A 144179-nucleotide genomic window follows, 5' to 3' on the forward strand; every position below is an offset into this window, starting at 1 on the left:
TCAAATGGATTTATGATCGAGTTGTTGAATTTGGGATACCATACACATATGATACACCTGTGGTCCCAAGAATTCCCCCTCCTGTTGTTCCTATTGTTTTTAAATCTTACGTTCCTTCTCCAAATGAAGAACTTGTTGTAACTGTCGTTCGTTTGAAGAGAGAAAAGGATGACTTTGAAAGACGTCTGCATGAGGTTGAAGCTGAAAAAGCAGTGATGGTGGCTGATGTTAAAGAGCGCGAAGATTTTCTTGACGACTTTTCCCGTAAATGGAAGATTGAGGATTTTGTCTCCCTAAATCAGATCTACTCATGGGAACAAGAGATTTCCAAACTTGTCCAAGAACGAAATGAAATGATCAAGACTCATAGGGAAGAAATCAGAAGCTTAAAGGGAAAGCACCGTCATGAACACTAACTTTTCGGGATTTAGGTTTTGTTTACATTTCAGCACTCTTGTATCTTGATGTAACTAATGAATTATGGCCTTATGGTCTCACAAGTTGATTATTTATGCCAGTTCTTTTTTCAATATGTGTTAAAATCCTTTTAGTTCTTTGAAAACATTGCATTTGCACTCACATACCATTCATAGCATTACATAACAGGTATTTCAGAAACCGGTTTTCTCATTCTCTCGCTGTTTATTTCAGCAGAAAAGTGGCTCTCGAACAAACTGTCAAAGATCTTCAAGCTCAGAACGTCCAGTTTCAGCAAATGTTCATCAGTCTAGCCAAGGGGCAAGAAGAGCTCAAGGAACTCATCACTAAGAAAGACAAGAAGAGATCCAAAGTAGGAGCTGGTGTCCTTAACATGGGAAGAAGGTTCAGAGTTTCGGTCAAGGCGCCCATAGAGATTGAATTCCCATAAGGAAGCGTCAACAATGACAACAAAAACAATGCTGATGAAGATAACGTCCAAGCATCTGATGGAGAGGAAAAAGACTATATGGATGAACAATACCCACCTGCTAATGAGAAGTATAGACTACTGGAAGATCGTCTGAGTGCCATGGAACGTCAAAGGATACCTAGGCTAGATTTTGAAGACATGGGCTTGATCCTTGGGGTTGTCATTCCTCCCAAGTTCAAAGTCCATGTGTTTGCAAATTACAACGGTGTTTCTTGTCCTAAGCTGCATCTGAGGTCTTACGTTCGGAAAATTCAACCTCATATTGCTGATAGAAAATTGTGGGTGCATTTCTTTCAAGAAAGCTTATCAGGGACACAATTGGAATGGTTCTATCAGCTGGAGGGAACCAACATCCACACTTGAGAAGATCTGGATGCTGCCTTCTACAAACAATATCAATACAATGCTGACCTCGCGCTAACTCGCATGCAACTCCAAAGTATGTCCTTGGGTTCTAATGAAGGGTTCAAGGAATATGCGCAGAAGTGGGGAGATCTAGCCGGAAGAGTCTGACCTCCGTTGTCCGATAGGGAGCCGGTTGACATGTATATGGGCACTCTGACAGGGCCATTCTTTAATCATCTAATTGGAAGTTCATCAACTGGATTCACTGAGTTAATATTGATCGGAGAGCGTGTGAAAGCTGGGATCAAAAGTGGGAAAATCCAAGTGGCTGCCTCTTCAAGTATTGTGAAGAAGCCGTTCAGTGGGAAGAAGGAAACTAATGTTGTATATGGCCAAAAGAATCGTGGTAAAACTGAAGGTCATAAAACTGTGGGGGTTGTGATGATCTCCAATCCTGCACCCGCTCAAAGACAAAATAATCAGTCTAGGCAAGATACGCCAAGAAGATAATTCACAAAGATCAACATGCCACTGAATCAGGTGCTGCAACATCTGTTGAAAGCTGAACTGATTACTGTGAGGGATCCTCCTCAGAACGTCAACACCTATTCTCCTAAGTACAATCCAAATGTGCAATGTGCCTATCATTCCAATAGTCCTGGGCACGACAACAATAACTGCTGGACGCTGAAGAACAAGGTGCAAGATATGATTGACGCTAAAGAAATCAAATTTGATCCTCCCGAGACTCCTAATGTGATTACATCACCTATGCCTAATCATGATAGGGGTGTTAATGCTATTGGTGATGTTCTTACATTACTTCGGTGAATGAGCTGACCACTCCTCTGGTAATTGTTAAGAAGACTCTGTTGCATGCTGGTTTATTTTCAGGTTGTATTGAGAATTGTTACTACTGCTCATCTTAGTCTAATGGTTGTATAAAGTTGAAAGAAGGTATCCAACGCCTGATGGACGACCATATTATCCTGTTTGAGAAGTCTCCTTCTGTAGAGGTCTTGGGAGAAAGTCTAGCCCGAGATCTAAAGGTTGAAGATGTGTCCATGATTACTAGTACTAAGACCCCGTGAAGATCACTTCCAAAGGCCCTGTGAAAATTACTGATGAATCCAGGATGGCACTTCTGATCATTACAACTCCCGGTCCCATTCCGTATTCGTCTGATAAAGCTATTCCCTAGAATTATAGCATTGATGTTTACATTCATGGTGTTAAACAATTGTCTTTGAATGACGAAGCTACTAATCCCAATATCGGCAATATTGTTGGGACTAGTAAGATTACTCGTAGTGGAAGGGTCTTCTCCCCTGAAATCTCTTCGAAGACAGTTCCTACTACAAGTGGTACCCCTATTGAATCTACTGCTGAGACCCGGGGAAAAGAAAGAATGACTGAACTTGCCCAGACTGAAACACCAAAAGAAGTTGTTCCGAAAACCTCCAAACAAGAGATGGAGGAGATGCTGAAGATTATCCGAAAAAGTGACTACAACGTCGTTGAGCAACTGGGGCAGACTTCTCCTAAGATATCCATGTTAACTCTGCTGTTATCATCTGAAGTGCATGCTAATGCTTTGATCAATTTTTTGAAGGATGCTCATCTACCGCGAGATACTTCCGCTGATCACTTAAAAAATTGTGTTGCTAGCCTGATTGCTGACAATGGGCTAGGCTTTTCTGATGCTGACTTGACTCCCACAGGGAGAAACCATAACAAGGCCTTGCACATCTCTATTGAATGCAGAGGCACTACCCTGGCTCATGTGCTGGGTGATACTGGTTCGTCTCTGAATGTCCTGCCCAACGTGGCTCTAGATAGACTTGAAGGTGAAGGATTTGTGTTGAAACCAAGTAATATTGTGGTAAAAGCCTTTGACAGTTCTAAGAGGATGGTGCATGAGGAGGTTGATATTCCTATCAAAGTGGGCTCACAAATCTTTGAATCCACTTTCTATGTAATGGACATTCGTCCAGCTTATTGTTGTCTCCTGGGATGCCCTTGGATCCATGGGGCAGGTGCTATTACTTCCACTCTGCACCAAATGTTGAAGTATCCAATGAATGATAAAATTGTTAGAGTTTAAGGTAGGATGAATACATGGTCATCCATCTGAATTCTTTCAGATATGTTGAGATGAATGGTGAATTTGTTGAGACTTCCTGTCATACTTTCGAGAAGGTTCCCCCGACAATTGCTGCTGCTGCTAAGACTACCATCCCTGCTGCTATCCATCCAAAAGTCACTAGAGTTCCATTAAAAATGTTTTCTTTGAAGGATGCCAAGGATTTCGTTGAAGAAGGTGGGTGTACTATTTGGGGTCAGCTTCCTGACATTTCTTACAAGTCTGACAAATTTGGTTTGGGTCAGCTTCCTGACATTTCCTACAAGTCCTCTCCTATTTGGGGTCAGCTTCCTAACATTTCCTACTAGTCCTCTCCTATTTTAATGGGGCAGCCATCCCTCCAAATTTGTAATCCAATGGTGGATGCATCCATATAAAAAAACAATAGTTATAAGAGACGATTAAATATAGCAAATAAATGGCTAGGATTAAAGCAGCACATAAGCATGAGAGAAAAAAAGCAGGAGACAATCCATATCCCAATAAAAATGAGACCTTAGCAATAGAAAAGGATCCACAATTTTAACTTAAAAACACTTAGGGGGTGTTTGTTTCATGAATTTAGTTAGAATTCCTCAGAATGTGAGGGTGTGAATTTCATATTCCTATGTTTATTTGAAGTTTTAACAAATTATTCCTAGATATATTTTATTCCTTGGAATATCATTTACTCATGGAATTTTAGAAATTTATTCCCATGTGGTGGGAATCTTATATTTATATGGGAATAAAAAGTAACCAACTATAACTACCCACTTATATATTATTTTAGCACTTTTGTATTTATTTTTAAAATTTTAAAATTAAAAATGAAATAAAATTTCAAAATATTCCAAGAAACATAAATAATCTGCCAAACAAATTGATGAGAATTATATTCCCAACAAAAATATTCCAAGGAATAACATTCCCGAAATTATAATTTTAATCCATCAAACAAACACACCCTTAGAACTGTGATCTCTACCGGCTAGCACTGGAGAAATTATCAATATTGTTATCAAAAAACATATTAACATCATATCTCTTGATGAATTCAATGGTTGATATTTATTTCTCTCATTATAAAATGATCTCACTTGATATGCTATATATATATATATATATATATATATATATATATATATATATATATATATATATATATATATATATATATATATATAGATAGATATAAAATAAGTGAATCTTACAATAATTTTAATTGTAAAAAATAAAGTGCAAAGTTGAAAGTTGAAACTTTTTTTAAATAACAATTAAAAAATATTCTATCTTTAAATTAAATAAATTCTACTATCAAAACCAATTCCATAAACAAACATTCAAATATATAAAATTAAATTACAAAGTAAAAATCGATATTTACATCCCAAAAAACGGAATCAAAATCGCTCATTACCCCTTCCACATTTTGGTGCGACTTATGCAAGATAAATTTCCTGTATTTTCACATTTCGATACATCACATGACACGGCCACAGCACAGCACGCTACACCTTAGAAGGCAAAGTCGTCGTTTCCTTTCATTTCTGGCCTGCCACGTCTTCAACCTTTCCTCTTCCAACCGGTCACACCAAATTAGCGCGTTTTCCATTTTTCTTAATTATCGCTTACTTTTATTTATTTATTCTTTCAAAATATTCAACCCTTACTCTTTATGAATATTCAATGAACAACAACACGTCACGCCTATCTTTATTGTTTTTCGAGTTCAAAGTCAAACCTCATAGTCGTAAATTCTTACCCACTTTTTTTCTTTCTCTCTTCATTCTTTTCTTTGCTTCTCGCTTCTCTGTAAATAGGTATGTTCTCATTTCTCGCTCTGAAACTTTTTGAATTTTTTCGGTTAGTTATTTAGTAATTTGATTGTTGAATTGTTTAATCGAATTTGAAGGAAGTGATTTGAATGAATATAATTTTATTTTGATGCAGAGGTAATCCATAATCGATAATTGATAGTTGAATTGATCGTGCTTTAGGTTTTTGATTTTCTTGTTGCATTGAGATTTTGAGTTTTGACTGTGGTGTGAAGAGTAGAAATGGGGGCGGTTTGTTCGGCTGGGATGGCTGGGGAAAATGCGGAAGTTGGAGGGAAGAGTTTGGGGTTTTCTGGGAAGATTCTTAAGAAGGGAGATAGTTTTACGAATCGGAAAGATTCTGATTCAAGGTCTAATGATCAAGGGAGAAGGCAAAGGAATAAGGAAAAGGGGTTTTCGGATGAGTTCGGGTTATCTACTTCAGCTTCAATGGGGGAAAAACAGGTATTACCCTACAAATGCATTTTGTTACTGGATTACTGCTTTAAATTTTGAGGTTATGAGCAGGAACTTAACAAATAGTTGCTGACTACAGTAACTTGCTACTTTCATTTTGAGTTTCTAGTATGGTATTTTATGATCTGTGATGCAATTTCTTCATTTGAAGTTTGGTGTTTCATGATTGATGTCTTTTATTTTTGTAGATTAGTAGAAAGGGCTCTTTACTGAGCAAAGCTAGCTATAGGGCTGTGGAAGTTCTGGACTCACTTGGAAGTGGCATGCCCAAGCTAAATAATAATAGTGGGTTTGTCTCTGGCATGACTTCTAAAGGGAAGAAAATATCGATATTGGCATTTGAAGTAGCTAATACGATAACCAAAGGTGCCATTTTATTTAACTCACTTTATGAAGAAAACATTCAGTTCCTCAAGAAGGAGGTTTTACAATCCGAAGGCATTCAACAATTAGTCTCAACAGATATGAAAGAGTTAATAAGCCTTGCTGAGATGGACAAAAGGTTCTAGCTTCTTTAAAACGATGTATGCATTATTTTGGCTAGGAATTTCCTTTGTGTTTCGTTTCTCTTATCTTTTTTGAATTTTTAGGGAAGAATTCAATGTCTTCTCACGGGAAGTAGCTAGATTTGGAAACATGTGTAAAGACCCACAGTGGCATAACCTACATCGATATTTCTCAAGGTGAGTTTCCTTATACATTGCTTATTTATGACAACTAAGAAGACTATGCGGACTTATCATGATTCAATTCATAGATGATAAAACTAACAACCTTTTCATATTAAATCTTTGTCCAAAAACAAAATATCAGATTAGACATGGATGTCTTGGGCGAAAAACAAAATCCGGTAGATGCCGAAAAGACAATGCAGGAGTTTGCCGGTCTAGTTAATTATACTGCGGTAAGCTTATCGATATTTCAAATAAATTTGTGCATCTTTTGTAACTCCTCAGTGAACTGATGGTTGAGCAAAGCCATTGTCATTCTTTTAGTTTCTTGCATGTCTACTGCGTAACTTGATTCCCAGGTCTTTCATATTATCTACTTGCAGTTTCTGTGTACATGTCTGTTTATATGTTTTTGATGATATTTATCTTTCTTTTACTTTTGTTTTGCTCTGAGTTCTTTCCTGGTAAAGTTAGGGTTTCCATTGAATGCTTTTTGTAAGTAACTAATTTTCTCATTTTTTATGTAGGAATTATACCATGAATTAAATGCTTATGAACGTTTTCAACATGATTATCAACAAAAAATTAAGGAAATGGAGTCCTTGAATCTTCCTCTCAAAGGTTAGAACTTAAAAACTTAATAATAGAAATATCCAACTTTCCCTTAATTTTTGTCAAATAATACTTGATTTTTATTTAATAAAATAAATAATACTTGGTATTCAAATCATCGTTTTAGCTCCCCCTTCATTTGCTATCTCTTATCTTGACATTTGTGATGAAGTATATCTCAAAATAGTTATACCAAAAAGAATTAGGTTTCTAACATCTGTTAGACTGTTACCCATTGTTAGGAGCAAGTAATTCCTTTTTTTGGGACCTGAGAAATATTTTCTGATGACCATTTTGGGTTTACAGTCTATCAGCAGGACAATTGAAAATTTAAGTCCTTAGAAGTTAGCTGATGATTGACAGTTGTACACTCTTTATAAATGCAGGTGAGAGTATCACAATTTTTCAAAGTGAGTTAAAGCATCAAAAAAAGCTTGTGAGGAACTTGAAAAAGAAGTCTCTTTGGGCCAGAAATTTAGAGGAGGTATATTATTAGTATAGGATTAATTCCTAGTATTATTGTTGAATTCAATAGTTTTCCATCCTACACTCCCTTGCCTCAAAAGAATTTTGGTTATTCGTGTAGTAGTGAATGTTTTGAGGCTGCAGAGTTTACAAATTACAACAAATGACTGTTTTTGAGAGAAAATTACATCAGTTGACTTTTTCTGTCAAAACTCATAATCGTATTTGCTTATTGCAGATAGTTGAAAAACTTGTAGATATTGTTACCTATATACATCAAGCAATTTGCGAGCTCCTTGGAAATCATGGTATGAGCATTTCTTGTATGAAGTAAAATGTAAATGATATATATATAGTATAGTCACCTTATGCATCAGGAATTCATCACATCTACTAAGCTTAGGATTTGAATCTGAATTACCTCGGTTGCCCACATGCCTTCTCTTTTTATTATTGAAGAGAATTGCATCCCTGCTATCTATGTGTCATGATTCTTAGTACAGCACACTGACCATAGATTGATTTTTTCAATCGTTTTATGCTGTGTTATTACTGTCTTCTTCCCTGGCTCTAATCAGCTGATTAGGATTGCAATTGTTCTGCTAAATCCTTTCTACTGGAAGGATTGGCCTACTAAGTGCAAGCATTTGGAAAACTGCGAGATCAATAAGCGAATTCCTTAATTGTTTTTTGGCTTGTGCCACAGTCTTATATTGACTTGTACAATAATCTACTATGTTGCATCATGTTCTGTATCTTTCATGTAGAAATCGTTGGGGGAGGTCATAACTCATAACAACATATTATAATTAAGAGCTATGCTATATATACACTAAAATGTGACACCATAACATTACACCGTATGTACTATACTCAATTGTAAGTGAGGCACAAATCCCAAGGCATGCATATATAATAAAAAAAAGAATAAAGTATATGGTATAGTATACATATACGGTGTATATGTCAAAAAGTGGTGTATATCTATCATTTCTCTATAATTAATCATCTAAATCAATGTGAAATTGTGGATTAATGGCAGGAACTGGTGCTGTCAAGTATGGTAAAGGTCCTCAAAGACTTGGTGAATCCGGTCTTGCACTACACTATGCTAATATAATCAATCAGATATATATGATTGTAAGTTTTCATTGCTCTAACAAAATTTGTGTTACCTAATCAAATTGTAGTTGCTTTTGTTTAAAGTTTAAACAACAATTTCTGTTTCTATCAGGCATCTCGCCCAGCCTCCCTTCCTCCAAATACAAGGGATACATTATATCAAGGTTTACCAAACAATATTAAGAGTGCCCTACCATCTCGGTTGCAATCCATTTCTATCCCAAAAGAGGTATAACCACCATTTCCTGGATGACATCATTTGTCTTCCGATTTTTTATCCTTTTCATTGCCTATTTTGGGTTATATTTTGTCTTGGATTATGCTAAATGAAACTGAAACTTTCTGCAGCAATCTTTCACTCACATCAAAGCTGAAATGGACAAGACTCTTAAGTGGCTCGTACCATTTGCCGCAAATACAATCAAGTGAGATATGCAAATGTTTGTTTGATTTTTGTGTACACCCGTCAAATTAAAAAATAAAAATTCTACTCTTGCTGTCCTGTTATTCGTAGATGAAAATAGGTTAGAAGTCCCTGCAATTGCTTGCTCATGCATTTTTCTTTTATTTGTCAATATTGTTGACAGAGTTCATCAAGGCTTCGGATGGGTCGGTGAGTGGGCAAACACAAGGTTAGTTATAAACACAAATTTCTCTTGGGTGACTGTTTACCCGTATAATGTGAATAAATAACTAGTGGAGTAGGCTGGAACCAGGAAACTCCATGATAACTGATGTTCCTATTTTGATATTGCAGTAATGACTTTGGTGATAACACAACCAAAGAGAGCAACCCAATTCGCCTCCAGACACTTTACTACGCAGATAAGCAGAAAATAGATCTCCACATTATTGATTTGTTGGCATGGATTCACTATTTGATTAGCTCTGTAAGATCCAGACAAAATGTCTCAAGGCCAATGCCAGCGCGCTCTCCTCCCAAGAGACCCGAACTTCAGTCTAAGATGCGACAGTTTTTGATTCTATCATTGGACCGAAACAACAAGCCATTGGGAACTCAACTTTCTCAAGAGGATAGGATATTACTAGAGGAAGTAATTGCAAGGAGGAGAAGCCCAGGAGTTAGCAAAAGCCAGGAACTTGGTGTTTCCAAGAAAACTCAAGTCAGGCACCCTCTCAGGACCAAAAGTGCTGGGAGTTCACCTGTTAGGGAGTCCTTGGGCACCACACTCAACGCCAACCGCCGAAGCTATAACGTTTTGGATATTATGGATGGCTTAGGATCTTGAATTCTTCATACATATACTGGCCTCATGCTATTTATTTTTTCTTCTGAAGATTATTGGTACTTCACTTTCTTAAATGCTGACTATAATTCATCACTCATTTTTTTGTACTATTTAATCATATGTATATATCCATATATATAACTGACTCGTAATCTTATACTGAAATAGATGAATCCCATACATTGTTTGCAATCGATTTTGTCTAAAGGATTGTTTTTCTGTTGAAATTTATTTTCCATTTTACACAGTTCTGTGCGGCTTTGGTTTTTCTGTTGAAATTTATCTAATATAATAATTTCAATATAGAGAATTACAAGCTTCTTCGAGGTTTTTCTTATCAAAGTTGCTACACAGCAATGATAGTTCATGTGCCATTTTCAGACTCTAAATCCATTTCTCATTTTTATTCACTTTAGAACCATCGGAGATAATCAAGTTGTCAAAAAATTCATGTCATTGCTTCAGAGCTTGTTTAACAACATATAAAGATTTATCTAACTTCCATACCTTATTTTCTGGTCCATGAACCACAAAGCCTCGATCAAGGTTTTTCCATATAGATTTATTTCTCCAAATTACCATTCAAAAAATTTATTTTAACGTCCATTGGATATACTTCTAAATTGTGAATTGCAGGTAGTGAAATTTACTCTTATGGAGGTTATCATTTTAACTTGTGAAAACGTGTTAAAAAGTCTATATTCTTTCTTTGTCTAAAATCTTTGACTAAAGATGATTCTTGTAAACACTTCTATCAGATTTTAATTTCTTTTCCAAAATTCATTTACAATCTAAAAATTTGCACCATGAGACAAGTCTATTAAAAGTCAAGTCTTCTACTAAAAATAAAAAAAGTTATGTTGTCATTTACGCCGTAAGTCTCAATAGATATAAGAGAGTAAAAGACATTTGATTAAATTGTGTTAAAATAGAACTACGTAGACTGTATTATATATAGATAGATTTACAGTTAATTACATATTATAGTCGATGTGAGACTTTCTATATACAAATATTTTTAACATTCCCCCTCAAGTTGGATCATATATGTCATATGTGTCGAGCTTGTTACAAATATAATTCACTCGAGAACCCCTAAAAGACTTGTAAACATATCAACCAATTTGTCTTCAGATGAAATGTGTAGTTATTTCTCTGGAAAGTACCTTGTACATTACATAATGACAATCTATTTCTATGTGCTTGGTCCGTTCATGAAAAACTAAATTAGATGAAATGTGGAGTGCCGCTTGATTATCACATATGAGTTTTGTGTTTTGAAGATCTCTCAACCTAAGTTTTGGGGATAAATTTTTCAACCATGCAATCTCCTTTGAGGTTGTTGCCATAACACGATATTCAGCTTTAGCACTAGATAATACAACTGCATTTTTGTTTCTTGCTTCTCTATGAGATCATATTACCTCCAATTAGAACACAATATTTGAACATGGATTTCCTATCCGACGGTGATCTGGACTAATCTACATCTAAATAACAAATGGTTTTGGCATCATCCTTATCTTCATAGAATAGTCATCTTTCTCGTGCATTCTTTATATATCTAAGAATTCGAATGACTATCACAAGGAGCGTTCAGAAACTGGCTCATAATACTCACCGCAAATGTAATATCTGGTCTAGTGATTGTAAGACAGTTGAATCTACCTATAATTCGTCGATATCATCCCGAGTCTTTCAATGAACCCTCATGACCCGAAAGAAGCTTGTCATTCGGATCCATAGGAGTATCAATAGGACAACAATGAATCATACCATTTTTCTGAGAATATCTAAGGTATACTTGTGTTGGTTGATTGAAATGTCGGATGAGGATTGGGCAACTTCAATGTCTAAGAAGTATCTGAGTGGACCCAAGTCATTTGTTTGGAAAATTTTGAAAAGATAAGTTTTGAGATGCTGGATACCCTATGTATCGTCTCTAGTGATAACAATGTTATTAATATAGACCACAAGAAAAGTGTGTCGGGTGTGTCGCGGGGAAAAATCGTAATCTTTTTTCGGGATGAGACACCTGATGCCTTCTTTGGGCTCGAGTGCTCAAAAAAATGATTTTTCTTTGTTTCGACCAAACTTTTTATTGTTTCCAAAGGAGGAAAAAGAAAAAAGCTGCAATAACCTAAAAAGCGGGAGAGAGATCTTGGGTAAGAGGGTTGGTTATACGAAGGGAAGGTATTAGCACCCAACGTATCTATAGTACTCTATAGGCTTTTTTTTGTGTTTGTTTCATTCTATGTTATGGTGGAGGTTCTGTTGTGAAATAGGTGGGACCTAGGGTGTTTGTTTGATTATGCTCGCAAAGATCATCGCGATCCTCTGCATACATATCCCTTAGAGGGAATCAGAGCATCTGTAGCTCGGGTCTACGGGTGCTAAGGTTTGAGTGGTTTGAGGGAGAAGTTTTGCTCGCCAAGGATACGACCTTGTGCCTACGTATTCTCAAAGGGATGTTGAGAAAGTCAGAGCAATCGTAGTTCCCACTTATGCTAGTGGAAGCAAAGGATAAGAGACAAATGTCATCTAAATGTTCGATGTATCTAATCTATATCATCACATACATCTGTTTGATTTTGTTTGAAAATCTTTTCATTATAAGCTCTGGGCCATGCCACTTATGGTGCTTAGAATGATAAAGATGTTTTTTAGCCAGCCTTGTGGCAAAAACTTTCAATGAAGTCAGCCTTGTGACAAAAAGTTTCGATTAATCAGCCAGCCTTGTGGCAAAAGTTTCAATGAAGTCAGCCTTGTGATAAAAACTTTGATTAATCAGCCAGTATGGTGGCAAAAAAAGTTTGATTGATTAGCCAGCCTTGTGGCAAAAAAAAAGTTAAGTTGATTGATTGATTGATTGATTGTTTGTGATGATATAGAAGAGATACTCCTATCATAGAGATGATAAATGTCTAATCTCCTAGGGTATTTGATTTGGATATTGGGGATGCTTATAAGAAGCCCGTGGGTCCTTGTACGAAGCCCAAGAGGAGGCTATCCGAGGGTCCTTGTATTGTAAGCCCAAGAGGAGGCTATGGGAGGGACTATCGAGGGTCCTTGCATTGTAAGCCCAAGAGGAGGCTATGGGAGGGTCACTCGTTTGTACAAAGCCCAAGGGGAGGCATGGTATAGTTGGTTTGAGCTCTTAGAGCGATTTCACCGGGAAACCATACTCTATGTCCTAACCTAAACTAGGGAGATTCTTTGCACGAAGCCCAATAGGAGGCTATGGGGAACCTAGTGTTGTACTAAGTTGAACAAGCATATATAACACAATCACAAGTATGAACAAGTACAAACAAATATGAACAAGTACATGAACAATTATGAACAGTTATACATATATATGACAAAGTGTGTGTATATAATGGAGTTTATGAAGGAAATATACCTGTAAGCACGATCCATTTGTATACACGGGGCTCGGGACTTATACTCGGGGAGAGACCCACTTGAGTTTACTCAAAAGCTATGTAAACAGGCATTTACAAAGGGGCTTGGGACTTATACCTACATGGAGGCCCATGGTATTTTTTGGGAAGATTTAAAGAAAACCTTCATTTTTTGATTTGTTATTCAAAGTTAAAAAACCAAATTGATCGAGGTATGTACAAAAAGGTGTTTGTACAATGAAATACCTAATTTCATGTACAGGAATGGGACTTATACCTATGTGGAGGCCCATGTTTTATTTACAAAACATGGTTGATTGTTTTATTAACAGACGCAAGGTTTCGTCGTTTGAAAAAAACTGTTTGGAAGTTTTTGTTTTTAAAAGAATTTTTCTGTACAAAAGGAAAGGGTATGTACAAAAGGGGCTTGGGACTTATACCTACATGGAGGCCCATGGTATTTGAAAATCAATTGATCAATCCAAAAAAAGATTTAATCAATAGTTTCTTTTGAAAAGAAAACCAAAAAAGAAAAGGTTTATCGTTTTGAAAAACTATGATCGTTTGTTTTAAAACGGTTTGAATTTTGACAAAAGTCAACTTAATTAAGATAAAAAACAAATTTCATGCTTAATTAAGACCTAAATAATTAGGGTTTGATCACAAAATATTTACAAGTGATTAAGTTTGAAAAATCAAATGAAAAACAATATTTAAAGTATTAAAAAAAAACACTTAAAAACATGTCATTTTAAACTTAATCAAAAATGTATTAAATAAATATATTTTTGTGATTTTTTTTTTGATATTCATAAAATACATATATTAAATGAGAAGTGTGTAAAAAATGAATAAAAAATGAGTTAATTTGATTGGTTAAATTAATTGATGAAGTTGTGAAGAAAAATAAGAAAAATAGTGTTAAAAAATTAGGTTTTGTCACCACAAGGACTTGAACCCACGCACTCAAGGTTACCAACCAAAACACTTGCCAATTGGACCACGCGCGTGGTCTGTTTAACGTTTGCAGCGAATAAATTATATTTTTGAATCAATTCCTAATTTCAGTTTCAAAATCTGGCGCCAAGAACACAACCCTAACTTGAATTTGAAAAATCTGAAAACTGAATCATTTTGATCAAGTGAATAGCCTATCTTACTCGTTTTTTCACAAGGAACATGATGGTGATCTTTAATTTCATTTATTTTTGCTCTAAGGTGGTTAATTTTCTGATGAACACGAAGAACCCTAATTCTGAATTTGAACATGAAATCGTGTATGATTGATGAATTGTGAAATTGATTGAGGGCTATTGATCAGTGATAGTGCAGAAACAAGATGGTATGTTCATATTTCATTTATGATGCATGGAGAATAGAGTTTGAAGTTCAAGAGAGCTTACCTTAAAAACGGCACAACTGAGGATCGAATTCTGCAAATGAGGGATTCCAGATGTTGTTTCTTGATCTGAACACCTTCAGTGGACCTTATGGAACATGTTTGGATGCTTGACACGAATTGAAAACCTCTGGACTAGTTGGTGATGCTCGATCTGCAGTATGGTTCAAGTGAGGATCAAGCTTAGTGATTTTGGTGTTTCAGATCATGGATGATGATTGGGATAGTTCATATATGGTATATGGATGGTGTTTGGATGATTAGCTTGGACAGAATTGGCCTGGATTTGATTTTGGCATGATAAGGCTAGTGTTATGCATATTTGGGAAGTGAGGTAGTGATTCTGAGTTTTTGATGTTTTTGGAAGGTTTTAAAGGTTCAAACAACTTCCATATGGTATTTGGGAAGTGTTAGAAGCATCACTTTACTTAGAACTTCAAAGATTTAGAGGTTGAGAATTTTACCTCTTTTGAAAACCATGAAACTTGCATTCTAAGAAAGGAAGAGAAAACCTATGTTTATGAGGTTTTGGTGTGAGTTTGAAGATGATTTGAACCTCTATTTATAGGCCAAGGATTCTGAACTCAAAGCTCTTGCAAGTTGATCCAAGAATGATGATTTGGCTTAAGAGATAAAATGGAATCTTTCACATTAAATGCAAATGGTTAAAAGTGACTAAACCATGGTTAAATCTCAAGCTTCTTATCCTCTTCCATTCTGATCTTCAAATCAGAAATATCTATCAATTATTGTCTTGATGCATCATTACTTGCATTATTTGGCAAAATGGTTCATAACTTAGTAAAAATGGCTTGAAATTTCAAGTGAAAATGATCACTAAATGCATAATTCAAAACCATAGCTATGCTCCATATTTTTTCATGCTCTTGGACATTTTGGAAAGCTCATATTACACACTTCAAAACTCTAGTTGAAAGTTTCTTCAAGACCCTTAAGGAAATGGGTGAAAAAGATCCATGAACTTTGAAGAAAATGAGGTTTTAAGTGAAATTTTCAAAAGATACCAACTTTGAAGCTCCATATCTCTTAAATGGTTGATCTTTTGGAAAACAATTATATGTGACAAAGTTGTTTATTGGATCAAAATCTACAACTTTCATGTTGGAAGTTTTTTTCAGTTTGTAGGTGAAATTTTGAGTTATTCCCTTCCAAAGTTTGGAAAAAACCATTGAAAAACACTTAGAATTTTTTTGTAGGTGAAATTTTGAGTTATTCCCTTCCAAAGTTTGGAAAAAACCATTGAAAAACACTTAGAATTTTTTCTAAGTATAAAAGTCAAGCTTTTGACTTTTTGATTCTTGATTGATTTTCTTGATTTTTCTTGATCAAATGACTTCATATATCATATATTGATGATTCAAAACTTCAAAAGTCAAGGTTGATCAAAATTCCCCAAAAGTCAATGGTGATCTTGTACAGTTGACTTTTTCAGACGAATCGCGTTTCTGGAGATTTCAAATGAACCAGGCTATCCTTACCAAATGAGTGGTATGAATGGATCATATTGAGGCATTATAGGATATTGAGCCATGGTTTTAGTTGTGGCACCATGTCCTGATTAAAAAGTCAATTGTTCAGATGAATTAGGTTAAAAACCCTAATTGTCGACCTGATGAAATTGATGACTGTGGACCTTGAATTGAGATGTAATTTCCATTGGATGTTGTCATAGGAATTATTTGAAGATGATTGAAACCTTTGATTGACTTCCTGGGGATTTTTAGGGTTTCCCAAATGTGATCCCTGATTTTGGTCCCTGATAGTTCAAAACCCTAATCTGATGATTTGAAATTTCACTGTTGATCAATCCCTGTGTTGGAGATGTATTGAGCCAATAGATTAGGCCAAAATGATGCACTTGGGGTCTTGAGGTCATGTCCCAAGTCATTAGGTCAAATCCTGAGCAAAAGTCAGGAGTATACTGTCTTTAGTCAAAACCCTAATTTGGTTGATTCAGTGCCTTTGAGCTTGTTGAAATGAATCTCTGAGGACCAAATGTTGATTGTTGATGAATATGGTTCATTTGAGATGAAGGGAGAACAAAACTCTAATTGATTGTTACTTGTACTGATGAGTGATTTCTTGATTAAACCCTGCTGAGTCACAAGTAGCAAACACAAGCTATGCAATTTATAGAGATGCAAATGATGCATATGCTACGATATGAGGTGGTATCTTAGGTCAAAAATTGGGGTATGACAGGGTGGAGGAATGAAGGAATAAAATAGAGTGATTTTCTTCACACCATATGAGGACTGTTTCAGCCCATAAAGAGAATGATGAAGCCAACAAACAAGTTTAGAATTTCCAGGAACAGTAAAACCTGGAGGTTGATCTATATAAACTTCCTCCTTCAATTCTCCGTGTAAAAAGGTATTTTTTAATGTCCAACTAATGAAGCGACCAATGATGAATGAAAATCATTGCCAGAAAAGGAAGACTAAATTGATCTTGGCCACCAGAGAAAAGGTGCATCCTTTGGATACCAAACGGGCTTTGAAACAATCGATCTGACCATCTGGTCCAATTTTCATTGTATAAATCCAACAACATCTCACTATAGTTTTGTTTGGAGGTATAGTAACAATATCTAAAGTGTTATTAGAATGTAATCCATACATTTCTTCCACCATCGCCTAACACAAATTGGGATCAGTCATAGCTTCACATGTTGACTTAGGAATAGAAACAGATACCAAAGCATAAACAAAAAAACTTAAGAAGTAAATAGACTGTCATAATTTAAAACACAAGCATATTTAGGATTAGGATGATGAGACCGAATATCGTTTTGTAATTCTAATGGAAGGTCAAGTTTAAGTGACATAACTAGAGGAGCAGTTGGAGTAGGAGATGGTGCTGGTGAATAAATATCATTTTTTACCTCCGATGAACGATGTGTCTATTGTAGGTAGACTTGTAATGGAGGTGTAAGGGTTGCAATGAATGTGGGGATGACAGAAGGGATATCTCTAATATTTTAAATACAATTCTCATAGGGAGACACCGAGGCAGAGAAGAATGGAGAAGTTTCAATGAATATGACATCGAAGGAAACAATATATCTTTGAAGTTTGAGACGAAAAAATATGATATCCTTTTTGTAGATGTAAGTAGCCTAGAAAAATACATTTGAGATCTTTGTTATAATGTTTTCCTTACCTGAACTAAGATCACGAACAAAACATGAGCAACCCAGGTTTTTAACGAATTTTAGAAAAACATTTACAAGCTTTGACTTTTTAGTAAGATACAAAGTTAAATTAATTTTAATAAAATATTAATGATAAATTAAATAATTTAAGTTTATTTTAATTTTTTTTTTTAATATTATATATATTCTTGAATAAAAAATAATCATAAATGATGTGGAAATTGTTTTTTCCATTTAAGTCACGCCATATCATCAATTCAACTGCCATGTAATGCAAAATGACATTTAAATGGAGCGGGGACTAAAATTCAAAACAAAACTTAAAAAAAAATCAAAATCCTAGTTTTTAAAATAGGGGGATCAAAACTAAAAAAAAGATAAAATAGGGGGAGCAAAATTGTAATTAAGCCAATAATCATTTAATTAAATGAAAATTTTGTCTTGTTATTCAATGATTTAATTTTTTAACTTCAACTTACAAGGAAAATCAACTAATAACCATTGACATTAAGAACATTGTTATTCAAAGAATCTTATAGGAAGGCGACACAGTAAGGAAACTCTCGGAACAATATGTTCAACTAGCCTAACAAAATAGAAAAAATTGATTCTTATAGCATCATTTTATCCTTAACAAATTTTTTTGAGCTATTATTAGTTCTTCATTATTCGTCATGTGTTCACCTTTGTTTTTAGGTTTGTCATTACTCACCACTATAAATAATCATGAAGTTAGTAGTTTTCTTATGGCAAATTCTATTGGGGTGGAATTCTATTGTTCATATTTTTGTTTGAAATAGTTGTAACAACACTTGTTCATAGTTCATAATTCTAATATTTCTAAATAACTCAAATATTTCCTCTCAAATTATTTTCTTAATATAATATTTCTTTTTCTATTGGTTAATTCATTTAAAATATAGTGTCCAACATTAATGCTACAACTTAAAATACACTTAGATATATATAGAACACTTATACATAAGTACAAATATTTTAAGTCTCACGTATATCAATTTTGTATTTTTGTATTATTCCAATGTTTTAAGTTCATATCAACTAGTCTCATTAAATAAATGTTTCAATAATTCAATAGCATATAGCATAAAGTAGAGTGTTCAGGTAAGGTAAAAAATTATTCGAACTGCAAGAAAAAAGTGTGGTTCAGATTTGATTTGGTTAACTTTTAGAAATAAAATCGAATCAATTTAAAATATATCAATGCAGTGTGGATTGGTATAGTTTTTTATAACAATTATTGAGTCATACATACACATATAGATGATAATATAGTTTTGTATTTAGTCATTTATTCGTTATCAAATAAGAATCAAATTCATTATATTTGGACAACAATTTTCTCTTTAATATACGAAAATAAGATTAGAGAAAAGTGAAATAAAAAATATTATAATGAAACAGAAAAAATAGAGGAGATAAAACATTAGATAAGATGAAAAAGAAAGATTCAAATAGAGAAGAGGTGCATTAAAAACATAATTGAAAGGGAGAACACTAGAATAAAATTAAAAAGATGAAAAAGAAAAAACATAAGAGATAATAGATCAGAGAAGAAAATGTGAGAAGTATATGAAAAAGAAGATGAAAAGAATGTGTGATAGTGCTAGGAGAGATTTGAAAAGACTTAAATAAAATCTTAAGTGTGAGGAAAAAAAATCACTTGTAATGATAAGGCTAATGTAAAAAAGGTTTGAGTTTAGATTGGATGTGGATGAAGTGAAATTTAGATGATAATATAATGGAGTGCATAAAGAAGAGGAAAAAAACTCACTTTTACAAATATAATAATTTCATTTCATGATATGATTTAAAAGAATGGTCGAGGTGAATTAAAGCTTTGAATTAATATTTGAGAATTATGATACCAGGCTTTAGGCAAACACTCAACTTACATAATGTGTAAGATCCAACCACTCATCATATCCCCGTAACTGAATTACATATAGCTCGTGTGTCTAAACGATGTGGGACATTAATGTTGAACCTCTTATAAAAAACAAAAATCCAAGTAACAGCATAATAATTAAATTTCAACCAACTTTTCTTTTTGTATAAATTAAATTTTGTGTAACTTCAGTTACAATATAATGAACATAGATACATCATGTGTCATATTGATGGCATGTCCAAACCTTCTAGCCATCATTTTGTTAAAAAGTAACAACCTTTGTCATGCAATCTGTTGTGCCTCAGCCAATCAATTATGTTTGTATCCTAGCATATCATAAGTCATTGCTAGTAGGGCTTGCTGATAACATTTATATAGGATTTAGAACCGTGAGGAATTTGTCCCGATTGGAGAGTACAAAATCTTGGTGTTAGAAAATACTATAAATTTTATATGAATCATTATTAACATATAAATAAATAAATAAATACCAACTCTAAATTGGTCTACCTGCTTTTTGCATCATTTGATGTTATCGTTATCACTTCAGTTCCTCGTATACCAATTCGTGAATCGTGACAGAAGGTTACAATGATACACATCAAATGTTGTTATTTCACAACATACTATGATATTTGTTTGTTACAACATTAAATTTATCTTGGAAGATAAGAGATTTTATTATGATGATGGATTGAATTAGAGTTTGTCCTAACTTATCCTTATAGTTGATTTGTAAGACGAGAGATGTCACTTTATATAAATTCTTTTAAACCTTTATCTCCAATGTGGAACTTGGGATCTTCCAATACACCCTTCACACACACCACTCTTTTAGGCTTGGTGCGTAGATTTAAAATGTGGGTGGTCCAAGGCTCTAATCAATAGACTCTAATACCATATTAGAGTTTGGTTTAACTCATCCCTACAAAACCGATTTGTAGGATGAGGGGTGTCTCTATATATAAACTCTTTTAAAGTTTTATCTCCAGCGAAGACTCTATCTCTAACCAATGTGAGACTTGAGATTTTCTAAATAGGTTGGTGGAAAGAATGTTTCACCACTTCCGTTAATGGAAGTTTTCGGTTGAAATTCGAGTTGGAGGTAAGGTAATAACTTAAGGTGAAAGTGATAATGGATGATGAAGTATTCATGTAAGCACAATAATGTTTAAATTAGTATAGTAATTATTAAGCATTGACCCAAATCTAAAGTCTAATCTAACACAATAGCCTCTCAATCATATGTGCTTATAGTGTCATAGTAGTCAACATGTAACCATAATCTTTTGGCATGGTAACCTATAATATTAATTGAAACTAGTAGTGTGGCTATATATAAGGGGAACTATGAACGTTGTGATCCATTGTAAACTTCTTTCGCGGTTTTATTGAATACATGTTGTCACGACGCGAAAAGTACTGGAACGTACGAACACTCGAAAATTAACAAGAGTCGCCATTGAAATTTATTCTTATCAATTCTATTGTGTTCTCTATAAGAAACCCAATGATAAATGTGATGTTGCAAACCAAGTTACGGATGGCCTCACCAAATATTTTCCTCTGATGAAGTGTTGCAACAGGGAAATTAGATAATACTTAGAATAAATGTATTGAGTTACCTTCTCACCATTTGCAATTTATCATGAAGAACAATTGTCTTTTTTTCTTCAAAATCTTCTAACACGAGGTCAATTCAATGGATGAGACACAGTGTCCAGTATAACTTCTTTATTTTATCCATTAACATAGCTCCAATAGCTTTGAAATTTGCCTCCTTTTCGGTCACGGTCTAAACCACATTTTCTTCCCATACTTCTTCCACATTCTGATCAATCATCTTAAATATTATATCGAATGTTTTTATATGTGAGAGACATCAATCGATTTCAAAAAATAGTAACTTTAGTGTTATTTAATAAAATGTTCCAGATTGTTCTCCTTCTTTCACATGTCCATCCATCGCTCATAATTGTGCATCTTATCTTTTTCCAAATAAATCTGTGTTCTTAAATTTTCTTTGTTGTTGCAAGTACTTAGTTCAAATCTGTTCATATTTTATTTCAAGTACTTGGTTGTGATTTTATGATAGGAAGGTGGCTTAAATCCAACACCATGTACTAAAACTATTTCCAACATTCTCTTAACTTCATCACTTTTTGCCACATTAAAGTCAATGACATTGTTGTAGAAGAAGGAAGCAAATTCTAGATATGCTTCTTCTCTCAAATTATTTTGAAGTTGCTATTAATTTTGGCTTGAGTGCTCACTCCCCTCTTCTTGAAAATATTTGTAGGAGTAGCATTTGAATCATCCTTTATTGGCATTTTTCCTTTTACATATTCACCATTTGTATCATCTTCTTCAGATTTTTGTAAGGTGATTGACTTGTAATATTTTTACAATCTCCCACATTTGGATCTTCACTTCATCCAATACAGACTTACATTCATCGAAATTTACAAATGTACCAGCCAAATGGTGTTTAAACCCATAAAATCCTCCAATGAGTAATTTTGTACAATAACTGCACTTTATTTTTATTGTTCTTCCATCAGCGAAAACTCAATGTTTCCATGCTACATTAATTTTGATAGTTGTATTATTTTGAACTTTAGGGGTGCAGACGGGGAGCTCCCAACAACAGGAATTGATGAAGACATAATGAAAAAAATTGAAAAGCTCTGTTTTGCAAAGAAGGAAGATGTATTGCATTGTAGGGATAAAAAAGATGAGAAGAATAGAAGGTTTTGATTTAAATTTATAGAAAATATAGATGAAGGAAAGAAATTCATTCATCCTATGATTAATCGATACAAATTTCTCATAGTTTCAATAGATTTTGTTTTCAGATGCGCAACTTTTACCATCCTTATTTTGCAATTCTTAAAAGCTTATTTTAAACATTGCAAGTCTCAAAACCCTAAAATATGCATGCATAATTGTCAGGTTTAATTACAGAGTCAATTAATGGATAGAATTCAATTGTTCGATAATCGGGTCGAAACAAGTTTGAAGCGGGTCAAAAAAAAATTGAATGGCTGGAATTTCACTATCTCATGATTTAGCAATCTTTTTCTACGTGTTTAACGCTCCAGACAAATCTCTGATCTTTTTGCCACTTAACTTGGTGGTCGATTTCCAGAGTGTAAAATCATACGATTTTCAAAAGTTAGTGGATTGTGCAATATATATTAATCAACATTTGATAGTATTATATATTTTATGGAATTTTTCTTCACCCACCTCCCAACCTTCTTGCCCACCCATGGTGAATTTACCACAATACCCCTTGTTTCGGAAGTTCATTTCCGAAACTGTACTTTTTTTTAAAAAAAAGGTGATTTCAGAAATGCATCTCCGAAAACGTGTTTTTTTTAATATAAAATATTGATTTCGGAGATGCATCTCCGAAATAAAGTTACATTTTCAGAAAATGTGGTGTTTCGGAAGTTCATCTCCGGACGTACCCCCCTTGGGGAATTCGGAAATGAACTTCCGAAAATATGTCTGGACAGAAGAAAATGAAAAACAACAACAATTCGCTTTATTTAATCGGGTGAAGATTACAACGATAATATTACATATAATTAAAGTTACATATTGTTGATCACAGGTAGGTGGGGATGAGTCAACATTTTGATAACATCGTCCGCCGATCTTTGAAGTTTCGCGTCCAACTCGATCGGGCCCTTCGAAGAAAATCGGTCGAACGTTGTCCACAAAACCGCCAAATCTTCGTCGTTCTTGATCTCAAAAGGTGTGAACTTAATGCCTCCCTCGTCGTTAAGCGATGGCGAGCGGTACTCGAGCTTGACAACCTTTCGATTCTCGGGATAACGCAAAAGCGTGTTGAGCGACGGTATCAACTCCGCAAACGGCGTGTCGCGCGAGAAGCGAAATTGGAACGGCATCGGGTAGCCGGTTTCAAAGTAGACGAATGCTAGGTGGGGGTAGGTTTGTGTCATTTGTGTTTTGTGGTGTGGAGAGGATGAAGAAGAGTGTGTATTTATAGACTTATTGGAGCATTGATGGCCTAACAAACCTTATCCTGCCTCAGGGGACATTTCGGAAATGAACTTCCGAAAATAGGCTCCAGACATGTATATTTCGGAAGTTCATTTCCGAATTATGCAGAAACAGACATAAATTTTGCATTTTGTTGATTGCTTAGTGTGTTGTCTAAATTGAACATATGGAATTGACATTAACCATAAATTAGACAAGCAAGTCATAAAACATAATTATATTATACATGTATTGAATCGGTCCGATTTTACATGATAAACAACAATACATACAAAAAACGATCCGGAACAAACTAAAATTCACCGAACCAATCGGTGGATCCTAAGTCCAAAATAGGCTCATTCTTCGACCGCTCTCTATTTTGCTCGCGCTCTTGGCTCATCATTTCTTCAAACTCCGCCATTCTTGAAACAAAAGGATCCGGCCAAGTTTCCACCTTATTTGAACGATGTGCGGTCCATTGACAACAAGTAGCCGGTATAGGACACCCCGGTTTCAAAAACACTTGGACGAAGTGCCGCGATCGTAGATACCCGATGCATATGATTCGGCCCGACGAGTCCAATGGCGGTCGACTATGAAGTGGAAAGAAAGTCTCACTTAGTCCAAACCTCGTCAAATCGACGCATACAATATCATATGCACTTGCTATGAGATGACCCATATCGGGGAATGACATCCACTTCGAGACCGGAGCGATACCGGTAAGTGGTGGAACAAGTGCATCATAAATTTTTGCAAACTTTTCTTGATTTTCATATAGTCGGCCGTAGATGTTCCGATACGAAGTCAACTCCGCAAGAAGTTCCCGTCGGACTAAAGTGTGATTATTTTCCCCTTTACCGAACAAACCCGTAACGGCCCGATATCCACAATTGCCGTCTCCTCCAACATCAACGATGCTATCGATATATTTGTGCATAAAAAGCGGCATCTCATCAATGTAGACGATGGGTATTTTTTTATCGGCGGTGTGCGAGGTGGCTTCGAAATACGGGCACCTTTGTTACCACTACTCTTGGACTTAGGTGTCTCATGAATTTCCGGTAACGATGCATCAACATGTTCAAAGTATGAAGGAGATCGTTTTGTTGATGTGTCATCTTGTGTAATTTTGGACTTTTTCGGTGCACCTTTAGTCTTAACCGGTTGAGATGGCGGTTTCAAATCGGTGGTCTCCGGAAATGCGATCTTTCGCAATTGTTCTTTTATGTGCATTTTTGTTGTGTCGTCCGCTTTAGCAAACTTCTCCATTATCACTTCCAACTCGTCGGAGATGGTGATTTTGGAGTCATTTTCTTTCGGCGGGTCAAAATCATCAAAACGAAGTTTCTTCCAATGGTCGGCTACCTCATCCATGCGTATGGGTGAATTCAAATTCTTTTTTTTTGCAAGTATACAAGCACATGGTAGGCCGTATGTCTTTCTAATCGTGCAACCACATAATGAACTATCCGACCCCGTCGTCTCCGACCGCTTAGCTTCATGAAACAAAAAATTCAAACCCGTTCGAGATATGTTGTAAATCAATTGGGAGAATAGAATTTGCCCTTTAAACCGGTGTTCCATAACCGTCTTGCTCCGACCGAACGATGTTTGAATTTCATTGTGTTGATTTTCAAGCATTTGGTTCACGGTGTCCCATCCCCGACACAAATCTCCCTTGCTATCACCCAACCACCTCTTGAAGACCGCATGTGCGGATTCAACTCGGTTAGTCGTGGTGCAACCAAGATGTCTAACTCGATTTGTCCAAGCGCACACGACTTTTTCTCTAACTTTGTCAAGAATGGTGGATTCGACATAATGACAAAAAGTCTTAAGGGAACCACACAATGACCTAAAGTGTACCATTTTCTCGGTATACACATCTTCGGAGTAGGCATCCAAAATTTCCCTCCATGCCGCCATTATCCTATCAACCACAACACTGGCTTTAACAATTTTACCGTTTTCATCCGGCCTATCTTTTGTCCCAACCGCGGGTTTCAACTTGCTTCTCACGTTGCAAGTTATGTGATACCGGCAAAGTAAAGCGGTAGATGTCGGAAAGACGGTATCGACCGCATTCATCAAAGCATTGTCCCAGTCGGTGACAATGATGTTTGGCATAACCGCTTGATCAACTAACAAAGACTTGCAAATTCCCAAGGCCCACGTAAAGTTGTCTTCTTTTTCACACTCCAAAAAAGCAAACCCCACCGAATAAGTCTTGTCCGTCGAGGTAACACCGACTATCTCTAGAAGCGGAAGCCTATACTTGTTGGTCTTGTACGTCGAATCCATCACAAGAACGGTTGGAAATGTGTTGAATAATTTGATACTTTCGGGATGAGTCCAAAAAATATCACGCACGGTAACTTTGTCCTCGGAGGTTCGGAAGCTTGAAACATAATTGTTAACGCCTAGAAGTTTCAAAAGTTGTTGCATTTCCGACCGAGGGCCCATATTTAAAACCTTGAGATTGTGCCGTTCATTGTAAACTTGCTTGATATTTGAAACGCTATCCGGTTTCTTACGCTTCAAATCGGCAAGTATGTTGCGAGGCGCCACTTTGACTATCGTTAGGTCCGATATCACATTCCTCTCTTCGCGGGACAAACGACACGCCATTGGATGCCCGTGTAACTTGACATCCAAGGCATGATTATGCATTCCACAAATCACGGTTAACCGCCACAAATCATCAACCCTCCGAGTGGCACGCAACTTAAAGGGACACCCGCACTTTCTCGACCCCGTGTCCTCGTGTTTTAGCACCCGGTTTGATTGTACATAACTACCACCCCGTTCGCAATTCAAAACAACGAAAGCTTTCCGCCTACTATTTCCGTTGTCCGACCTTAAAATAACAATTGCAAATCCATTTTTGTTAGCTTCCTTCCGAACCCAATCAAGCAATTGTTCGCGATCGCCGAAGCTCCGATCAATTGTAAAATGTTGTCGAACATCGACCGCATTGATCATAGGAGTAACGTCAATAACCGGATCGTTATTAACGTTGAAAATTTCCGGAACTAATACTCCATCGTCTTGCACAATGTTGTCCGGATGCACCATACCTAACAAATGAATAAATTATCAAAAGTTGGCCAAAACTGTTTTTTTTACTACCAGGCCTATTTTCGGAAGTTCATTTCCGAAATATGTTAGGTAACATATGTCGGAAATGAACTTCCGAATTATATCAGTGTTCAGCAGAATTTTGTTGAATCAATGTAGTGAAATAGGGAATGAAATAAGTGATGTTTACCTGAAATTGTAGCTTTTTATGCTCCCTTTAACGTGATCAACGGTTTGAAACTTGATTTTAGGACGAAAAATGGATGGAGATTGATTGGGTTTTGTGGAGGGTTTGGAAAAGTGTTGGAGAAAAATGATGAAATAGTGAAGGAGGGAAATTTGTATATGCAGAAATATTTTCGGAAATGAACTTCCGAAATATTAACGGTTTTGACATCTTCGGAGGTTCATTTCCGAAGACAAAAAAAAAATCAAAAAAAAAAGCGCTTCGGAAGTTCATTTCCGAAACAGGGGTAGTTTTGGTTTTTCGCTGGGGGTCACCCCCATAGGGAGGTGGCTAAAGAAAAAATCATTTTATGCTATTATTTTATTCTTCTAAATTTATAAGAGATAATGTTTTTTGAATGAAGAAGAGAAAAGAATACGAAAGCTTTTAATTTAAATATTTAAAATATGATTTGAGAACTAAATTGAGAAATTCACTAAATTGATTAGAAGAAGAATTTCTATTTTTTATTATTTAAACGATCCATCTCTTTTTATTCCATCAAGGTAGCTCCCACATGGGTTGCCCGAACCGAAAAGCCCGGTAAAATTACCAAACTCCATTCAGAACGAGCCCTGAAAATCATGTTCATTTTCGGTGTAATTTAGCAACATCTATTTTTTTGCCTATATAACCAAAAGTTCCAAATACCATTTCCGTAAACTTTTTTCCCTAATAAATTCCTATCAGTACTTCACTACATGGATCAATTAAGTACAAAACAATTTTTATTTTTCCTCACACTTTATCTTTCATCATCACTAGTAATATCAACAACCTTCATATTCGTTAACAAATGCAACTACACAGTCTGGCCTGGACTTCTTTCCAACGCCGGAATCGCGCCGATTTCAACCACCGGTTTTGTTCTCCAATCCGGCGATTCCAAATCAATCACTCCACCGGCCTCCTGGGGAGGCCGTTTCTGGGGACGAACACACTGCTCCCAAGACACCACCGGAAAATTTACCTGCCTCACCGGCGACTGCAACTCCGGCAAACTTGAATGCTCCGGCAACGGCGCAACACCGCCTGCTACGTTAGCGGAGTTCACTCTCGACGGATCCGGTGGACTAGATTTCTTCGATGTCAGTTTAGTCGACGGTTACAACGTGCCGATGTTGGTTGTTCCACAAGGTGGCTCCGGTGATAACTGTACGAGTACTGGATGCATAGTTGATTTACTCGGCGCGTGTCCTTCAGAGCTTAAGGTTACGAGCGTGGACGGGAATGAGAATTTAGCGTGTAGAAGTGCGTGTGAGGCGTTTGGATCGGCGCAGTATTGTTGCAGCGGCGCGTATGGTTCGCCTAACACTTGCAAACCTTCGAGTTATTCTGAGTTGTTTAAGAAAGCTTGCCCACGCGCGTATAGTTACGCGTATGATGATAAGACTAGCACGTTTACATGTGATTCTGCTTCTGAATACATAATCACGTTTTGCCCTTCCACTGATACCAAGTACCCCAGGTTAGATTCGTGAAACGCGATTATTAATTAAGCTTAATCACAATTCTCCAGAAATTGACTTTTATTTTCACTTTAACTGTAGTAAGTAGTAACTAACTATTGAATGAAATATGACCGTTGGATGTGGTACTTAAATGAGTGATATTGACAATTAGGGTTTTGAAAAACAGTCCGCACACTACAAGTTTTCTATATCGTGGTTAATTTATCCTGCAACGATTGCAATTAGTGTAACGACACATGTACCGATCAAAATTGCGAAATTTTTTACGCGATCACACGATTGAGACCATTTTGTATCTATGTGTAGAAGATATCCAATTTTTATTGATACATTTTATAATTGTTTTTCAGTCAGAAATCGTGGCAGGGGCAAAATCCGAAATCAGATGGCAGCGACTCATCACCACAGCTTAACAATGGTTCAATGGTATATGTTGGTGCTGGTGTCTATGATCAGAGTGAGATATCAAGCTCCACTTGTATTCATATATGGGAATCCGAAACCCTTCTCACTTTTGCAATGGCTATGTGGTTCTTATGTCAACTTTTTCATTTTTAATCGGTGTCTCCTTTAACCTTAAAATTAGGTTCATGAGCCACGTTTTCAATGAAATTAGGTTCATGCATGAGCCACATTTCCTATGCCTAAAGAATTGTCGGAACCTTTGTATCCATTGTTTAATTCATTGGGCCCACATATCTTGCCATGGTGACATGCATGTTAGTCATTTGTTCTTGTCCTTAGATTCCTTTGACATTCCAATTTTAAGATAGGAAAGTCCTTAAAACAAAGGGGTAAATACATTCTACTCATGGATGAAAAACTATGATAGTGGGTGGCCATTATTTATTTCCACGTCGTTGAGATAAATAGGTATACGTAGAATTGAATTATTTGTATTGTGGGCTATGCTATTCATTTATTGGTCATAGAATAATAGTACATAAGATACGAGCAAATGGACTCGTATTTTAGTATTTCCTCTTCAAAGCGGCATGATTAATTCATTATTAAAGAATGATTCAATTCTAAGCCATCAATTTTTTTTTTTGCACAACACTGTTATGTGGCTCCTACTCTATGTCACATTGTCACTTTATATTCAAATAGGTCATGGTATATTTTGGTCTAATAAATTACTCCACTCTCTCACCCCGAAAGTTTTATGTCAGTTAGAGATAGAACTTAAAAATTAATTTATATGAAGTGACATCACCTCAAAAATCAAATTTGTATGAGTGAATTAGACACAAGTCTAGCATTAATAATTATGAAATAAATTTAAATTTGTTAAATAATAAATAAATTTATCAATATAAAATAGATGAGATACCCTGCTAAAAAGTTACACCTTTAAAATAAAATATATGTAAATTACTTTAATGTGATAACAGCGAAAGAATAAGGAACATTTTATAAAATTGGAAGATATAGTGAGAGGTGCTTTATAGACTATTGTGGACTAGGGGTGGCAAAACGGGCCGTGGCTCGCGGGGCCGGCCCGCCACCCGCCAAAAAATGGCGGGTTGGGTTGGGATTTTAGGCCCGCCGCTCGCCAAAGCCCGCCCCGTAAAAACCCGCCACCCGCCATACCCGCCCCGCCAAAGCCCGCCGCCCGCCAAAACCCGCCTCTCCTCCAAAACTCACTCTTTTTTTAGTTAATTCTAGTAATTTTAATTCTTGATGATTTATTTTATACATTTATTTATAAATATATGTAATATTTTTTTAAGTAAATTTGTTAAAAAGTTGCTTTTAAAAAAAATTGTTTTAAAAAATAAGTGAAAAGTCTAATTAAAAGGTAAAAAAAACCTATTAATCTATTAAAAATATATAAATAAAAATAGGCGGGTAAGCCCGCCGCCCGCCAACCCGCCATCTTGGCGGGGCGGGCATGACTTTTATGCCCATTTTACTTGGCGGGCATGTCCGCCCCGCTCGTTTTTTGGCAGGCATAAGGCCGGGCGGGCGGCGGGCGGGGCGGGCGGCCCGTTTTGCCACCCCTATTGTGGACACTACTTAGAAAAAGAAAAGCTTTTAAAATTAGAAAAAAACCCATCACTATGGACCCCATTTAGAGATGCTGCAAGTGCAACTGCAAGTGGTGTAATCTCGCAAACGTTTAGCAACCAAGTGTTGATTAATTAATTTGATTATATTACCTGAAATTTGAAAGATAATCCGATTCAATTATTGCTTTTGTTTTGGATCATTCACATAATAAATGCACTGTAAGTAGGTGGTAAAGCGGACGGTCGGTCCCGTTTAGACCCGTCTTGTTTATGTCCGTTTAAAAGTAGGGTGGGACAGACCAACTTTGAAGGTAGAGAAAAACACAAGAAATGGGAAAGGAGTTTGAATTGAGTTTTCAAAATTTTTCTCTTTAGAAAGATTATTCGTATGAGATAAACAATAAACAGAAAGATGACACCTTTAGTTATTCATGTTTCTCTTAGAAAAAGTTAGTCATGTCCACCCGCCAAGGTGATTTCGCCTTAGAAAATGACTTAATCCACTATTCATAGAAATGATTACAATTGCACGGGCCAACTGTCAGTGACTAACAACTAAAACATTGATCAATTATGTTAGTGATCCCTTAAGAATTATGACCCAACTGGTTCCCTAAGAGATATAATGATCAACAACTCCTTTAAGAATTCTGACTCAACCGGTCTCCTAAAGAAGATTTCCCACTATGACAAAATGTCAAAGTCTTCTTGAGTATTCAGACTAAGAATAGTCACTCAAGGAACAATCAATAGAAATTGATTAATGTTTGTGCTTAAAAGATTGCTTTTATAAAGCAGATTACACAAATTTAAGTACAAATACAACACAAAGGTGTTGAGCAAGATATGAGCAACAACTCCTTGCTTTTACATGATTCTACAAAGATGTATATGATAAATGTTGCGTAGCATCTTGTAGTAATCTTTTTTCTCTTATTTCTTTGCCTCTTCAACTTCAGCTTTCATAATGTCGCAACAACTGTTACTTTACTTTGATTGAGCTTTGGCTTCTTCGCATTGAGTAAAAGCATTGCAACTTTAGCTTTTGCGACGAACAATATATTTGGCTTTGGCATTTGCAACTTTAGCATTTGAGATGAACAACATCATTGGCTTTGGCATTTGGAACCAGAAATATCTTTGGCTTTTGCTGTTGCGGCCAACAAGTTTTGGCTTTTGCAGTGGCAATCAGCAGCTTTGGCTATTGCAGTGGCAATCAACAACTCTGGATATTGTAGTGCAATCATCAAACATTTCTTCTGAAGTCTTGATCTTCTTTTATAGCCTTCAGAGAGATAGACATTGTGAGGACAGAAGAGTCTTTTCTAAAAGCTAACGGTTACTTTCTAACGGATAGAATCAAGTGTAAATGTTGCATACTACAACATGTTACTTCCTTAGCTTGTAGCTTGCATCTTTGACATGGTGGCGTGGAAGACAACTATTGAATAGTACGAATGTCTTGGTAATATTGGAGTAGTTCAAGCATACTGTTGTACTGAATCTTCTAAAGAAAGTTTCTTGATCTTATCTTCAAATGATGTACTTCTGATATGAAGTAGTAAGCTTGGAAGAGATCACTTTCTTTTCTTTGTTCTTCTGATGAGTAGTTTAGAAACTACTTTGTTAGGATAACATGAAAATATCAGAGCCAATAGGAACATAACTTTGTCATTCAGAAATAATAGCAACAACCTTTTTGAAGTATGACGCACGACTTCCTAGATCAAATCTATATTTGTAGAAAAATAACTGATTTGAGGAGTGAGAAAGAATTCACGAACATTACGAGTAATAATGTCAGAGTCTTTCAGAATAGAACAATGTCTTCAGATAATAGTGCAACAGCGTATCTGAGGAACAAGTCATGATATCTGAACATAGAATCATGACAACTAATCCGTATTTCTGATTTTGTCATTTACATATTTGATCTTGACCTTTATCAACTGATCTTAACTATGTCATCAGAGTAACGAGAAACATCTCATCTGACGAACATATCTTGACATTTGATCTTTAAGCAACAACTTGTATCTCATGTAGACTTTGTTTTCTGATCTGAAACAACAACTTCTTGTAGACCTATTTCTTCTGGAGACACTTGAGACTTTAGAAGCAGCAGCTTATTGAGAAGTACACAGGAGATTCCATTCTTATTAACATTCATCATTCCATAGATGTTTCTTCAGAAGTAGAAGCGAATAGTCTTTCTGATGATAGCATATCTGATGATTCTTTAGACAACAGTCCTGAATCACATAGAGCTTCTGATCTGCTCACTCAAGAAAACATTAAAAACAAAATTGTTTACATATAAAATATATGTGTTGTTATCATCAAAACTTAGAGATAAAGATCAAAATCAAATCTTGTTCTAACAAACTTATGCGTCCGAACTCAAAAGTCAAGTTCGCCCTGTTTACTAATGAATTGGTGGATTAGCGAGGCGATCCGTCAATTTTTTTATATATTTTTTTATTTTACAATTTGATTTACTACATAATTTACAAAAAAAATTAATTATTACCAAAGAGGTCGACAAAAGATTTTTTTAATAACGCATAATCGCATAATAGAACTTCAACATGTCCTAAGTCCCCAGAGTTCAAAAAATAAATAAATGAACACCAATTATGACAAAAAAAAATAAAGAAATAAACTCAAGCACAATTAAAAAAAGTATCAGAATAAATAAATAAAACATATCATCCTAATCTTATTTAAAAACTAAATACTAAAAGAACCCAATTAAGAATTTACACAAGACGAACAATGATAACAATTATGCCGCATAAAACATCATAATGCATAAAATATACCGCATAAAACAATGATAACAATTATACCGCATAAAACATCACAATGCATAAAACATCATATAGACTCTTATTTTGAGCGATTCCTTAATAGTTAAATCCTAAATTTGTCATACGTATACACTAATCAAATCCTTCCTTTTCTTAAAATCAACATCTATTTCTAAAGAAAACATATGAACTAATGTATTGACAACTTAATAATTCTCAATGTCATACAATTGTTCTTTTATTTTAAGTTTTTCCAATCAATACATGTATTAGAAAGTTATTGAAAGAATGTTACAAATATAATTCAATTTGTCTGTATAATAATTTAGAATACAACTCAATCAACATAATCCTAAAAGAATAGTGTTTTTTAGTTAAAGTTGTTTTAATTCTAAATAAAAATAAAATGTGTTAACAAAAAGCCCGCAGGCAAAACCCGGCCCGCATCAACCCGCTATTTTAAGCGGGTTAGGCAGGGCGGGCGAACTTAAGGTACCGAGCTGAAAATCTCCGCTCAGCCCGCCAAAAACGGCAGGTTAAACAGGGCCCAACTCGTTTTGCCACCCCTAACTGTAAGTATATTAGCGATGCATTTGAAATTAAAGTTCCAATTATTAGGAATATGTATTGGTTGATTTGTAATATGTATATATAAGTCTCAATGATTTGCTTATGATTGATTAATATCCATCAATAGTGTTGTCCTCCTGTCTGATTTTGACCATTATTATTAACTATTATTAATGTGTCCTTTCAACATAAGTTGTTTAAGTGCTTAAAACCTCTTAGTATATTTTCATATAAGCGTTTGGTCATTTGGGATGAGTTAGCCTCCCAACTTAGGGTTGTACTGACCTTGAAGCCAATGGAGCTTGCCTTTGTTTCTTTGTGGCAGGATCTTCCAGCATCGTTTAAAGTCGAGAGGAGTTTGCACAATTCTTACAAAGTATTCTCCAAGGTATTGACAAGACTCCAATCCGTTAGGTATATCTTACTGGGCCTACATGCTACCATGTGAGAAATAGATACACTGTACACAATCTCCAAAGCACGAGGCGTGTAATGGATAAGTGTTTAGAGTGGAAAATCATGACATCACTTAGTCCCCCAAGCACGATGTGTATAAGGACGAAGTACCTTGAGTGGAAGACCATGACATTACATAGTCCCTCAAACACGAGGCGTGTAAGGGCGACATGCTTTGAGTGACAGATCACACAATTCTCCATGGTTGATCTCTTCCTAACAGTCGAGTTTCGATTATAGGTCGACATCCACTAAATCTCAAGAATAGAGATTTAAAATCTAATGTGTTTCTTATTCTACTAGTCGTAGGGATTTTAAACATTCCTTTTAATTGTTTGTCTTCCTATGGATATAGCTTTTAATTCTACCAACTATTGTTAGCCACTTTGTATTTCAATGATTTTACTCTTTATATAGGCCTGCACATCATGATTTCAACTTCACTATTTCAGTTTCTTCTCACTTTGCTAAAAATGTATTCCTCTCTTTAGCTGCTAAATTGTTTTGCTCGCCACTTCTTCATAGACTAGCACCAAGCCTGTCACATTACTAGTAATAAATAAATATTGGTATAATCCCTTCTTCCATCAAGTTAGCACATGAGGAGTCACCAAGAGTATTTCAATCTTCATGAAAACTTTTTTGCACTCCTTCGTCTAATGGAAGTTTGTTTTCTTCTTTAAGGTAGCGAATAAGTGAATGGATTTTTTCCAAAGCATGAGAGAAATTTGGAGAGAGTGGAAATACTTCCGGTTAATTGTTAAACTTCTTTAACTGAGGTCGGACTCCTCATGTCGATGATCGCTTTACATTTATTAGGGTTTCCCTCTATTTCTCTTCTAGTTAACATAAATCCCAAAAAATTTCTAGCTTGTACTCCAAAAAATATTTTGCCAACTTTAGACGCATATTATATCTACAGAATTGTTGGGATTTTTATTAGATCTTTGTAATAATTTCCTTCATTCGGGGTTTTGACCACCGTATCATCGATGTAAACTTCTATATTATGGCCGATTTGATAAGCAAACACGCTATCGATCAATCTTTCATAGATAGTTTTAACATTTATAAGGCCAAAATGCATTACTACATAATAATATTTGTCATGGTTGGTCATTAATTTTGTTTTGGATGTGTCATACAGGTTCATCTTTATCTTTTTATATCTTGAGTGTACGTCCATAAAGTTGAGCTCGTTGTAACTTTAAGACCCATCAATTAGCCTTTCATTATTTGGCAGCGGGTATGAGTCTTTAGAGCATGCTTGGTTAAGGTCATTGAAGTCGACACACATGCCAGACTACTTCTTCACCATCACCATATTCTCCAACCAAGTGGGATACTTGATTTTCTGTATGAATCGGGCTTCATTTAAATTATTCACCTTTTAGTGATGGCTATCTATTTTTCTTCTCCCTCTTTATGCTTCCTCTGGACGATCGACTTGAATCCGGGTTTTATAGTGAGACGATGACACACTATATTTGATTCTATTCTGGGAATTTCTAAGGGTGCCTATTCGAATAAATTTATATTCTCCCAAAGCATATGCATGATGTTATCTTCCTCGTCTTTTGTCAGATTTGTTCCCAAACGGGTGGTCTAGGAGCTCTTGGGGACCTATCTACAACATCTTCAAATCTTCTGATGATACCAACATGTCCTCCAAGTACTTCGTTGTTGGGTCTTGGTCCATAAAATTTACATTGTGTGAATTGGACGAAGGCATCATCTTTACTTTTCCTTTTCTTTTAATTTTCAATATGTATTTATAGCATCTCATGATCACATCAAGATCCCCTTTTACCATGCATATCAGCCCATCCTCAAGAGGGTACTTCATGGTCAAATAAAGAGTGTACACCACATCTTCCAAGGCATTTAAGGTCGGTCCTCTAATGATAATGGTGTACGAGGAAGGGATGTTTATTACCAGATACATACTTTAATTGTCATGGTGTTCACGCCCTTTCCAAACATGGTCAACTTAAAAGACTGAAGAAGCTCTGGATCGAGTTGCAGCTTTTCAAAATCATCCCAATATAGGACATCAACTAAATTGTTAGGATCCACAAGAATCCCATTAACTTTCCAGATGAACATTTGTAAGTTAGTAACCATGGGATCATCTTCATGTAGTAATATTCCCTCAATATCCTTATAAGAGAAGCGGATTTTAAGAGGGAAAGTTGCTCTTAGCCTTGGGCTCACTAGTAATATGCATTACTTGGAGGGAATACTTTTCCGAGAAGAGCTTGACTCTCCACCTCCTATAAAATTTCTAACGACCATGTTCAAGGTGTGGCATGCCTGCGTGACACCACTTATTTCTTTCTAGCACCCACCTTTTCTTGGTTGGGGAGTTATTTAGAAATATATCTCACGTTGTAGTGGTCTTCTCTCTGAGCTCCGAGAGTTTTTGTATGCATATCTTTGCAAGTGACCCTCTTGGATGAACCACTCTATTTCTCTTTTCAAGTGGTGAACTTCATCATGATGTTCCCTGATCTTGTGGTATTTGCACCACTTTCCAGGTTCACTTCCTATCACACCCCCTTAAAGTAGAGGGCTCAGGAATGACCCTAGTTTGATATACCTCTTGTATGACCAGCTCTCTTAGCGAGTTTGATGGTGTATAATTTTCTAAAAGTCTTCGAATTGGTTTGAATGCGCCTTTTCTTGAATTTGTATTATGACTTGATTCCATCGATGGCGGGAACTCTCGAGTTTCCCCTGCCTCGATCCTTTGCATCTCGTGCTCTTTTTTCAGGATTTCTCTCTTTTCCCTTTACAGAAAATTTTGCCTTCGCCACAATTTCCTTCATTAAAGTTGTCGGCTTCTAGACTATGGATTTATTGAAGTACCCTACTTTAATGACCTTTATAGTTTCCTTGTTAAACCTTTCCAGATACTCTCGCACAGACTCATAATTGCCTTGACGTAATTTGAATAAGCTTGTTGTATAAACCTTCTGGTGCTTACTGGCAGAAAGCCGGTGGATCATCTTCCTTGCAAGGTTCTGATAACCTGATATTGAAAATAAAAGGAGACTCATACACCATTGTAGTATTTCCTCTTTTAACATTTGACTAGGAGCTTACACTTTAATACATATGTCGAACCAATAATCACCATATAATTGTTGATAATGCTGATGTGCTAATGGGGATCACTTTTTCCAGTGAATGTTACTAGAGAAGGAAATTTGAAGTTGTATGAGATTGGGGCATCCTAGATTTCGATGAAAAGCAGTTGAGGTTTTATGGATTCTTCTTGCTCGTAAATGATTGGTTGTGGATGTTAGTGTGGTAGATCACAGACACTGTTCTGCAATGTTTCATTTTGAAGATGCAACTCCTTCATAGCAGCTAACATCTCTGCTATGGTTGTTTGGTTGTTGCTGGTACTATTGGTGGCATCCTTCACCATCATGAAATGGAATTGGAATTGACATTGAATCTTTTAGGTGTGTGGCCCCGATCAATTTTACTGGATCCCACAGTGTGCACCACCATTGTAGCTTTAACAACGAGAACCAGTAAAGTCTCATTTAGTAGGAATATGAACTATTTGGTTTCTTTGTTATTGTGTCATAGGTATATATAGGTCTCAGTGATTTATGTGATTATTGTTTATTAATGGTCATCAATGTTGATGTCTCCCTTGAGTCTGTTAATTATTACCATTAATCTTCCATTTAAATATGTTATCTAAGTTTTTAAAATCTCTTAATGAATTATTTTATTCGCGTCAATGTTGAGTCAACTAAGTTGAGTTGGCCTCTTAACTTTGGGTCGTGTTGACCTTGAAACCAATGGAACTCGCCTTTGTTTCTTTATCACGGGTTTTTCCAATCTCATTTAAAGCCGACAATAGCTCACCCACTTCTTATACAGTATTTTTTCAAGATATTAGCTAGACGTTTGTTTGTAGAGTCGATGTTATTAGACCACATGTTACTTTGCTATTAATAAAGGGGGTTGCTCTTACCACCCTTAGTGGCGAAGAGCCACCCTAAGATATTGACTAGACTCTTATTTGTACAGTCAATGTTATTGGACCACATGTTACTATGTTATTAATAAAGGGGATTGCTCTTTCCACCATTAGTGGCAAAGAGTCTCCCTATTGAAACCCGAAATCATCTTTCTAATAATTCGAAAGTATACTTCCGTAAGCACCCCAAATACACCAAATCTATTTCTAAGTGAGCTTCACCCTCATTTTGTCAAAAATTAGTATGGGAATATACTTCCGGTCAAAATCCAGAAGTATACTTCCACATGTAACCAAAGTAAAATTCAATTATTCACCTTAAAGTGTCGATTTTATAGAAATAATGTCAAACATCTCCCATTTACACCATCCAAATATAACAGAGCTTGTTGGTTGTTGCTTAAGAGCATGGACAACATCTTTACTTTCCGAGTTTCATAAAATGGATTATCACATGACTTCCTTCACGTGTCTGATGAATTCGTTAAACAGGGCCAACCAAAAATATACATAGGCCCGAGATAAATGATAAAATGTGGTCTTTTAAATAAATTATAAGTACAAATATCTTGCAATCGCAACAAGGACACATAGCAGGCGTGATATAAATTATATTATCCTTTTTAAGGTATTTGTAATGTGCAATGACTGCATCATTGTAGACATATGATGATATGAACCGTTTTAGAAACTCTAAAAATTCATGTTTATTGTCGCATTAGAGAATTTAAACACTTTTTATTAATTAATGGATTTATGTTAGAGTGAGTCCTAACTTTTGTCATGCTTAACTATGGTTAATATATGATTGATGGTTACTGATAATCAACCTATTTATAGAAAATAAATATATTCCCATTTATAAAACGTATCCTATCGTAGTAATCCAACTGTTTGGACTTTGGAGGAATTTCCCTTTCATGTATGCGTTGCACCCACCTCCTGCAACTACACTTTGCTTTTGCCAGCTTGCGTCATCAACATGGCCTACTACTCCACTTTTTAAACAGATTTAATACGGCGGCTGCATGTTCTATGATAAATTCGAACTTAGAATCTCAAATTAATTAAACAGTGAAGTCTCATTTTAATCTCTCACAAGGTCAGATTATTCCTTGAGAAAAAAAAATCTCTATTAAATATCTTATAAAATTTAACCGAGCCATATTAATCCCTCTACTAATATTTTTTTCAAACCGATGTTTTTTACTTTTGAACCGTGACTGGACCACCAGTGAAGACCTATTTTATCCCTCACAAAAAAGGGAGAGTCTAAATTAGTCCCTGAGAAAAAAAGTCTCTATTTAATCTCTTACCAAATTTAACTGAGCCATGTTAGTCTCTCTTTTAATATTTTTTTCAAACGATTTTTTTCGTATTTTTAAACTATGACAGTACTTGACAAGATATACCTGCTTTCAGAAATTGAGTACGGGTCAGAGGTTGAGTTCCTTTACACATGGTCTTTAGAGTCTAAGTTTCCACCAGAAGCTGGGTTTCCTAGATGTGAGACATTAAAATCTTATCATTCAGAATTTGAGTCATCATATTCTGATCTTTCTTAATCTGAGTCTCAAGCTTCTCTTCATATGTTCCTATTAGAGTTAGAGTCCGATAAATTTTTTGACTAATGATCCTGCACACTTGAACATATGTTAGTGTACCTTCATTAAATATTTTGTTATCATCAAAACCTAAGTGATATGGTATAAATCAATTTTCTTCCAACATACCATGTGTATTATTTTCGCCACAAGTATCGTTTAGAAAAACAAAAAATTATCCTAAATCACCTTAGTAACAAAACTAAACCTTCCTAAAAGATCATTAACAACTAAAACAATAACGACACCTAATACACAAGAATACATAACATCAAAAACCATAGTCACCCAGCCTGATAATAAACCAAACAAAGAAAAGAACGTCGTGGTATCGCGATGATTTATCTACAATCCCTTCATAAATAATTTCAATTCAATAGTCGTAAAATAGGAGTCCAATCACAATTTAAAAAAAACGATTTGAAAAAAAAATACTAAAAGAGAGACTAACATGGCTTGATTAAGTTTTGTAAGGGATTAAATAGGCTTAAATAGTCTTTTGGTCCCTGTAAGTTGACGTGTTTTTGCTTTTCGTCCCTGTATCTTATTTTTCATGGAAATGATCCCTAAAATCAAAATTCGCAGGAAAATTGGAAGGAAAATCCGCAAGAAACCTGCAAATTTTCCTGCGGATTTTAATTTTAGGGACTAAAACCAAAAGAATTTTAACATTCAAGGATCATTTCCAAAAAAAAAAGATACAGGGACGAAAATCAAAATCACGCCAACTTACCGGGACCAAAAGACTATTTAAGCCGATTAAATATAGACTTTTTTCTTAGGGACTAATTTGGACTCTTCCTTTTTTGTGAGAGACTAAAATGAGACTTTATTAGCAGTCTAGTCACGGTTCAAAGGTAACAAAAAAACCAATTTTAAAAAAATGTTAGTTGAGAGACTAACATGACTCGGTTAAATTTTGTAAGGAATTTAATAAGAACTTTTTTTTTCTCAAGGACTAATCTGACCTCTTTAGTTTTTGTGAGAGACTAAAATGGAACTACTCTTAATTAAAAAGAAATTTCTCTTTATGTCATTCAAATATTCTTGAATTCACTGCTTAGCACTTGTTTATCTCAACAAACTGCATATTTCTAACAATATAAACAATCCGTTTTAATCTACCGCCACCATTTTAAAACACTTGGATTTAAGGTCTCCTTTACACAGATTGAAGAGGATTTGATCGAAATATTTTTAATAAAAAATACTCTTAAATTTATTATTAATTATTTTATAAATTTTTATTATTTTTATATAAAGAATAGGGCTATTAAAAAACTATAAACCGAACTGAATTGAACCGAACTGAAGTATATTCTAGATACTATATTATAAAAAATATGGTGGTTTTGTTCATAAACCATATTATAAAAATAGTTCTCGAACCTAATCGAATCAAAAATGAAAAATATCAAAAATAAATTTTAATTTTTTATTTAAAAAAGTTAAAAATAGTTTAATGGTACGTTCTTTAATAAATAGTTCGGTTTGAGAAAAGTTAACATCTAACGATTTGGTACGATTCGGAATTTTGAAACAGTATACCAAATCAATGGTTATGGTTCAGTTTGGTTTTGAGTAAATTGAAACAGTTCGATTCAATTTAAATAAATTTTTAGTATGAATTGATTCAGTTCGGTTTGGTTTTCTCAGGAAACCATACCATGAACATCCCTAGTAAAGAGTATAACAAATTTAGAAAATATTATGGATTGTTCACAAGACCTATATGTTAAGGCCCAAGAGAAAAGTGCTACTAAAGAAAGCATAAAGAAGAATGTACACCTTCACTCAAATTTGGAGCATGTAATTCTGACATCCTACTAACTCCATATGTCAAATCTAATCGAATGGTGATCCGTACAAAACGGCAGATTAATCAGATATTCTACTCATTCCCATTCACATAATACTTCTCATTCATTTACTGACTAAAGCGTTGGAGTGTTCACCCTGCTTCATCGTATCAGAAGCACGCTCCACGGCGTCTGAATCTAGTCTCACATTGTCACCCACTATTTCTAGTTCGTGAACAAAACAGTGGAGTCATGAATGGGAAACAACATTTGATTCTCACAAAATTCCACAAGAAACCACGGTATCTTCACCGTAACAGCGACCTATAAATTCCCCTTTTCTTGTTTGAATCACTGATCAAACTCTTGAAACGCTGGCAACCTGGAGAGTTACTCGATCAACCATTCAACACAACACTATGGTCGCGACCGCTACAATTGTTAGCATTCCTGATCTTTATAGGGAGGCTTTTCCCCTTCCACGATTTAGGGGCGATCTTGTTCTAATTACTTCTCAACACACTTCTACACTACAAGATCCAGTCCCTCTAATGATAGAAAAAGGCACTTTCCATGTCCTTTCGATGTTCCAATATTCCTAACAATCACTCCAAGACTAGACCTCAAAACAACCTCTATTACAATTGTTAGCTCTTGGGCAAGAAATCCTTTAGAGCCTCCATAAACTTCAAGTCAATCTATGTATGCAATGAGCAAACAGTCTACTCAACAACTTGTACAACCTAATGTAACAACAGAATTCACACTTCCTAGCAGAAAGAGTACTTAGAATCGAAGATAATTTGCAATATGCTCCTCCAAGGGATCACTTTGTGTGCAAAACTTCCTATCACTATTATCAAGAAGATGAACCAAAAACCAATCCACGTTGGCAATCCCAATGCGAAACGGCTCCTAAATCCCCGGGTCGTGTCCAAGGTTGTGAAAACCATGCTTCAACATACTAATTTCGAGGAAGAGGAGGCAGTCACACTCTACCAAAGATCCACTGTCATTTCCACTCACCATCACACCACTCGCAAAGGGGGGAAGGTACAATGCTGAAGCGTAAACTCTCCAAAAGAAGAAGAGTTTGTTCTCGATTCGCATACTCGATAGTAAAATTCTGAAATCTCTCGAGAAACCTTCTAAATTGGGTAACTATGATGGCTTAGGAGATCCAAATGAGCATATCAAGCACATTTACACCAAACTTAACTACTACGATGTTAAAGGGGCTTGAAATGTAAACTATTCATGTTAACCCCCAAAGATATTGCAATAACGTGGTTCAAGACCCTCCCAAATGAAAGCATAAATTTGTATAGGGATTTATGCGAATCTCTTGCTTCCCAATTCACGATTCGAAAGCAGTAACCCGCTAGGATAATAATACTTAGTCAAATTCAACAAAAGAAGAAAGAAACCTTACGGGAGTACAATGATAGGTTTACCAAAGTAGTATTGGAAGTAGGGGGATGGACGACAGATTAAAGTTTTGGATATTTTAGAAAAGATTGAGATCATATTGCATGTTCGGCTAGAATCTAAGGCTAGAAGGGGCATATAGCTTGAACACTCTTTTGGCTAGGGCCCAAACCTACATCAATTAAGAGTAAAAACTCATGACTGAGGAGGTAGAGAAAAGTTGGGGAGCATGACACTCAAGAAATGGTCAGGGATTGGGGAGAGAGAGGGAGAGAGAGAGAGAGAGAGAGAGAGAGAGAGAGAGAGAACAATCACCGTCGGGACTATGGGGAAAAATTCCCTTGAGCCATGCTCTCTTCATATACTCCCTTGAATACATCACAAGAGAAAATTGTAAAAGACTATGTAAATACCGACTTGAAGGAAGCTGAGATAAGAAACATTTGTCCGGTTAAAGAACCCTCTAGGACTAACAAAAAAAGGTATTATAGTTTCCATTAGAGTTACAACCACAACATCAACGAATGTGTTCATTTGAAGGAGACAATCAAATAAATGATTAAAAAGGAGAGACTCATCCTCCACGCCCTGGAGGGAGGTTGAAAAAATGACCGAGAAAGAAGGAAGGAAATAAATAAATGGTCCCCTCAGCGAGAAAAAGGGTCTCCCGAGAAGAATGTAAAGGTCGTGGGCGGGGCCAAAGCTAAAAAGGATAATACCAATGATTAAGAAGAAGAATGAAAAAAGGAAGCACTAGTACATCTCATCCATTAATGGAGGCTTCCCAGACCAAGGAACTCATCCAAGGGCAGTGTTAAAAGAGCAACCATTGATCAGTTAATGATAGTCATCAAAGAAGGAGAGGCGCACTGTGAAGGGAATCCAAAGAGACATATCCTTGTGTTCTGCAACAATGAAAAGGTGGGCGGAACCCTAAGTGAAATCTTTCCCCTGGTAATAATGATGATCATGGCCAAATTCGATGTGTTTAGATTCCTTACAGACGGGGGGAGCGCGTGCGATGTCATGTATTTAGAGCTTTTTGAGAAGCCCAAGTTAAAGAGGTAGAAATTATCACCACATGAAGGATCCTACCTACAAGCCTTCAATGACATAGTAACTCACCCATGAGGATACATCGATATAATGATCACAAATTAAGAAGGATGAGACACTAGAATGGTCAATTTGCATTTTTAGCAATCCCCTATAAGAGCATCTACAATTGCATCATAGACAGACCCTTCACAATAATATTTGGACGTGGTGGCCGATCCAATCCACTAGAAGATGAAATATCATAACATCCATGATGAGTCAGTAACAATATGCACTGATCTGGCCGGATCTTGAAAGATACATAAATCATTATAGTACGATAAAGGCGAAAAAGGAGAGGAGAACATGATGAAGGTCAATATGGCTTCCCTTGGTAAGCAATTGGAACTGATGATGGTTGGTCACTGTAGTGATATATTTATATAGATCCATAATAGGGTGGTAAAGGGTCACCCCGATTAGGCGCCCTCCCTAGAATATGACACCTATGCATTGTCCCTACTCTGTAAGTAGCTCTCCATAAGGAGAGACGTGGATGATGACGTGTATGCAACCAATAACCATGTGTGAAAGGGGTCATGAACATGATTCTATGAAAAGTAGGAAGTTAACAGGTTTCCTTGTCAAGGTAGAGCGGTTACTGCTCTACCTTGACTAGGAAAATAATTGGTACTACCACCAAGTAAGATATAAATTATTCTAAGATTGATAACTGCAAGAGGTAGACATGAAAGAAGGATGAAGCGAGAGATGCCCGAAGATCAATAAGTTGCGAAATAGTCGCTTGGTTAAGTTTCCCTATTTTACATATATAAAATTTACTCTACTATATAATATACATAAATATGTAGTGACATAGTTGCAAGATTAACCCATTTATCTAATTCAGTAACAAAAGACACATGAGTAACTCCTTTATTTTCTCGACCTCTCCTCCTTTTATATAATATATCTCAAAAGAAGAAGGATGACTACTAATGTATATCTTAACATGATAACCAATGAAACAAGACTAAGATGAATGTACATATATTTTATTAGAAATTACATAAAATTGTTATTATTATACTCTTTCTTTTACTGTCAATGTATCAATTTGTTTATATAAATTTATTTAAAATTATTTTTCACATTTAAAAATGTTTAAATTTAACTTTTTATTTTTCAAAACACTTAATTTAGAAAAAAATATCCCAAAACACTTAAGTGAAATGAACATAAAGAAAAAATAAACAAAATAGTAGTAGTAATTAACATATTTAAAAATAAAATAAAGAAAAATGTTTGGATTGAGATTTGAACATACACCATCTTATGAGAATATAATTTGAAAATAAAAGATGGGAAAATGTCAGAAGTGGGATTTGAACCCACGCCCTCTTTCGAAGACCAGAACTTGAGTCTGGCGCCTTAGACCACTCGGCCATCCTGACTTATTGATTATTTCTTATATTGTATATATTTATCACTATATATTTACATATTCATTCAATATTCTTGACACCTCTACTCTCCCACCTCATATCCTTCTCAATTTTATGGGTCGTTAGGGGTGATTGTGATTTTTTTTTTTGAAAGCCAATTTTAAAATGAAATTTGTTCGACAAAAATAGAGTTATTATGATTTTTTATTTAATTTCAAAACATTTTTTTTACAAAAACTAAAATTAAAGTTTTTAAATTCTTTTTCTTTTAAAGTTAATACACGACCATCAATGATCAACCACTATTCCAACCACTATTATGATAACCATCGACCACCACCGACCATCATTGACCACCGCCAACCACTTTTTTCAAACCACCTTCAAACACCTCCGACCACCATCAACCATCACTAACCACCACTCCAAATATTTTTTATCACCACTTTATCCACTTATGATCTCTAATTTAGCCATCACCTACCACCATTATACTCACCTCTAACACCACTATGACCACCCCTAACCATCACATTAACCACCCTTAACCATCATATTTACCACCGATAACAGGGCCGGCCCTGGGCCAGGGCAAGCAGGCCCACAGCCCAGGGCCTCATAAAAAATGAGGGCCTCATATTTTATGGGTTTGGGCTTTAAAAATTATAAACTAAACTATTTATATATATCTGTTATGTTACTGACATGAACACAAATCCAACTACAGTGCAGCGGTTGTGTTGCGTAAATTTAATGTAAGGGATAGGTGTACGATCCTTGGTTCTTTGAGTTGGAATGTAAGTTTTTTTCAATTGTTTTCAAAAACTACCACATTTGTTTTTCATTTGTTTTCAAAGCGTGTCATATTTTATAATATTAAAACAAAATCATTGGCAGTGTGTTAAACAACCATAGGTTGTTACTTTATAATCATTTTAAAATTTTATTAATATTAATATTATTTTTAATTGAATCATTATGATTAAATATATAAATATATTAAATAAATAGATTTAAAATATTTTTGAACAAAAATTAGTTTGGTTTATCAAAGCATTTTTAAGGTCTTATTATTTTTTTAATTAGTTTGTCTTTTTTCACATTATTATATAAAACTCTAATAAAATTTTGAAGTATTTATCGCATTGTCTCAAAAATTTAAAAATCTTATAATTTTAAATATATATTAAGGTCCATTTTTATTAGGGTCCATTTTTAACTTTTGTCCAGGGCCTCTTAAATGTCAGGCCTGGCTCTGACCGATAACAACCACCCCAACCATCATCAATCAACAATACTGATTACTAGTCACCACCACTGTCTACCACTTCAATTGTTGTAAAATACCACTAGTCATCACCACTAAACACCACTCGTACCACTTTAACTCCTATTTTAAAATTAATACTAGAAAAATGCATTATACATTTTTAGTATTTTAATTATTTACAAACCTAATGATATGAATTTTTTAGACTAAGATATGTTTATCATGAATATTCATTTTTATGTTTGAAACTGTTTTGGGTCAACCAAAGGCCTGGTAACACATGTCTAATATAGGTCCCAAACTGAAGCGTCATCATAGAAGGCTAGTTAATAGGTGGAACCTCGTTAGAGAGTCGGGCATCTGATCAAAACTAATAATGCATCAACCACTATGAGATCTGATTGGACGGATCCCCATGACATGCACTAGATCAAATAGGGATGGTTTTAATTGTTTACCATATATAAGCCTTGCCGCGCACCATAATGAGTATTATCTCATTTTCACTCTTGCAAGTTACTTTGCTATTACCTCACTAACTTGAGCATTAGGATGCTAACCTTGCAGGTATACCTTTCTCGATCACATCAAATTCTTGACACCTTACTGAATGGAATTTCTCTCTTCATCTAATTAGTCTCTCGTTCCATGATCAGAAGAATGGCAATTGAAATTTTATTCCTGAGGGGACGTATGTTGGCACGATGTTGGAACAACTGGTCAAACAAGATAACCCAGTTTTAGCACACATATGGATAGCATTGTAGAGTTAGTGTAAAAGCAAAAATAATACCAGATATGGGTAACCCAGTTCGGTGAAACCATACATACGTTTGGAGGGAACTCTACCCAAGTAAGAAAATTTTCTATCAGTTGTTTAGTACACTTACTCTTCTATGAACCACAAGTCCACGTTGTTCAATGCCTCTTCCTAACACTACCCAATGAAATTCTATTCAGGACACCCCCTAAATATGAGAACCCCTCTCACTTTCTCTCAATCACTAATCCCAAGTGATCAACTTCAATAATAACCATATTGAATGTTGAATGTTACAACTCAACTAAGACAAACCAACAACTATGCCAAATTACTGAAACATAGAGTAGTGTACATCAAGATTCTACCCTAACCCTTATTATTGCATTAGTATCAAATAAAAATTATAAAGACTCAAACCCTAACACAAATAACCTAGTCTTTGCACACAAAATCCATGTCTCAAACGTAAAACTGAGCCTCCTTTATATAGCAATGCCTTCTAGGCTTTTCTTCCTTCGATATCTGATTTGATTTAGTTCAAAAAAATAGTTGATTCAGTTGGATATGATTTTATCCATGATTGTCTCCAACAATAAGATATGATATTTCAAATTCAAATTTAAATTTCCATTTAAATCTGATTTTTTATATATCAAATTTAAATTTCCAATTTAAATTTGATTTGGGGATCTCCAACGACCAAACAAATCAAACAAACATTGTTAAAGTAACTGTAGCAAATCTGATTCAATCCCAATCAGAACTTTCCCACCAAGGAAAATGTGCATGGCTTGCTGTCAAGGCCAGATGTTGCATTGCACACATGTTGAAGCATCGTGTTCAACATATTTCAGTAGTACATCCAAATAAACGCTTCAGCTTGAATATGTAGATCTTCATCATAAGTGAATCTTGGATAGAATAACTCAGCACCATAGCTGCAATCACATTTTTCTATTGTAAGAGACCATATTTTGCAGCACGCATGGTGGAACATTGGCTTCCACACGTGTCCCTTTAAGCACATGATTGTGTAGAAAGCGATGTCGAATGTCTCTCTATTTGGTTTGAGAATGCATCACTGGATTTTTTGGTTATGTTGATTGCACTTGTGTTGTTGCATCTATGTTGAATGCATCCTAGATTAAATCCATAATTGCAAGGCTGTTGCTTTAGCCATAGAATATGAGCACAACAACTATTTGTTGATATGTATTCTGCTTCTGATGTACTAAGAGCAATACAAGCTTGTTTCTTACAAGACCATGATACTAATGCATTTCCTAGGATGTGACATGTATCATTTGTGCTCTGCAATCAGTATTATAACCTTCATAATTCGAGTCAAAAGAACCAGCCAAATCACATATTTCATGATTCTTTTCACGGAGGCGGGATGAAATTCCCTTGGATTTGCTTGAAATCAAGCGCAAAGGCAAACACTAAACATAATGTCGGGAGGACTTGTTGTTAAATAAAGAAAAGAGCCAATCATACCTTGATACTTTGTTATGTCAATAGAAATACCAAATTCGTCAAGATCAACATATGTTCCTAAACCCATTAGAGTAATTATCTCTTTCCAGTTGTCCATATCAAATTTATTCACCAATTCCTTACAATACTTGGATTGATTGATGAAGATGCCATTTTTTAATTGAAAGTTCTTCACATAGGTATTTATTTGTTGATCCAAATATGATGTCGTCAATGTAGATTTGAACCAATATGGTATTATCTTTTATTTTCTTAATGAATAATATAGTATCAACCTTACCTTTTTCAAATACTTTTCACAAAGAAAGTTTCTAAGTCTATCATACCTAGCACTTGGAGCTTGCTTCAATCCTTAAAGAGCCTTTCTTAACTTGTAGACAAGTGAAGGATTCTTGAAGTCTTCAAAACTGGGAGGTTGCTTGACATAGACTTCTTCATCGATGTATTTATTCAAGAAGGCACACTTGAAATCCATTTGGAATTACTAAAAATTTAATGAACAAAGATAAGCAAGTAATAATCAAATAGCTTCTAACCTTGCAACCAGAGCCAATGTTTCTTCACTATCGTTTCCTTCTTCTTGATTGTATCCTTGGTCCATTAATCTTGCCTTGTTTCAAATAATTATATCGTTCTCATCAAGTTTATTCTTAAGCACCCATTTGGTACCAATGGTGTGTTTATTATTAAGCCTAGGAACAATTTCCCAAACTTGGTTTCTTTCAAATTGGTTTAATTCTTCTTTCCTTGAAAGTATCCATTGGTTATCCTTTAAGGCTTCACTAATATTTGAAGGTTCTATTTGAGAAACAAACACCATATGTAAGCAAGCATCCTTGATGTTGAGTCTTATTGATACTCATTTTCTAATTTCACAAATAATGTTGTCGATTGGGTGATCACGATGAGTTATTCATTCTTGAGGAAGATCACTTTGATTTTTCTCTTGTTGAATTATTTCCTCTTTGTGTTCATATTGTTCAACATTATCATCTTTGGCAATCTTTTCCATAGGTACTTCTAAAATATCATCATCATCACAAACAACTATCTTTAGAGGTGTTAGATTCATCAAAAAATACATGCATAAATTATTCAATATTTAAAGTTCTTTTATTATAAATTCTATATGCCTTACTTGTGAGAGAGTAATCAATAAGATACCTTCGTCGGATTTCTCGTAGAACTTACCAAGATTGTCTTTGTCACTATTGAGGATAAAACATTTACATCCAAAAATATGAAATAGTAATGTTTTAGCTTTCTTCCCTTTAAGAGTTCATAAGGAGTATTTTTCAATATTAGCCTTATGATAACTCGGTTGCTTATATAACATGTCGTGCTTATCGTATTCACCCAAAAGTACTTTGATAGATTCAAGTCACTTAGCATGGTTCTTGCAAGTACAACTAGGGATTGGTTTTTTCTTTCAGTCATTCCATTTTGTTGACGAGTCCTTGGTGCTAAAAAATTATGAAAGATGCCATGCTCCTCACAAAAGTCTTCAAATGATGCATTATGTAATTTTCCACCATGGTCACTCTTAATTGATGCAATCTTCATGGATTTTTCGTTTTGGTCTTGCTTTGCATATTTATAATTGAATGCTTTAAAAGTGTCACTTTTCTAGACTAAAAATAGTGTCCAAGAATATCTATAAAAATTATCAATAATTAATAAAGCATATACATTACTTCCAAAGCTTTTTGTCCTTGATGAACCAAACAAGTCCATGTGCAACAATTGAAGTGGCCTTGTAGTTGTTACCACATTCTTCGGCTTGAAAGTTTATTTGGTTTGCTTTCATTTTTGACATGCATCACATAATTTATCTTTGATAAACTTGATCTTTGTAGAACCAATAACAAGGTCATGTTTGAATAACTTATTTAAATGTTCCATATGAATATGGTTAATTCTCTTATGTCAAAGCCATACACCATTATTGCTTATACCCCGAGACATTTCATTTTCAAAGATAAATAATATAAAGAAATCATTAAAATATTATTAATTCTTTTACCCATAATCCTTGTCTCATGTGTTACTTCATCTTCAATTATGTATTTATGTTTGGTGAAGTTGATTTTGAGACCTTTGTCACAAAATTGAATTATGCTTAGAAGGTTGTGCTTTAACTCTTCTACATATAGTACATCATCTATTGTGAAAGGTGGTGATCCAAATTTGTCCATGCCAAGAATTTTTCCTTTGTTGCTGTCTCCATATGTGGCATATCCTTTGGCCTTTAATACTAGAGATGAAAATTTGTTTTTGTTTCCAGTCATGTGCTATTTTTTTTTATTTTCACCACTAGTGTCCGTCCTACTAGACCACCTAATCTGGTTCCAGGGTTAGTTCTAGCATCAAATGGTTCCATCCTCCTCCCAATCGCAATTGTGGGAGATCAAATTGTGTTCCTCCCTACCAATTTCAGCGCCAATCACCACTGCACCATTATCAAGATACCATAAATTTATAGTGGTTTTCAAGCATACCTATAAAACAATTTATAATTTTTTTAGGTACCCAACATTCACATAATGTCAACTAGGAACACTACAATTCCTTACATATTATGCATTAGGTGTGTGACCCTTTAAACCACAACAAAAACATGTAGGAACAAAGTTACTTCTATATCTAGGAACATAAGATTTATTTTGAACAAAATTCTTCTTAGGATGATGATGAATAAATTGCACATTCTTAACTTTCTCTTTATTGGATCGGTCACTTGCCTTGATAAATATAGTTTTACTAGTACTTGGTTTGTCAAATTTTGAATAACTAAATCCACTTTTATCATTGGAATACCGAAGCTGCGACAGGTATGAGAATGATGCATAATTTTTTTCGTATTGGGGGAGTAGCGGCTGTGTGTCTACTAAGGAAACTTTCTAATCCATCTAGTCCCCTTTCATATCTTTCAATAACTGTTTTTAATTGGATAATTAAAAAAAAAAAAAAGATAATAACAATCATTGCATGTGGAATTATGTTTTTCTTTGTCAAAATATTTTTGCATAGTGTTAATTTTCTCTTCAAGAAATGAAATTTGTTTCTTTTGTGTTGACACCATTTTGTGCAAAATTTTAAATTCATTGAGTAATTCATTTATTGCTTCTTGTGCATCATTATCATAAGAAAGTTTTTTGTTACTAACCTCATCTTCTTCATCATCGAAATAATTTGAAGTCATTAATGCAAGATTTGCATATTCTTAGCTTTCTGAATCGGATGATGAACTCACGTCATTATCATCCCATGCAATATAGGTCTTTTTAAGTTTGATTCCTTTCTCCTTTTATGACCACGTTTCTTAGTAAATTTTAGATAATTCGTCTTCATGTGTTCTTGCTTACCACATTCAAATCAATTGAAGTTCTGGGTTGATGTAGATGATTCATTCTTCATGAAAAATTTTCTTCATTTTTGCAAATTTTAAAGATTTATCATTATTGGAAAGCTTGCCTAACCCATACAAGAAGAATGAATTTCTCATCTTTATCTGGTAGATCTTCTACCACTTCTTCCCTTGAATTAAATTTTAAAGCAATATCGTAGATTTCTATCTTGAGTTTCTTCATTCTCTAGTCTTTTAAGTTCAATCTCATGCTCTCGTAGTTTTTCGAATAAGGTTGCGGAAGACATATTTGATAGACTATTCTTTTTTGATATTGTTGTCACTTTCGGTTGTCATGTCCTAGTCAATGATCTAAATATTTTAAGATTAAGTTTATCGTCAAAAAAAGTCTTACCAAGAGTCATAAGGTGATTTGTCAAGTACATAACTTTTTTCTGCAAGTCAAAAATTGATTCTTCGTGCTGCATTCTGAACAATTCAAATTCCTAACATAAGATAATTACGAGCACAATGTATCTAGCCACGTGACATAGTCCTTCACTCATTCTTTCCCCATATAAGTATGGGTGTTCATGGTTCAAGAACTAAATTAAATTGAATCACATTAATGGTTTAGTTCAATTCTTGAAAATCATTTTAACAAAAAAAATTAGTTATTTGTTAAACTAGTTTCATTTCGATTTAAATTTAGAGCCAATTTCTATTTATAAACTAGTTTATAAGTAATTTGTACTTATAAATCAATTTTAGAACCAATTATAAAACAATTTTATAGTATGGAAAAAAAAACGCACTCTCTCACGCACACGCACACGCACGCGCGCGCACACACACACACACACACACACACACACACACACACACACACACACACACACACACACACACACACACACACACACACACACACACACACACACACACACACACACACACACACACACACACACACACACACACACACACACACACACACACACACACACACACACACACACACACACACACACACACACACACACACACACACACACACACACACACACACACACACACACACACACACACACACACACACACACACACACACACACACACACACACACACACACACACACACACACACACACACACACACACACACACACACACACACACACACACACACACACACACACACACACACACACACACACACACACACACACACACACACACACACACACACACACACACACACACACACACACACACACACACACACACACACACACACACACACACACACACACACACACACACACACACACACACACACACACACACACACACACACACACACACACACACACACACACACACACACACACACACACACACACACACACACACACACACACACACACACACACACACACACACACACACACACACACACACACACACACACACACACACACACACACACACACACACACACACACACACACACACACACACACACACACACACACACACACACACACACACACACACACACACACACACACACACACACACACACACACACACACACACACACACACACACACACACACACACACACACACACACACACACACACACACACACACACACACACACACACACACACACACACAGAGAGAGAGTGTTGGGGTTGATATTGAAAATATATACATGTTGAAAAAGTCTCACATCGCTAAGTTTTGTAAAAGAAGAGGGAGTCGAAGGCTATATATAGGACTAATTATCTTCTGAGCCTCGCATCGCTTAGTTTAGTGATGGAAGAGAGAGTCCAAGACTATATATAAGATTCAAGTTTTTCGTTACAAACTACAATAGTCAAAAACACTTTAAGCTTTTATTTGACTTTCGAGATATAGTTAAATATTTGTTTTTGAGGGTGTGGAACTGTGGATGTACTAGGAGTCCGAGGTAGTTGAGAGTATATTATGTATTGTAACAATTTTCACATAGTGTTAATCTTTGGCTATCACTCTACAACGGCAGGGATTATTTCTCTAGTTTTTTAGTTTTTACGTTATGTTCATGTGTTGTGATTGTGTTATTTTTTTCTATGCTTTAAATAGTCTAATTTTTTTATTCATTGCAATTTAGTCTAGTTATAAAGTTCACTTAATCATATTTTTGACACAACCCTCTTGTCCTTGTAAAAACTCATTTACTATATTTAACTCCTGACAATTGACAAACACATATGAAATTAACTATGTTAACTTGGACAAATTTACATATAGCCAAATCCCATCCAATAATGCACAAAGTCATGACTCATGAGACAAATGTTGTTTTCTTATAAAGATATAATTATTACAAAGTAATGACATAATTCTATTTATATACATACATTAAATTTAATGCATTTATATATATACATATATTAAGACACTCTCAATGAGAATCCCAAACACGCATCTATACACCCACCCGGTATTAGACAAAAGTTAGGCAGCTTATTAAATAAAAACAAATAAATAAAAAACTATAAGGAGATAATAATGATTAATTATGAATAAAAAAGCAAATTATATTAAATAATATCCTTTTCACATCATTTTTCTTCCTCTCACTATCTTCACCAAATTCTACCATCAGAAAGCGGCGTTGGGAATGGGAAACATCTGTTGTGGAAGTCTGAAACGGACTTGAGAAGCCGGTGATCGGACGGCGACGCCGTGCCAACAGATACCTCCCTTGCAAATGATCTCATCGTGGCTGTGACTAGGTGGATGGTGGCGGTTGAAGGCATACGTGGCTTTACGAGAGACGTCCCACGCCAGCGTTGATATTAGAATAAGGATCACCGCGGTGGTTGACATGATCAGAATAAAAGCACCGGTGAAGGTGCGACCGGAGAGAAAGCCGTAGAGCTTGATACAGACGATGATTGTAACATAGATTATCGTAAGGTTGCTGAGAACCGTGTCAGATAGCGCCATAACGAAGAGTGTAACAGTAGCGGTAGCAACTACTAGCAAAGGGTTTTTGAAGCGGTTGTGTTTATATGTTGCTGTCTTTTGCTTTGTGTAATGCTATATTTTGCACTATTTTCTTTTCTTTTTTTTCTTTTTCTACTTTTTTTTTTAGTGACGAAGAAATACACACTTTTGGTGTACTCCACCAATCGATTTTAGGAACATCAATCAAATAGCTCCACGTGTCATCACTTGGGAATTTTTATTAGCCTCGGATATATATGGAATATAAAGAACATTTAATTTTGTTGACTCAACTATTATTATATATTTATTCTTAAGAGAGAAAAAAAAAGTAAAAGTAGACTATATTATAATAAAGGATATTATTAAAGTATTGGCTAATAATATTACAAATATTTCTCCAAAAAAATAATATTACAAATAAAATAAAATTGTTGTTATTTTTATGATTAATATTTAATTTGACAAAGATATTTGTGTAAGAATTTTTTTTGAATTGAGAATGTCGTTAATAGTAATATTGTGATGATAAACAAACATGACTACTCTATTTCTGAAACTTCTCAACTATCCTCAACTAATGATTTATTTAAGGTCATAATTGGACAAATAAATGTGATCATGACAAGTTCGATTTCATAATTCGAAACTTTATCTCTGACCAAACACAACTATTATGAGATATGTTCTTTGATATAGAATAGTCTTACCTAAGTGTGTTTAATTTCATGTTATTTTTTTGCTTTCCGCACTATTTCAATTATTTTCGCACTATTTCAATTATGCAAGTTTGTTTTTGTACTTTGATTTCTTAGGAACTTTTAATTAGTAAAAAGAGTGATGTTTTTCCTTCTTAAATAATTATTCGCTTATATTTACATATTTAAATGATCGTAATGTATTTTTACCCTCGTTTTTTATTTTGATAAATGAGAAGAAGTATACTCTTAGAGGAAGTAGATTATACTCTCTACTTAATTCAAGGAGAGATGACAACTAATATTTGATGATAACAACTAAAGTCAAGCATAAATTAGTCGTTAAAAATGCAACCAAATCAATATGCTTCACAAGTTGGATTCTCTGATGATGGCATTTAAATGGAATATAACTCAAGCTTCATCTCAAAGTAAAGCTCAAGCATGTGTCTATAAGATTGAAGTATATGAAAAGACTTGAAGTGTGTAATAGCTCGCTCTGGCAGGCATGAGAGAATAAAAGCTTAAGGGTCTTCTTGTAGAATTATACAACTAATCATACATATACTAAAATAATTTTTAACTTATTTTTCTCAAGAAAATATTTATATAATTGCCTTAAAGTCGTTTCAGCTGATTTGGGAGCTGTCAGAAAAGCTCTGACCAAAATTTTCTTCCTGCCAATTGATAGGCACTTCAGCCAATTGATTGGGTTGGTGAAAAAATGTGCCATAAACGATTAGGACAACATCTTGATGGTTGGCAATAACTATATATCTTTTCTTGCCTTTTAAAATTTTCTAATCGATTATTTTTAGGCCAACCAATCGATTGGTATATGTGTCAATCGATTGACTCATTAATTCTGACCCCAAAAAAAATTTTTTTTGGTGTCAAACTCTAGCCTATAAATAGATGTCTCTTCCCTCATAGTTTCATATCCAGAAATGTGAGCTTTCATTCCTCACTCCTCACACTCTCTAAAAATATTTATGTTTACTTTCTCTCACCAAATTATAGTCTAGCGCTTTCGAGAAAGTCGTTTTGCAAGTGAGGCACTTGTAATTCTAGAAGTGTGGTATTGTAAATTTACCAAGAAAGTTTTGTTTTACCTTGTTTGAATAATTTATCCATTAAAGAATTATTTTGGTGTCAAACTCTAGACTAACAAGGTCCTAAGACTATACTGAAGCATGTCTTGTAAGATTGATTGGACCAATTGAATTCTATCAATCATAGAAAGAAGGTGGCCCTTCTAAGTAGCTAGCTTGGCCAATATTATCTCTGCTATGATCTTAATATGATGAGTTCTAGGCTTGCCTTTGAATATAGGAACTCCACGATAGTTAAATGTTGTATGTCCAACTATGAATGCAAACATATTTTCAATGTACCTTAGTCTATATCAGAGGATCTAACTCCACCCTAAAGCTTACACATAATTGGAATGATGTATTGTCCAAAATTCATATCATATTCTTGAAGGAGATGGTTAATGATTTGAGCATTTTTCCCAATAGCTTTGCAGAATATCATAAGGCCATCAACACACAAAAAAAGTGTAGCTAGCAATGATTGTCTTACCAACTAATATGCATGTCAACTTACTCTGATCCACTATTATAGATAACTGATATTTTAAATTAAAAAATTAAAACCAAAAAATCAATTTATTAACAAAACAATTAATATTATAAATTATTAAAATAAAATATTCCAAAGGGTTAAATGTATTATACCCCCTACCATAGGAGCGTGTTTTGATTAATCCTCCCTTAAAAAAAATCCCGTCCCTTACAAAATGTAGATTTCATCTCTAAAGACCATATTGTTACTATTACACTAACTGTGCAAGGAAATCTTCCTACATGGCACCCAAGTGGATTTTTTTTATTTAATTTGTGACATGTCAATGTTAATTGAAATTCATATGAAAATATTTCGAAAAATAATATTTATTTTAGAAGTTGAATGAATGATTAGGTTATAAAATGAGAAATAAAAGGAGAAACTCTCATCCCATTTCATGGGGTCTCTCATTGCATTTATAAAAATACTTCTGTTTTTAGAGGTGTATCTTCAGAAGTACTCTTTTTTATTTAACGTTGATTTGTTTCGTTGATTTGTTCTGTAGGCGTATTTACGGAACCTTTATTTTACGTTGTTTAAACGGTTTTGTAGATGCAACTACGGAACAATTCAACGTTAAATAAAAAAAATTGTAAATACATTTTTGAAAACAGGACAAAAATGAAATTTCATAAAATGCTTAAAAATACTATGAGATGGATTAAGATATTTTTAGTATAAAGTAGAGATGGATGAATAATAAACAAAGGAGCAGAAGAAAGATTAATTGTCTTTTCCATAGCATCTTTCTTTCTATATTATAGATTACCTAAAAAAAATTAGAGTCAGTTTTTTAATGAGTTAAGTTTTTGGATCGATGTTTGGATTTAGAGCCGGTCTTATTTTTGCCAGGTTGTAGCGAGCCTTAACGATATTATTCAGTGTGAGACTATTCACTATACTTCTACATATTTGAGCTGATAGATAAATTTATAATTGTATATTCTAATCATGCTTTCCAAAAATTAATCAAAGTAACTTACAGTCCACTAGACCTATAATAATCCAAAGAAATAATTAATGCAATTTAAAAAAAAATATTATATGTATTGGCTTTAATGATAAAATTAGTATCATTTAATAAAATATCCTTATTTATTATAGGTAGTGGAATAGTTGAGAAACGTAAAAGTTTATAAATAAGGGCATAGTAGTGGAAAAAAAATAATAAATGTTGCATTGATATTCTAAATAGACATTCATTTTGAGATATAGAAAAAACGCAAATAAGACACTTATTATGAACAGAGGGTGTAATTAATAACCCAAAATTCAAATAGAGCATTCAAAATCTTATGGACGGTCTGACAGTAGTTAATGATGCAAATACTGAAAGTAACAAATAGAAAGAGTAAGATTTCATTTCTCTAGGTTTGGAGGTCGTGTGTATAATATATATACATCTAGGTTGCAACACTTTTTGTTAGCACTGCAGTAACTAATTAATTCAAAAAATTACAGTTGCAACATTTCTGCTATGCCACTACAACTGCAGCATTACTTACAAATAAGTAAGCAAATGTTTGCAGTAAGTATTTAGTTCAAATAACCAAAGCTTATAACTATAAGGCATAAGATATTCCAAAAATTGTAATGTCTCTTCACCAACCGCAGACCAAATCAAGACTATCCCTTGTCCCAAGCATTTTCTACAAAAAGGGTTTGGTGGCTACTCTAGTGACGAATATTTCCTTTTCTACCATGGAGCATGTGGAGCAGAGAGATGCTTCCATTTGATCTTTTAGGATCATCACGTGCACCCAACTTCCGTGTGCCCCTGTTCTCCTGTAAACCAGATAGACACCGTTAACATTTAACATCATGGGTTTTTCTATTGAAGCGACAGCATTCAGTTTCATGAAGACATATGTACTGCACAGATAACTGATCCAAAATTTAATTAAAAAAAAATTGTCTAGTACCTTTGATTTCTCGGATTCGTCAAAAAGATCAAAGGTGCTCAAGTTTCTTGATAAAATGGATGAGGAAGGCATAAGTGTCCTGATTTCAACATATCACACGTAAAAACCGTAACTTGTAAGTATGGAAGGAAAAACACCACTTCAGTACTCTTTTAAAATAAAAACACAACCCCACCTTTTCGACCTAGGCGGCTTGCAGGAGTTACTGACTACTTTATCTTTCTGGGTTTCAGTAGATGAGACATCTTTGGGCAATGAAGGATCCAAAATACCATCTTTTGTTGACAGCGAAGAATCTAACAATTCCTGAAAGGTGAATTAACAAGATGAAAGAGGAAAGCAGAAACAAACTTCCGGTAAGCTTAGCATGGTAACAATAACAGTAGTTATTCTGTGAAAAGCACTAAGTAGATGGATAGAAGGATTTCACAAACTTACTTTTCATTCTTGTTATTAACAGTATATTAAAAGGTTCTTTGAACCTTTGGTTAACAACTTAGATTCTAGAAAAGATGGCAATCAATTATCAGCATCTTTGAACAACTAATTTTAAACCAACCAAGATTCCAAACAGTAAACTATTTCCATATCAGAGAGAGCCATTTCAGATCAACATAGATACACAAGGTTGGTTGAGAAATTCAACTATCTTCCTATAAGTAGACAAGATATGTATTACCTTCGCAATATATGTAGTGAGTCAGTCCATACAATCTCTCTCTGTTAACCATTGGGATGTAGTTTTCGAATTTTGTGATATATCAAGAATTCTCTAGACCAATGGATGTTATATGAAGACAAATAAAACACTTATATAGTAGGATACTCAGGTGAAAATTGAGTACAAGAGATACCCAATCACCTCCGAGTACAAGGTACAAATAAAAAACCAAAGGCCTAAACTCTCAAGCAAAAGAATAGAACCATAAATATAAAAACAAGTGGCACACTAGAAAAATTAAGGGACAGAGGAAAATCTAACATGATAAGCAAGTGATAGGATTGCCAACCCGCTCTAGGGAAGTTGCAAGGAGATCTTGAGAAGTTACCCAAAAACCACTTTCAAGTGATTGACTTAACCAGATACTCCAATTAATCTGAATTAACTAACTAATCAGAGAAGATAGCATCATTCCGCAACTTCCAGATCAATCCAATAACTGTGACAAACTAAAGCTAAGCATTGTCTTAGGTTGGGGTGACATAAGAAAGAGCAAAAGATTGAGAGTAAAGAAGGCAAGTGTAGTGGCAAAGCAAACTCCCATCCCTACCGGATGACCACCGACGAGTCAGATTTAAAAACAAGTGTAGCATGATCCATTCTCAGCTTTCTCCAAGTCGGAGATTTATGGTTTGGGGTTGTTTGATTTCTAGCCAAGAGGATTCGGTCCATAAGTCCTTGATACATAATACAGGTTTTTAGAATCATAAGACCAACAGTCACATGCGATAGTGATAGTGACCCCTCTAATCATAGTCAAAAGCTCCTCCACCAACTTGGTCTCCCAAACAAACAATTTTTTTTCTCCCAAGATAGAATCCATTCTCAACTTTCCCTTCCCAATGACCCATAGTCGCGAGTTAAAGTTAAGTAAAAGGTAAAGATGGGCTAGAGCTTTTCCAATGGCATAAAATTTTAGAACAGTTGTTGATTTACATACATAAACACATTAACTTCTTATTTGAATTTCCTCAAATATAAATTATAAAGATGCAACAAACAGTATGGTATATATTAGCAAATGGAAAGTTTACTCACACTCGGTATCTTGCTCTTAGCTTCAACTACCAAATCCTTATGATCCTCTGGTTTTGATGAGGAGGCCAAAACATCCCTAATGTATTTACACCAAGCAGGAAATAAGGAACGCAGCCTAAAGTACTAAAAACTAAGAAAAACAAAGCATGAATCACGCTTAAGAAGTATTACTCACAAGACTAAACTATTTGAATTTTCCATATGCAACTGTCTGCCAGGACCAGTCATGGGCTCAGATGATGTCTGTGCGTGAAATGTTTCCTGTAATGAAGGGATGACCAAATAATGAACATATAAAATTAACAATCTGAATTGTTCAAAAAAAATATTAACAGTCTGAAGCTTTTTGAAGAAGAAACTAGTGGATGAACGTAATCATGCCGCTTCACATGTTAGATTGAATGCCTTATCTAGTATAACAGTTTTTGTTTTAATTTATTAACAAGCTACTAAACCCAAAGACCAGCAATAACTATATGTACAACGAGAGTAAGAGTTAAGGAAACAGGTGAGCCAATTAATAGGTTCATGCTAACTTAACTTACCAAAAGTTAATTGTTGAATTTATTTTATGTCAATCAAACTTCCTCAACTAAATAAATGGACGCTTACTCTCAAACTTAGTTTCTTACTCAGTACTAACTCACAAAGAATTGAATTCAACTACAATTTATCCTTCAAAGAACAAAGTAATATGTTAAAGCACGTGGAAAGTCAACTCACAGCGTCAACCTCCAAAGAATTATCAAGCCCAGGCTTCGATGAAGAGATTGAGACTTCCCTACATTATTATTTCAAGCGGGAAAGTAAGCAACAGACGTATTTGTTCAAAGCCAAGAAAATTAAATAATAATAATAAAAATAATAATAATAATAATAATAATAATAATAACAATAATAAAATAATATTAATAATAATAATAACACACAGAAGATTATTAGTTACAAGACTAACCTATCTGGTATTTCAGAGTCTAACTTCGTACAAGTAGAATCAAGCATACGTTCTTCACTCAACGGGTCAATTATTGGCTTAGATGGTGACTTTGCATTTAACATTTCCTGAAAAGAATAGAAAATCAAATACCTAACACATATATAATGAAATGTTCTGCTCACAATTTATCCTTCAAAGAACAAAGTAATGTGTTAAAGCAATGGAAAGTCAACTCACAGTGTCAACCTCCAAAGAATTATCATGCCCATGCTTTGATGAAGAGACTGAGATTTCCCTGCATTATTATTTCAAGCTGGAAGTAAGCAACAGACATATTTTCGAAGCCAAGAAAAATAAATAATAATAATAATAATAACATGCAAAAGATCATTATTTACAAGACTAACCTATCTGGTATTTCAGAGTCTAATTTCGTACAGGTAGAACCAATATGTTCTTCACCCAACTGGTCAATTCTCGACTTAGACGGTGACTCTGAATTTAACGTTTCCTGAAAAGAATGGAAAATCAAATACCTAACACATATATATAATGAAATGTTCTGCTAACTATTTATCCTTCACAGAACAAAGTGAAAGTAATATGTTAAAGCAAATGGAAAGTCAACTCACAGCGTCAACCTCCAAAGAATTATCATGCCCAGGCTTTGATAAAGAGACCGAGACTTCCCTACATTATTATTTCAAGCAGGAAGAAAGCAACAGCCATATTTGTTCAAATCCAAGAAAAATAAATAATAATAATAATAATAACATGGAGAAGATTATTAGTTACAAGACTAACCTATCTGGTATTTCAGAGTCTAACTTCGTACAGGTAGAACCAAGCATGTGTTCTTCACCCAACTGGTCAATTCTAGGCTTAGATGGTGACTCTGCATTTAGTGTTTCCTGAAAAGAATGGAAAATCAAATACCTAACACACATATATATAATGAAATGTTCTGCTCACTATTTATCCTTCACAGAACAAAGTGAAAGTAATATGTTAAAGCAAATGGAAAGTCAACTCACAGCGTCAACCTCCAAAGAATTACCATGCCCAGGCTTTGATGAAGAGACTGAGACTTCCCTATATTATTATTTCAAGCAGGAAGAAAGCAACAGACATATTTGTTCAAAGCCAAGAAAAATAAATAATAATAATAATAATAACATGGAGAAGATTATTAGTTACAAGACAAACCTATCTGGTATTTCAGAGTCTAACTTCGTACAGGTAGAACCAAGCATATGTTCTTCACCCAACTGGTCAATTCTAGACTTAGATGGTGACTCTGCATTTAATGTTTCCTGAAAAGAATGGAAAATCAAATACCTAACACATATATATAATGAAATGTTCTGTTCACATACACTTAAAGGAAAAACTAGTTGGTAAGTCATTTCTCATGAAAGAACAGAAAAACAAGATTATGGCAGTTCAGACATTAGATGGGATGCCTCAACTAGCATAATAGTTTTTATTTATCTATTGAAGACAAATTTTATATGCAATCATGACATTAAACTTTGAAACCCAGCAATATCTATATGTCAAAGGAAAATAGGAATTCGAGAAACCGGTTAGCTATTAATATTTATCAGGTTAAAGTCAACTCAGAAGGCAACCACTTTAATTAACTTTCATGATATAAAACTGCAAATTAAATGCACACCTACCCTCAAGCTTAGCTTATAATTGAACTGACAAGATCGGAACTTGATTAAAGTCCAATTTCTCCTTTAATGAAGTAATAAAGAAAGTTTAAGCAGATTGATATGGAAAGTCCACTTACATTAGGTACGGTCCTCACAGCATTAACTTCAAAAGCCTCATGAATTCCTGAGTTTGATAATGATTCTGAGACTTCCCTGAATTATCACACCAAACAGGAATTAAGGAACAAGCAAAACATACCAAAGTCCAAATAAAAAAAGAGCAGGGATCACGTGTGGGAGACCATTAGTCACAAAACTAACCTATCTGATTTTTCAGGTTCTAACACCGTGCAGCTAGAACCAAGCATATGCTCTTCTTTAGACGGCTCAGGTGATGACTCTGAATGAAATATTTCCTGGAAGAAATGGACAAGCAAATAATATGTAAATCGGATACTGCATTTTGAAGAATAATCATGTCAACTCATATTAGATGGGATGCCTTAACTAGTATAACAGTTTTACTAACCTATTGAGGCCAAAATTCACATGCTATCAAGAAATTAAATCCCATAACCCAGCAATAACTAATTGCCACAAGTTCAGAACCCAATCATAGAACATTCTCTCCTTAATGGAATAAGTACAAGCAGAATGGTTCGATTATTAGCACATCGAAAGTCAACTTACGCTAGATATCTTGCACATAGCATCTACTTCCAAATCGTTATGACACACAGGCATTGACCATGAAACAGAGACTTCCCTGTATTATCACACCAAGCAAGAATTGAGGAACACAAGCATAATGGTCCAAACCAAAAATTAAAAAAACAGCAGGAATCACAAGTGGAAGAACACTAGTCATAAGACTAACCTATCTGATTTTTCAGAATCTAACAGTGTGTGGGAAGAAACAATAGGCTCTTCATTGGACACATTAAGTATAGGCTCAGAAAAAACAGTAGGCTCTTCATTGGACACATTAAGTATAGGCTCAGAAGAAGGTTGCGCATGAAATGTATCCTGAAAAGAATGGATGACCACATAAACTCCCATATATTTTGAAAAAAAACTTTAGGTCGAACGATTTTGCATGAAATACGCAAAAATGTACATTTATATCGGCTCACTCTAAAGCTCGGTTTAATCAGCCGAAGTCAATTTAGGCACAGTCTCTCGTACAATTAACTAAAAATAAAAGTTTAGGGTTTAGGGTTTAGGGTTTAGGTCAAGAAAATTGATCCATTTAACAACGTATGGAGAGTCAAATCACACTATGTACCTTGCTCTCGTCATCAGCCTCCAAAGCATTATGATGCCCCGACTTTGACGAGGAGACTGAAACTTTCCTATATTATTGCACCAAGCAGAAATTAAGGAACAGTCATATTTCGTTCAAAGCAAAAAAAATTAAAGAATCACATGGGAAATATGATTACTCACAAGACTAACCTTTCTGATTTTTTAGAATCAAACATTGTACTAGTAGTACCCAGTATATGCTCTTCATCTGATAGGTCGATTCTAGGCTCAGATGGTGACTCTGCCTCAAAGGTTTCCTGAAAAGAATGGCCAAGAAAATAACAATAATATTAGAATTTGAAGGCTGTCTACATTTGGACAAATCAAGAAGACTGTCTACATTATGACAAATCAAGTAGTGGGTGAACATTCACTTAGTACTTCAGTACATTAAAACGAAAGCACGCAAGACAAACGGGTCAGCTCACACATTAGACCAAATGCTTCTAGTAACACAACCTTTACTTTAATCTATTTAAGAATATATTTACCTGATAACAGAATATTAAAACCAAAATCAAGCAGTAATTATAACTAAGACGAAATTAGGAGCTAGTGTACAGGTTGGCCAACTAATAAGTTTAAAGATTAATGAGCATTTAAGTTGCATTAACTGAATCCTCAATGACCTTTAGACAAAAAAAAAGAACAAGAAATATATGAGTACAATACTCAACCTCTTGGTCCAAATCATGCAAGTGATCAAGATCAACTAATGAACCATCTTCAATATTGGTTTTTTCATTTCCTCCTTTGCAACAAGTACAGGCAGCCCTGAAGGCATTCAGCTGCGTTTCCAACTCTAGATTTCTTTCCTTTTCATATCCTATGCTTTCTTTGAGACTGAGTATTTCACTTTCCGCAACCTGATTATGGAAAAAAACACGTGAATATAATATGCCTATAGTTTGATCATGTATGGACATCATTGTATGAAGAACCATGAATGAGAAAAAATAAACTATCTTGAAAATAGTTATCTATGGCAAACAGCATTACCTTAATTTTGGAATTGTATTGCTTCAATACATTCCATATAACTCTTGCAAAATTCCTCATTATAATGTGATTTCTCTCGCTTCCGACATGGCTATTGCACTCTGACTTTAAAGTGACAGAACTGCTAGCATCGAATTTAGACACTGTTGAAGCATCTGTCATAAAATCATAGTCAAGATAGGAGAAAAAAACAGAACAAATAAGTTTTAACACAATTTTTAAATGTCCAAAATTACCTTTCTTTGAAGTGTTACATTCTTCAACACCCTTTTCAGGGACAGCACAGCTAGCATCGAATTTAGACACTGAAGTATCTGTCATAAAATCATAGTCAAGATAGCAGGAAAAAAAAAACAGAACAAATAAGTTTAACACAATTATTAAATGTCCAAAATTACCTTTCTTCGAAGTGTTGCATTCTTCAACACCCTTTTCAGAGATAGAACTGCTAGCATTGAATTTAGACACTGTTGAAGTATCTGTCATAAAATCATAGTCAAGATAGCAGGAAAAAAAATGGAACAAATAAGTTTAAAACAATTTTTAAATGTCCAAAATTACCTTTCTTCGAAGTGTTACATTCTTCAACACCCTTTTCAGGGACAGAACTGCTAGCATTGAATTTAGACACTGTTGAAGTATCTGTCATAAAATCATAGTCAAGATAGCAGGAAAAAAAACGGAACAAATAAGTTTAAAACAATTTTTAAATGTCCAAAATTACCTTTCTTCGAAGTGTTACATTCTTCAACACCCTTTTCAGGGACAGAACTGCTAGCATCGAATTTAGACACTGTTGAAGTATATGTCATAAAATCATAGTCAAGATAGCAGAAAATAAACAGAACAAATAAGTTTAACACAATTTTTAAATGTCCGATATTACCTTTCTTCGAAGTGTGACATTCTTCAACACCCTTTCCAGCCTTATGAAGAAAAAGAAAGTAAGGTTAGGGATTTACCAAATGGTACATGTTAAATTATTGTCATACAAATTAATATGAAGATGGCCAATTTGTAAGGCTTAAATTTCCAAGAGTAAAACTCTACTGTCAATTATTGAATATCAACAGTCCATGCCAAAAGTTTATAACAACTAATCATGAAGACAACGCCATGCTATAAATGAATTACAATTTACTTTCAGTTAAGCGTGATGGTTTTCTCACTTTTATACATCAAGTTAAGCTTCTAAACGCACCATAGTTTTTAATTTGTCAAATTTAAAGAAAAGGTGTATCTCTAATTTTTCAGCAACGTTATGTTGTCAAATCCTAAATTTCTCATTTCCAAAATAAACAGATTACTTGTTTTTCTAATTACTAGGAAGACATCTTTAATTTTCAAGGTTTAAATAGAAATGTCCTTAAATCTTTCACACATACTTCTGGCAGTACACACTTGTGAATTGTCTTTTTGACACCATAAGTTTATAAGAGCTCACTACTTGCTCAAACAGCAAATAGCTTATGCTAAGAGTAATCAAATGCAAGCGAATATTACATCCATCTGCAATACAAAGAATATTAATGCTATATGGTCATATAGCTATTCATATATGAAATTTTTAAATGAAAAAGTATAACTATCAAACAATCTCTACTAATTCTTTCAAGAAAGGAGCCAAGATAGGAAGTGAGAGTGAACCTGCACAGTATGTTCACTAACGAGTTTCATCCTCTTTAAATGTGCTAATGAAGGTGATTGTTTTGCACTATCAATTATGGAAGAAGCTTGGTGATTCCTTTTTTTTGGAACCATATTTATTGATGGTTCAACTTCATTATACCTTAACAAGAATGAACAGAAATACTTAGAAATCAATCTAGGGTAAATATGGAATTCAAGTTAGATTATGAGAAGAAGAAAATGAAAATTTTTACTTGATTTGCATGTAAGGAGAAGCTTGTCTAAGTAGGTGAGATGTATCAAGATAATCATCCTCTCCCGACTTGGCTGTTAAAAGCTGCAAACAGAATTAAAAAGTAAAGTTAATATTAGAAGGAATTGGCATGATTAATATATTTGGAAAGATAAACTCAAATATACATCAGAAAGGCATGTGATTCTCATGAAAAAGAAAACTCCAACATGGCAAAGTGGTATCTACATACCAAGGTCATGCGCTTCTTGCCCTCCAAATAGTCTCGCAGATACCTTGTTAACTGCAAAAGTGGTAGACAGAGTTAAACTTGTAACACTTTCCCATTACAAACTTCAAAGTATTTATCCAAAAGAGAAAGATTATGATAAAACAAATTAGAACGTTGGCTTATAAGAGATAGTAACAAAAAAGACAACTCAACCCAACAACAAAATATAATTAGTCAAACCAATACCATAGAATTTTGGAAGTGCTTCTGCAATTGTTTCTTGGGATTTTTTTGGTGCTCCAATAAAGACTGAAAAAAAATAATAGGATACACAAAATAAGAACAATCTATGGAAGGTTAATGTGGAACTGAAGAAGAGAAGAAAAAAATCAAACATATCTCAAACTTCGAGTGCAGTGTAAAAAGCAACTAAGTTCTAGTAATCAAAGGCATCATTAATTATAACTTGAATTTATAATTTGAAGTGTGGCCTACATACTCTTAAACATAAGCCAAACACCATCAACGTGTTGTTGATAAAATTGCTTTCAACCAATCTTGTCCCCTACAACATCACAACAAAAATTGAGATGAGGATAAAAGTAGAAGATTTACAAGAGCAATTGAATATTATTCCTTTAGGTGGTTCCATTGCATGGATCATCAACCCCTTTACAAGTGTAATCAATCTTGTCTATGATATTAAGAAATGATGACATCCAGCAGTGTATCAAAATTGTGCGCACAATTCTACAAGTGTAATCAATCTTGTCTATGACATTAAGATATTGAGATTACTTTTTTATCACATAGTCCTTCCTAAAGTTCACCATAACAAATGCTCAAACCAAGTTTAGTTGTATCATAATGGAAAAAAGGAATGAAAACCTGATTTCCTGTTCTTTTTTCTCTTTCAGCTCCAGCAAGGTCAATGATAGTCAAAACAGCATTGTTTGACTTAGAATTGACCACTCCTTTACCTTTTTTAGGACCGTCGCGAATGTTTATGATGCATTGTGACCGGCTACAAGTACAAAGAATTAATCAGACCTTAACAATCATAAAAAAGAAAGGTGGTATGCATAGTATATCAATTATTAGAGAAAGGTACCAAAGAATCAGACCTTATTCATCATAAAAAGATTAGCTGTATAATATTTAGAGATAGGTGCCCAGGAAAATTGTGATTCCTATAAGAAAACTTACCAAAACTAGCAACTATTTACCATAGATTTATTCAAAATATGTTGAGCTGCATATCAAGGTCAACAATTTCTTCTCTTTTTACTTACCTTTTCTATCCATTTTTTTGAACAAATGAAGCCTTTATCAGTAGCAAACCAAGTACTAGAGTCAAAATACAGAACAATTGTTTACATGCTGCAACTACTAAATAATGTCACATATATTTTCATTGTAGCACAGGCGTCCTAGTTAGTTCATTAGTAGAGGTACTCTTAAGCAAAAAAACCCATCTCCCATCATATACTTCAAACGAGCTCTTTCTATAGTTACAGTGTTTACGGCTTTCTACTGGAAGAACCATTAAGCAAACAATACAAGGAATATTCTTTGAGGAAAGGGGAAAACATTCATAAATTCCCACTTTATAACCCACCTCGACTGACTGTTGGTATTTGTCATTGCAGTTGCACGTTTTATCACAGCTTGTGCTATCAAGGATTCTGCCTGTTCAGCATTAGAGATGAGAACCTGTTTACATAAATACAGGAAGTGAACATAAAATACCAACAGCATCATAAAAGTCCAGTGAAATAAACAGATCTAGCATTAAACCTCTTTCTGGCCTTTTATGGTGGATTGCTGCATACTTAGTTCACTGCCATCTGGTAATAAATCAAACAGTTTTTCTGATTTTCCTCGTTCAGTATATATCTCGAATATAGCTATGTAATAGGATCTGTGAGACGTACCAAGGGATGAAATTGACATTTCATTCAGTTAAACAACATAAATAAATGATTAAACACAGCAGCAAATGTCACTATGCTGTCATGTTCGTGTCATTACTGAGAACAGATAAACATATAAAAATCACTTGAGTTACATTTTCTCCATGTACGATGCTTCCTAAACTTCAAGTAGAGGAGTAACCCCTTGGCAACTCTTTCAAGAAATATAATCCGGCATATTTTATCAATTGTATGATCAGCTTTTCAAACACTCAAATGTAAGTTCTGATTACACAACATATTCAAATACAATGTATATCTAAGTAAAAACAGAATACTACAGCTTAATTTAAGCTTAGTGGTGCATTTGATTTACGAAGTACCGGTTTAGATAAACTTACTAAAAAAGCACATAAAGAAAATAACTTATCAAAAGAATCTAGCATTAACTAGACATTTTTCAAAAACGGCTTCTGGTATAAGTTGAAATTTGTTTCTACTTCTCAAGTTTTCTAGAAACTCTCTCACTTGACTACTCTACACACAGTCTAAAAACATTCATAAACTTGTATGAGTGAGGAAACATAAATTTATATCAACTTAGAAACTCGCTAAAAGCTAATTTCCACTAGTTCTAAATAATTGAAGGACTCACTTGAAACAAATAATTTCCATAACTGATTTTGAAAATGTTAATGCAACAGACTAAAACTAATAAAGTGCACTGCACCTAATAAATTAAGAAAAACTTGAAATCTGATGCATATGTCAATCAAATGCAGCTTATGTATATATGTACAAAGGTGAATTAAAATGCACAAGAATACCTAGAAGCCTCGGTCTCCTTGAAAATATGGCGTAGAACAAGAGGTACCATTCCAGGGTCCCTCGGGGTTCCGAAAACAGTATGAGTCTTCCCAGACCCACTGGGACCTAATGCTGCCAGCATTCCACTTTTACCCTTGGTAAACTCCTCCGCCATAGGTTTCACCATTCTCTCGTAAACTTCCAACTGAAACAAACAATTACATCACATTGTTAGCTGAAACTGAAAGCGAAGAAACTGCGAATGCCACAAAAAAAAAACGATAAAGAAAGGTTATCACACTACCTGAGATGAATCGGAAGGGAAAACGTGAGTGAAACCACCGTATGTTTCTGATTTCAGTCTCTTCGCGTCTTGCAAATCCGAAGGAACTAATAATGTCACTGACTGTGTATCGTTAATGGATATACACGAAGAGGAGCTTTTCTTCTTCAAATTGTTAGTTACGTTTTTAGTTTGATTTTTCGGCCACGCGGTTTTGGCTCTCACGCGCGGAGCTTGATTTGGAGGTTGAGACGGACGGATTCTGAGAAATACCTTCAGATTCTCGTTCTCCGATGGAGTTGGATTGATCGGATTCTCATTCTCGGATGTTGATTGATTTTTCGGAATCTCATCATCTTCTGATGTTGCTGCTGGAAATTTTGATATTTGCTCAGACAAAATTTCTTCGTTGGGAAACGGTGTGATTCCGTGGGAAGGAGTAGCACGAGCTCTCCGGGGAGGGTTCCGGCGAACGGTTACGGTGTAAGGGCACGATTTTGCGGTGCTGTTGTTCACTTTCGTTGTCGACATGGCGGAAATGGCGACTAGTGTGGCACGAAATGGCGGAAATGCTGGGGTTTTGAATTTTGGGATGAAAAATGACGTTGGGGTTTAGCAAATAGGCGAGAATTTGAAATGGTTTTTGCTTTTTACACCCTTTTTTATTTTATACATGATCGAGTGTACTAGTTTGGTGGTACTAGTCGTTCTTGAAAATAAATTTCCTGCAGTCATACTTTTAACCAGTGTTTTAAAAACCGGACCGGACCGGCCGGTCGGACCGGTTGAACCGGAACCGGCCAGATAACCAGTCTGGTTCGATTGTTGGATCGTATATGTCATTGAACCGGTAAAACCGGAAAAACCGGCGGTTTTCCAGAACCGGTGGTTTAAATGTATTTTTAATTTTTTTTAATTTTAAAAACTTAAAACAACATCATTTTAATTATTTAAATAAAAAATTAAAATAAAAAATTAAAATAAAAAATAAAAATAAAAAATTAAATAAAATAATAAAAAATAAAATATAAATAAAAATAAAGACGTTTCACGTGCGGTTAATTTTGTTGCAGATGATTTTGATATTGAAGAAGGAGATACCAATATTGAAATAATTTTTTCTTTGAAATTAAATTTAATAGACAATAAAGTTAATTTATTATAATTTATTCAATTAGATTATTTTACGATTAAATTTTGTTTGCAAATATATACTTTGTAATTTTGTACTATTTTATTATGTGTGATACCTGTGTTTAAAATTTGAATTTAAATTATGAACTTGTGAATTTATTTAGGATATGATATTTTTTTAAAATTTAAGTGCCAATTATATATTATAGAGACTGAATCATCATGTTCGACATATTTTATACCTATATAATTTTGTTATAACGATCGGTCTATTCAACTGAGTTATCCGGTTTAGTCATGCGGTTCAACCAGTGGCCCAGTGGTTCAACCAATAAACCAGTGACCCAGTACCCTCACCGGTTTGATGTCCGGTCCGGTTTTTAAAACACTGCTTTTAACACAGTCACTCAGTCACAACGTTTGTGGCCATCCGATCTTAATTGACAGTTTAAAACAAACAGATTAAAGTTTTATTTAATAATTTTAAAAATACCTTTCAAATTACAACCATCCGATCATCGGACGGTTAGAATGCATAACTGCGTGATTGTAGAAAATTCCTGACTGCACCCAAATCCAAAAATAAAAATGGTTATTTTTGGTAAGATTATATACTCCTTCCGTTTTTTATTATAAGTCGTTTTAGACTTTTCACACAATTTAAAAAATAATAATTGTTGTATGAAAATGAGAAATTATGAAGGTTTTTACAAAATTATCCTTCATTAATGACATGTGGAAGATAAATTTATATAATTGAGAGGAGAGAGAATAATAAATATTTAAGGATATAATAGGAAAAATAACATTAATTATTTATATAATTGAGAGGAGAGAGAATAATAAATATTTAAGGATATAATAGGAAAAATAACATTAATTATTCATTGGAATTGTAAAACGACTTATATTTATATACAAATTTTTTTTTCAAAACGACTTATAATAAAAAACGGAGGGAGTAGTTTTTACTGCGTAGTTCCTATTAATTTATATAGTTTTTAATTTGATATTTATAAGCTCTATAATTTGACTTAACTATTTTCTTTTTTTTTTTTTGCTCTTAACTTACTTAACACTAGTACTTACACTCGTGCAAGGCCGGGTTAAATATTTTCTAAATAAAAAAATATTTTAAAAATATTTATAATTAAAAATTTTACTTATAGTAAGATTACTATTATATAAATAAAATATTAATGTTATTAATAGTATACATAAAAAAAGTTAATTTCACTAAAAAATTGTAAATTATAAAATAATTTGGGCATTTCTAATTTATTAATAATTTGTGTAAGGTTTAAAAAAATTAACTCGTTAAATAAAAAATACCACAAAGACATATAAAATTATTTAGTTTATTAATAATTTAATCATATAAAAATTACCCAAGGTAAATCATATTATAATTTTAAAAAAATAATTAGAAATATATTGATATAAATAATTTTGATATAAGTTGTATTTGTAATTTAAAATATAAGTTTTTTATTTTGATCTTTTATAAAATTATTTAACTATTTAAAATAAATTTAGACAAAAATAATAAATACAAAAATATCATTTATTTATAACATCAAATTAATAATTAAAGTAGAAAATAAATATAAATGTGAAATTAAAATAGAAAAATCACAAATTTTATAAATGGTAGAAGATAAATAAATTTAATCATAAAGCTATATAAATCAAAGAGTTGAGGAGACAAATACTTCAATTTATCTTTTAAACTCATATCTTATACTATTCAAATTCTTCAACAATTTTTTAACCCAAAAATAATAATCAAAATTTATATATTTAGAAATGAAAATACTTCTTTTAACCCATCTTCTTCTACTGTTCAAATTCTTCAATATTAATTTCTGATGCTTTAAAGTATACACTTAAACAAACATAATTAAAAATTAGAAAACAACAAAATTAGAAACACAAAAAATATAGCCAAAAATTTAAAAAAAAAAATATTAAAGATAGAAAGAAAAAGAAAAACTATCAGTTTAAAGAGGAATATGATTCTAACATACCATTTAATATTATTTTGTGATGATTCAAAATATGCACCTATAGAAGAAAATATAACTAAAATTGAGTGAGAGAATTAAAACCATAAATTTAAAATTATTGTTTCTTTAAATATTTGTATGAGAAATAAAAACCATAAAATGAAGGATTTTTTTTGTAAACATAAAAAATCATATAAATAAAAAGGAAAACAAGTTACACAAGGGGGACCAAGCCAAGGCCCCTTAGGAACAGAGTCTAAGCCAAGGGGTACCAACCTTGTCTAAAAGGTAGTCCCGAACTACGACAGAATACACAAACGGAAACCAATAAAATCTACCCATGGATAAACCTAGATTCGCAAGGAGCTCCGCACAAAAATTGGCTTCCCTATAAACATGAGAAATCAAAAACTCAATCGAACGAGTATATGCAATGCAACGAAGTCAACGAGATCGAATCTTCCAAGGAACCAAGCACGAATTAGAGAAAGCTTTAACAACAAGTAAGCAGTCAGACTCCATCCACAGTTTTTTAAAACCCAAATCTTTAGCCTTTTTAATAGCAACCATGGCTGCAATCAGTTCAGCCATTATAGCATCTCCTTCGCCCATGAAATCACAATAACTTCCCATATGAGTAGCCTCCTCATCACGGAAAATACCTCCACAAGAAACTAACGGAGGAGATCCTATGGCCAGCCCATCCATATTCACCTTAATCCACCCTGTGGGGGGGGGCTCCAAATAACCTCCAGCATTTGCAATGACTTACTAGGATGGAGAAGAACATCAAAGCACTTTAGAAAGATGAAGTTGTCCATGTTGTTATTAGAATAATTAGCAGTACAGTTTCCCACCAATTTGGCCCTAGAAATAATGTTGCTAATGCAGGTTCTCCAATGAGTGTTCCTGCCTTCAAACCTCTTCCAATTTCTCGCACGTCAAACTTTATAGAACACATTGCAGATACAAGAAATCGCAACAGCCTTCGCTTGAGGAGACCACCAAGACTTAATCAAAAAGCAGCAGTCCTTAAGACCTGAAATTATACCTACATATTGCAACTTTTGGGACAACAAAAGCCAGATGTTAGAGACATAATTGCATTGGAAGAAAATATGAGAAGTTGTTTTAATGTTAACACCACATAAAGAGCATATAGAAGGAGCATGAAAGCCTCTAACAGCCATATTTTCATCCGTTGGCATTTTGTCGGGGGCAATTCTCCAAGTCAGCATGGAGTGAGAAGTTGGCACAAGGAAAGAATTCAAAAGCTCTGGAAATCTCCTTTTGACTGCTACCATACGCCAATTTCAATGTCAGCTCCCCATTAACCGCATATGTCCAAACTAAAGTGTCTTCCACCTCCAAATCAGGAATCATTATACTATCAACTAAAGTCCTCAAAATGGGATAGGAAGCATAAACATTCGGAGGTATGCACCAATATTTGTCAGCTATCCAATCTTTAACCAATAATGTGAGATTTTTGCGAAAATTATCAGTAATTTTGAATAAAGATGCCAAAGGTTCCTCCAGCCATCGATCAATCCAGAAATTAACTTTAGAACCATCTCCAATAATCCACTTTGAATTGTCTAACACCTTTTGATAACAGTCTTTTATGCTAGTCCATATAGAGGAACTGATGTCATAAGATATTGTTCTTCTATTTCTAAGAACCCGCTCTGCCAGTAAGGATGTCCAGCTTTTACCACCTTTAACTAATTGCCGGCAAAGGTGAAGATTTATGACCGCATTAAAACCCTCAAGAGATTTTAGACCAAGGCCTCCATTCTTCAAACTTGTACAACAATTTTTCCAAGCTACAGTTACTAATTTTTTCTGCTCCAAGTTGCCACTCCATATAAAATTGCGCATCCAAGTTGTTACTTGCTTTGTAAGAGATCCAGGCCAATGATATATAGATATACAGCATACCACCATGCTTTGAATCACAGATTTTACCAACTGAAGTCTTCCAGCCATTGTTAGAAGGCTAGCTTTCCAACTAGCCAGTCTGATCTTAATCTTATCTGTAACAAAAAAAAAGATCAGGCTTAGGTTTTCCAATAAATATAGGTGCCCCAAGATAAACAAAATGGGGTGTAGCCATAGTAAACCCAATTAAATCAACAAGAGTTTTGAATCTCCCCAAAGACATACCACCTGCATAAATGGGGGATTTAGCATTATTGCAAAATTGTCCAGAACAGTTAGCATACTCCTTAAGTAAATTATCAATAGCCTTTAGAGATTTTAAATCTCCTTTACAAAAAATCATTATATCATCTACATATAGATTATGAGAAGGAACATAAACAGTTCTAGAGGCTTTTATAAGGTTGATTTGATTAGTATCCACAAGATGAGAAATGCCTCTGCTCAGCATCTCTTCAGCCAGACAGAAAAGTAATGATGACAAGGGATCTCCTTGTCTAACACCATTAGCACATTTAAAGTAACCAGCCTGTTTTCTGTTGAAACCAAATGAAAGATGAGCAGAGTGTAGAAGAGTGTTAATCCAACTACAAAACTTACTACAAAAGCCAAATCTTTCAAGGGTGTTAAGGAGGAATTTCCAACTAATAGAGTCAAAAGCTTTAGATATATCTATTTTCAAAGAAACATTACCAATATAGCATTCATTATTCAATATGTTAATGGCATCAGAAGTAAGACAAATGCTATCCTTAATATTTCTACATATGACAAAACCATTTTGCTCTTTAAAGATCAAAGTAGGTAAAATAGATGCAAGTCTGTCAGCCATGATCTTAGATATGATTTTCATCTTGAAGTTTATAGAGTGAGGTTCATTGGTTTTAGGAATAAGAATGATGGTATTAGCATTATAATTATGGAGGATCCAGTCATGAAGGAAAAATTGGTTGACAGCCCCAATGACATCACTATCAATGATATCCCAATACTTTTGAAAAAACAAGGGACCAAAGCCATCAGGGCCAGGAGCTGAATCAAAATTAAGGCTCATGACAGCATGATGTATCTCCTCAGCACTAGGTGTTAAAGTGAGCAAAGCATTAGTGTTATCATTCACTAAGCAAGGTATGACTCTTTGAATGAGACCTGAATCTTGCAGAAGAACATTCTGATTGAACAAGGCAGAGAAATGATTAACAAAATGAGATTCAAAGATATTACTATCAGTAGTAACTGTATCATTAATATTAAGAGAATAAATTAAATTGTTTTTCCTTCTAATTTTGGCATAAGTATGAAAAAACTTAGTATTTCTGTCTCCCTCACAGTGCCATTTTATGTTAGCTTTTTCTTTCCAAAAAACTTCTTCAAGAATGAGAGCTTTCTCCAATTCATGTTGTGCCTTAGCTTCCTCAACCTGCAGCAAATCATTATAACCAGACAAGCCTATATTTTTCTGTATGTCCTTTAAAACAGTCTCAGCCTTCAAAACTTTCTCTTTCACATCACCAAAATAGTTTTTGTTCCCATCTTTTAATTTAACTTTTAAGAGTCTAATCTTTTTGTCCAAAATGTACATAGGAAAACCATACACTCTAGTTTTCCAAACCTCCCTAATAACTTTCTCACTATCATTATTAAGGCTCCACATCTTAAGGAACTTGAATTGAGGTTTAAACTTGAATGAAGGAAATAATTTACCACTACACAAAAAAAATATAACTTTCTTAGTAAAGAATAATAAATTAAAACATATGAAAAGAAAATAAAATTAAAACATATGAAAAGAAAATAAAAATTATAGATTTAAAGAGGAAGATATTTTTTGTAACTCGATAGAAATGTTTCTTCTAACTTGTAGTCTTCTATATTCATGCTTCTAAAAACCTTTATTGTGATGCTTCAATCAACATCTACAAAAACATATATAACAAAAGATTAGTAAACAATAATAAAATTAAAATGTGAGATTTTGGATCGAACTCTAGTATGGCCGAAGGGTAGCTTCTTGGTTCGACAGGGTTAAGCATGAAGTCGAAGGTTGTTCACATGCTTGTGTCGAAGATGCTAGGGTTGTTAGCATGTTAAATTAGGTTTTAGTGTTTAAACCCTAATTTGTTAAGTTAGCTTGTTTATTAAGTTGACTTGTGTAATGGGCCTTGTGGAAAAAGCCCATTAGTTAGTATGTTAGGTTTTATTATAAATAGCATACTAGTCTCTCATCATTGCTAAGCTGCAAATCCTAATTTAGGGTGAGAGAGGTTATTTGTTATTCTTGTAAACTTGTAATCTTGTTTTAAGAGAAAGTAAAAGAATAGCAGTTATAACCAATTCTTGTGTTCTTATTCTCTTCCCTAATTCCCTATTATACTTTGTTATTGGTATCGTTTTTCACAACAAATTGGTGCGGTGAGCGTGGAGAAGATGCCTTCAACAAAGTATGAGATTGAAAAGTTCACCGGAGTGAATGATTTCGGTCTGTGGCGCTTGAAGATGAAAGCCCTACTGGTTCAGCAGGGTTGTTTGGAAGCGTTGAAGGGAGAGGCAGCCATGAATGCTGCATTAACGGCAACGGAGAAGACAACTATGATCGAGAAAGCACACAGCGCAATTCTGTTGAGCCTTGGTGATAAGGTTCTCCGGCAGGTATCAAAGGAGACGACGGCATCAGGGTTATGGGTGAAACTTGAAAGTTTGTATATGACCAAATCGCTGGTAAATCGACTCTACCTGAAGCAAGCTTTGTATTCATTCAAGATGATTGAAGACAAAGTATTGGCTGAGCAGTTGGATATGTTCAACAAGCTGACTCTTGATCTTGAAAATATTGATGTGAAGATCGATGATGAAGATCAAGCGCTGTTACTATTGTGCGCTTTGCCTCGATCACATGCTCACTTCAAAGAAACTCTCTTGTATGGAAGGGAGTCCCTGACGTTTGAAGAAGTTCAATCAGCCTTGTACTCTAAGGACTTGAATGAACGAAAGGAGCATAAACCTTCGACTGTTGGCGAAGGTTTGGCTGTTAAAGGAAAACTCTTACGAAAGGATGGTAAGTTCGACAAGAAGAAAGGCAAAAGCCAGTCGAAGACTTACAGTGGCGAAGCATCTGGCATTCGATGCTACCATTGTAAGAAGGAGGGTCACACAAGAAAGGTGTGCCCTGAACGCTTGAAATATCATGGAGGTAAGGATAATGGCAACGCTGCCATTGTTCAAGATGATTTCGAATCATCTGATGTTCTTGTGGTTTCAAGCAGTGACTCTAAGAAGGAGTGGATTATGGATTCAGGTTGCACTTGGCACATGACTCCAAACAAAGACTTGTTCGAGGAATTATGTGATCAAGATGGTGGATCAGTATTACTGGGAAACAACAAGGCTTGCAAGATTGCAGGTGTTGGATCTGTGAGATTCAAGCTCCATGATGAGTCAATAAAGTTGTTGACTGAAGTCAGGTATGTTCCTGATTTGAAGAGAAATTTGCTTTCTCTTGGTGAATTCGACAAGAAAGGATATGTTTTCCAAGGAGAGAAAAGTATCCTAAGAGTCATGAAGGGTTCGAAGGAAGTCTTGAGAGGCGTGAAGAAACAAGGCTTGTATACCCTTGAGGCTGAAGTTGTAAGTGGTTCGACAAATGTTGCATCCACGAAACCTTTGTCGAAAACAGAAATCTGGCACATGAGATTGGGCCATGTCAGTGAAAGGGGTCTGGTCGAATTAGGGAAACAAAATCTGCTTGGTGGAGACAAAATCGAAAAGCTGAAGTTTTGTGAACCCTGTGTACTTGGAAAATCTTGCAGAGTGAAGTTCAACAAAGGCAAACAAAGAACACATGGATCCCTTGATTACATCCATGCTGATCTTTGGGGGCCTGCAAGGTGTCCATCACATTCAGGAGCAAGGTATTTTCTATCCATAGTAGATGATTATTCCAGAAAATTATGGGTATTCATCCAGAAGACTAAGGATGAAACTTTTGAGAATTTCAAAAGTTGGAAGACTCTGGTTGAAAATCAGACTGGCAGAAAGGTCAAGAGGTTGAGAACCGACAATGGCCTTGAATTTTGCAATGAGGCATTCGACAGTTTTTGTGCTGCCTCTGGTATTGCAAGGCATAGAACTACTGCAGGTACTCCACAACAAAATGGTTTGGCTGAAAGATTTAATCGAACTATTTTGGAGAGAGTCAGATGCATGTTGACTAGTGCGGGGTTAAAGAAGGTGTTCTGGGCTGAGGCTGTTTCGACAGCAACATATCTGATAAACAGATGTCCTTCGACAGCGTTAGATATGAAGACACCTGAAGAAGTTTGGTCGGGACATCCACCAGATCTCGACAAACTGAGAGTATTTGGCTGCATAGCCTATGCTCACATTAGGCAAGACAAGGTCGAACCTAGAGCTCTGAAATGCATGTTCATGGGATACCCTGAAGGAGTCAAAGCTTATAGGCTATGGTGCCTAGAGCCAGGTCACAGGAGGTGTATCACCAGTCGAGATGTAGTTTTCAATGAAGCTGAAATGGCTTTTAAGAAAACTGATGATGTTGGTCGAAGTACAGAAACATCTGACGAAGAGCTGGAACAGGTAGAGATTCCTGTTGAGGTGGAGCATATTGATGCTGAATTGCATATCCCAGATGAAGCCGAAGAAGAAGCAGAAGATGCTGAAGTTGAGGAAACTGACGATGACTACCTATTGTCGAGAGATAGGTCGAGAAGAGTCATCAAGCCACCTCAAAGACTTGGATATGCAGATCTTATAGCTTATGCCTTAATCTCTGCAAGTGAGGTTCTAGACGAAGAACCTAGAGACTATAAGGAAGTTATGAGGAGTCGAAATAAGACTGAATGGCTGAAGGCCATGGATGATGAGATGAAATCTCTTCATGATAATCATACTTGGGAACTGATCAAGAAACCTGATGGGGCAAGGTTAGTCAGCTGTAAATGGATTTTCAAAGTTAAGGAAGGAATTGAAGGAGTGACGTCGAAAAGATACAAGGCAAGGTTAGTTGCAAGGGGTTTCACTCAGAAAGAAGGTGTCGACTTCAATGATGTGTTTTCTCCTGTTGTGAAGCATAGGTCCATTCGAATGTTGCTTGCCATGGTGGCACAGTTCGATCTTGAACTGGAACAGATGGATGTGAAGACTGCGTTCTTGTATGGTGATCTAGATGAAACGATCCTGATGAGGCAACCTGAAGGGTATGTCGAAAAGGGGAAGGAAAATTATGTGTGCAAGTTAAAGAGATCTTTGTATGGGCTGAAACAATCTCCTCGACAGTGGAATAAGAGATTCGACAAGTTCATGGCACGCATAAGTTTCATTAGAAGTCAGTTCGACCACTGCGTTTACTTCAGATTTCGACCTGGTAATTCATTTGTTATTTTGTTGCTTTATGTGGATGATATTCTCATAGCAAGCAACAGTGTTGAAGATGTGATGAGGGTGAAGGCTGAACTCAATAAGGAGTTCGATATGAAGGATCTGGGAGCTGCTTCCAGGATTCTTGGAATTGACATTCGGAGAAATAGAAAGAAGTCGAAGATATGCTTATCTCAAGAGGCATATCTACGGAAGATTCTTGAAAAGTTTGGTATGTCGAATTCGAAGCCAGTTGTGACTTCAACAAACCCTCAATTCAAGCTGAGTATTGATCAGTGTCCCAGTACTGATGTCGAAAGAGTCTATATGAATAGCATCCCATATGTTAATATAGTCGGCTCTTTGATGTATGCTATGGTCTGTACTAGACCCGACATAGCTTACGCAGTCAGTCTTGTAAGCAGGTACATGGCGAATCCTGGAAAGGCTCACTGGCAAGCATTGAAGTGGATTTTAAGGTACATAAATGGGTCTCTGAATAGAGTCCTAATTTATGGTGGAGCCTTGGGTGAAGATGGTAAAGCAGTAATCGAAGGATATGTCGACTCTGATTATGCAGGTTGTATGGATTCCAGGAAATCTATTTCTGGATATGTTTTCACTATGTTTGGCACAACAATTAGTTGGAAAGCAACACTTCAGAAGGTTGTTGCTCTATCAACCACTGAAGCGGAGTACATTGCATTAACTGAAGCTGTGAAAGAAGCATTGTGGCTTGAAGGTTTTGCGAAGGAGCTGAAACTTCAAGGTCGAGGTATCACTGTTAAATGTGATAGTCAAAGTGCAATACACCTGTCGAAGAATTCAGCCTATCATGAGCGAACTAAGCACATTGATGTGAGGCTGCATTTCGTCAGAGGAGTAATCGAGCGTGGAGAAGTCCAAGTGTTGAAGGTTTCGACTGAAGACAATGCTGCTGATATGATCACCAAGACATTGTCGAGTTGCAAGTTTTTCCACTGTATGCAGTTGATAAAGCTGCATGAAGAAAGCTAGTTTGTTCCCTTGATGTTGTAGAGTTAGATCCAAGGTGGAGATTTGTGAGATTTTGGATCGAACTCTAGTATGGCCGAAGGGTAGCTTCTTGGTTCGACAGGGTTAAGCATGAAGTCGAAGGTTGTTCACATGCTTGTGTCGAAGATGCTAGGGTTGTTAGCATGTTAAATTAGGTTTTAGTGTTTAAACCCTAATTTGTTAAGTTAGCTTGTTTATTAAGTTGACTTGTGTAATGGGCCTTGTGGAAAAAGCCCATTAGTTAGTATGTTAGGTTTTATTATAAATAGCATACTAGTCTCTCATCATTGCTAAGCTGCAAATCCTAATTTAGGGTGAGAGAGGTTATTTGTTATTCTTGTAAACTTGTAATCTTGTTTTAAGAGAAAGTAAAAGAATAGCAGTTATAACCAATTCTTGTGTTCTTATTCTCTTCCCTAATTCCCTATTATACTTTGTTATTGGTATCGTTTTTCACAACATAAAATATATGAGATAAAATAAAAATCATAAATTTGAAGAGAGATATTTCTTCTAACCCGTGCCAACTATGAATAAGTATTATTCTATCTATGAAGCCTTTCTTATTAGTAATAAGAATTTAGGTTTTGGATTTATAAAATCATAATTAAGAATTTAAATATTTGTTTTTAAAAAGGGGAGAGGAGTGAGAGCAAACCTCTAAATTAGCCTGGAACTAAAGAAGGGGAGAGAAGGGAGAGTAAGGATGTCAATGGGGCGGGACAGGGGATACATTCCCATCACAATCCCCGCCCTCAAATTTATTCCCCATCCCCGCTTCGTATCCCCTTTACAGGGAGACTTTCTCCCCCATCCCCTTCCCCGCATATCCCTGCGGACCCCCACGGATCCCCAAGGTTCATGCGGAGATTCTTAAACATGATTTTTTATTTATTATTTTAAATCAAATTAATAGTAAAAGCTTCAAAAACTAACCACAAAAAAAAAATAGAAATTATACCTTTATTATAAATATATTGTTTTAACAATATTTAATCTATAATATTGAGTGTCATGACCACCAAAATTTCAAACTAAAAAAAATTGAAATAATCATTTAGATCCTTCTCTTGTACTAACAATACATATATTTTTTAAATTTGTATATAAGATTAATTATATGAAATGAAAAATAAACTTACATAATAATTTAAAATTATACATAAATTAAGGATATTATGCTATTTTAGGCAAGGCGGGACTCCACGGGGCGGGGGATATTTACGCCACCCCCGTCCCCAAAGTGCCTTCGGGAAAACTTTGTTCCCCATCCCCGTCTCCGTGGGAGAAAAATTCCCCGTCTTTGGGGCCCCAAACGGGGGATCTCCATGGAGATCCCCGCTAACGGAGACAAGTTCACATCCCTAAGGGAAAGCAAACTTATAAACATTATTTTAAAAAAGAAATAAGAAAAATGGCCACTTAGGATGAGTGAGAGTAGAAAAAAAGACCACTAAGTAAGGTAGTGGGCAGACCCGTCTTTAAGGGTGTGCAAGACGTGCTATCGCACGGGACCTCAAAATTATTTGGGTTAAACTATAGCAATTATTTCAATTTGTTTCAATGTATCTATCATCTTCTCTTTCATTTAGATATGTTTATATGTCCTTCAAAATCATATTACATATAACACGCTAAATTGAGACATTGTTCAATCTATTCTTATTTTATAATTTTTTCTCATAAACCAAAAATTCTAAAGTGATTAATATTTTTGAACAAAATTTAATTGTGGTATCCTTCATTATTAATTTCAAATACTAAAATTTACTTAAAATTTATATACAATTAAATTTTATTTTAAAGTTGAGCTAATTTGATCAATTTTTCAAAACCAAAACCAAAGTTATCTTAATATTTTATTATATTTAAGAATAATATGAGTTGATTAGTGTGATAAAGTATATGGTGAAATATGCCATATTTATCTTTCTTTAATTAAAGTGTATTTATATTTATCCATTAGTGTAAAAACAAATTTGTCCTTAAAAATATGTAAACTTATAAAATTACCATTTAATTGAGTTGGACACTACCAATAATCGGTACTCCTCTGCTATGTTGTACCAGCTAGAATTTAAAAATAAATTGTCAATTCTTCACAATTTTATTCACAGGAGGAAACTGATAAATCATTAGACTTAAATCATTCAACAGATAAAGAGATTAGTATCTTAATTATCAATAGTTTTTTTACTTCCTTACAGGGACATGAGTGACCTAGAAGGAATTTTCCCATCCTGCATTATAGGATAAATGCCTAAGGATCCAATATTGAACTGGACAAGGGTGACACGGTCTATGTCTTGTGTTCAATATAGACATAAGGGCAAAAGGGTGATTGTACAGACAAGTATCATCACGGAAAAGTTTTTTTGTCAGATCACATGACATTTTCGTGACTTGGGTATCAGTGATATATTTCTAGATATCACTCACTGTTTATTATGTTAAATGTGTGATTTAATATAATTGTCAACGTCGCGAAAACCTACAAGATCACACACATAAGGACAGGTTGATGAAAGACAGAGAAAATAAGGAACATTGTAAGGTACGGTGCACTTAAGTGAATTCGGAATGTGGTAAAGTACCACGCGCTTAAGTGATATATACGGTGCATCATAAGGTATGATGCCCGTAGCCCACACAAGTAGTTCTATAAATAGAATCCTTGTCCTGAAACATTTGATTTGATGAAAATTCAGTCTAAGAAAGCCTAGGCGTATTTTCTTCTCTCTCACTCAAAGGTTTCAATCGCCACTAGAGGTAATTGTTTCTATCACTAATCATGGTCATTCGGAAGGATCATTAAAAGAAAATTTTAATTTCCGCTACATATTATATCACGATTTTCCTTCAGTACTTTTGTAATTACAAATGCAGGGTACCTTCATATTTATAATGAGATTTATTGCACAACTCACAATTTCAAACTGACTAACTGATAACAAGTTGTTATTCAACCTTGTCGAATGCTTGTTGCTTCGACTACGACTAAATGTATTCGACTCTCTATCAGATACACACAGCTTATCTACTACAAGCAATGTTTGATCTCCCATCAAATACATGCATATCCTACTTCGACTCCATCAACTATACACAATTTCGACTCTGTCAAAATTTCCAATTTTGTTTAACACAATAAAAATTACATATTTAACGGTTTCAATAATAAGTAGGTACAATTGATTACAATTATCTACATTTTGTAGTGTAAATGTGAAAAATAAAAAAGAAACTAAGTTGTCATGATTCAATAATGAGTAGGTAGATGATTGTCATGTTTCATTCAATAAGGGGTGTGTAGTTTATTGTCATGTGTAAGAGCTTCTAGAAATCCTTTGTGTTATTAAATATACGTTCATATTATCCAGGTTCATATCATTTATCAGTGCTCTATTTTAATCAAACATTTTATTCACAATACTCAGAACTCTATTTGAAATATAAATAAACAAGTTTAAAATAGTGTAAATATAAGTGCTCGATGGATAATTTGAATATACAGAAGAATCAATAATGACGTAAGTGGATCCACCGACCAAAGGATATGTAACTTATAAAATTCTCAAATTAAATCTGCTTTTGATTTCTATAATCATTTTTCTTAGAAAATAATTAATATAATCTGTTGATCTCAGAGTTTAGTGGCCCTGGATTATATATTAGTTTAAAGTTTGATATGTTTTTTTATCTTTAATTTAATTTAGTTGGTAACAGTAAAAGCATCGATCTAATTGCAAAAACACAAGTTTGAATATATCTCACTTATTAAAAATGCTGGCCATTAAACTTACTAGACAAAAATATTTTGATATATAATCAATAACTTTTTTTAACAAATTAGAAGAAGTTATGTTTTTTATCTTTGTATGTGATTTTCAAGATAATATTGACTCTTTTTACAATATTCACATATACTGGGCACCAATGTAATAGATTTTAATACAAGGTAACTTTTTTATGTTAACAAGGATTTAGGTATTCTAGAATTAGGTAAGGAGGTAAGAGGTAAGAAGAGTCTAGTAGTGGTGATAAAATGGTTCCGCTCTGTTGGGAAGGTCCTTTTTGTCCGGATCTAGGAGGTAAGAAGAGTCAAGGATTTAGACTTCCATCTTCTAATTATTCGTCCCTGTCCCGTCCTGTTTTTTAATCGGGCTTTTGCGGACATGGTCATTTACATAAATTTTTGTGTTTTTAAGCTTAAAATGTGCAGTGCCCGCAGGCTTTTCTTGCCGCGCCCTCATTTTTTTGCGGGGTGGGCATAGGTTTTCGGCCCGCAACCTCAAGTATATTCGTCCCGCCTCATTTTTTGGGGCTTTTGCGGGGCGGACCTAAACGAGACAGACATGCCCGTTTGCCACCCCTAAGTCTAAGTAATAAGTACTATTCTATTTAAAATATAAAGGCTTTAAGTGCTCGTTTGGTTTCCTAAGTTTCTCAATTGTTTGATTTTGGTCTTCAAAATTTCAATTGTTTGATTTTAGTCCCCAAAATTTTTAACTATTTGATTTTGGTCTCCAAAGTTTTAATTGCTTGATATTGACCTCTTAAATTTGTCCCTTTTTACATATGATAGTCCCTCAATTGATTGAACTTTTTTTTTTTATATAATCCTAATTTTCTTCTAATTTTCTTACTTTTTAATTAGTTAAGTTTTGAACAAATATCTTCAAAAACTTAAATATTTCATTCAACATATGTTTAATAACAAAATTATTTTGACAACAAAAAAATAAATCACTAACTAATTAAAATAATAAACTCTTTACTCAATAACTCCCTTATATTTAAGCATAAAGTCTTAGTGTTTATCAATCATATTGGTCATGTATAATTTCAATCTTTATATTGTAAGTTTATCCTTATATTTTAAAATGATTTTGTTAAAAGCTTCACACATGTTATTGGCTCTTATTTTAATTAGCTAGTGATTTAGAATTTAGGGTTTAATCAAGCAATTGACAAATTTGATGGGTAAAAATCAAGCTATTGGTGAACTTGAACGATTAAAATCAAGCAATAGAAATTTGAAGGACCAAAATTAAACAATTGAAAATATGGAGGACAAAAATTAAATAATTGAAATTTAGGAGGCCAAAATTAAACAATTGAAAAATTTAAGAGACCGAAATTACATTTAAGTCAGATATAAATTAGAGTTCTTCTAAAATATTGTTTATTTTAAAGCAGAACTTAATAACTATTACAACTTAATCACTTATATTTTCTTTTTATAAATTGGATATTTTCTATACGTAATTGTAAAGGTTAAATCTCATCTAAATATTTTTAAATAAATTTTTAATACAAAGTATAGTAAATTAAATTTGTTTGGTTCAATGATAAAAAAAATTAAGAAGTAAACAAATAATTTTTTATTTTAGAAATAATTATATATTTTATTTTTAATTTGAGTTGATTGCAAAGTAAAAAAGAAATGATGTGCCAGAGATATAAATATTTAAAATGGTTACAACTTCAAATTAATTTTAAAATATATTAAATGAATTATTATTAAATATTTTTAATTTAATTTTATAAATACTATTGAAAATTTATATTATACCATTGAACCCATAAATATATTTTGATTTTCTTAATATATATATATATATATATATATATATATATATATATCAATTATTTGTTGTAGCTTTCATTTTATTTTAATTTAATATTTTAGTCTTTTTTAATTATTAATTTATAAATATAAATTTATAAATATAAATAAATTTGCCACTAGAAGCATTAGAAATTGAGCCGCGGACTAACACGTTACATATATTTAATTTAACTAACACAAAATAGTTAAGCTATCGGACATTCATATTCATATTTAATATAATATATTAGTTTAACTTAATATCTTTTTAAAATATTTACATTTTAAATATATTCAATCATTTTTATTTTATAATATTAATATTTATTATATTAAATTTTACATCTGTTATAAAATGAATAGAAATAAGATAAAAGAGAAGAGAGAAAGATAGAATGATTCTGTATTATTTCGTCGGTGTATATTTTAAATGAGGTTCGTCCTATTTATAAAACAACATACAGACAATGTAATAAATACACAATATTATAAATAAGGAATAAGATGCTTGAAAGACAATCATCCAATTATTTATAACAATATCAGAATAATTATTTATTGTATTTATTAAATATTACTAATTTAGATTAAATTTGTTAATTATAGTTTAAATGTACAAATAAACCATTCAAATTAAATCACAACTAATTATATTATAGTAAGAATCGTAATTTCTCAGAGTTACACAAGTTCAACAATTTTTTTTTAAATTCTATAATTTTTTTTGAATTTGGTGATAGTTTCAAAATATCAAATTTTTATTAATTTGAACTTTAATATTAAATTCGTCTAAAATAAAGATGATTGATAATGAACAATAATAATCAAAATAATAAAAGGAGAGCAAATCTACCATACAAAAAAAAGAAGGTAAAAGATAAAAATACAACGGAACTTGTTTATTTAGTTCGATTAAATCTAACAAAAAAAATAACAACTCTCTAATTTACTCTAATTTTTAAAAATTGTTGTAAGCAGGGGTAGAGAGGGTTCAATTGAACCCACTAAGCTTTAAAAATACACTTAAATATTTTTATAAATGGCACTTTGAACTCAGTTAAAAATTTTATTAGCACTATTAATTTGCATAATCTTGAATTTATTTATTTTTTCATCTCCTAGACCAGAGTCTTAGCTCCGCCACTAGTTATAAGAATTTACAAATGAGTTAAAAAAAATAGATATTTAAATTTTCAAAAGCAAAGCCTATTTATCCAAGTGGTATTTATCTCTCCATCATTGAATATATGAATCTCACAAGTAAAATGTTTTTAAAAATGTTTCTCAATCATATTAGATACATCCAAAGGTTTCCAAAGTTCCAAAAACACAATGATGTGAATTTATATAATTGCCTCTATAAGTTTTCCTAGGATTACCACCTTTCTCCTTTGGCTTTTAGATTACATTATGAATGTTTTTTTTAGAAAGAATTGTGAGATTTTTGGATCGAACTCTAGTATCTCGGTAGGGATAACTTCTTGGTTCGACAAAGCTTAAGCATATTGTCGAAGTCTGTTCACATGCTGATGTGGAAGTCTTGCATACTCTATTCGAAATGTGTTATAGCATGCAATAGTCAATAATGCAAGGTTTGTAAGCATCTCGAATTAGACCTGTTTGCTTAGTGTTGCTACCGCGAAAAATGGAATCAGAGTCGCCACTAATATATTTATCCCATCGAGGGAAAGGAATACCAGGAAACCTAACTCAGAATAAGAACAAGGTCTTTCGACCAGAGAATAGGGTACGGGAGTCGGTTACGCAAGGGGAAGGTGCTAGCACCCCTCACGCCCATCGTATTCGATGGTATCCACCTATGTTTGCTTCTATCTAAAGGGTGTATCTATGTCTAAACCTAAATGCGAATGAATGCAAAAGAAACACGGGGAAAAGAAGGAATTATTTACAAGTGTGCTCGCTTAGGCCCCGCGGCCCATTGCCTACGTATCCCTTACCAGGAATCAGAGCTACCGTAGTTCGGCTCAATAGTTTCCATTTGTTTTGTGTTTTTTAGTTGAACAGAGGTTAAGGTCACAATCCACGATGCTCGACCTTTGGAGACTGATACGCCTAATTTTGGAATGGACTTAACTTGTTCTTAAGAAGAATGAACTTAGGTTTGTGTTTTTTATGTAACTACATGATGAACAAAACCCAATATAAGGTTTCGCACCACTTCATTACTTTGTTTTAATTTGAGCCTTTATTAGGTGTTTTGAATGTTTTTGGTTGGGTATTTTTTAAAGGGAACTTTGCGAGTTGAATCATATAAAAATGTATAATAATTGAGAAACAGATTAGGGAATGAATCTCACTCATTTCTCTTCCATTATATAGTGATTGAGAAACAGATTAGGGAATGAATCCCACTCATTTCTCTCCCACTAAGTGATTGAGAAACAGATTAGGGAATGAATCCCACTCATTTCTCTCCCACTAAGTGATTGAGAAACAGATTAGGGAATAAATCCCACTCATTTCTCTCCCACTTTTAGTAAGGTGTGATTCGCATCTTTATTTATAAGTATTTTAATGTTGAAAAGAAAAAAGGAAATGAATAAGGGGAACTAAGTCTAATATCCTAATCTAAGTTATTCTAATTCCTATTTATCATCTAAGGGAAGTATACTAATATCATAACAAAATTCTATCACTATGCTAAACGAAATTATTTACAGAGAACTATTAAACAAAACAATTATGTACAAAAAAAGAAATTCAAGTAAAAAAAGAGGGAAAAGATTTAAACTTCTACTTCAGGTCTTAGCACCTTAAAACATCCCTAATAGCATATACAAAAAGAAACTAAGGTTATTGCCTAAATGCAAGCCAAATTATAGGTCGAATTCACATGATTAACCATTTAGAAACACACATTAATCGGGTAGAAGAAAACCTAATGAAAATCTAAACAAAACATGGAATTGAACTTTTATTTTTTATACACAAGAAGATATAGGAGTCTACTGATATCACACAAAAAATGGCAATTAAATTCTACTCCTAAGGCATTTAACCAAATTATTTTGTAAAACATACTAAACATGAAAGAAATATGAACATATCTTAGAAAAAGATTTATAAAAAATAGCAAAACAATTTCTAAAAATATAAAAAAAAATATTAAAATCATCTAAACACAAAATTCTATCTAAAATATATTTTTATTGATTTTTTATTTGATGAGAAAATGATTTAGCAAGCAAAAGTTGAAGAGGAAACAATATTGAAATAAGGAAATCTTAAAGCAAGCAGGGGGTGAGAAAGCAATTTGCAGTGAACTGGAATCTTAAAGCAATGGCGCATGGACTTGACATCAGGGGTGTGGAAAGGAAGGCGCCCTAAGGACCAACATAGAAACGAGCCCAGGCTTATCATCATATATTCACCTTTTATTATTTCATTTTATCTCATTTTTTATATGCCATTTTATTCCACATGGTTTTCACTTATTATACCCAGCATGTGTTCGTTCAACGTGACATGAAGAAAAAAATACCAACATAATATCAATTGGTCAGCAAAAACTTAAACTACTGAAAGACAAAAAAATGAAACTCAAGCCACTTACAGAATGCCACCTAAACATTTCAATGATTGTAATAAGCCAAAATTACCCAAAACGTGGGAACATGAGCCACTCAAACTTCGCCATGTACGCAGAGATAATGAAAACAAAATAACACAGACGCCGGAGCAGAGCTCCGGTCGTCTTCCCCGGTAAGCTCCGCCGCCGGCAAAAATCAAATTCGCCCAGAAATCATAAAAGAGACCACCTTTCTACTCGGAATTTTATGCTGATTCTAAATCTGACATTAACTTTTTCTAATCTTCCCTTAAAGATCCAAACCGAAGATGATTTAAGAACCCTAAGTTCTACAAAAAATACAGAAACTTAACCTAAACATATGAAAATGTCCATATAATTTCATATAACTCAACTATCTGCTTCAATCATCCAAACAATAAACATATCAAGCAACCACGGGCCAGCTCAAGAAACATGCTAAATCTCATACTAGAGCCATCATAACCTCACATGAAGAGCACACACACAATGCGAATGAACCTTAACATGTGGCAACGAATCTAATGAGGATCAGAGCCACATACCTGAAATAGGTCTTGAATCATGGTGTTAAGAATAGAGAAGTCTTCAATCCACATTTTGGATTTCTTGAACCACTGTGCCGCGCTTGTAGAATGCACGCAATCCTTCGAGAAATAAGCTCAGGGAGTCTTCATCTAGATTCTTGAAGCATGAACATAACGCTACTCTTGAACGGACGGTGATGATGATGGTGATACTATGGATCCATGGAGATGATGAAGAGAAGATGAATGATGATATTGGAGGTGGTGTCAAGAAGACGAAGGTTGAAGGTGGAGGATCTGTTATGGAGTTTTGGAAGTTGTAAGAGTTTGTTATGAAAGTTTGTTAGGTAGTTATGGAAGTTGAGAGATGAAGGAGTGATGAAGATGAGAGAAAAGAGAGAGTGAAGGGAATGAGTGTGAAGGAAATGAATCGTGTCTCTCTGAATTGTGAAGGGTTTGAGTTTATATAGTGTGTATGGCATACGGTGTATGATAAGGTTCATGTAGTGTAATGCAGTGTACCTTTTTCCTCAAATTTAGTGAGCAAGTTGTCCATTTATAGTATACTCTTTTTCTTCTTTTGTGCAGCAGGTCACTTGTGTGGCTAAATGAGTAACATGCTAATGCATTTCACCTGCATGATGACACTCTCAAGTCTGATACCTCAGCATAATCCTTATGGCCAGGATGCCTACTTCACGTGTTCATATCTTCGACTACAGTTCATTATTCACTTTAATCTTGGGTTTAAAACAAAGTGTACATGGGGTAGAATAGGTTTTGTGTTGAAAACATTTTGAGATAGAGCTTAGAAGTGTAGTAAAATGATCATGAACCTATGATGCCACCACCGCCAGGGATGTGCGCGCGTGTCTTGTCTTGTGCCTGGCAAGAGGTGTTAAACTTCAAGCCTATGGATGCATGACTTTGAGGCTTTACAATTTGTTAACCATAAGTCCAAATGCCATGATATTGGTGTCAATTGAGAGACAACATGGAGGAGAGTAGCTTGGTATCGGTGTGGAGTCCATAAGACGCTTATACTTCCCGAAAATCCACTTTGAATTCTGCCTGCCACATGTTTGATAAATTGCTCACGCATGCCCTGGATTTTTGGCCCAGCCATACGCCCAGAGCTACCTTTGCGTGGTCACCACTTTGAGCCTATCTCATTTACTCCATACACGACCAATTACTATTATTATTTGTTTATTTGGTAGAGGGAATGGAGGAGAAGAGATTGATGTTGATTTTGAATTTTCAGGATCCTTGGAATGCCCTATAATGGCCTTTGAAAATGGCACACCATGTGCTTGTCAAAATGCTTGCGCCTGCCCAACAATTTGGCCCAGCAACTTAACTTAAATCAACTTGAATCTCCCAACTTCATCTCTTTGTATCTTTTCAACCAAGCTTTAATTGAACAAATTCACAACTACAAAGTTGTTGTATGTCATGAATAGAACATTTTTCATGTTGTGACTTTTTCGAAATGGAGCCTTCAAATACGTGTAAGATGGCTAGGAAGTTGACTGTTCATCCACTCCAGAAAAAACCCAAAATTTTCTCTAAGTATAGAGATTTCTATTTTTGGTAATTTCAAATTTCAACAAACTTTCCAAATTTGGTAACTCTAACATTTTCTTGATTTTGTTCATTCTTTGACTTTTCTTGACCGATTTTCCACCAAAAGTCAATATTTGAAAATTGCCCCAAACTTAGACCCAAAAGTCAACATTTCCTGATTTTTCTGATTCTAGATGAATTTCCCAATTAATCCGTTTCCGATTCAATTCTCAATCAGTTTTCAAACAAAGAAGCTTCAATGAATATTTCTTCAAGGCAACCATACTTCATACTCAAAATCAACTCCTGATTAAATTTTGACCGAAAAGTCAACAGGGTTGACTTTGGTCAACACCCTGATTTGAAAATCTTGATGAACCTGAGGATTGTGTCTTTTAATCAAAGCTTTGACTTGGAGATGATGAAACCCTGATTTTAGGAGGACTTCAATGGGAAAGACGCCATACAATCAGACCTCAAACCTTCTCTTTTGAACCAGGAAATTTCCCACATAGAAGCTCTTTTTCATCAATTTCCTTGAACAGTAACAATGATATGAATGAATTTATTGAGTGAATGACCTACATGAGGTATGCATATGAATGTGATATAAAAGCCAATTGGGTATAAATAAGTGGGCAAATTTTGGGGTGCAACACTTAGCCCAATTGTTTAAGTTAGCTTGTAGCTTAGGTTAGCTTAGTAGTCTATAAATAGACTAATTCTCTTTGGTTGTTGAGAGAGGTTGATTGTTGTTATTTACTTGTAATATGTAAACCCTAATAGATAAATTGAATAGAAAAACAGTTACGATCAATCCTAATTCTTCTTCTTCTTCCCTCTTCTCTCTTTCATAAAAGTCTAATAAGGTTTCTTGTGTATGTTCAAGAAACTCAATATTTCTCATAGTTTTGGTTTGTTCTTGACGGTACTTCATTATAACAAATTGGTGCGGTGAGCTTGAAGAAGAAGAAGATGTCTTCAATAAAGTATGAGATTGAGAAATTCACCGGTGTGAATGATTTCAGTTTGTGGCGCTTGAAGATGCAAGCCTTACTAGTTCAACAGGGTTTGCTAGAAGCGTTGAAGGGAGCCATAACCATGGATGTTGCGCTAACTGAGAAGGAGAAAATAACGATGGTAGAGAAAGCCCACAACACCATCGTAGTGAGCCTTGGTGATAAGGTTCTCCGGCATGTATCGAAGGAGAAAACGGTGGCAGGTGTATGGCCGAAACTTAAAAGTTTGTACATGACCAAATCGTTGGTCAATCGCCTCTACTTGAAGCAAGCTTTGTATTCATTCAAGATGAGTGAACATAGTCTTGATAGAGCAGTTGGATAAATTCAATAAGCTAATTATTGATCTAGAGAATATCGAGGTTAGTATCGATGATGAACATCAAACATTATTATTGTGCTCTTTATCTAAGTCACGTGCTCACTTCAAATAAACTCTCTTGTATGGAAGATAGTCCATGACCTTTAAATAAGTTTAATCATCCTTGTACTATAAGGATTTGAATGAACGAAAGGAGCATAAACCATCGTCTATTGGTGAAGGTTTGTCTGTTAAGGGGAAATTCTGGAAGAAAAATGGTAAGTTTGAAAAGAATAAGGGCAAAGGTCATCATAAATCTTATGGTGGTGATACTTCTACAATTAGGTGTTATCACTGTAAGAAGGAGGGCCACACACGAAAGGTGTGCCCTTGATTGACATAACAATCATGGTGGTAAGGACAATGGTAATGCAACCATTGTGCAAGATGATTTTGAATCATCTAATGTTCTTGTAGTTTCGAGCAGCAATTCTTGCAAGGAATGGATCATAGATTCAGGTTGCACTTGGCACGTGACTCCAAACAAATGTGTTTAAGGAATTTTGTGATCAAGATGGTGGATCAATGATGTTGGGAATCAAGAAAGCCTGCAAAATTGCAGGAATTGGATATGTAAGATTCAATTAAGCTATTGACTCGTGTCAGGTATGTACCTGATCTGAAGAGAAATTTGATTTTTCTTGGTGAATTCGACAAGAAAGGATATGCTTTCAAAGGAGAACAAGGTATCCTAAGACTGATGATGGGTCGAACGAAGTCTTGAGAAGCATAAAGAGACATTTTTTTAATGTATTAAGTTTTTATCATATTAAAAAATTACAATTATATTAGTTAAAAATAATACATAAAAATATAATTATATATTGATTAAAAATTTTAATTATAATTATTTTAACTTTGATCAATCTCATTTTTTTTTAATGTATTAAGTTTTTATTATAGCATTTTTTAATTTATTAATTCTTTTATATATTTTTTATGTTTATTAATATTAATGTAAAAAAAAAGGACTTTTCAAGATTAAGAGGCCCTTCAAAATTTGTAGCTTTGTACAATAGAGTCTGCTGCTCCTACATAGGGTCGAGCCTGGTATATATATTTTCCTGCAAAACACTTTTGATTACTTCCCAGAAGAAAATTTCGGCGAAGTCACACATGAGTTTGTAAGTATTTGCTTTAGGGATTTGAGTCGTGCAAGTGGTGCAAGCTCAAGATAGAATGTGTCTTGCTTATCCCTCGTTCGGGAGTCATATTTATAGCTGCTGGAGCAATAATTACCCGTGTTAATGAAGGAACCTTGGATTCCTTTCATTATGAGTGACAGTAGTAACCTCTGTCGTCCGCTATTAAAAGTTGTAACCCCCGTAACGGCGAGGACTCTTCGCATGTAGGTAACCTTCACGACCGACCATGGTAGACGACTCTGACCTTACTTGAGGAAACATATGTCGAGTTGCAGAGTCTGTCTTTGCCGAGCTGAAGATATTTGTTGAGCTGAGCTGATTGTAACACCCCATCAATTTCTTTATTTAATTTAATTAATTTTTTTTATTAAATAATAGAATTAATTGAATTATTTGAGAAATATGGATTGATGAGGCTAATGGGCCAGTGTCGCAAGTAGCAATTGGGGGGTGTGTCAGTTGCAAAGCCTTTTTACTAAAACAAGGTTATATTTTTCATAAAATAGAAAAGAGGAGGATTTTGTGAAAAGAGAACCAAAAAGGAGAAGAAAAGAGCTGAACGTGAAATTGGGAGAAGAGCAAGTGTGAAGAGCAAGGGCATCCAAGAATTCGACATCGAGGTAAGGGGGGATTCTTCTCATTAACCTCTATTATGGGTTGTATGAATGATTCAATAGAGTTTGTATGTTAGGATTCCGAATTGGGTTATATGTCGGGTTTGGGGTTTTTGGGGTTTATAGAACTTTGATTCAATTTAGGTTGTGAATGATGATTGGTGTTGAATAATGATGTTAAGCATGAATAGAAGTATGTGTGAATGCGCAATTTATGTCGTATGTGTGGTTTATTTTTCTGAAATTCGCACTGGTATGATTTTGAGGGCATTTGGGATGTATAGAATGTTGTTTTCTGTAGGTTGGGGTTTCTGAATCGCCGGTTCGCGCCGCGTGCACAAGGTTGGCGCGGCGAACAGGTGGGCAGAATACCAGGATGTTGTGATACGCACAGGTCGCGCCGCGTACCTATGTTGGCGCCGCGAAGGCGTAATTTTTTCTCATTTCGCGTCGCGTACAGGTGTTTGCGCCGCGAACAGCTTGGCAGAGAGCCAAGGATTTTTGGAACGCTCATTTCGCGCCGCGAACCAAGCTTGGCGCCGCGTGCTGTTGCTGTTTGGGATTTTTTTTAAAGTTTAACGATGTATAACTTTTTAACTGTTAGTCCGTTTGATGTGCCGTTTCGAGCACAGTGAAGCTAATTAAGCGATTTATGCAATAAAATAGTGTTTTGAGTTGTGACTCGGATTTAATTTAAAACACTTGATTTAATTGGTTGTGGTGGCTTATATTGTTATTGCATCGGTTGATGATTATGATTGTTCAGTTGCTTGGTGTTGATGATTAGCATGCGGTATGTGATGCATGCATTTCATAATCATATTGTGGGCTGTATCCCTTATGGTGGTGGGACAGCGGTAGCTAATTCCCATTGTGTGGAATTGGTGAGAGAAGTAGCCGAATCTTTATGGTGGTGGATCGGTGAGATGGGTTATCCCATGTTTGGTACCACATGCATTTAGTTGCATTGCATTAGGTTGTTGTGTATGATTGTAACATGAATGGAAGTTGTCCAATGTTATAATTTGTGTGTATTTTGGTATGAATGACTGTATTTGACGAATGTTGCTGTATTATCTGAATATAATTGATTTGGGTGAATAATGTATGGATGAAGTTGTATTGTTTATATTCCTATAACATTTGTTAATGCGAATGAAACTCACCCTTACTGTTGTTATTTTTCAGATTGAGGAGTAGCTTGTGTACTTGGTGAGGATTAGCTCGTCAAGTAGTTCGTTAGAGTCAGTTGGGTCTGTGTCATGCTCTGGTCGTGTAACACCGGGAACATTAATTTAGAATTGGCTGATAGACTTCTATTTTGTTTATGGTTTACAGTTGAATTATGAGTCTTCGACTCCAGATGTTTGATTATTCAATTGTTAAGAATATTCCGCTGTGTTAACATGCTACCTGAATAATTTTTGGTTTATCGTTCCTTTATGGCATGACATGAATATTTGTTTATCTTGTTGGCGTTGTAATACCCTTCTTCATGTTTTACTCTGATTTTAATGTTAATTTTCCGCGGGGTTTAGAAGGGTGTTACAATAGTGGTATCAGAGCATAGTCGGTCGTTGAGTCAGAGTCTTAGTGTCGGTTAATCCTTCGTATACGATTAGTGTAAAGTTGACACTGTCGATACTTCTTGTTCTAATTAATATTGTCTGATATTTAGCAGAACAATGGCCGGAAGAGGAGGAAGAAATGACGACGCGATTGCTGAGGCTCTGGGCATGATTGCTGGTGTATTAGGAGGGAATGCCAATGGAGCTGGTATTGGCGCTGACAGGCAGCTGAATGGTTTTTAGAGGAACAATCCTCCGTTGTTCAAAGGCACGCACGATCCCGAAGGCGCTCAGAGGTGGCTGAAGGAAATCGAAAGGATCTTCAGAGTGATCGATTGTGCTGAAAATCTGAAGGTGAGGTATGGGACTCACATGCTGTCTGAAGAAGCTGATGATTGGTGGATGGCTAGTCGAGATGAACTTGAATCTGCAGGTGTAGCGATCACTTAGGCTGTATTCAGGCGAGAATTCCTGAGGAGGTACTTTCCTGAGGATGTTCGGGGCAGGAAAGAGGTTGAGTTTTTGGAGCTGACACAAGGTAACATGACGGTGTCAGAGTATGCTTTAAAGTTTGTTGAGCTGGCCAAGTACTATGTCCACTATAACAATGATGAAGCGAGCGAATTTTCGAAATGTGTTAAGTTCGAGAATGGTCTCCGCGATGAAATTAAGCAGGGAATCAAGTACCAAAGGATTCGTCGGTTTACAGATTTGGTGGATTGTAGTAGGATCTATGAAGAGGATAACCTCAAGCTGAAGTCATCTCACTCTCGCGAGTTAGTCGACAAGAAAGGGAAGAAGCCTATGGACCGTGGTAAACCATATGGTAGAGGTAATTATAAAGCTGGGAGTTGGAAGAAGCCTAGTGGGGGAGACTCTAGTGCTCCTGTTAAGTGCTTTAAGTGTGGGGAACCGGGACATCGTGTTCACGAGTGCAAGAGCGAAAAGAAGAAGTGCTACAGGTGTGGTAAGGCAGGCCACATTGCTGTTGACTGCAAGGGAAGGACTGTGACTTGCTATAACTGTGGTGAAGAAGGTCATATTAGTCCACAGTGTCCTAAGCCAAAGAAGAATCAAGCTGGGGGTAAAGTTTTCGCTTTATCAGGTTCAGAGACTACTCCAGAGGATCGACTGATTAAAGGTACGTGTTTTATACATGACACTCCTTTAATTGCAATAATAGATACTGGAGCAACTCACTCGTTTATTTTGTTGGATTGTGCTAAACGTCTGAACTTGGAAATATCTGATATTCATGGAAGTATGATCATTGACACTCTTGCGTCGGGTTCAGTGACTACTTCGTTTGCCTGTTTGAACTGTCCAATTGTTATTTTTGGTAGAGAGTTCGGAATGGACTTAGTATGCCTTCCATTGGAACAACTTGATGTCATCCTGGGTATGAACTGGTTGCAATTTAATCGGATTCATATCAACTGTTTCACGAAGACGGTTATTTTTCCGGAAGATGTCGGTGTTGAGAGTGTAGCAGTGACTGCTAGACAAGTGGATGAAGCAATGAATGATGGAGCTGCCGTGTTTATGTTGATTGCATCCATGGAAGTGAAGAAGAAAGTGTTGAGTAGTGACTTACCGGTAGTATGTGAATTTCCAGAAGTCTTTCCAGAATATGTAAGAGAGTTACCGCCAGAGAGAGAGGTAGAATTTGCTATTGAGTTAGTTCTTGGAACTAGTCCGGTGTCGATGGCGCCGTATCGTATGTCGGCATCTGAACTAGCAGAGTTGAAGAGTCAGCTAGAAGAGTTACTGGAAAAAGAATTCATTCGTCCTAGTGTGTCGCCGTGGAGTGCGCCGGTGTTGTTTGTAAAGAAGAAAGAAGGTTCTATGAGATTGTGTGTGGATTATAGACAGCTGAATAAAGTTACTATCAAGAATCGGTATCCATTACCGAGGATTGATGATTTGATGGATCAATTGGTTGGTGCGAGTGTGTTCAGCAAAATTGACTTGAGGTCGGGATATCATCAGATTCGGGTGAAGACGAACGATATTCAGAAAACGGCATTTAGAACAAGGTATGGCCATTACGAATATACAGTGATGCCATTTGGAGTAACTAATGCGCCGGGAGTTTTCATGGAGTATATGAATAGGATCTTCCATCCTTACCTGGATCAGTTTGTGGTGGTATTTATCGATGATATTCTAATATATTCTAAGAGTGAAGAAGAACATGCAGAGCATCTAAGAGTGGTATTGGAACTACTGAAGGAAAAGAAACTTTATGCGAAACTGTCAAAGTGTGAGTTCTGGCTAAGTAAAGTAAGCTTTCTTGGGCATGTAATTTCTAAAGATGGTATTTCCGTTGACCCAACGAAAGTAGAAGCAGTGTCTCAATGGGAAGCTCCGAAGTCAGTTTCCGAAATCCGTAGTTTCCTTGGTCTTGCGGGTTACTATAGAAAGTTCATTGAAGGTTTTTCAAAGCTAGCGTTGCCGTTAACTAAGTTGACTAGGAAGGGTCAAGCATTCATCTGGGATTCGAAATGTGAAGAAGGATTCCAAGAGTTGAAGAGGAGGTTGACTAGTGCGCCGATCTTGATTTTGCCTAATCCGGCGGAATCTTTTGTTGTATATTGTGATGCTTCGTTGTTGGGGTTAGGAGGTGTACTAATGCAGAATCAACAGGTAGTCGCTTATGCGACGAGACAACTCAAAGTGCATGAGAGAAACTATCCGACTCATGACTTAGAATTGGCAGCAGTGGTATTTGTATTGAAATTGTGGAGACATTATCTGTATGGTTCGAGGTTTGAAGTGTTTAGCGATCACAAGAGTCTAAAGTATCTCTTTGATCAAAAAGAGCTGAATATGAGGCAAAGAAGGTGGTTAGAGTTCCTTAAGGATTATGATTTTGGACTGAATTACCATTCAGGTAAAGCAAACGTGGTTGTCGATGCTTTGAGTAGGAAGTCCTTGCATATGTCTATGCTGATGGTAAGAGAATTGGATTTAATTGAACAATTCAGAGATTTGAGTTTAGTATGTGAACACACTCCTACCAGTGTTAAATTGGGTATGCTGAAGCTGACTAGTGGTATTCTTGAGGAAATCCGAGAGGGTCAGAAGACTGATGTAGAATTGGTTGATAAGTTGACTCTGATTAACCAAGATAAAGGAGGTGAATTTAGAATTGACGAAAATGGTATTATAAGGTTTGGTAGTCGTGTTTGTGTTCCTGATGTTACCGAATTGAGGAAGAGTATTCTCGAAGAAGGACATCGTAGTGGATTGAGTATTCATCCTGGTGCTACCAAAATGTACCATGATTTAAAGAAGTTGTTTTGGTGGCCTGGAATGAAAAAGGAAATAGCTGAATTTGTCTATGCCTGTTTGACTTGTCAGAAGTCGAAGATTGAGCATCAGAAACCATATGGAGCTATGCAACCGTTATTTATTCCAGAATGGAAGTGGGATAGTATATCTATGGATTTTGTTTCTGGGTTGCCGAAGACGGTGAAGAACTATGAAGCCATTTGGGTTATTGTGGATAGGTTGACAAAGTCTGCTCATTTTATACCAATGAGGATGGATTACCCGATGGAGAAGCTTGCTCAATTGTACATTGAGAAGATAGTGAGTTTACATGGTATTCCTTCGAGTATCGTGTCAGATAGAGATCCAAGGTTTACATCCAGATTTTGGGAAGGTTTGCAGAAGGCTCTGGGTACTAAGCTGAGATTGAGTTCTGCTTATCATCCGCAGACGGATGGACAAACAGAAAGAACTATTCAATCGCTAGAAGATTTGTTGCGTGCTTGTGTGTTAGAAAAAGGTGGTACTTGGGATAGTTATCTACCCTTGATCGAATTTACCTACAATAATAGTTTTCACTCGAGTATTAGTATGGCTCTGTTTGAAGCTTTGTATGGTCGGAGGTGTAGGACGCCTTTATGTTGGTACGAATCAGGCGAAAGTGCGGTGATTGGACCAGAGATTGTTCAAGAAACGACGGAAAAGATTAAGATGATTCAGGAGAAGATGAAGGCCTCTCAAAGTCGTCAGAAGAGTTATCATGACAAGAGACGGAGAACACTTGAGTTTCAAGAAGGGGATCACGTGTTTATGAGAGTTACTCCTATGACTGGTATCGGACGAGCTCTAAAGTCAAGAAAGTTGACTCCGCGTTTTATTGGTCCGTTTCAGATTTCAGAAAGAGTAGGAGATGTGGCGTATCGCATTGCGTTGCCACCGACGCTTACAAATCTGCATGATGTATTCCATGTGTCGCAGTTGAGGAAATACATTGTTGATCCGTTGCATGTGATCCAAGTGGATGATGTACAGGTAAAGGATAACCTGACAGTTGAAGTTTTGCCTATGAGGATTGAAGATCGGAAGGTGAAACAATTGCGTGGCAAGGAGATAGCGTTGGTCAGAGTACCTTGGGGAGGACCAGCCGGTGGGAATGTTACATGGGAATTGGAGAGCCAGATGAAGGACTCCTACCCGGAACTCTTTGCCTAAGGTATGTTTTCGAGGACGAAAACTTTTCTAGTGGGGGAGGGTTGTAACACCCCATAAATTTCTTTATTTAATTTAATTAATTTTTTTTATTAAATAATAGAATTAATTGAATTATTTGAGAAATATGGATTGATGAGGCTAATGGGCCAGTGTCGCAAGTAGCAATTGGGGTGTGTGTCAGTTGCAAAGCCTTTTTACTAAAACAAGGTTATATTTTTCATAAAATAGAAAAGAGGAGGATTTTGTGTAAAGAGAACCAAAAAGGAGAAGCAAAGAGCTGAATGTGAAATTGGGAGAAGAGCAAGTGTGAAGAGCAAGGGCATCCAAGAATTCGACATCGAGGTAAGGGGGATTCTTCTCATTAACCTCTATTATGGGTTGTATGAATGATTCAATAGAGTTTGTATGTTAGGATTCCGAATTGGGTTATATGTCGGGTTTGGGGTTTTTGGGGTTTATAGAACTTTGATTCAATTTAGGTTGTGAATGATGATTGGTGTTGAATAATGATGTTAAGCATGAATAGAAGTATGTGTGAATGCGCAATTTATGTCGTATGTGTGGTTTATTTTTCTGAAATTCGCACTGGTATGATTTTGAGGGCATTTGGGATGTATAGAATGCTGTTTTCTGCAAGTTGGGGTTTCTGATTCGCCGGTTCGCGCCGCGAACAGGTGGGCAGAATTCCAGGATGTTGTGATACGCACAGGTCGCGCCGCGTACCTATGTTGGCGCCGCGAAGGCGTAATTTTTTCTCATTTTGCGTCGCGTACAGGTGTTTGCGCCGCGAACAGCTTGGCAGAGAGCCAATGATTTTTGGAACGCTCAGTCCGCGCCGCGAACCAAGCTTGGCGCCGCGTGCTGTTGCTGTTTGGGATTTTTTTTTAAAGTTTAACGATGTATAACTTTTTAACTGTTAGTCCGTTTGATGTGCCGTTTCGAGCACAGTGAAGCTAATTAAGCGATTTATGCAATAAAATAGTGTTTTGAGTTGTGACTCGGATTTAATTTAAAACACTTGATTTAATTGGTTGTGGTGGCTTATATTGTTATTGCATCGGTTGATGATTATGATTGTTCAGTTGCTTGGTGTTGATGATTAGCATGCGGTATGTGATGCATGCATTTCATAATCATATTGTGGGCTGTATCCCTTATGGTGGTGGGACAGCGGTAGCTAATTCCCATTGTGTGGAATTGGTGAGAGAAGTAGCCGAATCTTTATGGTGGTGGATCGGTGAGATGGGTTATCCCATGTTTGGTACCACATGCATTTAGTTGCATTGCATTAGGTTGTTGTGTATGATTGTAACATGAATGGAAGTTGTCCAATGTTATAATTTGTGTGTATTTTGGTATGAATGACTGTATTTGACGAATGTTGCTGTATTATCTGAATATAATTGATTTGGGTGAATAATGTATGGATGAAGTTGTATTGTTTATATTCCTATAACATTTGTTAATGCGAATGAAACTCACCCTTACTGTTGTTATTTTTCAGATTGAGGAGTAGCTTGTGTACTTGGTGAGGATTAGCTCGTCAAGTAGTTCGTTAGAGTCAGTTGGGTCTGTGTCATGCTCTGGTCGTGTAACACCGGGAACATTAATTTAGAATTGGCTGATAGACTTCTATTTTGTTTATGGTTTACAGTTGAATTATGAGTCTTCGACTCCAGATGTTTGATTATTCAATTGTTAAGAATATTCCGCTGTGTTAACATGCTACCTGAATAATTTTTGGTTTATCGTTCCTTTATGGCATGACATGAATATTTGTTTATCTTGTTGGCGTTGTAATACCCTTCTTCATGTTTTACTCTGATTTTAATGTTAATTTTCCGCGGGGTTTAGAAGGGTGTTACACTGATGGCTCTTAAGGTTAATTCCTATTCTTATCCACCTTATTCTAAACCTACCTTCTCCCTCTAATGCCGGCTTTCCTGTTCGGCCTAATCATTTCGTATATATATATATATATATATATATATATATATATATATATATATTGATAACGTGAAAATATAACATATAGTTGATTCGATTAACATAGATTATATCTGCATTTTAATCATTTATATTATATTATTTCGATATTACGCTGGTATTTTCTCACTTTATTTCAGGATTAAAATTATCCCGAGTTCGACTAAAAGAAGAAAATCATGACATTTTTCGAGGAATTGTCCGAAGAAGTGGAGAAAAATAAAAGACCGCATTTAGAAGCCCAAGGCCCAAATAAGAAAAGTGGAAGAAGAAAAAAAAATTAAAAAAAATATATATGTGAGGGGGGCGCCCATACCACTTATGGGGCCCTCACCCCCACTCTTCATCCACGTTCTGCAAGAAAGAAAAGAAAATAAGAGACAAAGAAGAAAGGGGGTGCCCATACCAACTTTGGGACCCTCACCCCCACTCACTCACTTTCAACGTGAGAAATAGAAAAAAAAAAAAGGAAAGAAACAAAGGGGGTTCCCATACCTCATTCAGGGCCCCCGTCCCAGTTCCAACCTAAGCCCAATGCAGAACACGTTTCCACTTGCCTCACGTTTACCACTTGCCCAGGGTTTTCTCTCCATTCCGCAAGAATCTCAAGCAAGGTCAAGCTACCAATTCTTCAGAAACGAACCTACTTCTCCGGAATTTTCTCCATCAACCGTCCAAGTACTCTATTATAAAAGGCAAAGAGGAACAGAAAGAGGGGTTCGGAGAATTTTACCAGTAATAACCTAGTTTTCATTTTCATTTTAATTTGCTGCAATTAGTTCCCAGATTTCAATTTCCATTCCTGTTTCGAACCACTGCACCGTTTAAGCACTTAATTTCTACACCGGAAATTAGGTGCGTTTGATTTTTATTTCAAGCTTCAGAGTTTAGTATTAGATTTAGGAAATTTACTGTTCGTTTCAAAGTTCAGTTTCTGCATTTAGTCTGTACCCAAGAAGAACAAGTGTTTGCTACTTCAATTTAATTCCAGGTTTTTATTTTTGTTTATATGCTTCTGTTATTAATTTGCGAATCTGATATCATGCTTGAATACATGTCTGTTTATAGTTTTTATTCTGGAACTATTATTAATAGTATGTCTGGCTAATTAATTTGTACCGGTGTGCTAACCATTAACCGGATGAATTAATAATCACTGCTCACATAAAACTATACTAAATCATTTTCTAGTTCTGATTTCTAAGTCGATTGTTAAAAGGATTTCTTTTTACCATAGTAGAAATTCAGTTAAGGTATAAGATTAAGACAACGACAGTTTGAGATTTTTACCTGATAGTGGAAATCAAACATCAGCTCTAAAAACAGCGAAAGTGCTTTAGAGTCGGTTGTATTTTATTTAAATTTCAAAAAGTATTTTCGGTTTGTGATAATTTAGCGAAAGCAAATGTATTAGAACTGTGAGTATAATTAGAGTCAATAGACGCGAAAGCGTGAGGCGGAGATTTTTAATTTAAATAACTTATTCTGAAAATATTTTATGGATCGAATTATGCAGAAGATTATTAACTCGATGGTCGATGAAAGCACATCGGTATATCAATTCTCATTATTTAATTAAAACCAAATTTAATTTCTCGTTTCACAATCAACAACAAATCGATAGCCTTAGCTGCCATTAGCAACGAAAACCCGCATTATTTGACCCTCAGTCCTTGTGGGTTCGATAATCTTTTAAAACTTAACGACTAAGCTGTATACTTGCAGTGAAATCCCGATTGACTTATACAAAATCCCGATCAAGTTTTTGGCGCCGTTGCCGGGGACTGATTTTAGTCAATAGTGCGATTTACCCGTTGCGCGATAGACTAAGGCAACCAATTTTATTTTTTCCTTTTTCGTCGATTGTATGCCAAGTACTCGCTCAAAAAGCGATACCTTAGTACGAACGACGAGCGAACCTGAGCGTCTTATTAACGTAAGACGAGCTATCAGGAAATACTGTTCAGATCACAACATTCCCTTTCCTCTCTCAGATTCCGAAAAGGAATCAGCCGCTAAGTCAGACTCTGACTCTGACCAAGAATCCGAAGAAGAACTCAAGCCGAAAGTAGAAATGGCCGAAGGACCGCGAGACCGTCCACTCAGAGAATATTCCACCCCATCTCAACTAGAGCCCCACAAGAGCACCGTTAACCCTGCTATTAACCGAAACGATTTCGAGCTGAAGCCGTCATTGATATCAGCCATTCAACAACGTCAATTTTCCGGTGTTCCTACCGATGATCCTAACGAACATTTAACAAAGTTCATCCAATTTGCTGATACCGTGATAGCCAATGGAGTAACTGCCGATGCAATAAGACTACGCCTTTTTCCCTTCTCCTTGAGAGATAGAGCTTGGGCTTGGTTGCAATCCTTGCCACAAAATTCTGTCATGACGTGGGAAGAATTGAAGACTGTTTTCTTAGCGCGTTATTTTCCTCCTAGCAAAACAGCTGCGTTACGAGCACAAATCAATGGATTCAGACAAAAGGACACTGAATCTCTTTTCGACGCATGGGAGCGATATAAGGACATGATGCGAATGTGCCCACATCACGAATTAGAAGACTGGCTCGTCATTCATACATTTTACAATGGACTGTTGTACAACACGAGGTTGTCAATAGATGCCGCTGCTGGTGGCACACTTATGGATAAGCCGTATGACGAAGCCTATCAACTAATTGAAAACATGGCTCAAAATCATTATCAATGGGGAAGCGAAAGAACTCCTGTGGAGAAATCTCAAACTAAAGGCGGAATGTACGAAATTAGTAGCCTAGACAAAGTGAACGCTAAGGTAGATGCCCTTACCCAAAAGCTAGAAAGCTTGACCTTACCACCCGCAGCCACCGTGGCTGCTGTAACTCCAAACTGCGAATTATGTGGAGTTCTTGGACATACTGCCCCCGAATGTGCTATTTTGGCAGGAGTCTCAGTTGATCAAGTTAACTACGCTAAAGGGAATCCGTATTCCAACACCTACAATCCTGGCTGGAAGAATCATCCTAATTTTTCGTACAAAAATAACAACACTCTGTTTGTACCAAATCAAGCACCTGCTGTACCGCCAGGTTACCAAAAACCTGCTGCTAACATCCCTAATATGCCTAATGTTCCTAGAAAGTCTAACCTTGAAATTATGATGGAAAATTTCATTGCTACCCAAGCTCAACAAAATAAGGATTTCCTTAACCAAAATGTTCACACCGGTGAACAATTGAAGCAATTAGCAACTAAGGTAGATGCCCTAGCGACCCATAATAAGATGTTAGAAACTCAGATTGCTCAAGTGGCCCAACAACAAGCAACTACTTCCGCACCTACTGGATCATTTCCTGGTCAACCACAACCCAATCCTAAAGGGCACGCTAATGCCATAACACTACAAAGTGGAACTGAGCTAGATGGACCAATCGATCCAAGGCTTCAGAATCCAACCATGTATCAGAAACCTGATAAAGCGACTGAAAAACCAAGAGAACAACTGAAACTGAAAAGGAGGATGAGAATGAAGAGGCATCTGAAAAAGAGAAACCTTATGTGCCTCCCCCACCATATAAACCACCGATTCCATATCCTCAAAGACTTGCTAAGTCTAAGAATGAGGGCCAATTTAAGAAATTCGTAGAGCTTCTGAAACAACTAAACGTTACCATTCCTTTTACAAAAGCTATTACCCAAATGCCCTCATATGCCAAGTTCTTAAAGGAGATCTTATCCAACAAGAAAAAGATAGTAGAAAACGAAACTGTTACACTAACTGCTGAGTGTAGCGCTATCATTCAAAACAACATGCCTCCTAAACTAAAAGACCCTGGTAGCTTCTCTATACCTTGTGTAATTGGGAAATTCGTAATAGACAAAGCCTTATGTGATTTAGGAGCCAGTGTTAGTTTAATGCCTTTATCTATTTGTGAAAAACTCAAATTAGGTGAACTAAGACCAACAAGAATGTCATTACAATTAGCTGACCGATCTGTCAAGTTTCCCGTAGGAATGCTTGAAAATGTACCTGTTCGTATAAGACAATTCTATATTCCTATTGACTTCATAATAATGGACATTAAAGAGGACTCTAATATCCCTATTATACTAGGAAGGCCATTCTTAGCAACTGCTGGTGCCATTATAGATGTGAAGAAAGGAAAGTTAACCTTCGAGGTCGGAGAATAAAAAGTAGAGTTCATTCTCTCCCAATTCTTCAAGGCCCCAGCCATAGATGATTCCTGTTGTTTCTTGGACGTTATTGATGAATGCGTTAAAGAAATGGAGAAACAACAAAACACCTATTCTGAAGTGTTGAAAATACCAATGCCACCTATTTTCGAGGACGATAACTGGCGTGAGGAATACCAAGATAATAATCTGAGTGAATGCCTAGCATTAACCCCTGATCCTATTCCTTTCCCTAAGAAACCTGCTATAAAACTTAAAACACTGCCCAAAGATTTAAGGTATGAATTCCTAGATGAAGAGCTTGAACGACCTGTTATAGTAAACGCTGACCTTGGACAGATCGAAACTGAAAAGTTACTCAATGTCCTTAGGAAATATCCTACCGCTTTAGGCTATAAAATCTCTGATCTAAAGGGAATAAGCCCCTCTATCTGCATGCATCGCATTATGCTCGAGGAAGACTGTAAGACCTCACGAGAACATCAAAGACGAATCAATCCGATTCTAAGCGATGCAGTGAAAAAGGAAGTTCAAAAGCTGTTAGAAGCAGGAATCATATACCCTATATCTGATAGTAAATGGGTAAGCCCTGTACATGTCGTACCCAAGAAAGGAGGTGTCACTGTCATTACAACCCCTAAATTAAAGGCGAATCAATAGCGCAACGCACTCAAACTGGATGGCGAATGTGTATTGACTACAGAAAACTCAACAAAGCCACTCGAAAGGATCATTTTCCTTTACCTTTCATTGATCAAATGCTCGAACGACTGGATAAACACTCCCATTTCTGCTATTTAGATGGTTACTCAGGATTCTTTCAAATACCTATCCACCCTGATGACCAAGAAAAGACGACGTTCACCTGTCCTTATGGCACATTCGCCTACAGACGAATGCCGTTCGGATTGTGTAACGCACCCGCGACATTTCAAAGATGCATGATGTCGATCTTTGCTGATTTTCTCGATGGCATGATGGAAGTATTCATGGATGATTTCTCCGTATGTGGAGAAAGTTTGAAGGATGTCTTTCGAACTTGGAGATGGTACTTAAACGATGCGTAAGTGTCAACTTAGTACTAAATTGGGAAAAATGCCATTTCATGGTAAGACAAGGAATCGTACTTGGACACATCGTGTCTGATAAAGGGATTGAAGTTGACAAAGCTAAGATCGAAATTATTGAAAACCTTCAACCCCCGAAAAGTGTTAGAGAAATACGAAGTTTTCTAGGACACGCTGGTTTCTACCGCCGTTTCATAAAAGATTTCTCTAAAATAACCAAACCATTGACTGAGCTACTAATGAAGGACGCGGAATTCTTATTTGATGATAAATGTCTATACGCCTTTCAAACTCTTAAACAAGCACTGATAACCGCACCAATCATGCAACCACCTAACTGGAACGAACCATTCGAAATTATGTGCGATGCTAGTGACTACGCTGTAGGAGCTGTCCTAGGACAGAGAAAAGATAAGAAACTTCATGTTATATACTACGCCAGTAGAACCTTAGATCCTGCACAAATGAACTACGCCACAACAGAGAAGGAACTCTTAGCTGTGGTATTCGCGTTAGATAAATTTCGATCCTACTTAGTAGGAGCGAAAATCATAATCTATACCGACCATGCCGCTATTAGATACCTATTAACCAAAAAGGATGCCAAACCAAGACTCCTTAGATGGATTCTACTCTTGCAAGAGTTCGACCTTGAAATTAAGGACAAAAGAGGCACCGAAAATGTGGTTGCTGATCACTTATCAAGAATGGAAGGAAATAAACCTGAGGAAGTGCCCATTAATGATGATTTCCCATATGAGCGACTCATAGCCCAGTTAGACATCCCTTCGGTAACAGAAACTTTAAACAATTCTCAAACCGAAGTAGAAAGAACTGCCAAAGCATATATAGCAAACTCAACCGTACCTTGGTACGCTGATCTCGTTAACTACCTAGCCGCTAAAATATTACCACCAGATCTAACTTACCAACAAAAGAAGAAGTTCTTCCACGACCTAAAACAATACTATTGGGACGAACCACTTCTTTTCAAAAGAGGAGCCCATGGTATATTCCGTCGTTGCGTCCCTGAAGAAGAAGTAGAAAGCATAATTTCTCACTGTCATGCTGCTCCCTATGGAGGACATGCAAGCACTTCCAATACTTGTGCAAAGATCCTACAAGCTGGTCTCTTTTGGCCAACCTTATGGAAAGACGTCCACATCGCTGTTAAGAACTGCGACCGGTGCCAACGCACTGGAAATATATCAAGACGCGATGAAATGCCTCAGAAAGGCATTTTGGAAGTCGAAGTCTTTGATGTGTGGGGAATCGACTTCATGGGACCATTTCCTTCTTCATTTGATAACAAATACATACTCGTCGCTGTTGACTACGTATCGAAATGGATCGAGGCTGTTGCCGCTCCTACGAATGACACGCGAGTAGTAATCCGACTCTTTAAAAACATCATCTTCCCTAGATTTGGTATCCCTAGAGTAGTAATTAGCGACGGTGGCTCACATTTCATATTCAAAATTCTTGAGAAACTTCTGTTAAAATATGGTGTTCACCACCGAGTAGCAACACCTTACCATCCACAAACTAGTGGACAAGTCGAAGTCTCAAATAGAGAAATTAAACAAATTTTAGAGAAGACTTTTGCTACATCTAGGAAAGATTGGTCCACTAAACTACCTGAGGCACTTTGGGCTTATAGAACTGCCTTTAAAACACCCATTGGAACCACACCATTCAAATTGGTCTATGGAAAATCATGTCACCTGCCGGTCGAATTGGAACACAAGGCTTATTGGGCAATTAAGACCCTTAACTTAAATTATTCTGCCGCCGGTGAAAAACGAATCTTAGATATTCATGAATTAGAAGAGCTTAGATTAGACGCTTATGAAAACGCCCGAATCTACAAAGAAAGAACGAAAAAATGGCACGATAAAAGAATATCGAGAAAAGAATTTAATGTAGGAGATATTGTGCTATTATTTAATTCTCGACTAAAACTCTTCCCAGGAAAACTTAGATCTAGGTGGTCTGGTCCCTTTGAAATTACAAAAGTACTGCCTAGTGGAGCCGTAGAAATCAAGAATAGATCTAACGAACCATTCATAGTCAATGGGCAACGATTGAAACACTACTATTTCGTCGATAATAAAGAATATTCTAATTGCATGAAATTAGTAGAGGTTTCTCCTCACCGCACCGACTAGGTAACACTAGTATGGTCGAGCTTACGACTTTAAACAAAGCGCTTCGTGGGAGACAACCCACCGTGTTTATGTTTTCTTAATTTTTAATTTCCATTATAGTTTTTATTTTTATTTCTTTCTTTTTCTATTTTTCTTTCCTAAAATTTCATTCCTTTTCTCATTTTTTATTCATGTTCTTATTATTTTTCTCTTTATTATTTCTCTTTATTTTCTTTCTTTTTACTCAAAAGGCTTTTGGCCATCGCTGACTATTATCTCTATAATCTACTCAATTATCAGGCTAATTTTCCTTTATTTAGCTAGTGACTAACTTCGTTAAGGCTAGAGTAGATTATATGAGTATCACGTTCCGAGGAGCAGGTCAGAGGAGGAGGTTTAAGGACTTGGTCAGTCGGGAGATGACACCCACCATTTATGATGATGATCGTGCTATGAATGCCTTAGGCATTAGAGAGAGTGTGTTGTACTGGCTACACCAGTTTGGTTGGGACGCTTCCCCCATTAGGAGGAGATTTAGTACCTTCCGTAGGATTACCTTGGAGTTCCTTAGTTCTTTGAACTATCTGCCCAACCACGGTTTAGGTTTTAACCGTGGCCTGATCCGATTTAGACTGTTTGGTGTTGATTTCCGTTATACCCATAGCGAGTTTGCTAACCTTTTAGGTTTTCCTAGTGGCCCTGATACTTTCACTGTCACCCAAGAAGAACTCCTCCCGCACCGTGAGCTTGACTATTTCTGGGGAAGTATAACTGGAAACTACCACCCTGAACCTGAGGATATGTACTCTGAAAGCATCCACAACCCTGCTATTAGGTATTTCCATAAGATCCTAGCCCATACCTTGTTTGGAAAAGAGCAAACCATTTCCTTGGTATCCTGTGATGAGCTTTTCATTATGTTTTGCGCTTCACAAGGTCGTCCTGTAAATGCGGCTACCTTTATGGTAGCCAATTTCACCCGTATCATAGACACTCCTCACACACCTATCCTTATAGGAGGCTTAGTTACCATGATAGCCAATGCTGTAGGTATGCGTGAACCACTCCTAGGATTAAATCCCTATGGCGGTATTCGACCTATGAATATCCGTTTTTGTTTCAACACTCACCTAATAGGAAACCTTGGACCAATTGAGTTTGAATTGCTCATTAACCACAATAGTGTGCATCAGTTTGTCTTACCTAACCCTATCACGAGTGTGCACAACAGAAATAACTGGCTTTTTGACCTGAATCACCCACCTACACCACCCTCACCTGAAACACCTCAAATCTATGACATCCCTGCTGATTATGATCCTGAGACTCCTCCTCACTATTATAATGACCCTCCTCCTGATCGTTCTATAGTTTCTCCTGATGCATCTCCTGCTGCTGCTCATTCTGCTGCTCCGGCTAATGCTGGACCTCACCCTCCGCCTACTGATTTTGTCACTGCCCTTACTAATTTAGAGGCTCAGATTGAAGGCCTACACGGCGAATTCGCTACTCTGCGTACTAATTTTCACGGCTTTATGGATATCGTCACGGAACAGATGGACCATCTGTATCAGCATTTCTTTTCTCATAGACGTGGCTGAATCGTCTTTTCGAGCTTTTTCACTCTCCGCACCTCGACGCTAAAACAGTGGGGACACTGTCTGTTCTAAGTGTGGGGGAAAGAGATTTTATCAGCTTTATTTTTATCAATTTTAACTTCAGTCTGTTTAATCTTTAGAAATTTAAGTATTTATTCCCAGTAAAACTTTTTATTTTCAGTTGGTAGTTTAATTGTGGCATTTTGAAAACAGCAACATTTCCATTAATTAATGCAGTTCAGTTTTTTTTTATTTCGGTTTAATTTTGGTTTAATTGTGTTGATTATTTTTATCTGTGCTAATGAATTTGAGCTGCTAATTTTAACTGTTGTTTGGTGACATTTTGGGTTCACTGTCTGCTAACTTTTCCACTGTCTGGCTGTTTGGTTTGGTGTACTTGGTTTGAATATTGCTGTAACTTGGTTTGAATTATTATTGCTGTAGATTTGATTTGAATTCTAATTTGTGAAATTGTCTAGAAAAATATTTGAATTGGTGAGGTAGTATAGCAGAAAGAGATGGAAATGTAAAGAAGAGTAATTCTGATAAGGAGAAAGGGGGCGCCCACCCCCATTTGGTGGCCCCCATCCCCTCTCTTCTTTTGCTACGTTATATAAAACAAAAAAAGAAAAATATATATATAAGTGAGGGGGCGCCCATCCCCTATTTGGGGCCCCCATTTCCACTCTCTTTTCCTCTTTCTCACATGGGGTGCCCACCTCCATTTAAGGGCCCCCATCCTTATTTTTTTAAATTTTTTTTCTTGCTTCTTTTCTTTCTTTTCTCTCTCACTCTCACGTGCTCAAACTTCTCTCTCTTTTTTTTTTCCTCTCTTTTCCACAACCATTTTTCATTCTCTTGTCTTTTCTCCCTTCTTATCATATGGAAATTTTTGTCTCTTGCATGCATTTTAATTGGTTAGTCAAAAGGTGGATTATGGTACACTCCATTCAATTCATTCACGTGAATCTCTTCTCTGCTACCATCACAAGCTTTTCCATGCATGCATTATTGGACAATACATTATTGGACAATGCATTCATTCACGTGAATCTTTCACAATGCATTATTGGACACCTACTATTTTGGTCAACAATGCTATCAAACAATATCACATGCATGCACCATACATTTATTCCTCTCAACAAATATTTACCTCACATTAATTTTTTTTCCCCTCATTTAATCTCCCACACGTTTTCTTTCTCTCTTCCCCACCCTTTCTTTAATTTTCACCCATCACTCCACCACTCACTCATTCTACTTTTCTCTACACTTCCTTCATCAATACAAACCTAAACCTTTCTCATTCTTTTTCTTCCTCCAACATACTTATAATTTCCATTAACCACCACCCCTTCATCTCCTTAAACTCCAAATCACTATATAAAATTCCTACACCTTTACATTCATTCTACCACGTCCTTTACCATCACAAAATTTTTATCCCTCAAATACTACCTTGTCAAACTAAATCACCATGAGCCAACTCCGAGCAAGGCAAGTTCGAACAACCAGACCATCATCACCTGACCTTTCAAATATTTCCTTTCGAACCGACGACAATGGCGAGCAACGTGAGAAATATAAGAGCTTCTACCAACGTTCCGTTGTCGCCACGAAATATGCGGATGTTAACTGCCTACACACATTAGGACTTCTTGAGAATGTCCAATGGATGCTAGACAATGTGGGTCTATCTCATTTTTGCACCAGAAATGATCCGACTTATGAGCCCCTGGTGTTTGAATTCATGAGTTCCTTCAAATATGAGACTCCATCAGACGACCCATACACCTCAGGGACCGCCACGTTCAGAATGTTCAACCAAGAATATTCATTGGAGCAAGACCGTCTTGCTGAGTTACTACAATTCACACGAGGGGAAAATGCCTTCTGCAAGATTGATACACCTAGTGGTTCGTGGGAGGAAGTAGGATTTAGGCTTTGGTTAAATTTATCTGGAGAAGGGACGGAAGGCTGGAAAGATCTTTATGCTTCACATATCCAAAACCCCGCCATCCGCTATTTCCATCGCATTCTAGCAAATACCATTTTTGGATGAACAAATAACCACAAAGTAAATCAAATCGACATGTTCTTTCTAATGTGTGCCCTTTCAAACACACGAGTCAACGCCGCTCCATTATTCCTTGACCACCTGCAAACCCATGCGCAGACGAAAGGATCCACTCCTTTCATATTTGGTGGTTTAATCACTTCAATAGCTATTGCCTTGGGTCTAAATTACGAGCTAGCAACCATTTCCCATCTTGCCCTACCGGCATAAACTCTCGACCTCGCCTACTGCCGAGACTCCCACTTAGTCACTCCAAGACCAGATGGTAGGTTCAACTTGGTTGTGAATAAGCGAAAAATTGAAAGTATCATTCTCCCTTGTCCTGAAAAGATTGATGTGAGACAAATGGTCCGCTGGCGTTTTAACCTCGATGCACCTGCCCCTCCTGAAGGACAGGAACAAACTCCTGAGAACCCCCGTCCTTTCCCTCCTCCCCCGCTTAGACCGCTAATTACCATGAACTCCCTCTATGATGCCATCTTAGATCAAAATGTCTTAGCTATGCAAAGGCATAACGAGATGATGCAAATGTTTCAACGGTTCGAGAATCAGAATCGCCAAGACCACCAACTGATGTCTACCCGCATAGGAAGGCTAAATTCCGATATGCAAGCTTTGTCTGTTCGTATGGATGATGCTCACAACTATGCCCAACAAATTGACGAACAAACTAGCTCTGGTAGGCGTAGGAGGGTCAGAACAAGGGGGCGAGGAAGGACCAATGAACAAAATGAGGAGTAGAGTTTTTCTTCCTTTCTACCTTATTGCATTGAGGACAATGCATGCTTTAAGTATGGGGGAATATCTTTCCTTCTTTTTATTTTTATTTCTTATTTTATCTTCCATGTCGCAAAAATTTCCATTTCAATAAAATAACTTTGTTAATTAAATCGTACATTTATAGTTTTCATACGCTTATTTAAATTCTCCAAAATCTTGAGCCATAACAAAAAATTTTCACGAAATTAGATGCTTAACTCTACACGCCCGATAGTACGAAGGTTGCTTGTTTTTAAGAAATATTAGGCACAAGAGAAGAAATTGAGACAATATTACTACTGTCTCGACACTCTAGAACTTCCGAGTATGCAAAGACCGATTTGAGTACCTGTTGTACCAAAACCAGAACTTTAGTTTTAAGTAACTGAGTAGTTTATCTAGCAGTCGGCACCGTCTTGAACACAAACTACGTAGGGAGTCGATGAATATAAGTGAATGATCCTTATAATATGTGAAAATAATATTATAGTAAATGTACTAACTAAGTTAGGTGATCCTTACCCGGTCATTTAACCCAAAGGGTACAAAGCCTAAAATATTTTTAAACTTATTGTTGGTTGGTTCGGAGTTATCTGGTACCGAACTTGGTAGGGCAAGCTAAGGTTTGATCCCCCACGACCCGCAATTGAGTAAAGAAAATGAGTATACCACGTAATTGTGCCAGAACTCTATGGTAAAGGATCATAGTCACTAACCGACTACTCTACTATGTGCGTGTTAAGATAATGGGCTTAATGTGATTGCGCGCGAATGAAAATGGGTGAACTAAGCAAAAAGGATAAGGTTGAGCTATGATAGCATGACTCGGATTGGCATGCATATAAGGAAGTTGTCTAGTGTCGTTACCGTATTTTTAGTGTTGAAATTGATCTCATAGTGTCTTGATGAAAAACTTGCTGTAACGGAGTATGACTCGAGTAATGAGTTTGCATTTAATTTATACTGTCCTACTGTTTTAAATAACTATTTGCTTGAGGACAAGCAAAGGTTCAAGTATAGGGGAGTTTGATAACGTGAAAATATAACATATAGTTGATTCAATTAACATAGATTATATCTGCATTTTAATCATTTATATTATATTATTTCGATATTACGCTGGTATTTTCTCACTTTATTTCAGGTATTAAAATTATCCCGAGTTCGACTAAAAGAAGAAAATCATGACATTTTTCGAGGAATTGTCCGAAGAAGTGGAGAAAAATAAAAGACCGCATTTGGAAGCCCAAGGCCCAAATAAGAAAAGTGGAAGAAGAAAAAAAAATAAAAAAAAATATATATATGTGAGGGGGGGCGCCCATACCACTTATGGGGCCCTCACCCCCACTCTTCATCCACGTTCTGCAAGAAAGAAAAGAAAATAAGAGACAAAGAAGAAAGGGGGTGCCCATACCAACTTTGGGGCCCTCACCCCCACTCACTCACTTTCAACGTGAGAAATAGAAAAAAAAAAGGAAAGAAACAAAGGGGGTGCCCATACCTCATTCAGGGCCCCCGTCCCAGTTCCAACCTAAGCCCAATGCAGAACACGTTTCCACTTGCCTCACGTTTACCACTTGCCCAGGTTTTTCTCTCCATTCCGCAAGAATCTCAAGCAAGGTCAAGCTACCAATTCTTCAGAAACGAACCTACTTCTCCGGAATTTTCTCCATCAACCGTCCAAGTACTCTATTATAAAAGGCAAAGAGGAACAAAAAGAGGGGTTCGGAGAATTTTACCAGTAATAACCTAGTTTTCATTTTCATTTTAATTTGCTGCAATTAGTTCCCAGATTTCAATTCCATTCCTGTTTCGAACCACTGCACCGTTTAAGCACTTAATTTCTACACCGGAAATTAGGTGCGTTTGATTTTTATTTCAAGCTTCAGAGTTTAGTATTAGATTTAGGAAATTTACTGTTCGTTTCAAAGTTCAGTTTCTGCATTTAGTCTGTACCCAAGAAGAACAAGTGTTTGCTACTTCAATTTAATTCCAGGTTTTTATTTTTGTTTATATGCTTCTGTTATTAATTTGCGAATCTGATATCATGCTTGAATACATGTCTGTTTATAGTTTTTATTCTGGAACTATTATTAATAGTATGTCTGGCTAATTAATTTGTACCGGTGTGCTAACCATTAACCGGATGAATTAATAATCACTGCTCACATAAAACTATACTAAATCATTTTCTAGTTCTGATTTCTAAGTCGATTGTTAAAAGGATTTCTTTTTACCATAGTAGAAATTCAGTTAAGGTATAAGATTAAGACAACGACAGTTTGAGATTTTTACCTGATAGTGGAAATCAAACATCAGCTCTAAAAACAGCGAAAGCGCTTTAGAGTCGGTTGTATTTTATTTAAATTTCAAAAAGTATTTTCGGTTTGTGATAATTTAGCGAAAGCAAATGTATTAGAACTGTGAGTATAATTAGAGTCAATAGACGCAAAAGCGTGAGGCGAAGATTTTTAATTTAAATAACTTATTCTGAAAATATTTTATGGATCGAATTATGCAGAAGATTATTAACTCGATGGTCGATGAAAGCACATCGGTATATCAATTCTCATTATTTAATTAAAACCAAATTTAATTTCTCGTTTCACAATCAACAACAAATCAATAGCCTTAGCTGCCATTAGCAACGAAAACCCGCATTATTTGACCCTCAGTCCTTGTGGGTTCGATAATCTTTTAAAACTTAACGACTAAGCTGTATACTTGCAGTGAAATCCCGATTGACTTATACAAAATCCCGATCATATATATATATATATATATATATATATATATATATATATATATATATATATGAGGAGGGATCAAATTACACCCGAAGAGTTACACCACGAGTTACACTCGTACAATAACTACATCTCGAAATAATATTTTTTAAATTCAACCGTTGGATTGAAACATAATATCATTTAGATCATACCTATAAAGTTTGAGCTTAATCTATAATGATTTACTATATCATCAAGATATCCAAAGATTAACGTCAAAATGAGCTTTCATATAACGTTAATTTTGATGTTATTCAATGACATAGTAAATCATTATAGATTAAGCTCAAACTTTATAGGAATGATCTATATGATATTATGTTTCAATCCAACGGTTGAATTTAAAAAATATTATTTCGAGATGTAGTTATTGAACGAGTGTAACTCGTGGTGTAACTCTTCGGGTGTAATTTGATCCCTCCTCTATATATATATATATATATATATATATATATATATATATATATATATATATATATATATATATATATATATATATATATATATATATATATATATATATATATATATATATATATATAGAGAGAGAGAGAGAGAGAGAGAGAGAGAGAGAGAGAGCATCTAGTGAGAATGAGTAATTTATATGAGAATGTGAGAATAAATCTGAACCATTAGATTTTAAAATAAATGGTGGAGATTAAGTGTGAATCTTTTTTTTCTCTCTCCTCCATTATTAAAATAAATATTGAGGAAAGAGAAAAAAAAATTGACACTTAATATCCACCATTTATTTTAAAAATCTAATATTTTAAAACTCTTTTATACATCCCATTAGATTTTTAAAATAAGATGTAGAAGAGGAAAACGCTAACCATTGAATTTGATTAATATTTATGGTATATGCTTATATGTGGCTTCATCAAGACCATTTATCAAATCTAATGGTTAATATTTAATCGTCCTATCTATTATTTTTAAAACTTTCCTATTTTATATATATATATATATATATATATATATATATATATATATATATATATATATATATATATATATATATATATATATATATATATATATATACTAGTAAGAGACCCGTGCTCCCGCACGGGTAATTTAATTATGATATTGGGTAAATAATTAAAAAAATATGTAGTAATTTAAAATCTTTAAATAATATAATAATCATGAAATAAAAAAATAACAATAAAATATTTATTAATGTGATAAGACATGAATGAGTCTTATTAATGTTATAACACTTAGATAGTATTAAATACAAATGTAAAATTTTAGATATAAATACAAAATTAAAAAAAAAAAATTTCTTTTCAAAATGAACAATAATCATATAAATGTAATTATATTAAATAATCATACACAAAGAAAAAATATATAATTGTGAGATGGAAAAAATTAATATTTAAAAATAAAGATTTTGTCTCTTAAATTAAAATAATGATTAATTAAACTAAAATAAATGATTTCTAAGTTAGTGACCCGTAAAAATAGTGAGATTCCGTGATAAAATTTCCAGAAATTAATAAAATTTACAAATATCACTCTCATTATTTCGTTAAAATATTTTTCAAAATACACTACTAAGTAGAAATGAAATAAGAATGTAATTCTTATAATTTAATATTATAATAAAATCCAGTATTGTTTAATCGATAGAAATTTCATTACAAAAAATAGAATACACCATATATTGCTTTTGATACTAAATAATAAATTATAATTAGAATAATTTATGTGTTCAAAATTTGTTTATGCATTTATGGTAAATATTTATTTTTAATTTATTAGTCAATAAAGAACCATTTTAATGCAAATATTGAATATCATCATATGTTCCTTATGTTGGTTTCTCGTCTTATTTTCAAGAAGTCCAAATGTTTATCAAATGATGTAGTGCTCTCATCCCATCAACAACTATTTCCAAGTTCATACTTCCAATGTAATTGCAAAATTTTGTATGCGTTCTACATTGTAGAAACATGATTCATGAATAAGGATAAAGAATATTATGATACAAAGTATTGGGATAAAACTAACACAAGCCACCCCATTTCCATGCCAATTCAAATAAAAATTTTGGTTTTCAGTTTTGGACCAAAACGATCTCTGAAGTTAAACTATTTAAAGTTGAATAAATACATGACATTAACTAATAACTACTGTGAAATAATATCTTTTGCTACAATTATTATTAATCCCTCTTTAAAGCATTGGTAAGCAAATTAGTCTAATTTCACATGTGAAGCCTTTTCTAATTACACTTTGAACTCGTAGAAGTTTTTCATCAGGCCTAACATTTGTCTTGATGTACTTCTGCAAATAGAAAAAGCAAAATAGCAATGAATTTTATCATATGCACTCTAAATCCATAAAACGGTTACCTCATCCATTTTTCCCTTTTTCAAAAAACAACAAACAACATAAAATTTGAAGAAAAACATAGTATCATAAGATTTTAGTTATGAAGAGGTTGAACTGATGAAGAAAAATATTGTACCAGAAGATTTAAGTTAATCATTGCTGGAACAATGTGAGTAAACAATCAAATAAAGCAGAAAAATCATTACTCGATCAAGCAACAATGTGAGTTAACACCATGATGAAGTGCCAATGCTCTGCAACTCAGGACATGGAACATTATATTCTGAAAATCCAAAGATGACTCATCATACAACTCACTCAAGTGTTGAAAATCAATAAATCATGTATGAGGGAAGAACAAAAAAGTATCAGTAATAGCAGAAGCTCTATGATAAAAGGAAAATTAAAGTGCTTAACTTACAGTACACCGAAAATAAAAAAGAGAAGAAAGATTGCCTTGCAAGTCCTTACTCTTCTGCTCAAGCTTTTCGCAAGTCATTCAATGACTTTCTCCTCAATTCTATGTGCCAGACTTATCATATCATCATACTAATGGTATATATCTTAATCATAGACAACAGTGATTAGGAAATAATTAGCAACATAGAATGTACCAGTGACATTTAGAGCACATAAAATTAGCAATATAGAATGTACCAGTGACATTTAGAGCACCTCCGCGCGCTGCATTTAGAGAAAAACCACCAGTATAGCAATGGAGATCAAGAACCTTTTGATCATTTGAAGAGAAGTATAAGGATACATAATGTATAAGTAGATGATAACAGGTAGTGTAAACAAATTAACATCAAGAGAAAATTATACCATTTTGTTTGATCAATAGCATACACACGTATTGCTCGGCTACATCAAGCTAAGTCCTTCCATCCATCCACAAAGCCATCATAATAAAAAGCATCTCAACAAAATCAGTTGAAGGGAACTACCAACAGAGATAGGAGTCATCACATATGAGTTTTAAATCAATCAATCAATCAATCAATCAATCAAAGTGAAATTATATAAGTTAAACAACAGTCATTGATGATTTTATCGTCAACTTGTTTCTGTTCTTATTCTAGAGAACGCTTCAAGTGTTTTGCTGCCACGCCAACAGGAGGAGATTTATTCATAATAACATATACATTATATATGTTCATCTCAAATTTTGTTACAACATTTGCGCCTCAGAAATCAATCGGTCCAATGTTTCCGCAGCCTCTTCTTCAGTTGTTATATCATGAATCAAAATAAACCATAAAACACCAACACACAAAAAATCAATAGCAGTGTAGCAAATATGCAATTCCAGGATCTTTAGAGAAACTTACCTGTTTCCAATTAAAAAACAAAACAGATTAAAAACTAATATGGAGTTAATCAAAACTTGTAGTATATTAGACTCGAGATTTTGGCTATACAAACCGATAATGATCTTGGTCCTCTGGATGATATTGTGAAGAGATTTTTGATGTACTATAACTACAAACACTAAAAAAACTACATTCAAAACATGAAGAGTGCAAAAGTAAGGAAACTTATTCACTTAATGGAATTTGACTTATCTTGGTTGCTTTTGTTTTCCTCACCCATTGGTGTTGTTTTGTCCTCATTAGTATTTGACAATGCTGAAAGAGAAAAAAAAGGTAACCTAATGATATACTGTGAAAAAGTTAAAAAGATGGGAATCCAATCACTTACCATAAAACACTATGGATCTCACTCTCTCTGTGCCAAAGTATGGGTTCCATCGGTGTTGAATGTCTTTCGTTGTCTTCTACCGCTTCACCTTTTTCTTTTCAACATGAGACAACATCCAGAAGAAAAAAAACACAACCAAAAGGTAAGAACAAAAGAGAAAAAGAGGTCTGTTCCTCTTCAATATTGTCTTCGCAGGCTTAATCCAAATGGAAAATTAAACTAAAAAAAGAAGTAAATGGACTCACTATATAATCAAGTACACACTATATAGATCCGCTGTCTAAATCGTTCAAACGGGTCTTTTTCTTCATTTTCGTGAAGAGTGACCCGTGGATCTTAAAAAACCATGATGTTGGTATCCGCGAGGAGTGAAAAAACCATGAAATCATGAAATGGTGATTAAGTTCCATGATAACAGAAGTTTACCTCAGATGAAATAGCAAGATGTTGGATATGGATGAAGAAATGGATCTCTTTTTTAAGTCTCAAAAAATAGACGTGAGAGAATTACAAAGTAAGAGGAGAAAGCCGGCAGCGACAACGGTGTTTTTAGGGTTTCAGCGAAAAAAGATAGGAGAGAAAGAGAGAAGTGGTGGCTGATAAGATGAAATGATGTGTTTTAAGAGAGATAATGCAGAGAAATCTGAGAAAGAGAACACAAATGGAGAAAACACAGAAATCTGAAAAGGTGTTTTGGGTGTTGAGTCTTTTGGAGGAGGGAAAATTGAATTTTTTAAAACTCTTTTATACATCCCATTAGATTTTTAAAATAAGATGTAGAAGAGTAAAACGCTAACCATTGAATTTGATTAATATTTATGGTATATGCTTATATGTGGCTTCATCAAGACCATTTATCAAATCTAATGGTTAATATTTAATCGTCCTATCTATTATTTTTAAAACTTTCATATTTTATATATATATATGTGTGTGTGTGGAATGATTAGGCCGAACAGACAAGTTGACATTAGAAGGAGAATGTAGGTTTACAATAAGATGGATAAGAATATGGATTAACCTTAAGAGCCATCAGCTCGGCGAAGATAGACTCTGCAACTCGACAGACATTTCCTCAAGTAAGGTCAGAGCCGTCTACCATGGTCGGTCGACACGATTATCTACATGCGAAGAGTCTTCGCGGTTACGGGGTTACAAATTTTAATAGATAACAGAGGTTACTAGTTGTCACTCATACTGAAAAGAATTCAAAGTTCCATTAACATAGTTAATTATTGCTCCAGCAGCTTATTGAAGTTTTAAAAAATGTTTCTAAAGATTTTTCTATAATTATTTTTATTTAATATTTTAATGAAAGTATAATTTTTGACATTTAAAAATAATAAGTGATGTTGAAGGTTTCAACTCTCACGTTAGCAATCACATTTAATTATTTGAAATGTCATTTCTTCTTTCCAAAAACAGATTAAAACTTCACCCCCAAACACAAGTAGCTATTGACATCCTCATATCTCTATGGTGGTTTTAGTTTGGTCGGTTTCTTGAGCTGTGGCATCGCTGTCAAGCACTTGAAGTCATGTCATTAGAAGTCTTGAAGTATAACAGAGATTGTTGAAGATAGTGATCACATTGCTAAAAAATGATTGAAAATAATGGAAGAAAATAAAATTAGACAAGGTGAGGAAATAGAGCATGCCGTCATTGGGACCTTACACTATATATATATATATATATATATATATATATATATATATATATATATATATATATATATATATATATATATATATATATATATATATATATATCACTTTGAATCCTCTCCATCCACTACGCCAAAAATGGTTTTTAAAAGCGCCCTTACGAAAGCGCTTTATAGTGAAAGCGCTCTCATAGCCTTTCAAAAAAAAATTGCTAAAAAAAGTGCATACCCTACGAAAGCGCTTTAGAAAAGCGCTCTTATAGGTGGAAACTTAAAAGCGCTTTTTAGTGAAAGCGCTCTCATAGCCTTTTTAAAAAAATTTCGCTAAAAATGTGCATACCCTACGAAAGCGCTTTTGAAAAGCGCTCTTATAGACTGACTTGTGAAAGCGCTTTTGAAAGCGCTCTTATAGCCCATGATACGACGGCGCTTTGTAGTTAAAAAACGCTCTAGTACCCCATGCTTTGAGAGCGCTTTTTAAAAGCGCTCTGGTACCCCATGCTATGAGAGCGCTTTTTAAAAGCGCTTTGGTACCCCATGTTATAATTAAAATTAATAAAATTGAGGGTTTATTCTTTCAGATACGCTTCTGTTCATTATCTTCGATCTCCAGCATTTCATCTCTTCGTACCAACTCCGTCTGTCTACTCGCTCTGTCTCGTCACCGCCGTCCGTCTCATCGCCGCCGTCCGTCTCGTCTCCGTCCGTCTCTCCTCCGTCCGTCTCCAGCCGTCGTGGCCGTTACCTCTCTTCTCCGGCATCACTGTTTTCAGGTAAAATCTTCTTCTCCATATTTAGGGTTTTGTTCAAGCTTATTGTCAGTGTCAAATTTATCAATTTAGATAATCATGTTATGTTGAGTTATTAAGTTACTCAACAATTTAGAGTAGAAGATTATTTCAGAGCCAAAAGTGGTGCACCTTCCCCACTTGTGACAGCAGCAACACCATACATTGGTTGTAACTGTTAGAGTAGTCATGTTGATTGAGTCTAATAGAAGGTTGTTCCAGTAGTTACATTGTTCTCCAATGAGTTGAAGCTTTTCAACTCTGTCAGATACAACTTCTAATATGTTTTGGAGTTTTTGAAGATGAATTTATGCATTAATTACTCTCTTTGAAGATGTTAAAGAACATGATATTGACAATGGATTCTACTAATTTATGTGTTATTGTTAATAAGTACATGTTATTGACAATTGATTGAAGATATACTAAAATTTGGTTGCATTATTTTAAATTGAAATTATAGTTTTCCATTGACACAATTTCTAGTATTGTCAATGTTATAGATTTGTGACTTATTCTTTTTGTATTGATGCTCTTACATAAATATCTTGTAGTTTATGTTAGCATGCATTAGTTACATGAGTTTTGTTTGGTACAGTGGAGCATATATGCATTATTTATATAAATGTCTATTTATATGTAACTAGATACATGCAATTATATTTGTGTATATTTATTCTCAGTATCCCTAAATCTCAGATTCTTCCCTAAATCAATTTCAGTTCCTCCGTCCTCCGTCTCCGCCGCCGTTTCCGCCTCCGTCTCCGCCTCCGTTCGCCGATTCCGCCTCCGTCCGTTCTCCGTTCTCCCTCCGTTCTCCGTTCTCCCTGCATCCCTTTAGGTAATTTCTAAGTTTTTGAATATGCTGTATGTGGGTTGCTATATGTTCTTATTCATACTGCTATATGTTTTTGAATATGCTTATGAGAATTTGTTTGGAATTTTATATGGAACATTTAGAATCTTTAGAACTGACATTTAGAACAACACTGACATTTGGAACAACACTGAGTTTTGGTGGAAAGATTGAGGAAATTCTGAAATTCTGGGGAGTTTCATAGTTATGGTGAATTGATGAAATTGGATGATCATGTTTTGTGTTGTTGTTTGGATAATCATGGTAGAATTATGATTTAGTAAATCTTACATGTATGATTATGAGTTTTGAATCTTCCTTATTAGTTTTATGAGAGTTTAGGTGGTTTGAGTTGTGACATGTGTTTCTCTATCTTTATTTATAATATAAGGAACATGTGTTTCTCTATTTTTTAGTTCAAATTTGCTTTCATGAGAAAATGTTTGAATTTTAATATAAAAAGAAATTTCACTTTTTAAATTTATAGTTTGTTATAGTTTGTTATTTTCTTCTTTTTAAATTTTAATATCAATTTAGTGTCTCTCAACCAATTTTTTGGTTTGTGGACTTATATTACCTTGAAATAAGGTAATGTCTTCTTTAAGAAATCAGGTATTCTGATTAGGTATTCTATTATGATGATAGCTATTTATTATCTTGACAGAATTCCTTAGTACCTGATAGAGAAACCAAGAAGCATTTGTTTAGCTTAATTAAGTCATGGATAAGACATGGATGAGATCAAACCGATTGTCGAAAGAGTACGAGAAAGGGGTATGGAAATTCGTTGAGTTTGCGGTTGCGCACTCCGAAGACCCGCTTCGAATGTCGTGTCCTTGCTTGGGTTGCTGTTATGGGGATAAGGTTGACGGGAAAAAGTTGGGATCCCATTTACTACGGTTTGGAATTGATAGAAGTTATACATGTTGGACAATGCATGGTGAGAAAAGTAACGGGAATGCTGGGTCGAGTTGTAATAGGAAGTATGCTTCAAACGACGATTGCACAGATACATACGATTGCGATCGAGTCGAAGAGATTGCAGAAGCGCTTGAAGAAGATCTTGCGGATTGTCCCAAAATGTTTGAGAGGTTGGTAAGCGATGCAGAGAAACCGTTGTATGATGGTTGTTCAAAATTCACAAGATTGTCTGCGGTGTTAAAGTTGTACAACTTAAAGGCGGACAATGGATGGTCGGATAAAAGTTTCACAGAGTTATTAGCCCTTATGAAAGATATGCTACCAGAGGATAATGTTCTTCCCAATCGAACGTATGAAGCCAAAAAGATGTTGTCCTCTATTGGCATGAGCTATGATAAGATACATGCATGTCCAAACGATTGCGTTTTGTTTCGAAACGAGTATGCAGCGTTGAATGAGTGTCCTAAATGTGGTGCCCCTCGATATAAGAAAAAGTTGTCTCCTGCTAAAGTCTTATGGTATTTTCCTATAATTCCGAGATTTAGACGCATGTATCGTAGTGAGACCGATTCAAGACACTTGACTTGGCATGCAGATGAAAGAATTATTGATGGAAAGTTGCGACATCCGGCAGACTCACCACAATGGATGAAAGTTGATACTGAATATCCTGAATTTGGAAAAGAAGCAAGAAACCTTCGGTTGTCATTGTCTACTGATGGAATGAACCCGCATGGTATTCAAAGTATCTCGCATAGCACATGGCCTGTGATTCTTATGATCTATAACCTACCTCCGTGGCTATGTATGAAGCGTAAGTACATGATGTTATCTATGCTAATTTCTGGGCCTAAACAACCAGGGAATGACATAGATGTATACTTGGCACCCTTAATCGAAGATTTAAAGTTTTTGTGGGAGAACGGTATGGAGGTTTACGATGGGTATAGGAAGGAAAGTTTCAACTTGAGGGCGATGTTGTTTGGAACAATTAATGATTTTCCAGCATACGGAAATCTATCCGGGTACAGCAATAAAGGTCAAAAGGCGTGTCCCGTTTGTGAAGATGAAACCGATACGACACGATTGGAGCTTTGTCAGAAGAATGTCTTTCTCGGCCATCGTAGATTCTTAAATTCTAATCATCACTACCGTGGGTGGAGAAAAGCATTCAACGGAAAGGCCGAACACGGTACAGCCCCGCCTTTTTTGTCAGGTGATCAAATTTTTGAAAAGGTGAAAGATGTGAGCACTCAGTTTGGCAAGCCTTTTGCACATTCACTTGTCAAGGGTGGGTGGAAGAAGAAGTCAATTTTTTTTGAACTTCCATATTGGAAGACGTTGTACGTAAGACATTTCCTGGATGTTATGCATATTGAAAAAAATGTATTTGACAGCGTCATAGGTACGTTACTCAATATACAAGGAAAGTCTAAGGATGGCCTTAACATAAGGAAGGACATGGTAAACATGGGAATGAGAACTGAATTGGGACCCGTGACGAAAGGAAGACGAACATATCTGCCACCTGCTGTTTACACTCTATCTAGAAAGGAGAAGAAAACATTGTGTAAGTTTCTCAGTGAAGTTAAAGTTCCAGAAGGCTACTCTTCAGATATTAGAAGACTTGTGTCCATGAAAGACCTCAAGTTAAAGAGTTTGAAGACGCATGATTGTCATGTTATAATGGAACATTTTTTACCAATAGGTATACGTTCTATTCTTCCAGAAAAAGTAAGAAGCGCAATAACTAAGCTGTGTTTCTTCTTCAGGTCAATTTGCAGTAAGGTGGTCGATCCCGCGATCTTACCAACATTGCAAAAAGAGATAGTTGTTACTTTATGTGATCTTGAAATGTATTTTCCTCCCTCGTTTTTTGACATAATGGTTCATCTAGTCGTGCATCTTGTGAAAGAGACACAATTGTGCGGACCAGCTTATATGAGATGGATGTACCCTGCTGAACGTTATATGAAAATATTAAAAGGGTACGTGAAAAATAGAAGTCGACCGGAGGGCTGTATTGCGGAACGATACGTTGTTGAAGAAGCGGTTGAGTTTTGTACTGAATATCTGTCAAATGTTCAATCTATTGGACTCCCTAAGTCTCATATTGTCGAAAAAAAAGAAGGAAAAAGGCTAATTGGAAATAAAGTTGTGACAGTATCAATGGTCGAACGGGATCAAGCGCACTTGTATGTTCTGCACAATGAGATTGAGGTTGAGCCGTATGTTGAAATGCACAAGATTGTTCTCCGAGATTTAAATCCAAATAGAAATGAGAACTGGATAGTACGAGAGCACAATCGAAGTTTCATACCGTGGTTTAGGGATCATATTTATTCAAAGTATCGTTCAGATCCTGCTTCAGTAACAGAAAGGTTGAGATGCTTAGCCTATGGTCCAACTGTAATTGTGCTTTCTTATAGCGCATACGCAATTAATGGATACACATTTTATACCAAAGAACAGGATGATAAAAGTACTATGCAAAATAGTGGTGTTACCCTTGTGGCTGAAGCAATGCACATATCAAGTGCGAATGACTTAAATCCGAAATTTGCAAATTTGTCATATTTTGGGGTTATCGAGCGCATTTTGGTGTTTGATTACGCGAAGTTTCAGATTCCTGTATTTGGTTGCAAGTGGGTTGAAAATAATAGTGGCATACGAATGGATAAGTCAGGATTTTTACAAGTGGATCTCAATAGGGTAGGGTACAAAGATGAGCCTTTCATTCTAGCCTCTCAAGCTAAACAAGTGTTCTATGTCAATGATCCTTCAAGTACGAAATGGTCTATAGTGCTTTTATCTAACAAAATAGTTGATGAAAACATTGAAGATCAAGGTGATATTGGTGTTGGCATTGATTCTTGTACAAGAAGCGATCAAAATGAGAATGAATCTTGTACTAGAAATGATCATAATGAGGGTATTTGGATTAATCCAACCGTCCGTGTTGTTAAGAGACGCGTTGAACACAATCCTACCAAGAAAAGAAAGAGACGTTAGTGATAAAGGTAATAGTTTTATTCACTTTGTACCGATTGTTTTATTCAATAGTATAGTACTTATTCAATTTGTTTTATTCAATTTGTACCGATTGTTTTATTCAATTTGTACCGATTATTTTATTCAATTTTTACCGACTAATTTGTTTTGAACCATGTATCCGTTTGTCGACTTCTTTACATGTAAATATACTATTTTGACGACTCCGGAGCTGCTCATGCACTTATCTTTACATTTCGGGACTGTTTTTTTATCGGTTTTGCTTCTGCCCGTAATCAAAAGTCGGGCTTAGGGTCTGAATTTCGGAAAACCGACTTTATTTTTGAGTCCGTGGGGACGTTTTACCATAGCCATGTAAATTTCGTTCAATTCCGACAACTTTATTTTTTGACGCTTATTTTGATTTGTACCGATTTCGTTTCCGATTTACTTGTACATGCATGGTTTGACTTCCATTTTACTTGTATAGATTGTTAGCTTATTAATAGTGTACTAATGTGCTTTAGTTTGTTTGATACAGGTTAAATGGCTCCGGATAGAGATGCTCCACCTGAAAACTCACAAGAAAGAGATGCTCAAGAAAGAGATGCCACGGATACAAATGCTCCACCTGATACTGAAGCAAAAGAAGTTGCACGAGGCATCACTATCATGAAGGGAATCGTTCGACATAGAGACCAAGGATTAGTATACCGATTGGAATGGAATTCTGATAAACAAGCAATTGGTCCTAATTCTGCAAAGTTGACAAGTTATATTGGTACACTTGTTCGTATGCATATTCCGGTCTCCGTAGCTAGATGGAATATGAAAAGCAAAGACTTGGATGAGAAAAAAGACGCGATTTGGGACGAGCTTCAGGTATATATCATATATGGTTAATTGTTGTTATTATCTTGACGATAAATTGTTTAAATTACTTATACTAACACACTATGCGTATGTTTTTTTGCAGAGGACTTTTGAGATACCAGATGATCGTAGACGCTACATACTTGGTTTGGCCGGCAAAAGATATAGAGGGTGGAAAGCTTTTTTGACAAACACTTATCTTAAGGATAAAGATGGAAACTTTCTTGAAGAGGCACCGGGACAGCCAAAAAAGTATGAGATCTTCATTGGTAAAGAAGATTGGGCTAAGTTTGTAGAGCAAAGAGATGAAGATTTTCGGAAAAGGAGTGCCAAGAATAGTGAGAGAGCATCCAAACCCGCATATCCATACAAAAAAGGGCGTTTGGGATATGCACGCTTGGAGGATAAAATTGTAAGTAAATAGAAATGCGTTTTAATTAATTGTCTAAATGTGTTTTATTTGATGATTTTATCATTTGTGTCAATGCATAGTTAGAGGAGACTAAAAGTGAGGAAACCTCACTTCCTGAACATGTGTTGTGGAGGGAAGCTCGTGTGGGCAAGGATCATGCTGTCGATCCCGAAGTTCAGAGAGTTTTTACTGAATGTGTAAGTATAATACTGTGTCTTTAATTAAATCAAATGTTTTTTAATATATAAATGATTTTTTAATGTAAATGAATTACAGGAGACCTTGTCGCAATCGGCATCCACCGGTGAGGGGAGCATACTTAGTAGAGCACTAGATGCTCCTGAGTATCCCGGTCGGGTGAGGGGTAAGGGTCATGGTGTGACTCCAACCTCTTTTTACAAGAGTCCTAGGAGAAGAAATCCTTCAAATGAAGAAGTGTTGCAAAAGTTGGCGGAATTGCAAGCACAAGTCTCTGAATTGCAAAGAGATAAAGAGGCGTATATGAGAGAAAAGTGCAACACTTCATCGGTGAAAGAAACTAGTGATAAGGCTAGTATCAACTATCAAAGGAAATTTCCCGAGGTAATTATAATCATTTTTTCCTTTTAAATTGTTCTATTTTATTAATGATAATGACTTTATATTTACTATTGGTTTAGGGCATTTCATCTTGCCAACTATACTTATCGGAACCGAGTTATCGACTAGTTGGCAAGGGAAAAGTGCACAACACTTTGGGAGATTTACTTCACCATAGACCGCTCCCGGATGGACACCTGAAAGTATCGGTGGATGTTGTAGTAGATCATGATGCGATGCTACCGGTACCTGACATGGTCTCAGAGACGACATTGCTGCGAGATGCAATAGGATCATTTGTTGCATGGCCCTCGGAGCTCATTACCATTAGTGATGAGGTATATTGAAAACGATTATGAATCATTTAGTTTTCGAATGTCAATTCTAAACCGTTTATTAATTATTTTTTACATTTTAATTTTAGACTGCTCCTATAAAACCCACAGTTAAGGGTAAAGGGATTTTACAGGAGGAGGAGTCCGTTGCATCACTAAAAGAGGTACATTTAAAGTGTTAATAATTAATCTGAATCTAAATCTGCATGATTTTATATTTTACATAACTTATATGATTTTTAGGCATCCGCTCGAGAGTCACAACAAGTGACGCAGCAAGTTCGTACCGTACCACCCACTGGTCCTCCGAAGCCAGCGGGAAAAAAAGGCGGTGCTTTTGTGCCTCGGTACCGGTCGACGCTCGCAACAATGGTTGATATGTCCGATTTGACGGATGGTGCTTTACGTGAAATCGTTATGGATGAGAGTGTCTTCGGTATTGAATTCAAGTCACTTATTACACTTGATGACTTGGAGGAGATTTTTAAGCATGATCAACTAGGCGTCAATAACATGCACTCATACATTCGGTAATATTCCCTCATCCGATATATTATTTAATTAGTCCCACAATATAATTTATTTACACATTTCAATGAAAATAATCTAATGTTTATTATGTTTTTATTTAAGGTTGTTGTATGACAGAGTGTTGCGCGGGACTCCGTTGTCTAACAGATTCCGTTTCGTGTCTTCCGCCCACTGCAGCGGAATGGCAATTGATTCGGAACCGGAATCAGTTAGACAGTGCTTAGTAGATAGATTCATGTCCACCGGCAATACAAAATGTCTGCATCTTTGGGCGTATAATACTCGACCAGTAGGGTTAGTTTCTCATTCTTTGTTCATCTAATCTCTGTTTCTTTTGTGTATAGCAAAATTTTCATATAACCTATTGTTTTTATTTATAGAGCACACTGGTTGCTGCTTGCTATCAACCCTATAAGGGAAGTCGTGTATTATCTGAATTCGGTAAATGGTGAATGGACCAATTATCCGGCCATGAAGGACATCGTTGATTTGTAAGTGGGATCGTTCTAAATATATATTCGTGTATATTTATATATATATATATATTTACTTATTTGTGGGATTGATCTAAACATATGCTTTTATATATTTGTTAATTAGATCAATACAAGTGTTCCGAAGTCAACGGGACGCACAGGTATCCCGAACTAAATCTAGCAACATTACTTGGATCCAAGTGCAGGTACATTATTTTTCACAATGTTGCTTATAATATATTTATGCTACTTGATAAAACAATGCACAACTATAGAATCTTATTTGTTTTTCTATGTAGTGTCCGCAACAGAAAAACAGTTACGATTGCGGATACTTTGTATTGAGGTTTATGAAAGAAATCCTTCAGGCAAATCAATTAGAGATTCCGATCACGGTATGAATTTATAACTTAAGATAATTTCATATAATTTATTACATTTAACTAAATGTATCATTCATATTTTGTTTTTGTTTTGTAGTACCTTGACGAATTCCGTGCCACTGGATATCCGAGACTTAAGTTGGAAGAAATAAAAGAGGATTTGTGTCATTTTTATATTAAGCGCTTTTTCATGTAGGATTTGTGTCGAATTGAAGTACTATAATATTATTGATGTTGTAATGATGTATATATATAATATTGGATATTATAATGGTATTATATTAGTATATATATATATATATATATATTGTCTTACTGATGGCTGAAATAATATCGTCGAAAATAAATTACAGGTCGAAAATATTACAGGCTGAAAACATATTACAGGTCAAAAATATTACAGGTCGACTGGGAGGATTAAATTACAGGCTGCACATTAAAATACCTCATTTAGCTACTAAAACGCTTTTTAAAAAAGCGCTCTTAAAGGCCCACATACTAAAGCGCTTCTTTTTAAAAGCGCTGCCAAAGATTACTAAAAAAGCAAAAAAAAAAAAAAACAACATACTAAAGCGCTTTTGTAAAAGCGCTCTTATAGGGGGGGCTATAAGAGCGCTTTTTCTGGAAAAAGCGCTCTTAAAGCCCACCCTATAAGAGCGCTTTTACAAAAGCGCTTTAGTATGTTGCGTTTTTTTTTAATTTTTTCTCTCACAGGTGGGCCTATCACAGCGCTTTTCTGGAAAAAGCGCACTTAAAGGGGGGCCTACCAGAGCGCTTTTTCCTGAAAAGCGCTCTTAAAGGGGGGCCTACAAGAGCGCTTTTTCCAGAAAAGCGCTCTTATAGGGGGGCCTACCAGAGCGCTTTTAAAAGCGCTTTCGTAGCCTATGTCAGCGCTGGCTTTGGCAGCGCTTTAAAGCGCTGTTAAAGGCCAAAAAAAGCGCTTTAAAAGCCCTTCCTCGTTGTAGTGATCAATATTCTCTCCTTCCCTCTCCTTCCTCTCTATCTTACTTCAAGAGTAAGTTATCAAGACTTATTCCTCATCATGTTAAGAGGAAAATAATGCTAAGAGGAAATAGCAGATCAAAAAATAAAATACAAAGCATAATTCTCACTATGATTCTCATCCCTCACATGTAGGGGTGGCAAAACGGGCCGCCCGCCCGCCATCCGCCCCGTCTTAAACCCGGCAAAAAATGAGCGATGCAGGCATGCCTGCCAAGTGAAATGGGCATAAAAATCATGTCCGCCCCGCCAATATGGTGGGTTGGCGGACGGCGGGCTTGCCCGCCTATTTTTATTTATATTTATGTTTCATTTTTTAAAAGAATAATAGGTTTTTTTACCTTTTAATTAAATTTTTCACTTATTTTTAAAATAATTTTTTATAAAAGCAACTTTTTAACAAATTTTACTTAAAAAAAATTACATATATTTACAAATAAATATACAAAATAAACCATCAAGAATTGGAATTACTAGAATTAACTAAAAAAAAAAGAATTTTAGAGGAGAGACAGGCTTTGGCGGACGGCGGACATTGACGGGACGGGCTATGGTGGGCGGCGGGTTTTGGCGTGGCAGACTTTAACGAGCGGCGGACCTAAAATCCCAACCCAACCCGCCATTTTTTGACGGGTGCGAGGGTCGACCCGGCGGGCCACGGCCCATTTTGCCACCTTTATTCACATGCATGAATATTAACTTAATTAATCTTATTCATTTTAGGGTGACAAAACTAATACTCTTAAAAATTAAAAATTACATATAGATTTTTTTACTAATGACTTAATTCTTTTATGTAAATACTCTCACTATACGTGATAAGTGTCGTTATTGTTATGTCATGTGTACCTAAAACGCTGTTTAAGAGAAATAAAAAGGTGAGTTCTTATTCACCAAACTCAAAAAGTTAGATAAGGTTAGCCTTAATGTAAAATGTCTTAAAAACAAATAAATATACTATTTAATAAATACTAATAAATATGTAAAAGTTAAATCATATATATAATTAGCCCATGGTATATTATCCATCTTTTTGTGATGGATAAAGAAGTTGTCCTGTTGCATTTCGAATTTTGTTTTACTCAACCTTGTTTTCCCTTACTTTTCCCATGTTCAAACGGAAAATTCTTAGGTGGACACATACCTAAGAAATTGTTTTACACACAACCAATCACAGAATTTTAATTAATTAAAAAAATAAATACTGATTTTTCTCTCTCCTTCATAATCTCAACCACCCCATGAATCCAATTAAAACCAAAATTAAAATTAAAATAAATTTAAAAAAGACTCTTTCTTATTGGTTGTGCCTAAGAATGTGGATTTAGGGTCGTGTCCATGCAAGAATTGCTCTGTTCAAACAAAACTTATGCAATTCACGTCTATGAACAAACCCAACCTAGTAGTAAAACTTAACCTATAAGCTGACTCATCTCATTGGTCCATACAAAACGCAGAATCTTCCAACATCAACAGTCTTGAAAGCCATTGGTGGGAAAAAAATGGGAAGCCCTAAGTTATTCCCTGCACATGAGGTCACGCGGCAATAAACCAAAAATTAAAACATGGACCCCACTTCAACAACGACGTGTTTGGCTACGATTTCCGCCAACTCTTCTGACTCACACACATTTTCAAGAAACTCAATGAATCCATCAACGGTCATTTTCTCCTCAACGGCTATTTTAATAAACCAAATCCAACGGCTCTCATCAATATGGCGGTTGTTCAACTATTGAACTCCACAAGAAAGGTAACCGACCAAACCGGTTGTCGGTAAACCCCTAGAGAGTATCTACTACCTCGTGATTATATTAAAAGGTGTTCGACAGTAGCATGCTTGAAAATAAAGGAATACCCTTCCTTCTCTTTAAAAAGCAGGGTCCCTTCCACCATAATCTTCACGTTCTAACTTCTAACTTTTCTTCCCCTCTCATCTAATTCTTATCATACCAACTTTTCTTTTCTTTTCTAATTTCATATCTAACTATTATACTTATATTTTCTTATCATAGTTTTTATGTATATGTTTTATTTTTCTTCTATCTAACTAATATTTATATAAACCAATTTCCAGGCCACTGATCTGTTTATTTTTTAAAGATCACCACCGCCAATAGCCTGTTTTAATTTTGCTTTTTTTTTTTTCTTTCAATTTCATTCTCAATGGAACAATCCATTGCTACAACAAATAAGCAAATGAAAATCAAAACTCCAAAGAAAAACAAACGAGGTGGTGGCAATAGTAATTTCATTTCTAACACCTATGCAGGTCTTTTGAATCTTCCTCAACAGCAACAACAGCAACCACCGCTGTTACCTCTTCCACATGTTTCTACCATTCTTCATCACAAACCTTTGCTTCCACGAAGCCTTAACGCGCAAACCTTGTCTCCGTCACCGAAGAAATCGAAACCAAAAAAGAAAGAACAATCAAAGAAGAGATCGGGAACTGTACCGGAGATTCTTATGGTTAATCCATGGGGACCTGACCCGAAAGATCTACCTAAAAATCTACCTGTTGTTATTGGAGTTGGAAACATGGACGTTTTTTCAGAGTCCGTTTTCAGTCTAGCTCCACCACCAAGTAGCTTGCCGTTGCCGAAGTTTTTTATGAGATCGAAACTCGGCTGCAACACAGAAGCTGCTGTGGCAGCGGGTGGTTTTGTTGACGACGGAGCAACAAATAATCTCCGGCGTCTTCTACGTCTCCGGTGAAGGTGTTCGCTTCTTTTCGTGACATGTTATTATTATGTAAATAAAATAATCAGCGAAGGTAATTTTGCTGATTTTGTTTTGTATTTGTTTTTGTCTTTTTGTTTGTTATTGTAGCTTGAATCTATGTGACCACCGCCTATGTTGTTTTTAAATTAGGGGTGCACAAGAATGATGTGTGCTTGTTGATTATGCACCATCACTAGATCCATATGTAGTTGAACTAGAACTATGTGTAATTTTTCTTCTTATTTTATGGAGTAATAAACTTTAATTCCTTAAGCAGTAGAACTATGTGTAATTTCTTTTTATTTTATAAGAGTAAATTTTAATTTCATAAATACAGTAGTAACTATGTGTAATTTCTCATTTTATAAAAATGATGCTAAGATATTGCAAATGAAAACGAATTAAAATATTTCGAATGGAAAGATTTAGTAAGAAATGGCTTTAAAATATTGTTGTTTCGCATCTCCGATGGAAGAACAAATTTCAATTACTTGTATTATATTTTGTGGACTTAAATTGCCTAATCTCTAAATAATTTTAAGCAATTTCAATTACTAAACAATTTCATTTACTTTTGTTTTAAAAATAATTGTAAATAAGTCATTTATATTTAACTCCACCAATATTTGTGCTACATTTTAACTAGAGGTGGCAAAACGGACCGTGGTCAGCCGGACCGGTCCGTGCACCCGCCAAAAAATGGCGGGTTGGGTTAGGATTTTAGGCCCGCCGCTCGCTAAAGTCCGTCCCGCCAAAACCTGCTGCCCGCCATACACGCCCGCCAAAGCCCGTCGTCTGCCAAAACCTGCCCCCCGCCATACACGCCCCGCCAAAGCCCGTCGCCTGCTAAACCTCGCCCCTCCTCCAAAACTCTCACTTTTTTTTAGTTAATTCTAATAAATGCAATTCTTGATGGTTTATTTTATACATTTATTTATAAATATGTAATACTTTTTTAGGTAAATTTGTTAAAAAGTTGCTTTCATAAAAAAATTATTTTAAAAAATAAGTGATAAGTTTAATTAAAAGGTAAAAAAAGCCTATTAATCTATTAAAAAAATATAAATAAAAATAGGCGGGTAAGCCCGCCAATCCGCCATCTTGGCGGAGCGGGCATGACTTTTATGGCCATTTTACTTGGCGAACATGCCCGTCCCGCTCGTTTTTTGGCCGGCATAAGGCAGAGCTGGCTGCGGGCGGGGCAGGCGGCCCATTTTGCCACCCCTAATTTTAAAGTGTGGTTTTTAAGGTGAGAGAATGTTTAAGTTTCTCGTCATCGTCAAGTACCATTTAATTAGACTATTAGATATTTAGATTAAAATAAGTTTACACAATCTTATTAGTGGATGCTACACAATTTTTGTTTTTGCTCTCTCATTTGAACTATTACTTTTTCTCCCTATATGCACATCCATGAATGATTAACATAAAATCCATTAACTAAAAAACCTCACACCAACACCAGATCTTTTGTTTAATTAGAAAGACATGATCTATTAAAAAAAATTATCTAATTATAAAGAAAATTGTTGACATTATTTTGAGATTTTTTTTTAAATAACTGTATTAAAAAAAATTACGCAAATAACCACGTTTCAGATAAAATTACGTAAATAATCAGGTTTTAGAAATGACTTAAGTGTATCAGCCATGTGAGATGGCGCCACCTTTGTAGCAATTATAGGTAGGCGCCATGTGAGATGGCTCCTACGTGCATCTGTTCTGCACTAAGCCATTTCAGATGGCGCCTCAGTGCATTTTTTTTAGTTTTTTTTTTAATAAATGACAATATAGAAATGAGATAACGATTTTCATTAATATAAAACGATTACATCATAGAAATAAAGTTACATAGAATTTAATAGTCTTTTGGATTTTAAAAACGACTATTGCGAGATCGCCTAGTTCGTTGGTGCACTCTAGGATATTCTTGTTGTGGTTGGGTCGAGGGCCCCTTAAAATCAATGCGTTCAACATCTTCTAAGGTGACGGTACATTCACCAATGGGGAGATGAGACATGTGTGTTTCAGATCTCCATCTTTCTAACAGTGCAAGTATGAACCTCATATCAATTGTGGAAATGGAATATTCCATCGTCTATTCTGGGCATTCCAACCATGCATCAGAGGGTTTGCGTTATGCAAACCTATTATTCAAATAGATGGAACATGGTTGTACGGGAAATACAAAGGCACCCTACTGATGGCAGTCGCACAAGACGACAATAATAACGTCTTCCCAATTGCATTCGCTCTAGTCGAGGGAGAGACCGATGAGGGTTGGAGTTTCTTTCTTAAAAATCTTAGAACACATGTGGCTCCGCAACCAAATCTCTGTTTGACCTCTGATAGACATGCTTCTATTGTCAGTGCATACAATAACCCGACTAATGGTTGGCATGACCCCCTTCTACGCATGTCTTCTGCATCAGACATATTGTATAAAATTTCACGCGAGAGATTAAAGACAGAGAGCTCTTCGCAAATTGGTTATGAACACAGGGTATGCATTAACTCAACTATCTTTCAAACATTATCGCAGAGAGATCAGATTGTCAAACCTAGATGCAGGTAGTTGGATTGATAATATTCTAGTGGAGAAATGGACTAGGTCATACGACAATGGACAACTATGAAGACACATGACAATAAATCTTGTTGAATCAATAAACGGTGTCTTCAAAGGCATACGAAACCTCCCTGTAACTGCTTTGGTAAAATCAACATATTTTAGGATGACTTCGTTGTTTGCACAAAGAGGTGAAAGGTGGGACGCGGTGTTACGAGCTGGACAGTTGTGGAGTGAATATTGCACAAGATTTATCAAGGAAGAAGGTGCGAAGGCCAACACACATATGGTTACAAGGTTTGACGGACATAACCAGAATTTCATGGTCAAAGAGACAATCGACCACAACGAAGGGCTACCAAGGCAAGAGTATAGGGTTATAGTAGAAGAACATTGGTGCGATTGCAGAAAGTTTCAAACATTTCGTATGCCTTGCTCCCATGTCATTGCAGCATGTGCCCATTCTCACTTAGATGCATTAGCACTTCTGTCTCCCATTTACAAGTCCGAGACCTTGCTCCACGTATACAGCAATGGCTTTGCAGTGGTAGCAAAAGAGGATTATTGGCCTGCGTACAAGGGGGAAATTGTTTGGCACAACGACGAAATGCGGAGAAATAAAAAAGGTCGTTCTAAAAGCAAGCGTATCACAACTGAAATGGACGAGCTTTACAAGCTAGAAAGAAAGTGTGGTTTATGTCATCAAGTCAGACACAATAAAAAAAATTGTCCCACTCGTGCTAATGGTTCAACGAATTGAAATTTGTATGCACACTTCTTGTAAGATCTAAACATGATTTTTTTTCATTAAGAACATTTGTTACAACACATACGATTGTTAAAAATAAAATGACATAACTACTTACAAACAACACAATAACAGATAAAAAAACGTCAACAACACGAAAAAAATATCTAAGAAATTACAAGCACCAAAACAATGTCATCAGAACCGTGCATCATCATCATTACGTCTCTGTCTCTTTTAACTTCCTCCAACCAAGTGCGAGACGTTCCAGTTGCAAGTGAGGTGTCGGTTCTTCTTCTCTGGATTCTTCTAATTTTTTCTCCCGTTGGGATGTCCTCGTCTAATCAGTGTTTCAACTCTCTCTTAAGGCGCTCCATGAAATGGATGTTCTAAAATTTTATTTTAGTCGGCGGTTTGACAGCCGAAAAAATAATACCCATCTCATGTGAAAATCTCAGAAGCCATGCTGATTAAATTTGGGAGTAAATGAGATGATCTAGTGAGAAAGTGTGAAAAATGGTGGAGAAAGGGAGGTATTATTTATAGAAAACACATATACAATGAGGAGCCATATGAGATGACTCTTCTTCCTAAAAAATGAATGGAGGCGCCATATGACATGACTTGGTAGTACTGAATGTGCCATGTCAGATGGCGCCATGGGCTAAATAAAAGTGAACAAGCCATCTCAAATGACGCCTTGATGTAAAAAGTTTCTGAAACCTGGTTATTTGTGTAATTTTCTCCGAAATATAGTTATTTGCATAATTTTTTTCAATATATGGTTATTTAAAAAAATATTCTTATTTTGAAACTTTGCCATGCACATGTTAAAATTGACACAAAATTGTAATTAAGATTGAAAACTCCATGACAAATTTCAAAATTTTGCATCTTCTTTCTCTCTCCTTCTCTCATGGGTAGAACAAATAACTTCTTCTCTAATGCTTAGTTTGTCGATAGTTTGTCCATGAAGGTCTTCTGCGTTTCTATGTAAGAAAATATAAAATATTAGGAAGACTATAATATAATTTAAAATTAACAATATGTATTATAATTATTTAATTAATTAATATAATAATTAAATAATAAATGTCATGACATTAATTGATTCAAGTGAAATGAAAAAAATAATTGAAAAGCATTTTTAAAAAAAAATTAATTGATATGCATTCTCAGTGTAAATTTTGTTACACCATCAGTGAATCATCACCTTTCAAATGAATTATTTTAATAAAATCAAAATAAAAGTCAAAATAATTTTAACAAAAGAATAAAACAAATTACTAGTATCTAATTCATTGCATGTTAAGAACTACCTGTTACACAAATAGTTGCATTAAGACAACATCTACAACTACTGCTTGCTAACTCCTTTTAATGGTTGTCCTCTTGTGTAATAAAAATTATTTTTCATTACATTAGTATTAAAAACTTCATTTTGTTTAAAAGTAAAAAAATAAATTTTCATTACATTAATTTTAAAACTTGATTATGTTTAAAAGTGAGGTTGAAAATAAATTGATTTAAGTTTGAACAAGTCCACACAAAATGAATAGCTATAATGTAGTCCTAGAAATCACTTTATTTAGTGTTTGTGTGGTTTTCTTTCTCATTGTAATCTTTCTTCCAAAATATTACTATTGCACATAATATTTCTATCAGCCAACAAACAACCAAAATAGAAAGTTAACAAGTCTCCCAATTCACAGACTATTACAAACAATATAACACCAAATACACTTGGGAAAAAAATGGTCCATTGTACAGCCAGACTCTTCACCACACTAGTACCATTTGACTATATAAGTAAAAGTTCACTACATCAAAACAATAAATCCACTGTCACCACATCCCCAAATACTCAAGGGTAATTACTAATTTCCATCATTAAGGAACTTAACACGTGCTCTTGGTGATGCTCGTTCCATCCATAACAAGTCTTTTGAAATTCTATGCAACTCAATTGCATCTAATTTTATAAAATTGCAATTAAAAGTAAGAGTCTTTAACAAAGGAGAATTTGCAAGTATGAACTGTATCAAACTCACTGCATGCTGAGAATTAGCTCTAATGCTGATATCCACTATCTGAAGTTTAAGGCAACAACTACGACATTCTAACTCTTCTGAATGATCCAACACTTGTGTGGCTTTAGCAAAGCTATAACTCTGAAGTATAAAAATTAAAGAGTCAAAATATG

General features: G+C 35.3%; 7 protein-coding genes, 1 long non-coding RNA gene and 2 other non-coding genes across 13 annotated transcripts in view; 5 read left to right on the forward strand and 5 right to left on the reverse strand.

Annotated features, from left to right (window-relative positions):
- Positions 1 to 4899: 4899 nt before the first annotated feature.
- Positions 4900 to 9983, forward strand: LOC131660271 (protein PSK SIMULATOR 2-like). 2 transcript variants are annotated; one of them, XM_058929481.1, is made up of 13 exons: positions 4900 to 5200; positions 5331 to 5659; positions 5860 to 6173; positions 6262 to 6354; positions 6485 to 6575; positions 6870 to 6963; positions 7341 to 7438; positions 7658 to 7727; positions 8462 to 8559; positions 8654 to 8770; positions 8890 to 8966; positions 9129 to 9173; positions 9299 to 9983. In XM_058929481.1, exons 2-13 carry the CDS (start codon positions 5438 to 5440, stop codon positions 9789 to 9791), a joined length of 1812 nt encoding a protein of 603 aa, XP_058785464.1. In that variant the 5' UTR covers positions 4900 to 5200; positions 5331 to 5437; the 3' UTR covers positions 9792 to 9983. The 2 variants fall into 2 exon arrangements, with proteins under 2 accessions (XP_058785464.1, XP_058785465.1); XM_058929482.1 differs by having other exon boundaries at positions 5378 to 5659.
- A 17530-nt stretch (positions 9984 to 27513) lies between these two features.
- LOC131660272 (thaumatin-like protein 1b) lies at positions 27514 to 29910 on the forward strand. The gene is made up of 2 exons (XM_058929483.1): positions 27514 to 28467; positions 28822 to 29910. The coding sequence occupies exons 1-2, from the start codon at positions 27701 to 27703 to the stop codon at positions 29027 to 29029; spliced, it is 975 nt and encodes a 324-aa protein (XP_058785466.1). The 5' UTR covers positions 27514 to 27700; the 3' UTR covers positions 29030 to 29910.
- Positions 29911 to 45558: 15648 nt separating this feature from the next.
- On the reverse strand, positions 45559 to 45642 carry TRNAL-CAA (transfer RNA leucine (anticodon CAA)). Its single transcript has one exon. It is a non-coding gene; the product is annotated as a tRNA-Leu (tRNA).
- Positions 45643 to 54724: 9082 nt separating this feature from the next.
- LOC131657523 (uncharacterized) lies at positions 54725 to 56942 on the reverse strand. The gene is made up of 2 exons (XM_058926911.1): positions 56874 to 56942; positions 54725 to 55604 (listed from the first exon to the last, which is right to left on the reverse strand). Exons 1-2 carry the CDS (start codon positions 56940 to 56942, stop codon positions 55164 to 55166), a joined length of 510 nt encoding a protein of 169 aa, XP_058782894.1. The 3' UTR covers positions 54725 to 55163.
- Positions 56943 to 59181: 2239 nt separating this feature from the next.
- On the reverse strand, positions 59182 to 72187 carry LOC131660273 (kinesin-like protein KIN-6). Of its 3 annotated transcripts, XM_058929484.1 has the most exons (36): positions 71539 to 72187; positions 71255 to 71439; positions 70312 to 70435; positions 70133 to 70227; positions 69403 to 69538; positions 69014 to 69079; positions 68761 to 68823; positions 68536 to 68586; positions 68305 to 68387; positions 68069 to 68210; positions 67308 to 67347; positions 67146 to 67214; positions 66983 to 67063; positions 66820 to 66900; positions 66658 to 66735; positions 66422 to 66576; positions 66100 to 66288; positions 65573 to 65679; positions 65403 to 65469; positions 64995 to 65143; positions 64808 to 64883; positions 64439 to 64533; positions 64255 to 64330; positions 63663 to 63769; positions 63491 to 63548; positions 63261 to 63367; positions 63089 to 63146; positions 62864 to 62967; positions 62694 to 62751; positions 62475 to 62581; positions 62243 to 62300; positions 61695 to 61780; positions 61520 to 61595; positions 59936 to 60066; positions 59761 to 59839; positions 59182 to 59623 (listed from the first exon to the last, which is right to left on the reverse strand). In XM_058929484.1, exons 1-36 carry the CDS (start codon positions 72046 to 72048, stop codon positions 59513 to 59515), a joined length of 3858 nt encoding a protein of 1285 aa, XP_058785467.1. In that variant the 5' UTR covers positions 72049 to 72187; the 3' UTR covers positions 59182 to 59512. The 3 variants fall into 3 exon arrangements, with proteins under 3 accessions (XP_058785467.1, XP_058785468.1, XP_058785469.1); XM_058929485.1 differs by lacking the exon at positions 66983 to 67063; XM_058929486.1 differs by lacking the exons at positions 71255 to 71439; positions 71539 to 72187 and adding an exon at positions 70583 to 70749.
- Positions 59437 to 70618, forward strand: LOC131660274 (uncharacterized). The gene is made up of 3 exons (XR_009300783.1): positions 59437 to 59875; positions 59994 to 60116; positions 70164 to 70618. It is a non-coding gene; the product is annotated as an uncharacterized LOC131660274 (long non-coding RNA).
- A 35731-nt stretch (positions 72188 to 107918) lies between the features above and the next one.
- LOC131593822 (small nucleolar RNA R71) lies at positions 107919 to 108024 on the reverse strand. The gene has a single exon (XR_009281201.1). It is a non-coding gene; the product is annotated as a small nucleolar RNA R71 (small nucleolar RNA).
- Positions 108025 to 109146: 1122 nt separating this feature from the next.
- LOC131657525 (uncharacterized) lies at positions 109147 to 109638 on the forward strand. Its single transcript, XM_058926912.1, has one exon. It carries the CDS (start codon positions 109147 to 109149, stop codon positions 109636 to 109638), a length of 492 nt encoding a protein of 163 aa, XP_058782895.1.
- Positions 109639 to 137782: 28144 nt separating this feature from the next.
- Positions 137783 to 138935, forward strand: LOC131654893 (uncharacterized). Its single transcript, XM_058924816.1, has one exon. The coding sequence runs from the start codon at positions 138102 to 138104 to the stop codon at positions 138651 to 138653; it is 552 nt and encodes a 183-aa protein (XP_058780799.1). The 5' UTR covers positions 137783 to 138101; the 3' UTR covers positions 138654 to 138935.
- A 4725-nt stretch (positions 138936 to 143660) lies between these two features.
- The window catches only part of LOC131654894 (F-box/FBD/LRR-repeat protein At1g13570-like), a 2172-nt gene continuing 1653 nt past the window's right edge, over positions 143661 to 144179 (reverse strand). Inside the window, exon 4 of the mRNA XM_058924817.1 lies at positions 143661 to 144147. Coding sequence (XP_058780800.1) covers positions 143854 to 144147 — 294 coding nt within the window. The 3' untranslated portion in view covers positions 143661 to 143853. The remainder of the gene's footprint in view (positions 144148 to 144179) is intronic.

Source organism: Vicia villosa, linkage group LG3 (genome assembly GCF_029867415.1).
Source record: "Vicia villosa cultivar HV-30 ecotype Madison, WI linkage group LG3, Vvil1.0, whole genome shotgun sequence".
Taxonomy (NCBI): domain Eukaryota; kingdom Viridiplantae; phylum Streptophyta; class Magnoliopsida; order Fabales; family Fabaceae; genus Vicia; species Vicia villosa.

Bases quoted from the DNA above. Each gene is read 5' to 3' on its own strand.
- LOC131660271 (XM_058929481.1), top strand. From the start codon at position 5,438: ATGGGGGCGGTTTGTTCGGCTGGGATGGCTGGGGAAAATGCGGAAGTT. The intron at 5,660-5,859 runs GTATTACCCTAC...TTATTTTTGTAG, and splicing joins CTTCAATGGGGGAAAAACAG to ATTAGTAGAAAGGGCTCTTT. The intron at 6,964-7,340 runs GTTAGAACTTAA...TTATAAATGCAG, and splicing joins CTTGAATCTTCCTCTCAAAG to GTGAGAGTATCACAATTTTT.
- LOC131660272 (XM_058929483.1), top strand. From the start codon at position 27,701: ATGGATCAATTAAGTACAAAACAATTTTTATTTTTCCTCACACTTTAT. The intron at 28,468-28,821 runs GTTAGATTCGTG...ATTGTTTTTCAG, and splicing joins ACTGATACCAAGTACCCCAG to TCAGAAATCGTGGCAGGGGC.
- LOC131657523 (XM_058926911.1), bottom strand. From the start codon at position 56,942: ATGGCACATTTTTTCACCAACCCAATCAATTGGCTGAAGTGCCTATCA. The intron at 55,605-56,873 runs GTCAGAGCTTTT...TGCAAAATATAG, and splicing joins TTGGCAGGAAGAAAATTTTG to CATTACACAAAGCAAAAGAC.
- LOC131660273 (XM_058929484.1), bottom strand. From the start codon at position 72,048: ATGTCGACAACGAAAGTGAACAACAGCACCGCAAAATCGTGCCCTTAC. The intron at 64,884-64,994 runs GTTAGTCTTATG...GTGATAATACAG, and splicing joins GATTCTGAAAAATCAGATAG to GGAAGTCTCTGTTTCATGGT. The intron at 60,067-61,519 runs GTGAGTAAACTT...TTCACCTTTCAG, and splicing joins CTAAGAGCAAGATACCGAGT to GAATTGTTAGATTCTTCGCT.
- LOC131657525 (XM_058926912.1), top strand. From the start codon at position 109,147: ATGCCCTCATATGCCAAGTTCTTAAAGGAGATCTTATCCAACAAGAAA.
- LOC131654893 (XM_058924816.1), top strand. From the start codon at position 138,102: ATGGAACAATCCATTGCTACAACAAATAAGCAAATGAAAATCAAAACT.